Raw genomic sequence first — 143,347 nt, 5'->3', positions numbered from 1 at the left:
ACAAAATGTGGTTAAAAACAAGTGGGTTTTAGATTGAAGCAAAAGGCTAATGGAAGCATTGAAAAATTTAAAGCTAGACTTGTAGCTAAAGGGATTTAATCATAAGTTTGGAGTTGATTTCACTAATACATTCAAATCCAGTAGCAAAACCTTCAACCATCGAATGATTCTATCTATAGCAGTTCAAAAAGATTGGGACATTAAGCAACTTGATGTCTCAAATGCATTTCGCATGGTCATTTAAAAGAGGATATATATATATGGCTCAGCCACATGGATTTGTTGATTTGGAGAAACCTCATTATGTTTGCAAGTTGCAAAAATCAGATTGAAACAAGCACCACGTGCTTGGTATGAAGAATTGATCAAGGCATTGCTTTCTCTAGGTTTTATTCTATCCAAGGCTGATCCATCTCTTTTTATTAGAATAATGGATCATACAACTACTTATGTCCTTGTCTATGTTGATGATATATTAGTTACTGGTGATTCTAGAGGTTTCTATACTTCACTTATTCAACAGTTGAGTGCTCCTTTTGCAATAAAAGATCTTGGCTCTGTTCATTTTTTTTTCTAGGCATGGAAGTTAAAAGAAATAATCAAGGATTATTTCTATCATAGACAAGTATACTTATGATTTGCTTGACAAATCAAAGATGTTGGATGCTAAACCATGTTCAACTCCTTGCTCTACATCACTCAAACTTGATCCTCACAGTGGTGAAACTCTAACTGATCCCCAGGAATATCGATCAGTGGTTGGTGCTCTTCAAGACTTAACCTAGTCCGGACCGGACATTTCCTTTTTCAATCAATCGGCTTAAACAATTTATACATGCTCCTACTTCACTTCATATGAATGTTGTCAAAAGAGTTCTCGGATACTTAAAAGGTACACTTACCAAAGGAATTCTTTTTACTAAAGGAATATTTGATATTACCGCTTATTCCGATGTCGATTGGGGAGGTCGTCCCTTCGGATAGAAGATCAACTATAGGATTCTGCATATATTATGGCAACAATCTTATTTCTTGGTGTGCTAAGAAACAAACCATCATTGCAAGGTCCAATCTGAGAATCGAGTATAGAAGTCTTGCTTACACGACATCCCGAACTTTCCGGCTTTGTATTCTTCTTAAAGACTTGCAGATTCCAATGAAGACTCCACCTCTTCTATGGTGTGATAACATCGAGTGCCATCTCTCTTTCTAATAATCCTATTTTTCATGCTCGAACAAAACATCCGGAAGTGGATTATCATTACGTTCGCGGAACTAGTTACTAGTAAGATACTTTCGAATTCGGTATGTATGCATTCTTCGATCAAATAGCCGATGTGAGAAAATTTTCATTTTTTCTCGATCGAGGGAAGCGCTTCGAGTGAAGCGACCAGCGCTCATGCCTCCGATGTTTTAAGCGACCAGCCAAAGAAGCGCGACCTTCGCTTCCCCTTCAGTAGAGGCGCCCGCCTTCGAGCTTTTTCTCCATGGGCCCATTCAAGAATAACATTGAAATTTGGTTTTTTGGTATAAAAACAAAATCAGTCTTTTGGAAAACCTAACTTTTCCAAAACCAAGAAAGAGAGTGATTACAAGAGAACAATTCTTTGTGAGTTGAGTGTTCATTCTTTGTGAGTGAATTGAGAGAGACTTGTAATCAGTTACTCCGGACATCTAGTAAAGCTTGGAACTCGCAGTGTGGACGTAGGCAAATTGCCGAACCACGATATATCTCGTCTTGTGGTTTGTTCTTCTTTTACATTGATTGTTTTATTTCATATGCTTGTTATTTGATATTGAGAAGTGTTGGGATATTGCTTGGAGGGTGTTGAAGTCTTGTCTATTGAGAAAGATCAATCTTTGTGTAGGATTGATCCGTTTGGTGTGGTAACGTTGTTTCCGCAGATTAATTATTCACAACAATTGGTATCGAGGCGTAGGTATACGACCTAGGATTTTGAGTTTAGTACTAAAAATTTGTGTAGACAAGGTGTTCGATTAAATTCGAGGTGAAACCGTTTCTTTTGGGTTATTGTGTGTAACTTGAAAGATGGCTCCCAAGATGTCAAACACAAGGTTTGAAGTAGAGAAGTTTAATGGGAAGAATAACTTTGGGATTTGGCAAGTCCAAGTAAAGGACATCCTCATCCAACAAGGTTTGCACAAGGCTTTGAAGGGGATTAAATCTAAGGCGGAAAGTATGAGTAATGATGATTGGGAAGAGTTCGATCTTCAGGCTTGTTCATCAATCCGGTTATGTCTTGCTAATGAGGTCATGTATAGTGTGATGGGAGAAAATACCGCTGCCGGTATTTGGCTCAAACTAGAGTCTATGTATATGACCAAGAGCATGACGAACAAGATGTACCTTAAAAAGCGTCTTTATCGGTACATAATGGTCGATGGTTCAACGATGCAAGAGCACGTTAGTGAGTTCCGTCGACGTCTAGCGGATTATTTGAATGTTGGTATGAAGATGGATGATGAGGATCAAGCGGCATGTTTAATATTCTCCTTGCCAGAAAGCTATGAGCATCTAATGACTACATTCATGAACAGAGAAGTCGTCGATCTTGACGAAGTTCGAGTGCACTTCTTTCTTATAAGTTAATGAAGAAGACACGTGTAGAGAATAGCATTGATGCAAGTCGGGGCTAGTGGCAAGAGGAAATTCGATCGAACGGAATTATTCAAGTAATGATAATTCTAGGTCCAAGTCAAAGAAGCCTTTAAAACATGTACATTGCTACAATTGCAATGAAAAAGGACATTACGCAAGTAATTGTCCTCACCCGAAGAAAGAGAACAAGAGAGATGGTCAGAAGAAAGGTAAGGTAAAATTTGAGGCAAATTATGCTTCAGCTCGAAGAGGATGAGTTCGAGTCTTTGTGTGTCCACACAAGACTATATAACGGAGGTGGATTCTTGATTCCGGATGTTCCTATCATATGTGCCCCGAATAGAAAGTGGTTTACTTCTTATGAGAGCATTGATGGTGGTTCCGTTTTAATGGGTAATGGCGTTGCTTGTAAAGGCGGTAGGAATCGGAACTATACTGGGTCAAGATGTATGATGGTGTAGTGAGGACTCTAACCGATGTGAGACATGTTCCCCGAGCTAAAGAAAAGTCTTATTTCTCTTGGTACCTTGGATTCCAAAGGCCATAAGTTTTGTGGGCGAAGGTGGAGTCCTAAATATTGTTAATGGCTCTTTAGTTGTTATGAAGGGTCAAAAATATGGAACCTTGTATACTCACGATTGGTAGTACGGTGATAAGCGATGTAGCGTGGGTGCATGTAGTAATGATTCCGAGTGCACTAAGATGTGGCATACGCGTTTAGGGCATATGAAAGTGAAAAGCGGTTTTGTCCGAGTTGTCTGGCGAGGGTTCTTGAAGAACTTGAAGAAGCCAAGTATGGGGTTCCGTGAGCATTGCGTCTATGGGAAGCGATCTGAGAGTCAAGTTCAAGTCAAGCAAGCACACGACAGCGAGGCATCCTTGATTATGTGCATCTGAATGTTTGGGGACCCTCCGGTGGCTTCCAAGGAGGTAACCGCTATTATGTCTCATTCATTGATGATCATACTTCGTATGTGTGGGTGTATATGATGAAATCGAAAGATGAAGTGTTTAAGACATTTAAGAAGTGGAAGGCAAGGGTTGAGAATCGCACGGATAGGAAGGTAAAGACATTACTGGCCCGACAATGGTAATCTGAGTATACCTATGGACCTTTCCAAGAGTTCTCTTGCGCTACAGGAATTGCCGCATTAATCGGATATAAAAGCACGCCACGAGAATGGAATGGCAGAGAGGATGAATAGAACTTTGCTTGAAAGAGCAAGATGTTTATTGTCTAATGCCGGTCCCCAGGCAAAGAGTATTGGGCGGAATCACGGTGTCCATGGCGTGTTACCTGCATTAATAGGTCACCCGATTACCAGCTATAGATTGCGGGGACACCTTATGAGGTGTGGTCGTAACCCGGTGATTATAGTATTTTTGCGAAAGTGTTTGGATCGACTGACTTACTACCATGTGAGGGACAACAAGCTAGATCCTAGAGCTAAGAAGGCCATATTCTTTAGTTTAAAATGGGGTAAAGCGGATACTGATTGTGGTGTCTAGAAGACCACAAGTTCCCGGGTCGCCAGAGATGTTACCTTTGATGAGACTTAGGTGTTATCTTTGATGAAGTTCTGGGAAGTACCGGGCGTAATGGTGAGTCCATATGGGTTCGCCACCGAGCTTGAGTTGTTATGACGCGCCAGATGACCGGATCATGATGAGGTACCAAATCATGGAACCACAAAGCCGGGGAAGAAGAGCATGAGCATCCGCAACTTGTAGTGGCTGACCCTAGGCCACAGAGACAAGTTAAAGAAGTGCACAAGTATGGGCATGAGAAGCCGGTGAAACACTATGGTCAGGTGGATTTAGTGGCATATGCACTGAATATCGAAGATGATGAGCCAGATAGCTTCAAGGAAGCTGTTAGAGATGCTCATTACAGAGATTGGTTGGTAGCTATGCAAGCAGAGATGGAATCGCTTTGATAAAAAATCACACATGGGACCTAGTCTTATTGCCAAAGCGGCAAAAGGACTATCGGCAAACAAATGGGTGTTCGAAGAAAGAGGTCCTTCCCCGAGTCCGACAAAGATCGGGTACAAGGCAAAGAGTGGTAGCAAAGGGTTTTTCACGTAAGGAAGGCGCCGATTACAATGAGGTATTTTCCCGGTGGTCAAACATACGTCCATTCGGTGTGTTGTTGAGTTTAGTTGCTCACTTCAACTTGGAGTTAGAGCAACTTGATGTGAAAAACTTTCTTTGCATGGGGACTTGGAAGAAGAGATCTATATGAGACAACCTGAAGGGTTTGTCGTTCTTGAAAAGAAGATCATGTATGCAAATTGAATCGGTCACCTTTGTATGGGTTAAAGCAACGCCTGCAATGGTACAAGCGCTTTGACTTTGACACATTCATGATGCAACATGAGTACAACCGGGCAAGTAAGTATGATCGCCGCGTGTCTACTTTAGAAGGCTTCGTGGTAATGACTTCATCTATCTCCTGCTTTATGTGGATGACATGCTTATTGCTTCCAAAAGCATGGTGGAGATAGACAAGTTGAAATCTCAACTTAGCTCTGAGTTTGAGATGAAAGACTTAGGTGGAGCCAAGAAGATACTGGGCATGGAGATTGACAGAGATAGGAAGAAGCGACGGATAGTTGTATCTCAGAAGAAATACCTTCATAAAGTAATTTCATGTTTTGGTATGGAGAGTACAAAGTCGGTTTCTACACCTTTAGCTGGGCATTTTAGGCTTTCAGCTAAGTTCTCTCCTAGTTCGGTGGAGGAACAAAAGCATATGGCTAATGTTCCTTATGCAAGTGCCGTGGGTAGTTTGATGTATGCTATATGGTGCGCACCGCCCGGACATTTCCATGCGATTAGTGTTGTAAAAAGGTGTATATGGCAAAACCTAGGAAGCAAAGATTGGGAGGCAGTGAAATGGGTACTAAGGTACTTTGAAGCGGTACCTTGGATGTGGGATTAGCTTATGGTGGAGGCACTTGTTATGTCGGTGGGTTTGTGGATTCCGATTATGCGGTGATCTAGATAGACGACGATCGACACCGGTTATGTGTTTATGATGCATGGTGCACCGGTTAGTTGGAGGTCTATGCTACAAGCTTTCTGATTTGCTCTATCTACTACCGAGGTGAGTATATGGCAGTGGTAGAAGAGGCAAATAAAAAGAGGCACTATGGCTTCGAGGTCTTCTAGGTGATTTGGGTATCGAAAGCGTAATGTTCTTTGCGGTATTGTGATAGTCGAGTGTCTATTCATTTGGCGAAGAACCAAGTTCATCATGGTCGGACCAAGCATATTGATGTCCGTTATCACTTTATACGGGATGTCGTCGTTGAGGATGGTGATGTTGCACTTGAGAAAGTAGACACCCATGACAATCCTGGCCGATATCTTGTGAAAGTTGTCACCGGAGTTAAGTTCCAACATCGCTTTTTGGACTTGCTCCAAATCCTACATGTTTGAAAGAGCCCTGTGTGGGCATATAGCCGCCAGGGGGTTTATTTGCGCGAAGTCTCTTCCTTCTTTGGAGGTGTTCCTACCGGATGTGATCTTCTTTGGATGTGTTCGGCTTGGTTTTATGTGTTAAAACCTCACCGAGGTGGAGAATGTAGAGAAAATTTCTTTTTTTTCGATCGAGCCCCGCTTTCGAGTGAGTGAAGCGACCAGCGCCATGCCTCCAATGTTTTAAGCGACCAGCCAAAGAAAGCGACCGCTTCGCCACCCTTCAGTAGAAGTACCCGCCGTGCTTTTTCTCCGTGGGCTTCGCTACAGTAACCGCGAAATTTGGTTTTTTGGTATAAAAACAAAATCAGTCTTTTGGAAAACCTAACTTTTCCAAAACCAAGAAAGAGAGTGATTACAAGAGAACAATTCTTTGTGAGTTGAGTGTTTATTCTTTGTGAGTGAATTGAGAGAGACTTGTAATCGTTACTCGGACATCTAGTAAAGCTTGGAACTCGCGGTGTGGGCGTAAGCAAATTGCCGAACCACGATATATATCTCGCCTTGTGGTTTGTTCTTCTTTTACATTGATTGTTTTATTTCATATGCTTGTTATTTGATATTGAGAAGTGTTGGGATATTGCTTGGAGGGTGTTGAAGTCTTGTCTATTGAGAAAGATCAATCTTTGTGTAGGATTGATCCATTTGGTGTGGATAACGTTGTTTCCGCAGTTAATTATTCACAACATGATGTCTTCACAAAAGGGCTTGCTACTCATTGATTTCAGGAGTTCATATACAAGCTCAAAGTGAGAGATTCTCCCTTCAGCTTGAGGGAGGGTAATAGAGAAGATCACAATATGAAGATTCTAGAAGACTCCACATCAAAGATGATTAGTTAGAAGTTTGTTTGTTTGTTATTTTTCAGAATCGATTGTTCCACGTCAGCATTGTTAGTTATAACAAATTTCAATTTAGTATAAATACAAGTTGTAATCAGGAAACAAAGTTAAGTCATTGTAATATAATTTTTCATTCTTTTTCAATTGTTCTTCAGACAATTGGTGTTGCTAATGGATCGAGGAGTTGTGCATCTCACATGGCAACAATAACTAAAGACACTACCAGTAATTTTAGTATGCGTTTGTGAATTAATAAATATACTTGGGTACCCTCATCTCACCTTGCAAGCTAGTTTTCGGGGTGAATTCTACCCAGTGTTCATGATTTCGAACGGAATCTAAGAATTCCGCCCAAATGTTTTGATTTTTTAAAAAACAAAATGGTTTCTAAATATCAATGTAGGGTCGAAATAATTATATTTTGAAATCTTGTCGGAATATACTAGATTTCGCCCATAATTCCAATTTTTGGAAAAAATAATGAAATTTCGACAAATTTGAAATATTCAACTCTAGTTCTACCATTGTGTTTATTCAGAATGTAGTATATTTTTTTGGGTGAACCTACACCATCTTAATCGATATCCAACAAGTATTATTCACCTTGAGAAAAAAATATATTTCATGAGATTCATTTCTTAGAGTAGGTTTACTCACTATCGGTTGGTAGTGTTGTTGACTATTTAGCTAGTTTGGTCACGAACTCATGGGATCAAGTCGTGGTTTTGGGCTTCTTGGGTTGTGTTGTGGTTTTGGGCTTCCACTTTTAATGAGAAAAAAGAGAGTGAAAATTAAGTTTTTCTGGTCGAGCACTCAACTGTTGCAGCCGTTAGCTCAAAATGGCGATGTTAAGAAGGGTTTCTTCTTCTGCTACTCTCTCTCCTATCTTGCATTCTCTTTCCTTCTTTCGTTTCAAAACAACCATTTCTGCCGATAAAGGCCATCTTCATTTTGACTTATTAGACAAATTGGTTAGAGATCGTTGTAAATCTGGAACACTTGAGCTTGACGAGGCATTGGGTTTCTTTAATGAGTTGATTCGGTATCGACCCTTGCCTTCCATTCACCCTTTCAATCAACTGGTAGGAGCCCTTGTCAAGACCAAACACTTTTCTATTGTTTTATCCATGTACAATGCAATGGGTTCCGCTGGAGTCCAACCGAGTATTGTGACGCTTAACACTTTGATTAATTGCTACTCTTGTATTGGTCGGGTGGATTTTGGGTTTGCTGTGTTGGGGAATATTCTTAAACGAGGGTTTCAACCGAATGCTTTTACTTTGAATTCTCTTCTCAAGGGTTTGTTTCTAGAGGGCAAATCAGCACCAGCTTTGGAATTGTTTGACAAAATAGCCCGAGATGAAGTCACTTATGGGGTTGTCATCAATTGGTTCTGCAAATCATTAAATTCAGAAACTGCCCTTCAACTGATGAGCTCAATGGAAAAGGAAAAACTTAAGCCTCATGTCCACATATACAATATGATCATTGACTGTCTTTGCAAGCAATATCGGGTGAATGACGCCGTCAATCTCTTTAAGGATATGATTGCTCGAGGAGTTGTCCCAGATGCCATTACTTTCACCACTTTGATTCATGGACTATGCAGCATTCGTCAATTAGAAGGAGCCGTAAGTTTGTTTGAAGATATGTTGAAAAGAAGCATCTCACCAGATGTAGTAACATTCACCATTCTCGTTGATGCCCTTGGTAAAGAGGGTAGGACCAGTGAAGCACTTCAAGTGTTTGAACTGATGCTTCAAAGAGGTATAATGCCTAATGTCGTCACATATACATCTTTGATTTATGGCCTATGCATCTCCAGTAATTGGAACAAGGCAACTGAATTGTTGCATGATATGATCAGTCGAGGAGTCTGGCCAGATGTGACAACATACAGATTTTTGGTCGATCACGTATTGCAAAGAAGGGGAGCTTAGTGAAGCACATCACCTATTAGAGGAGATGATTCAAAGAAATGTGGGCCCTAACACTATCACATATCAACTCTTTGATGGATGGGTGTTGTTTGCGTGGTCGAATGGAAGAGGCTGGAAATGTTTTTGATTTAATGGTGGATGCTGGTCTGGAACCCGATATTGTTAGCTATAACACAATGATTAATGGTTATTGCAAGGCTAAGAGATTAGATGAGGCTATGCAACTTTATGAGAATTTGAAGTGCAAGTGTTTGAAACCTAATGTTGTTACATATAACACCCTTATTGGTGGGCTATGTAAGGTCGGGAGTTGTGGCCTTAAAGAAATTTTTTGAAGACATGCAAACTCATGGACAAAGTCCAGATATTCTCACATATGGTATTTTAATAGAAGGTTTGTGTGCTAACAGTGGTCTTTCTGAAGCTATGGAATTGATTCATTTGATGGAAAGAAATGGGTTAAGAGCTGATGTTGTGATTTATAGCAGTATTATTCACCACATGTGCAAAGAAGGAAAGTTGTTGGAAGCAAAGGAACTATTTTACAGCCTTTCTTCAAAAGAGGTGCAACCCAACACCATAACATATACGACATTGATCAATAGCTATTGTAAAGAGGGGATGTTATATGATGCTCAAAGTTTGTTTCTTGAGATGGAAAAGAAGGGTGTGGCTCCAAATGACCATACTTTCAATATCATGGTTCAAGGATTTCTCAAGGAAAAAGATACTCAAAAGGCACTCCAATTTCATAAAGCAATGCTTGACAGGGGTTTCTCAGTGAATGCTGAAACCACATCTATGATACTGGATGTGCTTTTGACAGATGATATGAATGATGAAGGTGGGGTTATTCTTCGTAAGTTCTTCTTGAGTGACAAATAAAGGCGTTAGTATGCATATTGATTGATGGCTCAGTCTCCAAGGACTTATTCTTAATAACATATCCTTGTGAAGATTCCAACCAATCCCACCAGGATGATGAAATCTGTAAGTTGCTATCTTCAATTCTTCATCAATTCTTTTGCTAATTTATGTGTCAACAGAAAGTGTATACTTCTCTCCTGTCTCCATCCTATATTGTGTTTACTTTTTCATTTAGATTGTATTTATTCCTTGGTGTACATGTAATACCGAGGCTATTCAACTTGGGTCTTTTCTGGGATTTCGCATAGGTATTAATGAAAGACTGTATTGATCTTGTTTCTGTTTATAGGATACTATTAGCTCGTATACTAAGCGAGTTATATGCTATACTAATATGTATATTATCACTGTTTCTTGAGATATCGTTTGAGTGCATAACGAGTCAACAAGTCAACATAATATCTATAGTAGTACAATTTATCACTTAGCTTGTCACGTGACATATTTGATGTTCTATTAGGAGTTATCGAGAATATGTTTTGTATTTGTTTCGAGATTGATTATTTAGAAAACTGTGATATACTTTTCTTTTGGATGATTTCTTATGGTTAAAAGGATGTTGTTTGAATTTTCTTTGTTTTTGCCTTTTTTGGAGTTATTTTGATGTTCCTTCATGTTATTCTCTTAAAGAATTTATTTATTCTGGTGTACATGCTGCAGCAATAAAACAAATGAGTTGATGTGAGTTGATATTTTATAGATAAGCATTGTTCCTTCGTGCCATTTGTTAGCTTCATTCTATCGTATTACTTCTTTTTCAACAGGTTCTTGCTGGTTTATAGAATTGTGATATTTCTCTTTCCGTTGCATTTCTCTTCTCACCGTTTTTAGGTGATGTAGAGCCGGTCCTCACTGTATTACAGTTTACCCTATTTCTGTGTTTCCCAACCTTAGTTATCATATCGTTGAGCAAAAGCGAGAGCGCAAACGCGCCTAACATGAGAAGCTCTGGAATCTAGAGCGCCTATAGAGTGTCTATGCGCCATATGTAAATGCATATGGGTTAAGGAGAAGGGAAAGAGAAGTGGTAGAGAGTTTTGGTGGAAGGAGGACACCTAGCTGTGAAAGGAGGAGAGGCAAAAATAGGTTTTTTGTTTTCATTTTTATTTTCAATTTTTTCAGATGGACAATTTGTTTGTTTTTGTTTTTTTTTTTTTTCACAGCCCAAGTTGTTTTTCACCTCCCTAGTCCCAAGAGGCCTCCTACCATCTGGTCAATTATATGTGGGCTATATGCACATTTGGCTTGACAATAACTTCAGCGCTCTGTGATGTGCAGGCCCACTGTATTTGTAGTCCCCCTTGAGTAAATACACAGCAGGAACATCTCGCATTTGTAGAAATGGATGAGAATGCATTAGAGTCAGTCACAAGGAATGTCAGATTCCTTTGTTCTACTAAGTGTGAAGTAGTATCTATGTAACAAATTAGAGCAGAGTGGGGCCCGCAGGGCCTCCATCTAAAGGCCAATAACCAGTTTTCTCCTCTTGTGACATGGCGAAATCAAGTGATTTTAAGATGTATGCTGCTTTCTCAAAATGGGAGATGACCCCTAAGGATGATGACCCCTAATTATCTCCTCTTTTCTTCAAAACCTAACTTCATCTTATCAAGTTGCTTTATATAGTCTGCTTTGGGGATGGTTATTGTGTTTAGGGTTCCCGATTTGATGTGTTTGGTTTCTGATTTTGTATTCAACCATTTGGTTTCCACAGATTTTATTACCATAGTTTCACGTTTGAAGTCCTACTTTGTTTTGGTTTCGTTAATTTTGTGATCAATAGTTCTTAGTTGGTTAATTTGCTTCATTAAATTTGTGTAGGTTTTGCGAGTTGGAGTGTATTTCCATTTTGTCAGTATTGCAGTGAAGAACTGTTTATACACCTTGGTTAGTGGTTTTTTTTCTAATTTGTTATATATCTTACAGCAGCGGAATTTATTGTTTTGTAGAATTATAATGTCCTATCCTCCTTAATGGTGATATATGTATTACTATATTGATGTTGTATCTTTTCATAATTTTGGTCTTAGTATATTAGACAATGTAAAAAGATCAATGTTAAAAAATCAAAATTGTCTGACAATGTCTGCAGTGCAGAACTCCAGCTTTCTTAGCCTGAGTACATGTGCTTGGCTTTTGTATGTCCCTTAATAGTTGCTGAAACATGAGTGACTGGTAGACAGTGGTGTCTTATATGACCGTTCTTAAACACTGAAATGCATAGATGTCATTGTTCACAGTACATTAGTTCAACATTTAATTAAATGCATCTATATATTAGATCCATTTCTTTCTTTCACTATATGTATGCATGAAAGCTTTGTGACTTTGTGAGATAAGTCACAACATGGACAGACTATACAAGAGAAATGGCCAATTACCTATCCTTCATATTCTTATCTTCTTGTGCTTATCATATGTCTTTGGTGCTTCTAGCTATAACAAGTTGGTGTTGGTTTGAGTTATGCACTGTTGAATCCCTAAATTGGTATGAAATAGCAGAATAATAAGGCTACATGTACAATTTTCTGTGATATGTTGAAACCAAAGTCTCTTAAAACACTTGGTCATCTTATATTTTCTAGACTGCTCGGCACCAACTTTCGGTCCTCGGCTTTGGTGTATCTCTTAATCACGTTTCACACGTTCATTGTAGTCCTGCTTCTAAAACTTTGTAACAGAATTGTGGTAACGTCTTAACTCAATTTCTCACATATTTTCATCAATCGGATATGATTCCTGCAGTCACATTGAACTTTTTTGGTCTTGGAGCTAGGTTATTTTGTATCTATTCTTTTGTACATCTTCATACTTCTTGTACTTCAACCAATGCCTTAAACGAAATATGATATGCTAATGGGTGTTTTTTTAATAATGCTTATCTTCACTTCTTCTAGGTCTTTCTTGAGTCTCTATCGGAAGGTGTTGCTACATCACATTTGGACCGACGAGACGAAGATTATAAAGAGGATAGGACAGGTGATTTCTTTGTTTACTTCATGATTAAAACACCCAATTCTAAAGCACAACTCAAACATTTCGACAAACCCCACAACCTAAACAAGGCACATTTCTAAGTTGACACGCCCCATAACCTGAAACATGACCAAGTGTGCTACATGAACAATTAAAACAAAAAATTCCAAAAATCCACCGACAAAAAACACCATAAACTAGAATTTCAAGTGACACCCACGTTATACATTGAAGCAATTCAGCCATATACAGCAACATTAATAAGAGAAAGATAGATTTATTACCATGATGAGAGTAAGTATAAAACAGCTCTCCAAATGTAGATATGATCACCTGCTTTAATCTGAGTCTTCTCAACTTTGTTAGAGAGAAGACCCATTGTTGTTCACTGCATTGAAAACAAACACAAGAACAAATACTATAGAGTAAACAACAAGTCAATGATTTGTAAGACAAAGTGGATTAAAGGAAATGATGATGACTTCATTACCGTTCAACAACTGATACCTGTTCGATGTTGAAATGTTTTCTGCTTACTACATTTGTTTTGCTTTTTTAGGCAAAGAGTATTTATCTGTGGGCCACATGCACAAACCTCTTTAGTCAAGGAACCTATATGTGATCTTAACCGTTCCTTGATTCGTGGATAAACAGATGTGTGATTAGATCTCCAAGTGAAAATGAAAAAGGTTTCGTATAGATGCCATGTGGGGTTCAATCATTTGGGAATGTGGATAGATTTTCTTGTTTTTTGTCCTTTTATTTTTGGTTATATTTCATTGCTATTTCATTATTTTGGTATGTAATTGGAGTATTATGGAGCCACATTTTTGTGTATCAATTGATTGTCAATAAAAATCATGGCATACAGCATACTAGAGAAGTTGCACTCGTCTATTTCGCACAATAATTACAAGCAGTCCAATAAGTTCTCTCTTTATGCCTAATCTATTCAGTTAAAATTGTGCCCAAGCACACAAAATTTGCACATCCTTGAGTGTCAAACAACTGCAACTGTTCACCCCGACCCTTACCACGAACACATATACTTTGTTTACAATCCAGTTTACCTTCTATGTGCTTCATAGGAATGGTTATATGAACTCCACCTTATAGATAGACTCCAAATGAACTCCACCACCAATAATGAACTTACAAGATGAACTGAGGACTGATTTTTGGTGACGAAGTCTTCCCATAATGGAGAGCCTCCTCAGAAAGTATCAGCTCAAGTAGATATATATATTTAACCTTGTCAAGAGTAGATAAATTTATATCGTTGTAAGCAACTTTTGATGAGGTTCCACACAAGAAGTTTCTTACCTAGTCTTAGGTTTATGAAACTAATATGCTGGATAGATTATCCTGCTTTTTTATCATGTAGGCCGCATATTTCTAATTATACCTTGTTTCCATGCCTTGATAAAGTTTTCTCCTTTTTTGCCCTTCTATTATTGGTAAAAATATTTAATCTGACTGGTTGTAATGCTATGATGATACTTATTGAGTTTAAATAGCTAATTGAGAGTAATATGTTGATGGATTCGTAGTTGGTCAACATGCACTCTTAATTTCCTTATATCATCAGAGTCGTATTTCTCTCTACTCCAGGTTTCACCTTCATATGAGTTTTTGAGACCTTGAAGTTGAGTGGACAGAAAAATCTGATGCTAGTTGAATTATTAAAAAAAGCTTGAATGATTCCATTAAAAAGATTATGTTAGTTATTATCCTAATGAGTCCCATTAGATTTTGAATTGCAGAGAGTAACCCTATACCTCTGCAATTCCGGGACAGCATTGTGGAACACCAGTAGCTGATTTTGGCTCAGCCACGATAGCCTTTGAGTATGCGTATTGTATATCGTTTTGCTCTTCAGTAGGATACACTATACAGAGACTGAATCTTGTCATTGTGCCCGACTTTAACAAGCTTCTCCCCGTGAATACTGCCCAAAAGTTACGTGAACAGGAATGAATATAATTTCTTTGTATCATTGTAGTTACATTTCTTTCTATTTCATTTGGGTTTCACTTTCACACAAACTATCTATCTTGTGAAGTTGAAAGCTTCTACTTTCTATTGCATTTTTTGCAAATGAAATCTCATATATGATCTTCTTTTAAAATTGGTATTAATGATTTTTTCCCCTGTAGCTTCAGGTGTCCAGGCTCGACCTGATACAATTGCTCCTTTGGCCGGTTTTGGTGCTCTTATGGAAAAGAAGATGGATCTCATTTATGCAATTATAGAGGAGCACGCTGGATTGATTGAGGCGATTAATGAAATTGTGGAGAAGAAGAAAGCCATGAAGAAGAAGAAAGCCATGGACGAGTCCCAAGCCATGGTTGAGTCTCGTTAATGCTTGTTTTTCATGGGCCGGGGTTGAACTCTTCAAGCATTCTGCAATGTTTTTTAATTGAATACTGGTGGATCTCTTGTGGAGGACCAACACTTGCAGTCTTACAGAGCACATCTTTCGCTGTAACCGAAATCACCAAATTTTTTGTTATTACCTGCAAGGTTTTCCTGGTTTCAATTTTTTTAGGACAGTGGTTTCTAGTTGTGCATACGGTTCATGTTTAACTGGCTTTCAGAACTTCAAATCCTCAACTCTCATGTCACAATTGAAAGTCATTATTGCACTGTATTTTCACCTGAACTTAGTTTTCTGAAAATTTGAGAAATCTTTCTAGTCCTTAGCAAGCTAGTACAAATTCAGATTTCAGATGAATGAAACTCAAATGATAGTGGTTTCGTAGTTGTTCAAAAAGTAGTGTGCAATGACAAGAAGAGCACAGAGGATGTCATACTAGAGGAAACTATACGCCAATTCTCTCAAAATATATGCCAACATATCTGATCGACATATTCAGTAGGTGAAGAGGGAAAATGAAAATTATTGTTGGAGTTTACCCGAAATTATCCTTGAACCACTAAAACTTTGAACTCGTACATTTTCATTTTACGACCAATTCTCTCAAAAAAATTGTCCTTGAACTCTAAAATCTCAGTATCACTTAACCCGAAATATCAAATGAATACACAGAATGTTGCAGGGCATTAATTATTATATAGAAAAGAAACAACCAATGCGGAGTGACCGACTTCGGAATTGAGCCCCTACATCCACAGTGAAAAGCGAGAGGTCAACTTTTTTGGTCTATCACCAACACAGTTAACTGAGCAGAATGAGACGGTGAGACGGTGAGATCTAATTTGTGCATAGTAAGTAGCAAGCAACTTGTTAGCATCATCTAATTTGTGCTCTACTCTTGTGGCAGTAGGCAACGAACAAAATGAATTAGGTCACACCCAAATTAAAAGTGAGCTACAAATCCTACAATGGGATACTAGGAAGCACGGATACCGACACGCGACATGGATAAGATACGACACGGATACGCGGACACGGCATTTTTAAAAAATATAGGACACGAATACGTCATGGACACGTTTGAATAATATATATATATATATACGCGGACACGACATTTTTCAAAAATATAGGACACGGATACGTCATGGACACGTTTGAATATATATATATATATATATATATATATATATATATATATATATATATATATATATATATTCGCCATCACGTGAAGTGTGAGGAGGGGCTGAAACCTAACTAAGTTGTCCTCTTTTCTCTCTCAAAAATTTCTTGTATGCGTGAGATTAGGGGTGCAAGTGGATATCCAAATATTCGAATTCGTATTCGAAAAATTGGATATTATCCGAAAATTTCGGATTCGGATTCGGATATTTTTTTATGTCCCAGATTGGTTTCGGATAATGGATTCGATATCGCCATATATTCAAGAGATCCGATAATATCCGATCCGATTTAAAAATTAATAGTTATTATATATAATTAATTTATTCATTTTTATTGTATAAAATATTATATAAAATCATAAACTAATAATATAAAACTATAATAACAAAATAATAATAATAAATGACAAATATATATATTTATACTAGTTTTTATAATGGTAAAATGAATTGTTTAAAGCAAATAAAATTTTAATTAATTTTAATTTTCGGATCGGATATTATCCGATATCCGTTTCGGATATCCGAAATCGGATTCGGATAATTTTTTTAATATCCGTCGGATTCGAATTCGGATTCGGATATCGGTATAAATTTTTGGATTCGGATTCGGATAGATTCGGATACAGGCATATCCGCATCCGAACCTATCCGTTTGCACCCCTACGTGAGATTACTATTCTGGCGTGTCCCCGGCATGTCCCTTGCGTGTCCCCGCGTGTCGGAAATTAAAAAAATATATATATAAAATCAGATACTCCAAATCGCGTATCGGGTCGGACACCGATACTTCACCCTTAGAGACGTGTCGGTGCTTCATAGATGGGATATATACATTTCCAGCGGAGTTTAAATTTTCCTGATCTATTAATTTGCAGCGGTCCTTCCAAAGATTCACCATAAATCAGAAAAAGGGAAATGTGTAATGGGTCATCCTATTAGAGCACTTTTTAGCTTTTACAGCACAGAGACTGCTACTGCAGATATATAGAGTAATACACAAACAAGGTCACATCAATCAAAATCCACAAACTCAGACAAAATCAATATTTTTCGGAACATCTAAGATAACCTCCCATCTCACTAAGTCGTGGACTTCTATAAGGTCGATATCAATACTGAAAATTTTAATCTTTTGATTCTTTTCTCATAAATTTCCTAACCGTTCACGTAGAAAATACAGGATCAGCTATGCTTCCAACTAGGGCAGGGAATCGGGTCGGATTTGACCCGAATCCGATCCGAATAGTTTGGGTTCGGGTCGATTTTTTTATCCGTTTACTTATTCAGGTCGGATTCGGGTTCGGGTCTGTCGGGTTCGGGTTCAGATATATTTTTTGGGCTTTTTTTGAATTTTTAGTGTTATCCAGTTGGGTTCGGGTTTGGGTTGGATTCAGATATTAAATTTCGGTTTTAATCGGGTTCGGATAGTATGAAACTATTCGATTGGGATTCGATTCGGATATAGCCATATCCGACCAACCCAACCCGCTTCCCGCTGCCGCTTCCAACTCTCGGATATACTCATACGTAAGGATTAATGATTCCACAATAAATTTTCAACTCTAATTCATCGGTACCTCATAAATGCCTTAAAAAAACTAAGGTATGGAAATAAACCGAATTTTCCAACTAAGATATGCTTTTCTCCCATTTGGAGATGAAATAACATCGACAACTCTTATTACTCACCCGGATCTCAGAAAAGCCGCCACAAAGATCTTGACAATTAATTCTCGGCAACATTTTTTTTGTTAAGTAATGAGCAAAAAACCAGTCAGTCCAGTGGTATCTATTTTCTTTCCAAGAGAGAAAGAGTGACCAAATCTCCTCGCCAGAGGTTTCCTACAAGGCTACCAACCAAGGGTCTATAACACTCTCTAGGAACCATGGATCCATACCGATACAGAGTCAAAACCCGATTCCTTGGATATGCTTTCTATAATATATATATGGATTCTAACCTTAAAACATGCTCGCAAAAACTTTGGACTTTTAGATGAAAAGTTCAAAAATGAACACTAATTTTTACATGGTTGGACATATCCAAATATTATAATTTTTTGTGAGAATAATCTTCATGGTGGGGAGATCATCTCTACAAAACCGGATCTTTAATTCATTTGTATGTCTAAAATGTGACTATAATAATGTGCGCATAAGAATGTTGCTCTATCCCTCCCTAATATATATACATGGAGCTTTGGGTTTAGCCTAAAAGTAGTCCTTAACCATTAATTCCATTCCAAACCTAAGGCCCCTAATGCTAAGCCTAGTTCAGTTGGTTGCACAAAAACCTTTCAACTTCATATAAGCAAATGCACAAAAAAAGTCCAACCCAGTTCGACCAAGATAATATTGATCTTTCACATATACAAAACACAAAACTTTTTGTCTCAGATCCCATCAAGAGGAACACGGAATACAATACACATCCGAAAGGATTTCGTGGGTGAGCCAAAATCAGCTACCGATGCTCCAAAATGTCGGGTCGTGAGTTGCAGAGGTATAGGCTTCCCTCCCGCAATTTTAACTCTAATAGGACTCATTAGGAAAATAGGCCCGACATAATCTTCTTAATGAAATCAAAAGCATCTAAGAAAAGGCCTTAACCTAAGAAAACTCAATGCTACATCCATAAACGACTCAATTAAAGACCTACTTGGGTTTCAAAGTTCACCTGGTTTAATAATAGGTGGGGTGGTGCAAACAATATAAAGGAACAATTAGATAGTGTGCTATGGTCTACTTAATGGTTTGATATATTCCCATTCTCTACTGTTAGCAGCGTATATCTGATCAACTTGAAAGACTAGAAAGAAATGTAAGTACAATTTCATAACAAATACCATTGCTTCCTGTTGTAGCTTTGTTGAAATTGGAATGCAGAGAAACTTAAAGTAGCTAGAAGGAATCTCTTATTTGATCAAAGTAAACTGGGGCTATTTATAGCCTTTACACAAACAGAAATGAAATAACTAACCACGTAATACAAGCCTCTAGATCCTCCTGAAGACTAGGACTTATCCTGAAGACTAGGACTTATCTACTGCCTGAAGACTAGGACTTATCTACATACTGAAAGACTAATTAAACAATTATATCTAACATTCCCTCCCTTAAGCTAATGCATCTGCACTTAGCTTACTTCAGTCACTCCAAGCATTCCACGAAGCTTCTCAAACTGCTCCAGCTTTATTGGTTTTGTCAGAATATCTGCAATTTGATCCTGAGATTTGCAGTAGCTCAGCTCAACGACTCCCTCGTTCACCAAATCTCTTAAGAAATGGAATTTTACATCAATATGCTTGCTTTTTCCCATGAAACACTGGATTCTTAGACAATCAGATAGTGGAGCTGTTATCACACATAATCATAGTGCTTGATTTCTCTTTAATTCCAAGCTTCTCCACCACCCTTCGAGCCAAACACACCGACATGCACACAATCCGCCGCTATATACTCGCTTCAGAAGTCGAGAGAGCAACCATCGGTTGTTTCTTTGAGCACCAAGAGCGCTCGGACCCAACATAAACACAAACCCGGATGTACTTCTCCGATCATCTAAGTCTCCAAAGATAATCATCGCCATGCGTAAATGCCACAAGTCTCAAGCTGCTTTCTCCTTTCTTATAAAAAATCCCAAGATCAGTTGTACCTTTTAAGTACCTCAAAATTCTTTTTGCCGCAAGCCAATGTGACATAGTGGGACTGGACATGAACCTGCTTATCAAACTAACACCATACATCAAGTCAGGTCTAGTTACAGTCAAATACATGAGGCTTCCAACCACCTGCTTGAAATTGCTTCTTTAAATGAAACTGGGTCATTCTCAGTCACCATCATTGCATTTAAGTTTTCATCTTCAAATAATCCCTCCCCTGTTTCATAATCCTCCATCCAACTTGGTGCTCTTCTTCCTCGTATACCCCTCCCTTCAGCTAATTCTTCATGTACATTAGAGTTTTGCTCATTTGGAGGTGACTCTGTCGGGCTGCTACTCAAACTGTTGGAACTGCTGCTCGAATTGTTTGAACATGTTCCACCATTTGCTTCTTCATTCTGGTCATCCTCTCCATCACTTCCATCTTCATCTTCCCATTCTAATATATCTTTTTATAAGAAAGCATTCTCAGTCCGTTGTTGTTTAAGTGCCCAAAACGACAATGCCACATATGAGCTTCTTTCTCCGATACAGCTTCAGCTTGTAAACACAGAGAATTTCTTGATGCCATAGAAGCTGACAGATAAAACATTCTATTTCTACTCATATCAGTTTGCATAATCAACCCCCTCCTAGGATGAAATACTTTACAGGTTCCATCCCGAATTAAAATGGCTAACCCCTTCTCTTGAAGTTGTCCTATGCTTAATAAATTGTTTTTAAGCTCAGGAATATAATAAACATCAGATATTACCTGGGTTATGCCATTCAATTGCACCCTTACACTTCCTTTTGCTACCACTGCCATTTTCGTGTCATTCCCAAGTTTCACTGTTCGACTGAAATCTTCTACCAAATCTGAGAACCATTCTTTGTTCCCGGTCATATGATTACTGCAGCCCGAGTCAAGGAACCATACTTCTTCTTTCTTTGTTTGATGAAGCTCTATATAGGACATCAACAAAAGCTCATCTTCTTCCTCCAGCTCAGCATAGTTTGCCTTTTTTTCCCAGTCGGGACACTCGTCTTGAAAGTGTCCCAACTTATGGCATTTGAAACACTCGATCATTGCTTTGTTTAGAGGTTGTCTCCCTCTACCTCTTCCACGTCCTCCTCTAAACACACCTCGACCCCTTCCTCTGCCAAACCTATCTTCCTGAGCTACTTTCAACACATGTTCCTCCTCTTGGTGTCCCCTCGCATTCTTTGTTCATGGACAAGCGGACTTCCATGCAATTCATCAATGCTCAAAGTACTTAGATCATTTGACTCCTATATGAACAAACAACATAATTGAACTTGGCGGTCAATGATCTAAGTACCTTTACTAACCACCGTTCTGCTCCATTTTCTCATCATTTGCCTTCATCTTGTTCACCACGGTTAAAGTTCGGTCCCAAGAAGTCGTCTACCTTTTCTCCTTCTTTTTCATGGCAAGCAACTCAAACTCCCTTCTCAAAGCTTGAAGTTTGCGCTCTTTCACCTTCGTGGACCCTTGATACTTCGTTTCATTGAGTACCAAATTGCCTTTGACGTCCCCTTGTCAAGAATTGTTTCCGGGATTTCTCTACCAATCGCACGGAACAAGTAGTTCTTGGCCTTCGGATCCTTGAGCCGGGCCTCCTCCACGATCTTTCTCTGGCTTCACTTGTCGGTGATGTCCCAATTGCCGGTGCGGAGATCCCTACTTCCACTAAACTCCACATCTCCTTGCTCCTCGAAAGTTCTCCATCGTCATTGACCACCAATCATAATGGCCATCGAAGCACGGAATGGGACGGTTTCAGAAACTTCTCTGTGGTTGATATTTTTGATCTCTCTGTGACACTTCTCACATACACACGCTCACACTCTGTTTCGCTCACACTTCTCACAATCACTGCACACTTTCAACTCAAAAATTTTCTACGGTAGCTCGATACCAATTGTTGAAATTGGAATGCAGAGAAACTTAAAGTAGCTAGAAGGAATCTCTTATTTGATCAAAGTAAACTGGGGCTATTTATAGCCTTTACACAAACAGAAATGAAATAACTAACCACGTAATACAAGCCTCTAGATCCTCCTGAAGACTAGGACTTATCCTGAAGACTAGGACTTATCTACTGCCTGAAGACTAGGACTTATCTACATACTGAAAGACTAATTAAACAATTATATCTAACAAGCTTTAGCTTCAGAATCGTCCTCTAGCCTCTTTCCATCATAATTTTCCAATAGTTGATTAGCTACAAAACCATATAAATATTAATTATTAGGGTATGTTTGTGAAAAGTGGCAAATTATTTTGTAGCCAGCTAGTGTAACTAACCATCATTTGATTACACATTGCAAGGCTGTGTAACATATTATCCACCATAGAGGGCAAACACCTTTTTCTTTTTATTGGTAAGCCCTGCTTTTTAAATGAGATCAAGAACTCTTTTGATCTTTGTGGGGGTTCGAGCCCTAGACCTCTCGGTATCATCATCCCAAAGTTTTTTACCGACTTTGCTAGTCGGCCAACACTTTTTCTCGTCCACTAAACTTCAACGCCTCGAGAACTTAGGAGTTTACCTCGGCTTTCATTTTTTTTATGAAGATAAAAGGTCATGCAGATCTTCATAAGGCAAAAGGCAACTCCTTAGGCAATTCAACAATCTTTTTTCAACCTCTTCTAATTGCTTCACCGTGGAGGGTTTTGTGGGTTTATTTATTTCCTTTTGGCCCCCACTTCTATTTGCACCCGTGAGCGGGAATCGGTCGGGTTAGATCTTAACCGACCCAAATAGCCGTTCGGGTTGATTTTTATAGCCCTTTTTTTATTCGAGTCGGGTTCGGATACAACTTCTCTAGGAGTACTGCTACACTGACACAGAAAATTGACACATTTATCCGACGCGGTGATGTAGCAAATGATACATGTCTTGTATCATCGTGCTATACGTCATGTATCATTGTGTAAGAGGGTGATACATATCATATATCATCCGCCACGTCACTGTGTCAGACGAATGTGTCAATTTTCTATGTCAGTGTAGAATTATTGACTTCTCTAGTATGTTGTATGCCATGATTTTTACTGACAATCAATTAATATACAAAAATGTGACTCCATTTGGACGAGAGTCCAATACTCATCCAATTACATACCAAAATAAAGAAATAGCAATGAAATATAACCAAAAATAAAAGGACAAAAAACAAGAAAATCTATCCACATTCCCAAATGATTGAACCCCACATGGCATCTATACGAAACCTTTTTCATTTTCACTTGGAAATCTAATCACACATCTGTTTATCCACGAATCAAGGAACGGTTAAGATCACATATATGTTCCTTGACTAAAGAGGTTTGTGCATGTGGCCCACAGAAAAATACTCTTTGCCTAAAAAAGCAAAACAAATGTACTAAGCAAAAAACATTTCAACATCGAACAGGTATCAGTTGTTGAACGGTAATGAAGTCATCATCATTTCCTTTAATCTACTTTGTCTTACAAATCATTGACTTGTTGTTTACTCTATAGTATTTGTTCTTGTGTTTGTTTTCAATGCAGTGAACAACAATGGGTCTTCTCTCTAACAAAGTTGAGAAGACTCAGATTAAAGCAGGTGATCGTATCTACACTTGGAAAGCTGTTTATACTTACTCTCATCATGGTAATAAATCTATCTTTCTCTTATTAATGTTGCTGTATATGGCTGAATTGCTTCAATGTATAATGTGGGTGTCACTTGAAATTCTAGTTTATGGTGTTTTTTGTCGGTGGATTTTTGGAATTTTTTGTTTTCATTGTTCATGTAGCACACTTGGTCATGTTTCAGGTTATGGGACGTGTCAACTTAGAAATGTGCCTTGTTTAGGTTGTGGTTTGTCGAAATGTTTGAGTTGTGCTTTAGAATTGGGTGTTTTAATCATGAAGTAAACAAAGAAATCACCTTTGTCCTATCCTCTTTATAATCTTCGTCTCGTCGGTCCAAATGTGATGTAGCAACACCTTCCGATAGAGACTCAAGAAAGACCTAGAAGAAGTGAGGATAAGCCTTATTAAAAAAAACACCCATTAAGCATATCATATTTCGTTTAAGGCATTGGTTGAAGTACAAGAAGTATGAAGATGTACAAAAGAATAGATACAAAATAACCTAGCTCCAAGACCAAAAAAGTTCAATGTGACTGCAGGAATCATATCCGATTGATGAAAATATGTGAGAAATTGAGTTAAGACCTTACCACAATTCCGTTACAAAGTTTTAGAAGCAGGACTACAATGAACATGTGAAACGTGATTAAGGGACACACCAAAGCCTAGGACCGAAAGTTGGTGTCAAGCAGTCTAGAAAATATAAGATGACCAAGTGTTTTAAGAGACTTTGGTTTCAACATATCACAGAAAATTGTACATGTAGCCTTATTATTCTGCTATTTCATACCAATTTAGGGATTCAACAGTGCATAACTCAAACCAACACCAACTTGTTATAGCTAGAAGCACCAGCACATATGATAGGCACAAGAAGATAAGAATATGAAGGATAGGTAATTGGCCATTTCTCTTGTATAGTATGTCCATGTTGTGACTTATCTCACAAAGTCACAAAGCTTTCATGCATACATATAGTGAAAGAAAGAAATGGATGAATAAATAGATGCATTTATTAAATGTTGCACTAATGTACTGTGAACAATGACATCTATGCATTTCAGTGTTTAAGAACGGTCATATAAGGCAGCACTGTCCACCAGTCACTCATGTTTCAGCAACTATTAAAACTATTAAGGGACATAAAAAAGCCAAGCACATGTACTCAGGCTAAGAAAGCTGGAGTTCTGCACTGCAGACATTGTCAGACAATTTTGATTTTTGAACATTGATCTTTTTACACTGTCTAATATACTAAGATCAAAATTATGAAAGATCAATATAGTAATACATATATCACCATTAAGGAGGATAGGACATTATAATTCTACAAAACAATAAATTCCGCTGCTGTAAGATATAAAACAAATTAGAAAAAAACCACTTATCAAGGTGTATAAACAGTTCTTCACTGCAATACTGACAAAATGGAAATACACTCCAACTCGCAAAACCTACACAAATTTAATGAAGCAAATTAACCAACTAAGAACTATTGATCACAAAATTAACGAAACCAAAACAAAAGTAGGACTTCAAACGTGAAACTATGGTAAGAAAATCTGTGGAAACCAAATGGTTGAATACAAAATCAGAAACCAAACGCATCAAATCGGGAACCCTAAACACAATAACCATCCCCAAAGCAGACTATATAAAGCAACTTGATAAGATGAAGTTAGGTTTTGAAGAAAAGAGGAGATCCTTAAGGGTCATCTCCTATTTTGAGAAAGCAGCATACATCTTAAAATCACTTGATTTCGCCATGTCACAAGAGGAGAAAACTGGTTATTGGCCTTTAGATGGAGGCCCTGTGGGCCCCACTCTGCTCTAATTTGTTACATAGATACTACTTCACACTTAGCAGAACAAAGGAATCTGACATTCCCTGTGACTGACTCTAATGCATTCTCATCCATTTCTACAAATGCAAGATGTTCCTGCTGTGTATTTACTCAAGGAGGACTACAAATACAGTGGGTCTGCACATCACAGAGCGCTGAAGTTATTGTCAAGCCAAATGTGCATATAGCCCACATATAATTGACCAGACGGTAGGAGGCCTCTTGGGACTAGAGAGGTGAAAAACAACTTGGGCTGTGAAAAAAAAAAAAAAAAACAAACAAACAAAAAACCTATTTTTGCCTCTCCTCCTTTCACAGCTAGGTGTCCTCCTTCCACCAAAATTCCCTGCATGTTGAGGTCTCTTTCTGGTGACCCTAGATAGATGTGCTCCAAATAAATCAGCAGTTCTCTCTTCAGCAAATAAGATTGATTCTCTTAGATGCGAATCTGGTCCTTCTAAAAGCCATTCAGAACAGTTTTTTTTCTCAGACATGATATCGCCTTTTCTCAATGAGCACAGGTGATATAGATTGATACTAAGCTTGTAACAAGAGTATATTTACAACTGATTACTATTTAATCTGAATACCCAGGTTCCACTTCATAAATCATGTGTGTCGCTCGGTGAGAAAATCAACAATGATCCATGCAAAATTTGCATGTACGATATGGACTATGGAGTAAGGCAAACACTTTGGTTTCTCAGTAATTGTCTCAACTTTAGAACAGATTAAGATAAAAATTAATTTCTAAGTACTTTTTTTCACTTTTTATCACGGAAAATATATGCTTTTCCTAAAGAATTTGGGGAGCGGGGAATCAAAATAAAGGTATAGTGATTTCCAAAAGCAAGGAGTAAAGATTTATGGAGCTTTTGCGACACGGTTTATGTAACCAAAAAAAGGCAAAATGAAATTAAAGGCTAATTTAGTAATTTTAGGCTAGTACTTTAGGGTGGATAGGTAAAAAGACTTGGAAGCATAGTACAAAATATCGTAATATATCGTGATAAATATCGAGATTTCAGCATATAAAAGATATATAAATATTGCGATAAGTTTAGAGATATAAACGGTAAATATCGGTAATATTTTGAATTCGACGATATTTATGATATTTTATGATGTATTGTGATATTTGGAGATATTCGGCGATATTTTGTTTAGATAACAATTTTATTTAATATTTACTATTATATTTCAAATAAATATAAATTATATATCGTGATATATTAAGAAATATCCACAATATCCACGATATTTTAGATATATCTACAATATTTTAATATTTATCAAACAATATAAAATATCCTCAAAAGAGAGGGATATATCCACGATATATATCAAGAAATTGAGTATCGATAAACACCCATATCCTGATATTTTATACTATGTTTGGAAGTATACTCACTAATCGAATTGAGTAGAGGAATGGTTCTTCTATCATCACCACCCTCCTATTTATTACAATTGGCTCCATGATCTCTATTAAAATTGAACCACCTCTTTCTTCAATAATTTTAGAAGAGTCTTCCTCATTAAAAAACTAAATTTTATGTATATGAATTGTATCTTCACCATTTTTAGAAAATTGTTTCTCTTTTCTTTTCTTGGCAAGAAAAAAAAAACTCTCTTTAGTTCTTTTAACAATTTGATGCGTAGCACGAGACACATGCTTGTACTAATAATAATAATACAATAATATTTTCCAGGCAACAGACTTGGTGTGCACACATCTGGATTTGGGGCAAAAAAAATGGTACAATGGTAACCCGTACCCGTACCCGTACCCAATCGGATTCAATTCTCGAGTGTTTTTCGCTGTGGATGTATGTATAGGATTTTGTCCTACGGGCTCAAGTCTGGAGTCGGTCGCTCCACATTGGTGGTTTCTTTTCTTTTTGGAGGTAAAAATCCTTTCTTCTAAGGAAAAACTTTTGCTTTGGTGGACTGATCGATTCAAGTAAATCCATGGCTTTCCATCACGTTTTACCTCTAGATTTATGGAAACCTGTTGACAAATCTCTACACTATATGATAGCCGGTAATTCTGAAGTAAAGGCAAATTTAAATCTCCTTATTTACTTAATTTAGAAATACCTCCCTAGCTAAATTTAGAATAAGTTCTACTTTTATTAATATAATTTGAATAAGGTCTTTTTGTTTATTAATAATTTAGAAACACCTCTCTAATGTCCCTTAAATTAAATAATTACCCCATTTTCCACATTGAAATTAAAACAAACCCTATTTTATTATTGATAATTTAAAAGAACCTTCCTAATCTCACTCAAATAACATAATTATCTCCCATTTTGTTTCAAATAAATAAATAAATGAGTCTCTCATATATAACTAGCCATTAAGCCCGACCTATGGTCGGGCCTGCTACCTTGATAGATGAATATATGGTTGACTAAATTTTCTAAATATGTATGCACTTTATGAAAGTCATTAAGAAGTTTTAGTTCAAAACGTTAAGTTGTGATGGAAGAGTTTTGCCTAGGTCCTGCACTTCCCAAATGCATCTCTCATCCCATGTAGATCTGGACTCGTTACAAGAAAAAAAATCTCCGACAACAAACAAATCTGTAACAAACGTCAAACAATTTATGCAACTTCTTTGGGTTGGAGAAATACCTGCTGATCCTAGGCAAAGGGAGTGGTCTTTGTTCTCAAAGTTCAATCGTGACTATTGGCTTGCTCTTGATAGGAAACAATCTTTATTTCCACTTCCTCTTAACAACAAGAAAATACGGATTTGACTTGACCATTCGGTGGGTTGGTGTGGCTTACGAGTCCATTAGGAAATCAAGACCCGAGGAGGTATCTAAGGTTATGAAATATGATGTTTCTATGAGACTGCTTTTTCAGTTGGCGCACTCTTTATTGAGCCTTATAAATGTATTTGCTAGTATTTCTTTATTTAAAGGACTCTTGGCAGACTTCTTGAATGCTGCAACAGCAACCACTAATGTTGACGAACGCAATAACGAGTTCATTCGTACTTTTACTGGCTGGGCAAGGTATTTGGAAAGAACTGACAAGGCAAGAGCAGTCATGAACATCTCTAATATTGTAACTTTGCTTATGTAAAACTCATCATGGCGAAAACTAAACCAAACAAAAACGCGTTTCATCGAAAGCCCCAAATACAAAAATTTGCTAGAACATGTTGTAACAAACCAAAGATATACCTCCGGGAATAAACAAAAACTATTTTTGCTAAAAATTCAAACAAACAAACCCCATATTGTCAAAACCAAAACCCCATATCACATTACTTGCAATCATAGTACAAAATATCAGGATATGAGTATTTATCGATATTCAATTTCTAGATATGTATCGTGGATATATCCCCTTCTTTGGAGATATTTGACATTGTTTCACATACAAATATCGTGGATATATCCAAAATATCGATAAATATCGTAGATATTGTGGATATTTTTTGATATATCATGATACATTATTTATATTTATTTGAAATATAATGGTAAATATTAAATAAAATTGTTATATATACAAAATATCGCCAAATATCTCCAAATATCTCTAAATATCTCTAAATATCACAAATATTACAAATATTATCGAAATATCACTGATATTTGCAATCGTATATATCTCTAAACATATCATGATATTTATATATCTTTTTTCTCGAAATATGGATAGATATCCCCAAATATCGCGATATTTTGTACTATGCTTGCAATTACACGGAGCAATTTTGCAAAAAACATACAATTACAAAAAACTTCATAAATAAAAAAAAATTGGGAGAGTTTGGTGTTAAGAATCTTTGGTCTTTGTTAAGTTGAAAGGACCTAGATTCTTGGATCGACAAATACGGTTGAAAGATCTCTCATGACTTGTGGAAAAATTACCAAGTGAAAAAAATACTTTTTTTTTGTGCACCAATTCAAACATCAAACGGATCCAAATCTCCATAAAAAAAAATACTTTATTTTTTTGTGTACCAAACATCAAACCTGACTTTTAATCTTACCACATCGAGCTAACTAAACCTAATCTATTGGGAAAAAAAATCATTCAAAAACTTACGATAACGGGGGCAATTTCTGTTTCAACGAGAGATTTGCATTTGTTGTTTCGGATGTGGATGTGGCGTGGCACTCCCAATGTCGTACGACAATGGGAGTGTCACATTTATTTATTTATTTATTTATTTATTTATTTTTTTTGACTTTTTCAACTTGAGTCTAGGAGTGGTGGGGTTTTTTTTGGGCAACTCTAGCTATTTTTTTAGACAAAACAAAGTTTTAATAATTAAAAAAACCTAACTTGGGACCCACTTTTAACAAAAAAAAAATTAAATAAAAATGGGTCCCACTATTACTAGATTTAGAGTTGGTCATTGTTTGGGTGCCTCAAATTTAGCTTGAAACATGACCCACTTGATGCCTTTACCACCTAGAGATGCTCTAAGAGCATCTTTAATGGTGAGACCTCTTGAATACCAAATACCAAATTTTTGAAAATTTGCTAAAACCCATCTTTAATGGTGAGACCTCTTGAATACTGAACCAAAAATATATCAAACCAAACACCAAATCAGCTCTAATTTGGTATTTGCTTTAGTGTTGTATCAAATTTTGTGCGACTTTTCCAACACCGCGTGGGCTTTGACTGGATTATGGGCTTCTATGGCGCGGTTTTCAGAATGCCGTGCAGGCTTAAAGTTCAGGCCCATGCGGTTTTCGTAAAACCGTGTGGATTCTGATTGAAAAAATGGGAAGATTATAAGGAGATAGCACGTGGTACTCCACGTGGGTTTCGGCTTGTGCTTTGGGTTTGTTGGGTGCGGTGTTTCGAAAGCAGGGTCGACTTTGACTACTTTCTATATTTGTTTTGCTTTTTTAAGCAAAGAGTATTTATCTGTGGGCCACATGCACAAACCTGAACATATATGTAGGGCAGGGATCGGGTCGGATATGGTTATATCCGAATCCGAATAGTTTCACAATATCCGAATTTAAACTCGATTAAATCCGAAATTTAATATCTAAACCCGATATGAACCCGACCGACCCGATCGGATAACACTAAAAAAAAAAAAAACCCAAAAATTATATCCGAACAAAAACCACCATACCCAAATTCGACCCGAATACATAAATAGATATGAAAATCAACCCGAACCCGATGTATTCGATAATTGGGTCAGATCGGATTGGGTCTACCCGACCCGATTCCCTGTCCTACATACATGTGATCTTAACGGTTCCTTGGTTCGTGGATAAACTGACGTGTGATTAGATCTCCAAGTGAAAATTATTAAGGTTTCGTATAGATGGCATGTGGGGTTCAATCATTTGGGAATGTAGATAGATTTTCTTGTTTTTTTTCCTTTTATTTTTGGTTATATTTCATTATTTTGGTATGTAATTGGATGAGTATTGGACTCTCGTCCAAATGGAGCCACATTTTTGTGTGTATCAATTGATTGTCAATAAAAATCATGGCATAATCATGGCATACAGCACACTAGAGAAGTTCCACTCGTCTATTCCACACAATAATTACAAGCAGTCCAATAAGTTCTCTTTATGCCTAATCTATTCAGTTAAAATTGGGTAAAAAGGCAATTTTCACTCTCTAACTTGTCAAGTTTTACTACTTACCCCTGAACTTCACTTTAGGCAATTTTAACCCTAGACTTGTAAAACATATCCAGCTCCATTTTTCCAATTCATTTCCGGCACCCGAAAAGTGGCGTGGAATTATATTTTTCGACGTGGCAAAATTAGAATTTGACACATGCAAAAAATTAGAAATTCCATCGCCACTCCACGCCACTCTTCAGGTGCCGGAAATGTACCAGAAATATGAATTAGGGGGGTAAGTGGTAAAACTTGACAAGTTCGAGAGTGAAATATGCCAATTTGCCTTAAAATTGTGCCCAAGCACACAAAATTTCCTAAAGTGTATACTTATGAATCAATGTATTGGCCCGCACAACCTTGAGTGTCAAACAACTGCAACTGTTCACCCCGACCCTTACCACGAACACACATACTTTGTTAACTAGATTGGCCGACGTTGCTCAATTTAAAGAGCACCCAGCTAGATTGTTGTTGTTACTCCTTATTAGTTATTGCCGCTCTAACAAAGTTCACAGCCAGGTTCTCCACTGCCACCTTACTGACATCACTGCGGACACCTATATCAGCAACATACCTGCTCAGAAAGTACGTCCCAGCTGTTAAGGTAGCTAACCCAACTCGTTGTTGCCTTGACATATTCAGAGGAGAGGAAAGAAGTGCTGTGAATGTGGCACTAATAAGCGAACAAGCTTGACCAGTCATACCCATACGTGACTTGTCAAGAACTAGAAAACTTGTCTTCCAATAAAGTGCAAAGTCCTCGTTGTTATTTGGGAAAATGTCGAAGTTCCCAAATCCATTCTGAAGCAGGTACAATGCCCTGTGAATTACTGGTTCTGGGGGGTCTGATGTTGCTGTAGTGCACGTTCCTCCTCGGACTTTGGCAATGAAAACAGACAGGGTGACGCCATATTCAAAGCAGTACAAGGATCCATTTCCAAGGAAGCAGTTCAAGCAAGAGAGGACTACACCACTGTTTTCTTGCCTGAAACCACAATTAGGGAAAGTTGGATAAGTAGATGGAAGCTTTGAACATGTATGGCAGGAGCCACAGGAGGTTTCCATGCTTGAACTGCCATCTAGTTGGGGTGTAAAGTGAACCACTTTGCCTTCACCAATATAAATACCTGAAAATGCATGGTTATGTATGGAGAAGCATTCACATAGAAACCATGATATGCAGAATAGGAAGCACAAAGCATTAATTTGTCTTACAACATTAACTATGTCAACCAAGTCTGTGCGGAGTCTCTTTTCCTTAACAGCTGGAAATAATTTAGAAAGAGACACTAACCATGGTTAAGTGTTCTGTATGTATTATAGCCTTAAAGACATTGATAGTAAGTTCTACCATTGCCGCTAGCAAAACTAGTCCTGAATTCAGTGCTGGAGAAGTTATCATCCCATCCTTTCACCATCTATCAGAAGATTAGGGAATATACAGTGGCTGAGAGCAACCGAAGATTCCCACTTCATCAACAACCAAAAACTTACCAATGACAATTTTTTTCACTTCACTATTAGCTTTTATACTGTTATGTGTACATAAACACTGGATCATGGGTCTATATTGGTGTTGACTGTTGAGTATTTGAGTCAGTAGATTTGAGTTTACATAAAGCTTATGTTGAATTGGTCTCTAGTAAGTTCCTACTATTTAGGCATCATGTTGCAAGTCATTAGGATAGTGCAGTAAGGGGAATGGGCCGGTGGATATGGTTCCATCTATTTGAACTTGTAACCTCTCTCTGTATAATGAGACTATCAAAGAGACAAAGAATGAAGTAGGCTGAATACTATTTTGAGTTATCTAGCTTGGAGGCACTGGTTCCCTCGATAAATCCCAAATTCAATCTACAATCCTCCAGATTGTATCATATCCATTAAACCTTTCTCATCGATCTCCTCATCAATAAATCAATTTGCACAGTATCCTTGTAAAGCAAATCATGATCAAAGCACCATTACTTGAAAACTAGTGTATCCTAAACTAGAATTTGAAGAGAAACTGAGCATTAACGTGAGAAAGAAAGTAGAAGTAGGGCTGTTCGTTACCATGGTAGGAGTAAGTGTAGAAGGCTCTCCAAGTATAAATATGATCACCTGGTTTGATTTGAGTCTTCTCAACTCTGTTAGAGAAAAGACCCATGGTTCAGCTGTTGCTGCGTAGAAAGATAGAAACAAAGATTATATATTAAGCAATAATCAACAACACACACAGAGAGAGATGATATATCCATTGCTAAACTAATTAATACCTGCTGATGGTCATATGTATGATTGCAAACTTTTATTAGGTTTTGTTTCGTAAAGAGTTCTCTTACTACTACACCTTCTAAACAAGAATCCTATCGCCAACCAGTAACTGGAGCCATTTTTTTTTTTGGTTCTAAGTTGGTAGTGACCAGTGAACTGGTCTTAGGAACTTCTCACTAGCTACGGAGAAAGTTTTGCTTTCTTGTTACAGTGTGTTGACTTGGAGGCCGAATTCAACAAAAATCTTAAATAGTACCAGGCCGGAAGTTTTGCTAAATTTGCTTTGATCTTACCATCTAAGATCTGAATCACAGAGAACCACTAGAAACGTGATCCTGGCTTGGCATTTTCTTGCAGAGAAAGATACATAATAAGTTTTCGTTAGCATCGGAATTTGCTGGTACGTATTTAGATCAAACAAATTTTATTCAAAGAAAACAGCAGTTGCACTGCTGGTCTGCTAAACTTTTATTGTGTTCAAATGAAATACATAATTACAGGCGGCTATCCACAAGATGGCCTCGAGAAGGCATTTTTTGCTCTTGTTTTGTTTTTACAAAGAGGAGATGACAATAAATGCTTACAATAAATAACTAGGAAATTCAACATAACCAGAAAAAGAATACAACAAACTACCTTAACAGTAAGACCTCAACTAGTGTTCTGAAAAAATGTTCCAATCGTAGACTTTGACACTAAACTCCGAAGATTTCTCAAGCAAGTGCCTCAGTTCTCTAGCAAAATCAGCATTTTTGGCAAGTAATAAAGCAAATCCCCCACCACCAGCACCCACAAGCTTGTAACCAGAACAGAAGGGGTCGGCTAACTCAAATAGCCTATCTACAAATTCATTGCTACAATATGGGTCAAGTTCTTGATGCAACCTCCAAGCCTCTAGCATTATCTCCCCCAGCTCATCTACATCCCCATTCATCAAAGCTTCCCTGCCTATCTTTGCAAGTTCAGCAAGACGCTTTATGCTAGAAATAAGCAGGTTATCATGTTGAAGATATCGAAGTACCACCTTTTGCAACACTCGATTTGCTAGGCGGACCTGCACATAATGCCAAGATAGTATAAGACAAAAAAATGGCAGATGTCCAGGAAAGAGAAATTTTAGATAGTGAAGAATCAGCAGCTAACAAAACAGACCACATATCTAGACCAAAAAAGAAAAGGGCTGACCTGGCCTGTAAAAACCACCAGCAGTCGTTGCTCTAACTCCAACATTAACTGAGGGGAAGCCATTAGGGGAATAACTTGAAGCCGCAATGGCACTGCAGGGAAACTTGCAGAGAACTTGATACCAGGATACAAACCTCCAATTTGATCCTGCCAACCTCCTCCAGTGCCCATGATTTGCTCCAAGACCAAAACAAGTCTAGCTACATTTTCATTACTATCATCTTCTTCCATTATCTGAAGAAGTCCTTTTACAACCGCCGCTGCTAAAATACTGGAAGTCCCCAAACCACTGCCACGGGGAACATTGGCCCATGTCGTAATTTTTAAGCCTGTTGATAAAAGAAAAGAGCCCTGGATAATACCGGACACTAGAAGTGCAGATTTAACAAGTCGGAAAGGATCATTATGATCAAATGGTGCAGCAATTGATGAAGGATCTTCAATGTAAAGTTGTTTATCAGTGTCATCACAGATAAACACTCCAGCAGTTGCTGTAGTCTCGACTATGGTGCCAACAGGACGAGAACCTTTCAAACATATTCCCATGTTCAGAACACAGCCAGAACGTTCCAAACTCCAAGGAGGAGTATCACTCCAACCACCAAATTTGAAATATTCAACTCTAGTTCTACCGTTGTGTTTATTCAGAATGTAGTATATTTTCTTGGGTGAACCTACACCATCTTAATCGATATCCAACAAGTATTATTCACCTTGAGAAAAAAAAAATTTGATGAGATTCATTTCTTAGAGTAAGTTTACTCACTATCGGTTGGTAGTGTTGTTGACTATTTAGCTAGTTTGGTCACGAACTCATGGGATCAAGTCGTGGTTGTATTTTGTTGTGGTTTTGGGCTTCTTGGGTTGTGTTGGGGTTTTGGGCTTCCACTTTTAATGAGAAGAAAAAGAGAGTGAAAATTAAGTTCCCAAACCATTTTTTCTCGTCGACCACTCAACTGTTGCAGCCGTTAGTTCAAAATGGCGATGTTAAGAAGGGTTTCTTCTTCTGCTACTCTCTCTCCTATCTTGCATTCTCTTTCCTTCTTTCGTTTCAAAACTTCTACTACTACGTATTACCCACGTCAATCATCAACCACTTCTGCCGATAAAGACCACCTTCATTTTGATTTATTAGTAAATTTAGTAAGAAAAAGGTGTAAATCTGGAACACTTGAGCTTGACGAGGCATTGGGTTTCTTTAATGAGTTGATTCGGTATCGACCATTGCCTTCCATTCACCCTTTCAATCAACTGCTAGGAGCCCTTGTCAAGACCCAACACTTTTCTATTGTTTTATCCATGTACAATGCAATGGGTTCCGCTGGAGTCCAACCGAGTATTGTGACGCTTAACACCTTGATCAATTGCTATTCTTGTATGGGTCGGGTGGATTTTGGGTTTTCTGTGTTGGGGAATATTCTTAAACGTGGGTTTCAACCGAGTGCTATTACTTTCAGTTCTCTTCTCAAGGGGATGTTTTTGGATGGAAAACCGACACCTGCTTTGGAATTGTTCAACAAAATGGTGGCAAATCGATACCCTTGCAATGAAATCACTTATGGGGTTGTCATCAATTGGTTCTGCAAATCATTAAATTCAGATACTGCCCTTCAACTGATGAGCTCAATGGAAAAGGAAAAACTTAAGGCTCATGTCTACATATACAATATGATCATTGACTGTCTTTGCAAGCAATATCGGGTGAATGACGCCGTCAATCTCTTTCAGGATATGATTGCTCGAGGAGTTGTCCCAAATGCCATTACTTTCAACCCTTTGATTCATGGACTATGCAGCATTCATCAATTAGAAGGAGCCGTAAGTTTGTTTGAAGATATGTTGAAAAGAAGCATCGCACCAGATGTAGTAACATTCACCATTCTCGTTGATGCCCTTGGTAAAGAGGGTAGGACTAGTGAAGCACTTCAAGTGTTTGAACTGATGTTTCAAAGAGGTATAATGCCTAATGTCATCACATATACATCTTTGATTTATGGCCTATGCATCTCCAGTAATTTGAACAAGGCAACTGAATTGTTGCATGATATGATCAGTCGAGGAGTCTGGCCAGATGTGACAACATACAATATTTTGGTCGATACGTATTGCAAAGAAGGGAAGCTTAGTGAGGCACATCACCTATTAGAGGAGATGATTCAAAGAAATGTGGCGCCTAACACTATCACATACAACTCTTTGATGGATGGGTGTTGTTTGCAGGGTCGAATGGAAGAGGCTGGAAATGTTTTTGATTTAATGGTGGATGCTGGTCTGGAACCCGATATTGTTAGCTATAACACAATGATTAATGGTTATTGCAAGGCTAAGAGATTAGATGAGGCTATGCAACTTTATGAGAATTTGAAGTGCAAGTGTTTGAAACCTAATGTTGTTACATATAACACCCTTATTGGTGGGCTATGTAAGGTCGGGAGAGTTGTGGACGCAAAGAAATTTTTTGAAGACATGCAAACTCATGGACAAAGTCCAGATATTCTCACATATGGTATTTTTAATAGAAGTTTTGTGTGCTAACAGTGGTCTTTCTCGAAGCTATGGAATTGATTCATTTGATGGAAAGAAATGGGTTAAGAGCTGATGTTGTGATTTATAGCAGTATTATTCACCACATGTGCAAAGAAGGAAAGTTGTTGGAAGCAAAGGAACTATTTTACAGCCTTTCTTCAAAAGAGGTGCAACCCGACACCATAACATATACGACATTGATCAATAGCTATTGTAAACAGGGGATGTTATATGATGCTCAAAGTTTGTTTCTTGAGATGGAAAAGAAGGGTGTGGCTCCAAATGACCATACTTTCAACATCATGGTTCAAGGATTTCTCAAGGAAAAAGATACTCAAAAGGCACTCCAATTTCATAAAGCAATGCTTGACAGGGGTTTCTCAGTGAATGCTGAAACCACATCTATGATACTGCATGTGCTTGTGACAGATGATATGAATGATGAAGGTGGGGTTATTCTTCGTAAGTTCTTGTTGAGTGACAAATAAAGGCGTTAGTATGCATGTTGATTGATGGCTCAGTCTCCAAGGACTTATTCTTAATAACATATCCTTGTGAAGATTCCAACCAATCCCACCAGGATGATGAAATCTGTAAGTTGCTATCTTCATCAATTCTTTTGCTAATTTATGTGTCAACAGAAAGTGTATACTTCTCTCCTGTCTCCATCCTATATTGTGTTTACTTTTTCATTTAGATTGTATTTATTCCTTGGTGTACATGTAATACCGAGGCTATTCAACTTGGGTCTTTTCTGGGATTCCGCATAGGTATTAATGAAAGAATGTATAGATCTTGTTTCTGTTTATAGGATACTATTAGCTCGTATACTAAGCGAGTTCTATGCTATACTAATATGTATATTATCACTGTTTCTTGAGATATCGTTTGAGTGCATAACAAGTCAACAAGTCAACATAATATCTATAGTAGTACAATTGATCACTTAGCTTGTCACGTGACGTGTTTGATGTTCTATTAGGAGTTATCGAGAATATGTTTTGTATCTGTTTCGAGATTGATTATTTAGAAAACTGTGATATACTTTTCTTTTGGATGATTTCTTATGGTTAAAAGGATGTTGTTTGAATTTTCTTTGTTTTTGCCTTTTTTGGAGTTATTTTGATGTCCCTTCATGTTATTCTCTTAAAGAATTTATTTATTCTGGTGTACATGCTGCAATAAAATAAAACAAATGACTTGGATGAGTTGATATTTTATAGATAAGCATTGTTCCTTCGTGCCATTTGTTAGCTTCATTCTATCGTATTACTTCTTTTTCAAGAGGTTCTTGCTGGCTTATAGAATTGTGATATTTCTCTTTCCGTTGCATTTCTCTTCTCACCGTTTTTAGGCGATGTAGAGCCGGTCCTCACTGTATTACTGTTTACCCTATTTCTGTGTTTCCCAACCTTAGTTATCATATCGTTGAGCAAAAGCGAGAGCGCAAACGCGCCTAACATGAGAAGCTCTGGAATCTAGAGCGCCTATAGAGTGTCTATGCTCCATATGTAAATGCATATGGGTTAAGGAGAAGGGAAAGAGAAGTGGTACTTACATGTTCAATTCTTACTGATCTCTCACTAAACTCTCCTCCATCCTCTATTTTTCTGTTGACAATTTTTTGATTCCCCCTTCACACGTCATGCAGAACCGATATTAGGATATCTTGTATGAACACAGGATTGAGTAACTATAGCTTGTGCGGTAATGAATATTTTTCAGTAGGTAATGCATATTGTTTGCAATAATGTTACAGGAGCCCGTCTACTTTCCAACAAGTTTAAGTGGATTTTGCTAATCTTAGAGGAGATGACGACCCTGATCAGGAGGAATAACTAATTAACTATGGTTCTGAATTTGGTTTTGCGTATCTATTTCGTACAGTATCTTGAGCTTTTAGTTTATCGTTATGCACTTATGCGTGCTCTTTGTGCATTCGCTGTATCATATTTAGGGTTAGTCAAGGATGACCTCTAGGGCGCTATTGCTAGTATGGAAAACAAAACCCCAATAAAACAAACTTCATCTTGTTGCCGTTCGATATTGTTTTGCCGAATTGCAACTGGGAGGGAGTCCCTCTATGAAGCTTATTTATAAAATTTAGTTTGCTATAAGGTCTTTGTATCCTATAGCCGTGTAGGCACATGGTGGCCTGAATTGCAGAATTTGTGGTTGTGATATGACCTTTGATTTTAGGCAACTACGCTTCCATACATCTTCTTGTAATGATAGTAGACAATTTTGATAACCTTTATTATTGCATGGACCTTTTCTTATTGAGTCTATCAATATGGAAGATGATGTTGCATGATGAGTATACATTACAGTATTTGAGTACACCCATATTCCTTCGACGTTACAATTACACATTCAGATTGTTGTGAAATTTTACTTTTGTTTGAATTATTCTTTTTGTTTATATCTGCCACAAATAGTAGCATTGAAACTTAGATATTCTGCCTCTGTGTTTGAATTATTCTTTTTGTTTATTGTACTAGGGTATTTATGGGTGGGGTTGTTGGAAAATTAGCTTCTTGCTAATGATTTAAGTGTTAATGTAATCTGTTTAGTTGGAATATTTAGCGGTATTATCCTTAACATAAGCACAACAAAAATGGAGAAGAACAACACTCTTTTCCGATTTCGACTACCATATTAAGATTTATACATCTAGGACAGACCATTGATGAAGAACCCTAAGACTGATTAATATTGATCTAAATCTCAACTCGAGGCCTTATTCGTATTTTAGGTATTCTTCATCAAGATCGACACTCTTTTCCAATTTTGACCACCCTATTAAGATTGGCAAGACCATATATGAAGAACCCTGAGAATCTGAGACTGTTTAATATTGTTCTAAATCTCAACTCAAGCTTGGGACTTAGATCTTAACCTAGTTTACCTTATACACCTTGTGGTTATCGTTGTTAATTAGTTAGTTGGTTGATGGAATGTCGTTGTTTAAGTTTGTTTTATAATTGTTTATATATAGTTTCTAAATTATCTTGTCTGTCATATCCCCTTTTGTGCAGCTCTCCCAGTCTATGCGCAGCTGTGTTACTTGGTTGTTTGTGTGAGACAGTTAAAGAATGATCTGAAACAAAGAACGATGGAATTTTCTGAGACTATAGGTTTTGCAGAAATGGTATATCAAGGGTCGTGTTTATCACCGATTGTCTTTCTTTCTGTGAGAAACGACACCGGTTAGTTAATGACCTGGCTTCAAATTTGTCACTGTACTGTAGAAAGTACACCACCCGTCTTGATACAGAAATATCTTCGACAGTGAAAATGTTACTTTCGAGCTTGAGCTGAAGGAATTGGTTGAAGAGGATTGTCGGAGAATGGCCTCTCAACATATTCCTTTTGCTGGCTGGCAGTGAACATAGGGGCCTAGTTGCCCTTCATTACAAACGGAGCAACCTTGACTTCATTATCTGTAACTTCAGCTCCCAGGTTGTTGTAATGGTCACAGGTTGCACTGAGTTTGTTCTTAACAAGTTCTCTGAAGAATTCTATACTGCATTTCATTTCTTTTTGGTATCCAACAATATTTTGTAGTATTCAGCAATGAACATTAGTGATCTCATTGTGCTCAGTTAACTGTGTTGGTGATAGACCAAAAAAGTTGACCTCTCGCTTTTCACTGTGGATGTACGGGCTCAATTCCGAAGTCCGTCACTCCGCATTGGCGGTTTCTTTTCTATATAAAATGAAAATGTACGAGTTCAAAGTTTTAGTGGTTCAAGGATAATTTCGGGTAAACTCCAATAATTTTTGCATGCTCACCTGTAAATGCAGATTAAGAGCACAGAAGCTTCTCCATCGGGCATTCGGATTAAGTGATAAAGCAAATATTTGATATTTCGACCAAATTACCATTTCATTTTCCCTCTTGATCTACTGAATATGTCGATCGGATATGTTGGCAAATATTTTGAGAGAATTGGCGTATAGTTTCCTCAAGTATGACATCCTCTGTACTCTTCTTTTCATTGCACCCTACTTTTTGAACAACTACGAAAACACTATCATTTGAGTTTCATTCATCTGAAATCTGAATTTATACTAGCTTGCTAAGGACTAGAAAGATTTTTCAAATTTTCAGAAAACTAAGTTAAGGTGAAAATACAGTGCAATAATGACTTTCAATTGTGACATGAGAGTTGAGGATTTGAAGTTCTGAAAGCCAGTTAAACATGAACTGTATGCACAGCTAGAAACCACTGTCCTAAAAAATTGAAACCAAGAAAACCTTGCAGGTATAACAAAATTTTTGGTGATTTAGGTTACAGCAAAATATGTGCTCTGTAAGACTGCAAGTGTTGGTCCCCCACAAGAGATCCACCAGTATTCAATTAAAAAACATTGCAGAATGCTTGAAGAGTTCAACCCCGGCCCATGAAAAACAAGCATTAACGAGACTCAACCATGGCTTGGGACTAGTCCATGGCTTTCTTCTTCTCCACAATTTCATTACTCACCTCAATCAATCCAGCGTGCTCCTCTATAATTGCATAAATGAGATCTATCTTCTTTTCCATAAGAGCACCAAAACCGGCCAAAGGAGCAATTGTATCAGGTCGAGCCTGGACACCTGAAGCTACAGGGGAGAAAAATCATTAATACCAATTTTAAAAGAAGATCATATATGAGATTTCATTTGCAAAAAATGCAATAGAAAGTAGAAGCTTTCAACTTCACAAGATAGATAGTTTGTGTGAAAGTGAAACCCAAATGCAATAGAAAGAAATGTAACTACAATGATACAAAGAAATTATATTCATTCCTGTTCACGTAACTTTTGGGCAGTATTCACGGGGAGAAGCTTGTTAAAGTCAGGCACAATGACAAGATTCAGTCTCTGTATAGTGTATCCCCTTGAAGAGCAAAACGATATACAACACGATACTCAAAGGCTATTGTGGCTGAGCCAAAATCAGCTACTGGTGTTCCACAATGCTGTCCCGGAATTGCAGAGGTATAGGCTTACTCTCTGCAATTCAAAATCTAATGGGACTCATTAGGATAATAACTAACACAATCTTTTTAATGGAATTATTCAAGCTTTTTTTTAATAATTCAACTAGCATCAGCTTTTTCTGTCCACTCAACTTCAAGGTCTCAAGAACTTATATGAAGGTGAAACCTGGAGTAGAGAGAAATACGACTCCGATGATATAAGGAAATTAAGAGTGCATGTTGACCAATTACGAATCCATCAACATATTACTCTCAATTAGCTATTTAAACTCAATAAGTATCATCATTGCATTAAAACCAGTGGCAAAAAAGGAGAAAACTTTATCAAGGCATGGAAACAAGGTATAATTAGAAATATGCGGCCTACATGATAAAAAAGCAGGAAAATCTATTCAACATATTAGTTTCATAAACCTAAGACTAGGCAAGAAACTTCTCGTGTGGAACCTCATCAAAAGTTGCTTACAACGATATAAATTTATCTACTCTTGACAAGGTTAAATATATATATCTACTTGAGCTGATACTTTCTGAGGAGGTTCTCCATTATGGGAAGACTTCGTCACCAAAAATCAGTCCTCAGTTCATCTTGTAAGTTCATTTTTGGTGGTGGAGTTCATTTGGAGTCTTCCCATAATGATGATAGGTGGTCATAGGGGCTCTTTGCTACAAAGGAAACCCCAAGTAAATGGGCAGCTGATAATTCATAATAGTCAAACTGAAGGTCTGAGTGCCAAACCAAACAGATACTCGTGAGACGGTGAGATCTAATTTGTGCATAGTAAGTAGCAAGCAACTTGTTAGCATCATCTAATTTGTGCTCTACTCTTGTGGCAGTAGGCAACGAACAAAATGAATTAGGTCACACCCAAATTAAAAGTGAGCTACAAATCCTACAATGGGATACTAGGAAGCACGGATACCGACACGCGACATGGATACGATACGACACGGATACGCGGACACGGCATTTTTAAAAAATATAGGACACGAATACGTCATGGACACGTTTGAATAATATATATATATCGACTGTTTTAGCACAATTTTATTTTCGAGCTTAATAGATCGAACTTCAGATGTTCCCCAACATGACACGTTAAATAGTAGTAAAACCACTAACATGACACGTTTACATGTGTTGTTTTCAGTTTATCTATGTATCTTGTCCTTAAAGTGTGTTGCATTTGAATTGAATACTATCATGTGAAGCATAAAATGTGTGTTGCATTTGAATTGAATACTATCATGTAAATTAAGCAAAAAATGTGTGTTGCATTTGATGTTCATCCGGATGTTGCTCGAGTCATTATTGTAGTAATGGATCAACGATCTAGCTAGTGTAATTCACGCACCTCATCTTTGGTAGCGTATAATCGTGTAGCTGACCATAGCTCCCCACAAATTTGCCTGCTGCACTATGAAGCACGCAATTACATTCTTAGGACCTGCAATAACATGAATTTAGTAATTATTATTAGAAAATTATATACAAGAAGAGATGAAAATAAATCGAGGAACGAACCTGTTAAAGGAGACGAAGAGAGAGAGTGAGGGTTTTCAATTATTTTCCTATTTCAAGTTTGTTGGTGGATGCGAGATGGATGGAGAAGCTGCCAGATTCGTTGTTTGATTTTGTGTTGGAGGTGTTGAATTTGGAGGGGTTGGTTTAAATCTGGAGCAAATTGGGGAGAGAGAAGGAGAGAGAAAACCCTTCGTAAGATTATCGATTTTGATACTGAGCTGTTTTGATTTTCAGAACTCTAAAAAATATCCAAAGGCGAGAATAGACTATATCGAAAACAGATCGGTGGATCGATCGATCGTGTGTCTAGAATGTGGCTACAATGGATCTATCCTATATCTATATATATATATATATATATATATATATATATATATATATATATATACCGTCACAGAAGTGTGAGGAGGGGCTGAAACCTAACTAAGTTGTCCTCTTTTCTCTCTCAAAAATTTCTTGTATGCGTGAGATTAGGGGTGCAAGTGGATATCCAAATATTCGAATTCGTATTCGAAAAATTGGATATTATCCGAAAATTTCGGATTCGGATTCGGATATTTTTTTTATGTCCGAACTGGTTTCGGATACGGATTCGGATACTGCCATATCCGCATCCGATAATATCCGATCCGATTTAAAAAATTAATAGTTATTATATATAATTAATTTATTCATTTTTTATTGTATAAAATATTATATAAAATCATAAACTAATAATATAAAACTATAATAACAAAATAATAATAATAAATGACAAATATATATATTTATACTAGTTTTTATAATGGTAAAATGAATTATTTAAAGCAAATAAAATTTTAATTAATTTTAATTTTCGGATCGGATATTATCCGATATCCGTTTCGGATATCCGAAATCGGATTCGGATAAATTTTTTAATATCCGTCGGATTCGAATTCGGATTCGGATATCGGTATAAATTTTCGGATTCGGATTCGGATACAGACATATCCGCATCCGAACCTATCCGTTTGCACCCCTACGTGAGATTACTATTCTGGCGTGTCCCCGGCATGTCCCTTGCGTGTCCCCGCGTGTCGGAAATTTTAAAAAAAAATTATAAAATCAGATACTCCAAATCGCGTATCGCGTCGGACACCGATACTTCACCCTTAGAGACGTGTCGGTGCTTCATAGATGGGATATATACATTTCCAGCGGAGTTAAAAAATTAATAGTTATTATATATAATTAATTTATTCATTTTTTATTGTATAAAATATTATATAAAATCATAAACTAATAATATAAAACTATAATAACAAAATAATAATAATAAATGACAAATATATATATATTTATACTAGTTTTTATAATGGTAAAATGAATTATTTAAAGCAAATAAAATTTTAATTAATTTTAATTTTCGGATCGGATATTATCCGATATCCGTTTCGGATATCCGAAATCGGATTCGGATAAATTTTTTAATATCCGTCGGATTCGAATTCGGATTCGGATTCGGATACAGCCATACAGGCATATCCGCATCCAAACCTATCCGTTTGCACCCCTACGTGAGATTACTATTCTGGCGTGTCCCCGGCATGTCCCTTGCGTGTCCCCGCGTGTCGGAAATTTTAAAAAAAAAAATTATAAAATCAGATACTCCAAATCGCGTATCGGACGCGTGTCCGTGTCGGACACCGATACTTCACCCTTAGAGACGTGTCGGTGCTTCATAGATGGGATATATACATTTCCAGCGGAGTTTAAATTTTCCTGATCTATTAATTTGCAGCGGTCCTTCCAAAGATTCACCATAAATCAGAAAAAGGGAAATGTGTAATGGGTCATCCTATTAGAGCACTTTTTAGCTTTTTACAAAGACGACTGCTACTGCAGATATATAGAGTAATACACAAACAAGGTCACATCAATCAAAATCCACAAACTCGGACAAAATCAATATTTTTCGGAACATCTAAGATAACCTCCCATCTCACTAAGTCGTGGACTTCTATAAGGTCGATATCAATACTGAAAATTTTAATCTTTTGATTCTTTTCTCATAAATTTCCGTAACCGTTCATGTAGAAAATACAGGATCAGCTATGCTTCCAACTAGGGCAGGGAATCGGGTCGGGTTTGACCCGAATCCGATCCGACCCGAATCCGAATAGTTTGGGTTCGGGTCGATTTTTTTATCCGTTTACTTATTCAGGTCGGATTCGGGTTCGGGTCTGTCGGATTCAGGTTCGGATATATTTTTTGGGCTTTTTTTGAATTTTTAGTGTTATCCAGTTGGGTTCGGTTCGGGTTTGGGTCGGATTCAGATATTAAATTTCGGTTTTAATCGGGTTCGGATAGTATGAAACTATTCGGATTGGGATATAGCCATATCCGACCCGAACCCAACCTGTTCCCTGCCCTGCTTCCAACTCTCAGATATACTCATACAGAAGGATTAATGATTCCACAATAAATTTTCAACTCTAATTCATCGGTACCTCATAAATGCCTTAAAAAAAACTAAGGTGGCGTGAAATAAACTGAATTTTCCAACGAAGATATGCTTTTCTCCCATTTGGAGATGAAATAACGTCGACAACTCTTATTACTCAGCCAGATCTCAGAAAGCCGCTCACAGCATCTTGACAATTAATTCTCTGGCAACATTTTTTTGTTAAGTAATGAGCAAAACCAGTCAGGTCCAGGGTATCTATTCTCTTTCCAAGAGAGAAAGAGCTGACCAAATCTCCTCGCGTAGGTTTCCTACAAGGCTACCAACCAAGGGTCTATAACACTCTCTAGGAACCATGGATCCATACTGATACAGAGTCAAAACCTGATTCCTTGGATATGCTTTCTATAATATATATATGGATTCTAACCTTAAAACATGCTCGCAAAAACTTTGGACTTTTAGATGAAAAGTTCAAAAATGAACACTAATTTTTACATGGTTAGACATATCCAAATATTATAATTTTTTGTGAGAATGATCTTCATGGTGGGGAGATCATCTCTACAAAAAACCAGACCTTAATTCATTTGTATGTGAAAATGTGACTATAATAATGCATAAGAATGTTGCTCTATCCCTCCCTAATATATATACATGGAGCTTTGGGTTTAGCCTAAAAGTAGTCCTTAACCATTAATTCCATTCCAAACCTAAGGCCCCTAATGCTAAGCCTAGTTCAGTTGCACAAAAACCTTTCAACTTCATATAAGCAAATGCACCAAAAAAAGTCCAACCCAGTTCGACCAAGATAATATTGATCTTTCACATATACAAAACACAAAACTTTTTTGTCTCAGATCCCTCTTCAAGAGGAACACGGAATACAATACACATCTTGAAAAGGATTTAGGTGGCTGAGCCAAAATCAGCTACCGATGCTCCAAAATGTTGGGCCCCGAGAGTTGCGAGAGGTATAGGCTTCCCCTCTGCAATTCTAATTCTAATAGGACTCATTAGGAAAATAGGCTGACATAATCTTCTTAATGAAATCAAAAGCATCTAAGAAAAGGCCTTAACCTAAGAAAACTCAATGCTACATCCATAAGCGACTCAATTAAAGACCTACTTGGGTTTCAAAGTTCACTGGTTTAATAATAGGTGGGGTGGTGCAAACAATATAAAGGAACAATTAGATAGTGTGCTATGGTCTACTTAATGGTTTGATATATTCCCATTCTCTACTGTTGTTAGCAGCAGATATCTGATCAACTTGAAAGACTAGAAAGAAATGTAAGTACAATTTCATAACAAATACCATTGCTTCTGTTGTAGCTTTAGCTTGAATCGATCCTCTAGCCTCTTTCCATCATAATTTTCCAATAGTTGATTAGCTACAAAACCATATAAATATTAATTATTAGGGTATGTTTGTGAAAAGTGGCAAATTATTTTGTAGCCAGCTAGTGTAACTAACCATCATTTGATTACACATTGCAAGGCTGTGTAACATATTATCCACTATGGAGGGCAAACACCTTTTTTTATTATTGGTAAGCCTGTTTTAAATGAGATCAGTAACTCTTTGATGCTGGCGGGGTTCGAGCCCTAGACCTCTGGTATCATCACCCAAAGGTTTTACCGACTTTGTTAGTCGGCCAACACTTTTTCTGTCCACTAAACTTCAACATCTCGAGAACTTAGGAGTTTACCTCTGGCTTTCATTTTTTTTTATGAAGATAAAAGGTCATGCAGATCTTCATAAGGGCAGTGCAACTCCTTAGGCAATTCAACAATCTTTTTTTCAACCTCTTCTAATTGCTTCACCGTGGAGGGTTTTGTGGGTTTATTTATTTCCTTTTGGCCCCCCCACTTCTATTTGCACCCAGGAGCGGGGAATCGGGTCGGGTTGGATCTTAACCCGACCCAAATAGCCGTTCGGGTTGATTTTTATAGCCCTTTTTTTATTCGAGTCGAGTTCGGATACAACTTCTCTAGGAGTACTGCTACACTGACACAGAAAATTGACACATTTATCCGACACGGTGATGTAGCAGATGATACATGTCTTGTATCATCGTGCTATACGTCATGTATCATCGTGATGCATGTCATGTATCATTGTGTAAGAGGGTGATACATATCATATATCATCCGCCACGCCAGCGTGGTCGCATTTAATGTGTCAATTTTCTATGTCAGTGTAGAATTATTGACTTCTCTAGTATGTTGTATGCCATGATTTTTACTGACAATCAATTAATATACAAAAATGTGACTCCATTTGGACGAGAGTCCAATACTCATCCAATTACATACCAAAATAATGAAATAGCAATGAAATATAACCAAAAATAAAAGGACAAAAAACAAGAAAATCTATCCACATTCCCAAATGATTGAACCCCACATGGCATCTATACGAAACCTTTTTCATTTTCACTTGGAGATCTAATCACACATCTGTTTATCCACGAATCAAGGAACGGTTAAGATCACATATATGTTCCTTGACTAAAGAGGTTTGTGCATGTGGCCCACAGAAAAATACTCTTTGCCTAAAAAAGAAAAACAAATGTACTAAGCAGAAAACATTTCAACATCGAACAGGTATCAGTTGTTGAACGGTAATGAAGTCATCATCATTTCCTTTAATCCACTTTGTCTTACAAATCATTGACTTGTTGTTTACTCTATAGTATTTGTTCTTGTGTTTGTTTTCAATGCAGTGAACAACAATGGGTCTTCTCTCTAACAAAGTTGAGAAGACTCAGATTAAAGCAGGTGATCATATCTACACTTGGAAAGTTGTTTATACTTACTCTCATCATGGTAATAAATCTATCTTTCTCTTATTAATGTTGTTGTATATGGCTGAATTGCTTCAATGTATAATGTGGGTGTCACTTGAAATTCTAGTTTATGGTGTTTTTTGTCGGTGGATTTTTGGAATTTTTTGTTTTCATTGTTCATGTAGCACACTTGGTCATGTTTCAGGTTATGGGACGTGTCAACTTAGAAATGTGCCTTGTTTAGGTTGTGGTTTGTCGAAATGTTTGAGTTGTGCTTTAGAATTGGGTGTTTTAATCATGAAGTAAACAAAGAAATCACCTTTGTCCTATCCTCTTTATAATCTTCGTCTCGTCGGTCCAAATGTGATGTAGCAACACCTTCCGATAGAGACTCAAGAAAGACCTAGAAAAAGTGAAGATAAGCCTTATTAAAAAAAACACCCATTAAGCATATCATATTTCGTTTAAGGCATTGGTTGAAGTACAAGAAGTATGAAGATGTACAAAAGAATAGATACAAAATAACCTAGCTCCAAGACCAAAAAAGTTCAATGTGACTGCAGGAATCATATCCGATTGATGAAAATATGTGAGAAATTGAGTTAAGACCTTACCACAATTCCGTTACAAAGTTTTAGAAGCAGGACTACAATGAACATGTGAAACGTGATTAAGGGACACACCAAAGCCTAGGACCGAAAGTTGGTGTCAAGCAGTCTAGAAAATATAAGATGACCAAGTGTTTTAAGAGACTTTGGTTTCAACATATCACAGAAAATTGTACATGTAGCCTTATTATTCTGCTATTTCATACCAATTTAGGGATTCAACATTGCATAACTCAAACCAACACCAACTTGTTATAGCTAGAAGCACCAGCACATATGATAGGCACAAGAAGATAAGAATATGAAGGATAGGTAATTGGCCATTTCTCTTGTATAGTCTGTCCATGTTGTGACTTATCTCACAAAGTCACAAAGCTTTCATGCATACATATAGTGAAAGAAAGAAATGGATGAATAAATAGATGCATTTATTAAATGTTGCACTAATGTACTGTGAACAATGACATCTATGCATTTCAGTGTTTAAGAACGGTCATATAAGGCAGCACTGTCCACCAGTCACTCATGTTTCAGCAACTATTAAAACTATTAAGGGACATAAAAAAGCCAAGCACATGTACTCAGGCTAAGAAAGCTGGAGTTCTGCACTGCAGACATTGTCGACAATTTTGATTTTTGAACATTGATCTTTTTACACTGTCTAATATACTAAGATCAAAATTATGAAAGATCAATATAGTAATACATATATCACCATTAAGGAGGATAGGACATTATAATTCTACAAAACAATAAATTCGCTGCTGTAAGATATAAAACAAATTAAAAAACCACTTATCAAGGTGTATAAACAGTTCTTCACTGCAATACTGACAAAATGGAAATACACTCCAACTCGAAAAACCTACACAAATTTAATGAAGCAAATTAACCAACTAAGAACTATTGATCACAAAATTAACGAAACCAAAACAAAAGTAGGACTTCAAACGTGAAACTATGGTAAGAAAATCTGTGGAAACCAAATGGTTGAATACAAAATCAGAAACCAAACGCATCAAATCGGGAACCCTAAACACAATAACCATCCCCAAAGCAGACTATATAAAGCAACTTGATAAGATGAAGTTAGGTTTTGAAGAAAAGAGGAGATCCTTAAGGGTCATCTCCCATTTTGAGAAAGCAGCATACATCTTAAAATCACTTGATTTCGCCATGTCACAAGAGGAGAAAACTGGTTATTGGCCTTTAGATGGAGGCCCTGCGGGCCCCACTCTGCTCTAATTTGTTACATAGATACTACTTCACACTTAGCAGAACAAAGGAATCTGACATTCCCTGTGACTGACTCTAATGCATTCTCATCCATTTCCACAAATGCAAGATGTTCCTGCTGTGTATTTACTCAAGGAGGACTACAAATACAGTGGGTCTGCACATCACAGAGCGCTGAAGTTATTGTCAAGCCAAATGTGCATATAGCCCACATATAATTGACCAGACGGTAGGAGGCCTCTTGGGACTAGAGAGGTGAAAAACAACTTGGGCTGAAAAAAAAAAAAAAAAAAAAAAAAAAACAAAAACCTATTTTTGTCCATCTGAAAAAATTAAAATTAAAAATAAAACAAAAACCTATTTTTGCCTCCTCCTTTCACAGCTAGGTGTCCTCCTTCCACCAAAATTCCCTGCATGTTGAGGTCTCTTTCTGGTGACCCTAGATAGATGTGCTCCAAATAAATCAGCAGTTCTCTCTTCAGCAAATAAGATTGATTCTCTTAGATGCGAATCTGGTCCTTCTAAAAGCCACTCAGAACAGTTTTTTTTCTCAGACATGATATCGCCTTTTCTCAATGAGCACAGGTGATATAGATTGATACTAAGCTTGTAACAAGAGTATATTTACAACTGATTACTATTTAATCTGAATACCCAGGTTCCACTTCATAAATCATGTGTGTCGCTCGGTGAGAAAATCAACAATGATCCATGCAAAATTTGCATGTACGATATGGACTATGGAGTAAGGCAAACACTTTGGTTTCTCAGTAATTGTCTCAACTTTAGAACAGATTAAGATAAAAATTAATTTCTAAGTACTTTTTTCACTTTTTATCACGGAAAATATATGCTTTTCCTAAAGAATTTGGGGAGCGGGGAATCAAAATAAAGGTATAGTGATTTCCAAAAGCAAGGAGTAAAGATTTATGGAGCTTTTGCGACACGGTTTATGTAACCAAAAAAAGGCAAAATGAAATTAAAGGCTAATTTAGTAATTTTAGGCTAGTACTTTAGGGTGGATAGGTAAAAAGACTTGGAAGCATAGTACAAAATATCGTAATATATCGTGATAAATATCGAGATTTCAGCATATAAAAGATATATAAATATTGCGATAAGTTTAGAGATATAAACGGTAAATATCGGTAATATTTTGAATTCGACGATATTTATGATATTTTATGATGTATTGTGATATTTGAAGATATTCGGCGATATTTTGTTTAGATAACAATTTTATTTAATATTTACCATTATATTTCAAATAAATATAAATTATATATCGTGATATATTAAGAAATATCCACAATATCCACGATATTTTAGATATTTTAGATATATCTACGATATTTACGTATCAAACAATATAAAATATCCTCAAAGAGAGGGATATATCCACGATATATATCAAGAAATTGAGTATCGATAAACACCCATATCCTGATATTTTATACTATGTTTGGAAGTATACTCACTAATCGAATTGAGTAGAGGAATGGTTCTTCTATCATCACCACCCTCCTATTTATTACAATTGGCTCCATGATCTCTATTAAAATTGAACCACCTCTTTCTTCAATAATTTTAGAAGAGTCTTCCTCATTAAAAAACTAAATTTTATGTATATGAATTGTATCTTCACCATTTTTAGAAAATTGTTTCTCTTTTCTTTTCTTGGCAAGAAAAAAAAAGTCTCTCTTTAGTTCTTTTAACAATTTGATGCGTAGCACGAGACACATGCTTGTACTAATAATAATAATACAATAATATTTTCCAGGCAACAGACTTGGTGTGCACACATCTGGATTTGGGGCAAAAAAAATGGTACAATGGTAACCCGCACTGCACTGCATCCAATCGGATTCAATTCTCGAGTGTTTTTCGCTGTGGATGTATGTATAGGATTTTGTCCTACGGGCTCAAGTCTGGAGTCGGTCGCTCCACATTGGTGGTTTCTTTTCTTTTTGGAGGTAAAAATCCTTTCTTCTAAGGAAAAACTTTTGCTTTGGTGGACTGATCGATTCAAGTAAATCCATGGCTTTCCATCACGTTTTACCTCTAGATTTATGGAAACCTGTTGACAAATCTCTACACTATATGATAGCCGGGTAATTCGGAAGCCTCCTCAACTCTCGAGTAGGCAAATTTAAATCTCCTTATTTACTTAATTTAGAAATACCTCCCTAGCTAAATTTAGAATAAGTTCTACTTTTATTAATATAATTTGAATAAGGTCTTTTTGTTTATTAATAATTTAGAAACACCTCTCTAATGTCCCTTAAATTAAATAATTACCCCATTTTCCACATTGAAATTAAAACAAACCCTATTTTATTATTGATAATTTAAAAGAAAATCTCACTCAAATAACATAATTATCTCCCATTTTGTTTCAAATAAATAAATAAAACATATATAACTAGCCATTAAGCCCTATGGGGGCCTCGCTACCTTTGATGATAGATGAATATATGGTTGACTAAACTAAATATGTATGCACTTTATGAAAGTCATTAAGAAGTTTTAGTTCAAAACGTTAAGTTGTGATGGAAGAGTTTTGCCTAACTTCCCAAATGCATCTCTCATCCCATGTAGGGTTACAAGAAAAAAATCTCCGACAACAAACAAATCTGGCGCCAAACAATTTATGCAACTTCTTTGGGTTGGAGAAATACCTGCTGATCCTAGGCAAAGGGAGTGGTCTTTGTTCTCAAAGTTCAATCGTGACTATTGGCTTGCTCTTGATAGGAAACAATCTTTATTTCCACTTCCTCTTAACAACAAGAAAATACGGATTTGACTTGACCATTCGGTGGGTTGGTGTGGCTTACGAGTCCATTAGGAAATCAAGACCCGAGGAGGTATCTAAGGTTATGAAATATGATGTTTCTATGAGACTGCTTTTTCAGTTGGCGCACTCTTTATTGAGCCTTATAAATGTATTTGCTAGTATTTCTTTATTTAAAGGACTCTTGGCAGACTTCTTGAATGCTGCAACAGCAACCACTAATGTTGACGAACGCAATAACGAGTTCATTCGTACTTTTACTGGCTGGGCAAGGTATTTGGAAAGAACTGACAAGGCAAGAGCAGTCATGAACATCTCTAATATTGTAACTTTGCTTATGTAAAACTCATCATGGCGAAAACTAAACCAAACAAAAACGCGTTTCATCGAAAGCCCCAAATACAAAAATTTGCTAGAACATGTTGTAACAAACCAAAGATATACCTCAGAATAAACAAAAACTATTTTGCGAAAATTCAAACAAACAAACCCCATATTGTCAAAACCAAAACCCCATATCACATTACTTGCAATCATAGTACAAAATATCAGGATATGAGTATTTATCGATATTCAATTTCTAGATATGTATCGTGGATATATCCCCTTCTTTGGGGATATTTGACATTGTTTCACATACAAATATCGTGGATATATCCAAAATATCGATAAATATCGTAGATATTGTGGATATTTTTTGATATATCATGATACATTATTTATATTTATTTGAAATATAATGGTAAATATTAAATAAAATTGTTATATATACAAAATATCGCCAAATATCTCCAAATATCTCAAAATATCTCTAAATATCACAAATATTACAAATATTATCGAAATATCACTGATATTTGCAATCGTATATATCTCTAAACATATCATGATATTTATATATCTTTTTCTGAAATATGGATAGATATCCCCAAATATCGCGATATATCGCGATATTTTGTACTATGCTTGCAATTACACGGAGCAATTTTGCAAAAAACATACAATTACAAAGAACTTCATAAATAAAAAAAAAATTGGGAGAGTTTGGTGTTAAGAATCTTTGGTCTTTGTTAAGTTGAAAGGACCTAGATTCCTGGATCGACAAATACGGTTGAAAGATCTCTCATGACTCGTGGAAAAATTACCAAGTGAAAAAAATACTTTTTTTTTGTGCACCAATTCAAACATCAAACGGATCCAAATCTCCATAAAAAAAAATACTTTATTTTTTTGTGTACCAAACATCAAACCTGACTTTTAATCTTACCACATCGAGCTAACTAAACCTAATCTATTGGGAAAAAAAATCATTCAAAAATTTACGATAACGGGGGCAATTTCTGTTTCAACGAGAGATTTGCATTTGTTGTTTCGGATGTGGATGTGGCGTGGCACTCCCAATGTCGTACGACAATGGGAGTGTCACATTTATTTATTTTTTTTTTTTTTTTTTGACTTTTTCAACTTGAGTCTAGGAGTGGTGGGGTTTTTTTTGGGCAACTCTAGCTATTTTTTTAGACAAAACAAAGTTTTAATAATTAAAAAAACCTAACTTGGGACCCACTTTTAACAAAAAAAAATTTTTAAATAAAAATGGGTCCCACTATTACTAGATTTAGAGTTGGTCATTGTTTGGGTGCCTCAAATTTAGCTTGAAACATGACCCACTTGATGCCTTTACCACCTAGAGATGCTCTAAGAGCATCTTTAATGGTGAGACCTCTTGAATACCAAATACCAAATTTTTGAAAATTTGCTAAAACCCATCTTTAATGGTGAGACCTATGGTGAGACCTCTTGAATACTGAACCAAAAATATATCAAACCAAACACCAAATCAGCTCTAATTTGGTATTTGCTTTAGTGTTGTATCAAATTTTGTGCGACTTTTCCAACACCGCGTGGGCTTTGACTGGATTATGGGCTTCTATGGCGCGGTTTTCAGAATGCCGTGCAGGCTTAAAGTTCAGGCCCATGCGGTTTTCGTAAAACCGTGTGGATTCTGATTGAAAAAATGGGAAGATTATAAGGAGATAGCACGTGGTACTCCACGTGGGTTTCGGCTTGTGCTTTGGGTTTGTTGGGTGCGGTGTTTCGAAAGCAGGGTCGACTTTGACTACTTTCTATATTTGTTTTGCTTTTTTAAGCAAAGAGTATTTATCTGTGGGCCACATGCACAAACCTGAACATATATGTAGGGCAGGGATCGGGTCGGATATGGTTATATCCGAATCCGAATAGTTTCACAATATCCGAATTTAAACTCGATTAAATCCGAAATTTAATATCTAAACCCGATATGAACCCGACCGACCCGATCGGATAACACTAAAAAAAAAAAAAAAAAAAAAAAATAAATATATATATATATATATATCCGAACCAGAACCACCATACCCAAATTCGACCCGAATACATAAATAGATATGAAAATCAACCCGAACCCGATGTATTCGATAATTGGGTCAGATCGGATTGGGGTCTACCCGACCGATTCCCTCGTCCTCCTACATACATGTGATCTTAACGGTTCCTTGGTTCGTGGATAAACTGACGTGTGATTAGATCTCCAAGTGAAAATTATTAAGGTTTCGTATAGATGGCATGTGGGGTTCAATCATTTGGGAATGTAGATAGATTTTCTTGTTTTTTTTCCTTTTATTTTTGGTTATATTTCATTATTTTGGTATGTAATTGGATGAGTATTGGACTCTCGTCCAAATGGAGCCACATTTTTGTGTGTATCAATTGATTGTCAATAAAAATCATGGCATAATCATGGCATACACACACTAGAGAAGTTGCACTCGTCTATTCCACACAATAATTACAAGCAGTCCAATAAGTTCTCTTTATGCCTAATCTATTCAGTTAAAATTGGGCAAAAAGGCAATTTTCACTCTCGAACTTGTCAAGTTTTACTACTTACCCCTGAACTTCACTTTAGGCAATTTTAACCCTAGACTTGTAAAACGTATCCAGCTCCATTTTTCCAATTCATTTCCGGCACCCGAAAAGTGACATGGAATTATATTTTCTGACGTGGCAAAATTAGAATTTGACACATGGCAAAATTAGAAATTCCACGTCACTCCACGTCACTCTTCAGGTGCCGGAAATGTACCAGAAATATGAATTATGGGGTAAGTGGTAAAACTTGACAAGTTCGAGAGTGAAATATGCCAATTTGCCTTAAAATTGTGCCCAAGCACACAAAATTTCCTAAAGTGTATACTTATGAATCAATGTATTGGCCCGCACATCCTTGAGTGTCAAACAACTGCAACTGTTCACCCCGACCCTTACCACGAACACACATACTTTGTTAACTAGATTGGCCGACGTTGCTCAATTTAAAGAGCACCCAGCTAGATTGTTGTTGTTACTCCTTATTAGTTATTGCCGCTCTAACAAAGTTCACAGCCAGGTTCTCCACTGCCACCTTACTGACATCACTGCGGACACCTATATCAGCAACATACCTGCTCAGAAAGCACGCCCCAGCTGTTAAGGTAGCTAACCCAACTCGTTGTTGCCTTGACATATTCAGAGGAGAGGAAAGAAGTGCTGTGAATGTGGCACTAATAAGCGAACAAGCTTGACCAGTCATACCCATACGTGACTTGTCAAGAACTAGAAAACTTGTCTTCCAATAAAGTGCAAAGTCCTCGTTGTTATTTGGGAAAATGTCGAAGTTCCCAAATCCATTCTGAAGCAGGTACAATGCCCTGTGAATTACTGGTTCTGGGGGGTCTGATGTTGCTGTAGTGCACGTTCCTCCTCGGACTTTGGCAATGAAAACAGACAGGGTGACGCCATATTCAAAGCAGTACAAGGATCCATTTCCAAGGAAGCAGTTCAAGCAAGAGAGGACTACACCACTGTTTTCTTGCCTGAAACCACAATTAGGCAAAGTTGGATAAGTAGATGGAAGCTTTGAACATGTATGACAGGAGCCACAGGAGGTTTCCATGCTTGAACTGCCATCTAGTTGGGGTGTAAAGTGAACCGCTTTGCCTTCACCAATATAAATACCTGAAAATGCATGGTTATGTATGGAGAAGCATTCACATAGAAACCATGATATGCAGAATAGGAAGCACAAAGCATTAATTTGTCTTACAACATTAACTATGTCAACCAAGTCTGTGCAGAGTCTCTTTTCCTTAACAGCTGGAAATAATTTAGAAAGAGACACTAACCATGGTTAAGTGTTCTGTATGTATTATAGCCTTAAAGACATTGATAGTAAGTTCTACCATTGCCTCTAGCAAAACTAGTCCCGAATTCAGTGCTGGAGAAGTTATCATCCCATCCTTTCACCATCTATCAGAAGATTAGGGAATATACAGTGGCTGAGAGCAACCGAAGATTCCCACTTCATCAACAACCAAAAACTTACCAATGACAATTTTCGACTTCACTATTAGCTTTTATACTGTTATGTGTACATAAACACTGGATCATGGGTCTATATTGGTGTTGACTGTTGAGTACTTGAGTCAGTAGATTTGAGTTTACATAAAGCTTATGTTGAATTGGTCTCTAGTAAGTTCCTACTATTTAGGCATCATGTTGCAAGTCATTAGGATAGTGCAGTAAGGGGAATGGGCCGGTGGATATGGTTCCAGCTATTTGAACTTGTAACCTCTCTCTGTATAATGAGACTATCAAAGAGACAAAGAATGAAGTAGGCTGAATACTATTTTGAGTTATCTAGCTTGGAGGCACTGGTTTCCTCGATAAATCCCAAATTCAATCTACAATCCTCCAGATTGTATCATATCCATTAAACCTTTCTCATCGATCTCCTCATCAATAAATCAATTTGCACAGTATCCTTGTAAAGCAAATCATGATCAAAGCACCATTACTTGAAAACTAGTGTATCCTAAACTAGAATTTGAAGAGAAACTGAGCATTAACGTGAGAAAGAAAGTAGAAGTAGGGCTGTTCGTTACCATGGTAGGAGTAAGTGTAGAAGGCTCTCCAAGTATAAATATGATCACCTGGTTTGATTTGAGTCTTCTCAACTCTGTTAGAGAAAAGACCCATGGTTCAGCTGTTGCTGCGTAGAAAGATAGAAACAAAGATTATATATTAAGCAATAATCAACAACACAAAGAGAGAGAGATGACATATCCATTGCTAAACTAATTAATACCTACTGATGGTCATATGTATGATTGCAAACTTTTATTAGGTTTTGTTTCGTAAAGAGTTCTCTTACTACTACAACTTCTAAACAAGAATCCTATCGCCAACCAGTAACTGGAGCCTTTTTTTTTTTTGGTTCTAAGTTGGTAGTGACCAGTGAACTGGTCTTAGGAACTTCTCACTAGCTACGGAGAAAGTTTTGCTTTCTTGTTACAGTGTGTTGACTTGGAGGCCGAATTCAACAAAAATCTTAAATAGTACCAGGCCGGAAGTTTTGCTAAGATCTTATCAACTTTACCTTATAACAAATTCGACTTTACAAACCACCAGCAGTCGCTGCTCTAACTCCAACATTAACTGAGGGGAAGCCATTAGGGGAATAACTTGAAGCCGCAATGGCACTCCAGGGAAACTTGCAGAGAACTTGATACCAGGATACAAACCTCCAATTTGATCCTGCCAACCTCCTCCAGTGCCCATGATTTGCTCCAAGACCAAAACAAGTCTAGCTACATTTTCATTACTATCATCTTCTTCCATTATCTGAAGAAGTCCTTTTACAACTGCCGCTGCTAAAATACTGGAAGTCCCCAAACCACTGCCACGGGGAACATTGGCCCATGTCGTAATTTTTAAGCCTGTTGATAAAAGAAAAGAGCCCTGGATAATACCGGACACTAGGAGTGCAGATTTGACAAGTCATTATCGGTTGGTAGTGTTGTTGACTATTTAGCTAGTTTGGTCACGAACTCATGGGATCAAGTCGTGGTTTTGGGCTTCTTGGGTTGTGTTGGGGTTTTGGGCTTCCATTTTTAATGAGAAGAAAAAGAGAGTGAAAATTAAGTTCCCAAAGACCCAAACCATTTTTTCTCGTCGACCACTCAACTGTTGCAGCCGTTAGCTCAAAATGGCGATGTTAAGAAGAGTTTCTTCTTCTGCTACTCTCTCTCCTATCTTGCATTCTCTTTCCTTCTTTCGTTTCAAAACTTCTACTACTACGTATTACCCACGTCAATCATCAACCACTTCTGCCGATAAAGACCACCTTCATTTTGATTTATTAGTAAATTTAGTAAGAGAAAAGTGTAAATCTGGAACACTTGAGCTTGATGAGGCATTGGGTTTCTTTAATGAGTTGATTCGGTATCGACCATTGCCTTCCATTCACCCTTTCAATCAACTGCTAGGAGCCCTTGTCAAGACCAAACACTTTTCTATTGTTTTATCCATGTACAATGCAATGGCTTCCACTGGAGTCCAACCGAGTATTGTGACGCTTAACACCTTGATCAATTGCTATTCTTGTATGGGTCGGGTGGATTTTGGGTTTTCTGTGTTGGGGAATATTCTTAAACGTGGGTTTCAACCGAGTGCTATTACTTTTAACCCTCTACTTAAGTGGATGTTTTTGGATGGAAAACCGACACCTGCTTTGGAATTGTTTGACAAAATAGCCCGTGATGAAGTCACTTATGGGGTTGTCATCAATTGGTTTTGCAAATCATTAAATTCAGAAACTGCCCTTCAACTGATGAGCTCAATGGAAAAGGAAAAACTTAAGCCTGATGTCCACATATACAGTATGATCATTGACTGTCTTTGCAAGCAATATCAGGTGAATGACGCCGTCAATCTCTTTCAGGATATGATTGCTCGAGGAGTTGTCCCAAATGCCATTACTTTCACCTCTTTGATTCATGGACTATGCAGCATTCGTCAATTAGAAGGAGTTGTAAGTTTGTTTGAAGATATGTTGAAAAGAAGCATCTCACCAGATGTAGTAACATTCACCATTCTCGTTGATGCCCTTGGTAAAGAGGGTAGGACTTGTGAAGCACTTCAAGTGTTTGAACTGATGCTTCAAAGAGGTATAATGCCTAATGTCGTCACATATACATCTTTGATTTATGGCCTATGCATCTCCAGTAATTTGAACAAGGCAACTGAATTGTTGCATGATATGATCAGTCGAGGAGTCTGGCCAGATGTGACAACATACAGTATTTTGGTCGATACGTATTGCAAAGAAGGGAAGCTTAGTGAGGCACATCACCTATTAGAGGAGATGATTCAAAGAAATGTGGTGCCTAACACTATCACATACAACTCTTTGATGGATGGGTTGTTGTTTGCGTGGTCGAATGGAAGAGGCTGGAAATGTTTTTGATTTAATGGTGGATGCTGGTCTGGAACCCGATATTGTTAGCTATAACACAATGATTAATGGTTATTGCAAGGCTAAGAGATTAGATGAGGCTATGCAACTTTATGAGAATTTGAAGTGCAAGTGTTTGAAACCTAATGTTGTTACATATAACACCCTTATTGGTGGGCTATGTAAGGCAGGGGGAGAGTTGTGGGACTTAAAGAAATTTTTTGAAGACATGCAAACTCATGGACAAAGTCCAGATATTCTCACATATGGTATTTTAATAGAAGGTTTGTGTGCTAACAAAGTGGTCTTTTCGAAGCTATGGAATTGATTCATTTGATGGAAAGAAATGGGTTAAGAGCTGATGTTGTGATTTATAGCAGTATTATTCACCACATGTGCAAAGAAGGAAAGTTGTTGGAAGCAAAGGAACTATTTTACAGCCTTTCTTCAAAAGAGGTGCAACCCGACACCATAACATATACGACATTGATCAATAGCTATTGTAAACAGGGGATGTTATATGATGCTCAAAGTTTGTTTCTTGAGATGGAAAAGAAGGGTGTGGCTCCAAATGACCATACTTTCAACATCATGGTTCAAGGATTTCTCAAGGAAAAAGATACTCAAAAGGCACTCCAATTTCATAAAGCAATGCTTGACAGGGGTTTCTCAGTGAATGCTGAAACCACATCTATGATACTGCATGTGCTTGTGACAGATGATATGAATGATGAAGGTGGGGTTATTCTTCGTAAGTTCTTGTTGAGTGACAAATAAAGGCGTTAGTATGCATGTTGATTGATGGCTCAGTCTCCAAGGACTTATTCTTAATAACATATCCTTGTGAAGATTCCAACCAATCCCACCACCAGGATGATGAAATCTGTAAGTTGCTATCTTCATCAATTCTTTTGCTAATTTATGTGTCAACAGAAAGTGTATACTTCTCTCCTGTCTCCATCCTATATTGTGTTTACTTTTTCATTTAGATTGTATTTATTCCTTGGTGTACATGTAATACCGAGGCTATTCAACTTGGGTCTTTTCTGGGATTCCGTGATAGGTATTAATGAAAGAATGTATAGATCTTGTTTCTGTTTTTATAGGATACTATTAGCTCGTATACTAAGCGAGTTCTATGCTATACTAATATGTATATTATCACTGTTTCTTGAGATATCGTTTGAGTGCATAACAAGTCAACAAGTCAACATAATATCTATAGTAGTACAATTGATCACTTAGCTTGTCACGTGACGTGTTTGATGTTCTATTAGGAGTTATCGAGAATATGTTTTGTATCTGTTTCGAGATTGATTATTTAGAAAACTGTGATATACTTTTCTTTTGGATGATTTCTTATGGTTAAAAGGATGTTGTTTGAATTTTCTTTGTTTTTGCCTTTTTTGGAGTTATTTTGATGTCCCTTCATGTTATTCTCTTAAAGAATTTATTTATTCTGGTGTACATGCTGCAGCAATAAAACAAATGACTTGGATGAGTTGATGTGAGTTGATATTTTATAGATAAGCATTGTTCCTTCGTGCCATTTGTTAGCTTCATTCTATCGTATTACTTCTTTTTCAACAGGTTCTTGCTGGCTTATAGAATTGTGATATTTCTCTTTCCGTTGCATTTCTCTTCTCACCGTTTTTAGGCGATGTAGAGCCGGTCCTCACTGTATTACTGTTTACCCTATTTCTGTGTTTCCCAACCTTAGTTATCATATTGTTGAGCAAAAGCGAGAGCACAAACGCGCCTAACATGAGAAGCTCTGGAATCTAGAGCGCCTATAGAGTGTCTATGCGCCATATGTAAATGCATATGGGTTAAGGAGAAGGGAAAGAGAAGTGGTAGAGAATTTTGGTGGAAGGAGGACACCTAACTGTGAAAGGAGGAGAGGCAAAACTAGGTTTTTTGTTTTTATTTTTATTTTCAATTTTTTCAGATGGGAAATTTGTTTGTTTGTTTTTTTTTTCCACAGCCCAAGTTGTTTTTCACCTCCCTAGTCCCAAGAGGCCTCCTACCGTCTGGTCAATTATATGTGGGTTATATGCACATTTGGCTTGACAATAACTTCAGCGCTCTGTGATGTGCAGGCCCACTGTATTTGTAGTCCCCCTTGAGTAAATACACAATAGGAACATCTTGCATTTGTAGAAATGGATGAGAATGCATTAGAGTCAGTCACAGGGAATGTCAGATTCCTTTGTTCTGCTAAGTGTGAAGTAGTATCTATGTAACAAATTAGAGCATACAAGAAATTATTGAGAGAGAAAAGAGGACAGCTTAGTTAGGGTTCAGCCCCTCCTCACATACTCAAGGACGGTGAAATATATATATATATATATATATATATATATATATATATATATATATATATATATATATATATATATATATATATATATATATATATTATTCAAACATGTCCATGACGTATCCGTGTCCTATATTTTTGAAAAATGCCGGTCCGGCGATCCGATTGTCGCGGTCATATCCATGTCGTGCGGTCGGTATCCGTGCTTCCTAGTATCCCATTGTAGGATTTGTAGCTCACTTTTAATTTGGGTGTGACCTAATTCATTTTGTTCGTTGCCTACTGCCACAAGAGTAGAGCACAAATTAGATGATGCTAACAAGTTGCTTGCTACTAACTATGCACAAATTAGATCTCACCGTCTCACGAGTATCTGTTTGGTCTGGCACTCAGACCTTCAGTTTGACTATTATGAATTATCAGCTACCCATTTACTTGGGGTTTCCTTTGTAGCAAAGAGCCCCTATGACCACCTATCATCATTGGCGGTTGAACGTAGCGCTCAAGCATCATAACTTTGCCTGCAAGATTTTCTCTTATTTTTTTACAATCCAGTTTACCTTCTATGTGCTTCATAGGAATGGTTATATGAACTCCACCTTATAGATAGACTCCAAATGAACTCCACCACCAAAAATGAACTTACAAGATGAACTGAGGACTGATTTTTGGTGACGAAGTCTTCCCATAATGGAGAACCTCCTCAGAAACTATCAGCTCAAGTAGATATATATATTTAACCTTGTCAAGAGTAGATAAATTTATATCGTTGTAAGCAACTTTTGATGAGGTTCCACACAAGAAGTTTCTTGCCTAGTCTTAGGTTTATGAAACTAATATGTTGAATAGATTTTCCTGCTTTTTTATCATGTAGGCCCCGCATATTTCTAATTATACCTTGTTTCCATGCCTTGATAAAGTTTTCTCCTTTTTTGCCCTTCTATTATTGGTAAAAATATTTAATCTGACTGGTTGTAATGCTATGATGATACTTATTGAGTTTAAATAGCTAATTGCGAGTAATATGTTGATGGATTCGTAGTTGGTCAACATGCACTCTTAATTTCCTTATATCATCGGAGTCGTATTTCTCTCTACTCCAGGTTTCACCTTCATATAAGTTTTTGAGACCTTGAAGTTGAGTGGACAGAAAAATCTGATGCTAGTTGAATTATTAAAAAAAGCTTGAATGATTCCATTAAAAAGATTATGTTAGTTATTATCCTAATGAGTCCCATTAGATTTTGAATTGCAGAGAGTAAGCCTATACCTCTGCAATTCCGGGACAGCATTGTGGAACACCAGTAGCTGATTTTGGCTCAGCCACGATAGCCTTTGAGTATATCGTGATTGTATATCGTTTTGCTCTTCAGTAGGATACACTATACAGAGACTGAATCTTGTCATTGTGCCTGACTTTAACAAGCTTCTCCCCGTGAATACTGCCCAAAAGTTACGTGAACAGGAATGAATATAATTTCTTTGTATCATTGTAGTTACATTTCTTTCTATTTCATTTGGGTTTCACTTTCACACAAACTATCTATCTTGTGAAGTTGAAAGCTTCTACTTTCTATTGCATTTTTTGCAAATGAAATCTCATATATGATCTTCTTTTAAAATTGGTATTAATGATTTTTTTCCCCTGTAGCTTCAGGTGTCCAGGCTCGACCTGATACAATTGCTCCTTTGGCCGGTCGTGGTTTTGGTGCTCTTATGGAAAAGAAGATAGATCTCATTTATGCAGTTGTAGAGGAGCACGCTGGATTGATTGAGGCGATTAATGAAATTGTGGAGAAGAAGAAAGCCATGGTTGAGTCTCGTTAATGCTTGTTTTTCATGGGCCGGGGTTGAACTCTCCAAGCATTCTGCAATGTTTTTTAATTGAATACTGGTGGATCTCTTGTGGAGGACCAACACTTGCGGTCTTACAGAGTACATCGTTTGCTGTAAACCTAAATCACCAAAAATTTTGTTATACCTGCAAGGTTTTCCTGGTTCAGTTTTTTAGGACAGTGGTTTCTAGTTGTGCATACGGTTCATGTTTAACTGGCTTTCAGAACTTCAAATCCTCAACTCTCATGTCACAATTGAAAGTCATTATTGCACTGTATTTTCACCTGAACTTAGTTTTCTGAAAATTTGAGAAATCTTTTTAGTCCTTAGCAAGCTAGTATAAATTCAGATTTCAGATGAATGAAACTCAAATGATAGTGGTTTCGTAGTTGTTCAAAAAGTAGTGTGCAATGACAAGAAGAGCACAGAGGATGTCATAAGGAAACTATAAGCCAATTCTCTCAAAATATATGCCAACATATCTGATCGACATATTCAGTAGGTTAAGAGGGAAAATGAAAATTATTGTTGGAGTTTACCCGAAATTATCCTTGAACCACTATAGAACTACATATAAACAATTATAAAACAAACTTAAACAACGACATTCCATCAACCAACTAACTAATTAACAACGATAACCACAAGGTGTATAAGGTAAACTAGGTTAAGATCTAAGTCCCAAGCTTGAGTTGAGACTTAGAACAATATTAAGCAGTCTCAGACTCTCAGGGTTCTTCATATATGGTCTTGCCAATCTTAATATGGTGGTCAAAATTGGAAAAGAGTGTTGTTCTTCTCCATTCTTGTTGTGCTTATGTTAAGGATAATACCGCTAAATATTCCAACTAATTAAACAGATTACATTAACACTTAAATCATTAGCAAGAAGCTAATTTTCCTAAAACCCAACCCGTAAATACACGCTAGTACAATAAACAAAGAGAATATGGGTGTACTCAAATACAGTAATGTATACTCATCATGCAACATCATCTTCCATATTGATAGACTCAATAAGAAAAGGTCCATGCAATAATAAAGGTTATCAAAATTGTCTACTATCATTACAAGAAGATGTATGGAAGCGTAGTTGCCTAAAATCAAAGGTCATATCACAACCACAAATTCTGCAATTCAGTCCACCATGTGCCTACACGGCTATAGGATACAAAGACCTTATAGCAAACTAAATTTTATAAATAAGCTTCATAGAGGGACTCCCTCCCAGTTGCAATTCGGCAAAACAATATCGAACGGCAACAAGATGAAGTTTGTTTTATTGGGGTTTTGACTTCCATACTAGCAATAGGGCACTAGAGGTCATCCCTGACTAACCCAATGCACAAAGAGCACGCATTGGCTGGTGTTGAATTTAAAGAGCACCCAGCTAGATTGTTGTTGTTACTCCTTATTAGCTATTGCCGATCTAACAAAGTTCACAGCCAGGTCCTCCACTGCCACCTTACTGACATCACTGCAGACACCTATATCAGCAACATACCTGCTCAGAAAGTACGTCCCAGCTGTTAAGGTAGCTAACCCAACACGTTGTTGCCTAGACATATTCAGAGGAGAGGAAAGAAGTGCTGTGAATGTGGCACTAATAAGAGAACAAGCTTGACCAGTCATACCCATACGTGACTTGTCAAGAACTAGAAAACTTGTCTTGCAATAAAGTGCAAAGTCCTCGCTGTTATTTGGGAAAATGTCGAAGTTCCCAAATCCATTCTGAAGCAGATACAATGCCCTGTGAATTACTGGTTCTGGGGGGTCTGATGTTGCTGTAGTGCACATTCCTCCTCGGACTTTGGCAATGAAAACAGACGGGGTGACGCCATATTCAAAGCAGTACAAGGATCCATTTCCAAGGAAGCAGTTCAAGCAAGAGAGGACTACACCACTGTTTTCTTGCCTGAAACCACAATTAGGGAAAGTTGGATAAGTAGATGGAAGCTTTGAACATGTATGACAGGAGGTTTCCATGCTTGAACTGCCATCTAGTTGGGGTGTAAAATGAACCACTTTGCCTTCACCAATATAAATACCTGAAAATGCATGGTTATGTATGGAGAAGCATTCACATAGAAACCATGATATGCAGAATAGGAAGCACAAAGCATTAATTTGTCTTACAACATTAACTATGTCAACCAAATCTGTGCGGAGTCTCTTTTCCTTAAGAGCTGGAAATAATTTAGAAAGCGACACTAACCATGGTTAAGTGTTCTGTATGTATTATAGCCTTAAAGACATTGATAGTAAGTTCTACCATTGCCTCTAGCAAAACTAGTTCTGAATTCAGTGCTGGAGAAGTTATCACCCCATCCTTTCACCATCTATCAGAAGATTAGGGAATATACAGTGGCTGAGAGCAACCGAAGATTCCCACTTCATCAACAACCAAAAACTTACCAATGACAATTTTCGACTTCACTATTCCTAGTTTGACTTCCAGCTTTTATACTGTTATGTGTACATAAACACTGGATCATGGGTCTATATTGGTGTTGACTGTTGAGTACTTGAGTCCTCTACCAATCCATCTGCTTTTTCAGGACACTCATTTCCAGAAGACCAGATTCCTTCAGACGCGTTTACAGAATGGGGGGAAGACTATCAAGATATAGAGGTTGGAAATGATATGGGTTTTCAGCATGAGGAGAGGCCAGAGGAAGTGTCTATTGGAAATGTGCCTGGGGATCTTGCTCAAGGCAGTTTGGAAGGAGATGGGTATGTATCAGAGGAGAGCATCTCGAAGGCGTTGCTTCCACAACCAAAGCCTATAGCAGTTGATGACTCCTTAGTGATGCACAAGAGATCTTTTAAAATTAAGCAACAGTATAAAGGGGAATGTTCAAGGAAGCCAAATGGAAATAAAGGGTGCGGTATTGGTGGTGGATATAGTAGTGGTAGTGTTGAGTCTAGAAACAGTGGGGGTCTGTTCTCTCCTCCGGGGTTCGCGGCAGCTATCCCACAACAGCCGCCTCGTCAACCATGATACAAGCCTGGAATTGCCGAGGAATAGGTTCCTCCACGGCAATTCAAAATCTAAAGGACTTAATAGGGAAGTTCGATCCTGATATTATATGTCTGTCTGAAACTAAGGTTGGAATAGATAGGATGAAAGGTATCAGTAGAATGGTCAAGTATAGGAGTTGTTTTTGTGTTCCATCCAGCACAGTTGGCCGGAGTGGGGGGTTAGCAGTTCTTTGGAAAGAAGGGGTGGACCTGGAAATCTTGGGAGCTACTAGGAATCAAGTGACAGGTAAACTAAATAATTATTTTTGCACTGAAACCTGGTTTTTCTCCTTTGTGTATGGTGAACCTGTTGCTTGCAATAGACATCGGGTCTGGGCTGAGCTCAGGGATGTGGCTACCCTGATCCCAGGACCTTGGTGTCTGTTTGGGGATTTCAATGCCATTACCTCGCTTAATGAAAAAAATAGGGGGTAGAAGTATGTTTGATAACAGTATGGTTAAGTTTAATGGGTTGATAAATGACCTTGGGTTGATTGACCTAGGTTTTAAAGGTCCTATGTATACTTGGAGTAATAACAGAGCCCCCAACAGTCATATCCTAGAGAGACTTGATAGAGCTCTGGCTACTGATGCCTGGGTGGTCCTCTTTCCTAACATGCATGTGTATAATGTTGTTAATGCTAGTTCTGATCATCTTTCTATTATGATAAATCTCAAAGATAAGGAGGAAAATAGAACCACGCATGAAAAACTCTTTCGGTTTTACAATATGTGGTTCTCTTATAATGCATGCATGCCTGTTATAGAAACTGCTTGGAACTCTATTTTTCATGATTTGCCTGACCTTAATGTGATACTAAAACACAATATGACTCAACAACATCTTACTATATGGAATAAGAAGGTCTTTGGCAACATTTTTACAAATCTGAAAAAAGTTAACAAGGAGAATTTGGAAGTCGCCCCCGACTAAACCTTTCTCCCTAGCCAACTATGAGAGAGCAAAAGGACTAAAATCTGAGTTACTTGAATGGTTGGTTAAGAAGGAAAGTTTCTGGAAACAGAAATCCACTATTCACTGGTTGAAGGATGGGGGAAAAAACACTAGGTTTTTCCATCTCTCCACCATTTTTAGAAGGAGAAAAAACAACATTGAGAGGCTGCAGAGGGTGGGAGGGGATGGAGTAAGGGAAGAGCTGAATTGGGAGATAACATCAACTCCTATTTCCAAGCTCTCTTCACGTTTGATCAACCCCATCAAAATGACAGCATTCTCAATCTGTTCACTCCTTGTATCACGGATAAGGAAAATGAGATGCTTACTGCCATCCCATCTTCTGAGGATATTTGGAGAGTTGTTAATAAGATGGGAAGCTTTGAAGGCTCCCGGCACGATGGGTTCCAATGATGTTTCTATCAAAACACTTGGGAGATTGGGGAGCGAAGATTGTTGCTTTTGTGAAGGATTTTTTCCATAAGGGGAGTCGAACCCTAATTTTAATGAAACCTATATTGCTCTCATTCCTAAGACAAATAACTGGAGATCGGGCACAATTTAGGCCTATTAGTCTCGCAATTTTGTTATAAAGTCATCTATAAAATCCTTGCCAATAGGCTCAAGCAAAGATCTGAATAAAATCATATATCTCCCCTTCCAGAGGGCTTTCATCAAAGGTAGAAACATAGGAGATAACTGGGTTAGCTTTGTGAGCTCTTTCATAACATGAAAAACATGAAAGATAAGAACCATGGCTGGGTAGCTTTGAAGATGGACATGGCAAAAGCCTATGATAGAGTTGAGTGGTCCCTGGTGGACAACATCTTTGATAGACTGGGTTTTAGCCAGAAGTGGAGGAATCTGATTAAGCAGTGTATATCCACTGTTTCCTTTCAAGTGCTTCTTAATGGGAGTCCTCTAAATAAGATAATCCCTGGAAGAGGCCTCAGACAGGGTGATCCCCTATCACCATATCTCTTTATCATCATGTCTGAGGCCCTTTCTAGGATGATTGCCAAAGCTGAGGCTGAGGAGAAAGTCCATGGGATTAAGATCCGGAGGGCTTCTCCTCCCATCTCCCATCTTCGTATCAGATGCGATGACCGATCCCGTTTCACCGGAGGAAATCTTGAGGATGGGGGTCATCTTAAAGATATCCTCCAAGACTATTGTCCGCTTCCGGGTCACCGATAAATTTTGATAAATCTAGCATGTTTTTCAGCAGAAACATCAAGTTTCGAAATAAAATAAAGCTAAAGAAGTTTTGGAAAATGAGGCTTTTTTATCCAAAAGACAAATACTTGGGAATACCTATCATGCTATCCAAAAAAAAGGCTGAGGATTTTGACTTTTTAGTTGATAAGATCCATAAGAAAATAAAAGGTTGGAAGGCTAAAGTCCTTTCACAGGCTGAAAGGGCTACCCTGATCCAATCTGTGGTACAAGCTACTCCTCTCTATGCTATGTCTACCTATATGCTCCCCATGTCTACTTGCAACAAAATAGACAAAGCATGCAGAGATTTTTTTTGGCATGGTGTTGAAAATTCTAACAGTGTCCATACCATTGGGTGGGACAAGTTATGTAAAACTAAACCTGAATGAGGGTTGGGGTTTAGAAAGATGAGGGATATAAATGTAGCAATGCTAGCCAAGCTCCCTTGGAAAGCTGCTACAGATACTGAATCTGTTTGGACAAAAACTCTGGCTAGTATATATAGTAAAAACTGGATAGGGGATGTCTGGAAACCTCCTGGGCATGCCTCTTACTTTTGGAAAGGTATTCATAACACTTTCAATCTCCTAAGTGGAGGGATAGTCTGGGGCATCCACAGTGGTAACTCCACCTCTGTTTTAGATGACCCTTGGGTGATCTGCAATGGAAAACCTCAGACTCGGCTGAGAGAGTTAGGGGTGGAGGATCCCAGACTTGAAGGCCTTCATATGGCTGACCTTTTTCTGGAGGATAGAACTGGATGGGATGAGGCCAAGCTACAAGGCTTATTTCATCCTTTCCTTGTGGCAAGAATCAAAGATATTATAATCAGACCTCTGGGTCTTGGCAAGGATAGTCTGATCTGGAGTGGAGAGAAGTCTGGGAGATTGACTGTGAAATCTGTCCACAAGTACCTAGCCAAAGATAGTGGTGAAGGACAGAGTTCTAGTTTCAATACTAAAATAGTAAAGCTTCTTTGGAAAGCCAAAATACCAGCCAACATTCAAATGTTCATATGGAAAGCCTATATGAATGCCTTACCTATGGGAGATAGGTTGGCTTCTAAGATGGAGGGGGATTTTTCTTGTCCCTTGTGTAACACCAGTTTGGAAACAGAAAACCATCCGTTTTTTGAATGTGATTGGACCAGAAATTTGTGGTTCACTTCAAGCTTGGGGCTAAGAATGGAGATTCAGGGTAGGAACAACACTAAGGATTGGATCTCCAAATTCATAAGTTGGAGCAATAATAAGAGCCAACATATAGCTCAGGCAGGAGTCCAGGCTTGTTACCTCCTATACGACATCTGGAAAACTAGGAATGAAGCCAAGTTTGAACAGAGGCTCCCTAATAGGGAAAGAATTCTCAGAAGGAGTGAGATGGAGGCCTGCAACTGCTACAAGGGTTTTGCCACTACCAAAATGCAGAATGAGAACTCTATCCCCTCTGAAAATTACTTTAATCAAAACAATGTTGAGTTAGATTCTTTGTTCCCTGTTATTCCAAATGAGTGTATTAATATTAGATATGATGCTGCCTTTCAAGTTATGTCAGGGGAAGCAGCTGCTGGTACTATATATAGCCTGGGACTCAGAAGGCAAAGTAGTAGGGGCAGGTACTAGAAGGTTCCAAGCTAAGTATGCAGAGGAAGCAGAGATGGTGGCTGCTGAGGTGGCACTAGGACTTGCGATGCTTCATAGGTGGACTGCTGTGTACATAGAAGGGGACTGCTTAGAGGTCACTAAGGCTCTTAATGGTCAGACATGTTATTGGAAGTCGGAGAGCTTGCGAGATTATGTAGTAATGTTAAGCTCTAATTTTGCTTTCTATAAGTTTAAGTGGATCAATAGGAGATCTAATGGAGAGGCACATTTGCTTGCACAATGGGCTTTCCATAAGCAGCAAATGGACCAGCTTCCTCTTTGTATCCTGCAAGACAAGTTAATCCCTGTTCTGGTTTGATAGTATTAGTAATATATATGGTATTATCAAAAAAAAAAGAGTCAGTAGATTTGAGTTTACATAAAGCTTATGTTGAATTGGTCTCTAGTAAGTTCCTACTATTTAGGCATCATGTTGCAAGTCATTAGGATAGTGCAAGTGGGGGAATGGGGCGGTGGATATGGTTCCAGCCTACTTGAACTTGTAACCTCTCTCAGATAATGAGACACTATCAAAGAGACAAAGAATGAAGTAGTGAATACTATTTTTAGTTATCTAGCTTGGAGGCACTAGTTCCGGCCGATAAATCCCAAATTTCAATACACATCAATAAATCAATTTGCACAGTCTTCCTTGTAAAGCAAATCATGATCAAAGCACCTTGAAAGTAGAAGTAGGGCTGTTCGTTACCATGGTGGGAGTAAGTGTAGAAGGCTCTCCAAGTATAAATATGATAACTTTGGTTTGATTTGAGTCTTCTCAACTCTTAGAGAAAAGACCCATTGTTCATTTTGTCTTTGCGTAGAAAGATAGAAACAAAGATTATATATTAAGCAATAATCAACAACACAGAGAGAGAGAGATGATATATCCATTGCTAAACTAATTAATACCTGTTTGGGTGAGAACTCACACAAACACACTAATGATCTTGTTGGAGAGGTTGATAGAGAGTGAAAGAGACTGTACCACCAATGGCTGCCTACGTATCCAAATTGTTCTCTGGAATCAAGTCTCAAAAATGCACGTAGTTCTTTGTTTGAAATGATTGTTGGGTATTTATAGGAATCTCATTGCTAAAAATACCCCCTTTCTTATTTGTGAGATATTTCCCTCTTTGTATAAAATCTTTCCAAAAGCTTCATATGGACAAAATCCCTTGACATATCTCCAGACCTGCTATATATAACTTGGGTGTCATATTAGTGGGCAGTGTCATTGCTCCAATAGAGGGCATGCCCGAATGCCACATTAGTAGACAAGCGGGACTGCCACAGTAGCGGGTAAGCAAGCCCGTCTCATTAGTGGGCGGCTCTTATAGTGGTACCCCCATGATGGTGGATTAGAGTAGGGGTACAAGTATGCGATGGTACATACACGCCCCCTCTTTGCCGGATGGAATTTGTTCCTTGCGGCGAAGAATAGACATCATATTACTATAAAAGAATGAAACAGTGTGATCACAATTTCTGCGATGCCATGCGAATAACTTAGTTAAGGTACTTAACTTAGAATGCTTTGAATTAAGTGTCGATGCGTGCACAACCTCTTTTATAATGAAGAACACCTAGGTGATAATGTAAAATTTGGGAAACAGAAATTTCATTTTGTTGATAGACACGATAAACCGGTTTGCATTTATATAGTCATTCCCGCTTGATTGCTATGTGATTTGTGATGAGTGGGGTAAGGTATTGTAAATGCTAACCCCACGATTTTCTGGTGCGTGGGTCAAGATATTGCATATGCAAGTCCCGTGACTTCTTGATGCGTGGAGTAAGGTGTTGCAGACGCAAACTCCACGACTTTGTGATGCGTGGAGTAAGGTTTTGCAAACGCAAACTCCACGACTTTTGATCGTGGAGTAAGGTTTTGCAAACGCCAACTCCACGACTTTTGATGCGTGGAGTAAGGTTTTGCAAAGCGCCAACTCCCGCGACTTTTGATGCGTGGAGTAAGGTTTTGCAAGCGCGAAACTCCCGACTTTTGATCGCGTGGAGTAAGGTTTTGCACAGCGCAAATTCCCGCGACTTTTGATGCGTGGAGTAAGGTTTTGCAAAGCGCCAAACTCCACGACTTTTGATCGTGGTGGAGTAAGGTTTTGCAAACGCCAAACTCCACGACTTTTGATGCGTGGAGTAAGGTTTTGCAAACGCAAACTCCACGACTTTTTGATGCGTGGAGTAAGGTTTTGCAAACGCAAACTCCACGACTTTGAATTTGTGTAGGTTAAATACCAACCTCACCTAAACTAAGGTGGTGGTGACTGAACTAGAGTGCTTTCTTTGTACATTGCTTTTGAGGAATTTATATACATTATGCGTGTCTTGCTAAATGGAAGTCAAATATGGAAGAATGAAATTTTATTGATGATTTCGAAATTTGAAACAACATAGCTAGTCTGTCTCATGGACAAACACTAAGGAGCTGTCACTCAAGCTACCAATTTGTACTAATGGGAAACCAATTTAACGATAAAAGCGCTAAGATGGGGCATTCCATGGTTCGGGGAGAGGGTTCGAAATTGTCTTGAAGGAAATATCGCCCTTAGAGGCAAGACGCGGTCAATGATAAAGAGGTCCTTCCGGTTTTCGCCTAGCTTCCTACCTCGATGATCTTTGATTGTCTACACAAGACCAGTCGCTGGATGAAAAACTTTCAAAGCGAAGCTTCTTGTCATATTTCTTCTTCATTGCGGCTTGGTAATGGAGGAGACGAGCAATACTTTCCTCGCGCACTTCATCTAGATTGGCCTTTGAATGAGCTACTAATTCGTCATTATGGCCATCATTTAAGGCAGCGGTGCGGGTCGTCCCAGCAAAAATTTCCGTGGGTAATACCGCTTACGCTCCATCGCCCGGGTTAAATGGTGACATTCTGTCGGCGCTTTGGAGTTGTTCTATCGCCCATAGAGCGGTTTGGTAACTCCCTTGTCCACTTGCCTTGCTTTGTTCGAAGTCGGCGTTTGAGGATTGCTAAGATGGATTTATTTGTCGCCGGCTGCCCATTTGCTTGGTGGTGATAGGGTCTTGAAAAATTGTCTTTGAATATGGAGACTAGCACAAAGCACGTGTATTTCTTCTGCATCAAATTGCTTTCCATTGTCTGATATTAACTCAGCGGGGATACCAAATCGGCAAATTATATCCTTCCATAGGAACCGTTTGACGTCCGAAGCTTGTATGTGCACCAAAGGTTGTACTTCTGCCCACTTGGTAAAGTAATCTGTAGCTATGAGGAGAAAGCGAACATTCCCTGGAGCTCTAGGTAGGGGCCCAATGATGTCTAAACCCCATTTTGCAAATGGCCATGGTGAGAAAATCGGGTGTAGCTCAGTGGCTGGAAGAGTACCCAAATGATAGTGTTTCGACAAGGAATACATGTCGGGAAATGTTTTTCGCATCCAATTGCATATGAGGCCACCAATATCCTTGCGTCATTGCCTTATGAGCCAAACCGACCACCGAATGATTTCCGCATATCCCTGCATGGATTTCTTGTAGCACGGCTGTTCCTTCCTGTGTTGTGAGACACCTCAGCATAGGAGACAATGAATTACCTTTCCTGTACAATTGCAGAGTTCCTGTGGATGAAGATACGAGTATAAACTTCCATGAGTCTCTTTTGACGTTATCTGCGATCTTGGGTTCTGAAGGGACTATGCCATTGCGTAGAAATGCAATGATCGGTGTGCGCCAATCGTCGATGTCTGCCATGACATTTGGGTAAGTGAAGTTGTTGGGCTCTTCTGCAATTTCGTTGTCACCTTGATCGTTACTTTCAGGTATAGGGCTGGAGTCTGCATCATTTTCTTGAAGAGTCTTGTTTCTATCTTTCTGGGAAACGTCTTCACTGGGCTTGTCTTGTAGGGGAATATCATACTTCCTTTTCCTCGTATTGACAACATTAATGTCCGATGGTAGATGTTCCCTATCCATATAGAAAAAGCAACATGCGTTGATGTAGATGTCTGCGAGTTGTTCTAAGGACAAGTCAATGCTCGGGTCTTGCTAGAAATCAACGTTAACTTGTCTTGGTCCATCAATGTCTACTGCTGCGGATAGATATGCTAAGGCGTCTGCATGTCGAACATCATTCCTAGGCCTTTGTATAATCTGGATGGTTTCAAACTGGTGAGCAAGTCTGTGAATTAAGTCTAGGTATGCTGCCATTTTATCGTCTCGAGCTTCAAACGAGCTGGAGAATTGCCCTGCCACCAACCGTGAGTCAGTGAAAATTTGTAATTTTCGAACTCCTAAGTCCAAAGTTGTGCGCATTGCGTACATGACAGCTTCATATTCTGCTACATTATTGGAGGCCTTAAACCCAAAACGAACTGAGCGCTCCATGGTTGATTTATCTGGCTTGATAAAAACACATCCTAATCCAGAGCCGGATTTGTTGTGTGAGCCATCTGTGTAAACAATCCATAAATCGGATGAAGGGTCCGTATGCTTTGGCAGGGCTTCCTCGCCCCTAACTATAGCCGTTTCGCTATAGATACTGCTGTCTTGGTTGACTTCGGGGACAAAATCGTCGATAGGGAAATCTGCCATTAGGGATGCAAGTGCATGACTCTTTTCTGAAACGCGAGGTTCAAAATGGATGCTATAAGCACTTAAGTAGATGTCCCATTCCGCGAGTCTACTTGATTCCTGGGCACTTCGGAAAACTTTGCGTAGAGGATATTCCGTGTATACTTTGATTAGTCTTCCTTGGAAATATGGCTTGAGGCATCTGGTAGCATGAACCAAAGCTAGAGCAATTTTTTCAATTCTCGAATATCTGCTTTCCGCCCCCGTTAGTGTTTTACTAATGAAGAAGATTGGACGACCGTCTTCTCCATCGATGAACAGGACTGCACTTACTGCAGTATCTGTAGCGACCAAGTAAGCTCCAACAGGTTGCCCTGTAGCTGGGCTGGCCAATATTGGTGGTGCGACAAGGTAGTTCTTAATTGATTGAAAGGCATTTTCACAATCATCATTCCACTTTGCTGAGTCTTTTAACGTCTGAAAGAAAGGATGACACCGGTCCGAGTATTTAGAGATGAAACGATTTAGTGCTGCTAAAGCATACGCGGAGTCATTGAATCTCCTTTTTGTTTTTGGAGAGGGCATGGATTGAATGGATCGGATCTGTTGCGGGTTAGCCGATGCCTCAACGAGTCATCAAATACCCCTAGAAATTTTCGATATCGGTCCAAAGCACATTTCAAAGGATTTAGCCGCATGTTGAATTAAATTCGATCTGTCAAAATCTGATTGTAAGTCGAGATGTGATGCATAATCGTGCTTGGATTTTACAACCATGTCATCAATGTAAGCCTCCATTGTCTTGCCCAACATACATATCTCGAATATGGTGTTGATCATCCTCTGGTACGTAGCGCCTGCGTTTTTTAAACCAAAAGGCATAACTTGGTAACAAAAAATCCCTTGGTCAGTGATCGATGAATGCAGTTACTTCTTGGTCTTTAACGGCTAAGCGGGATCGGTGGTATCGAATCGCATCCATAAATGATAAGCGTGGGTAGCGGGCGTGGCATCTACCAATTCCGATATTCGTGGAAGAGGGTAGGGATGAATCGGGCAAGCTTTGTTAAGGTTCGTGAAATCAATGCACACTCTCATTTTACCATCTTTCTTGGGCACTGCAACCACGTTAGACAACCACCGCGGATATGAAACTGGTCGTATGAACTGAGTTGAGAGTAACCGATCAATTTCCTCTCTGACTTTGAGTTTTCTATCTGGGGCCATGCGCCTAGGCTTCTGCCGAACTAGCTTGATGGTAGGATCCATGTCAAGTGTGTGGCATGCAACTTCTGGGCTGATCCCTGGCATCTGCTCGACTGACCAAGCAAAGATCTTTTTGTTTTTTCTGAGGAGTGCTACCATTTCTTTTTGTTCATTTTCCGTCAGTTCTGCCGAAATGAAAGTTGTTTGTCCGCCTAAATTCCCAATTTGAACTTCTAAGAGGCGGTCGATAGTCGGCGGTCCTTCATTTTGTGAACTAGCAGTATAAATACTGTGTGTCGTTGACTCTGATTTAGAACCTGCCTGCGAATTTCTGAGAATTTTATTTTCCCGCATATCCGACTGACGATATTCATCCAAGACTTTTTCGTGGACGGATTTGTGGGAAGCCATCCGGTCACGCGCAAGACCTTACAAATTTTGTTGAGAGATGGGAATTTTCTCGCTGGTGAAAGGTAGAGACTCACTAGCGCCCATCTTTGTGGAGCCGATCTCTTCCTAGGATTGCATTATGCGGGGACTTGCAATTCATCGGGGAATTCAATGTCAATAGACTTGTCCATGGCGTGGTGGTAGAGAGACTCTTCTTTGGAGTTGTTCGCGGTTCCATCAAACCCAATGATTGGAGTACTTTCGTAGTAATTAAATTTTTCCGACGGTACGCATGTTATTGTAGCAACCTGCAAAATGGCGCCGACAGAGCTTCCGGTATCTATCATAATGCTTTGAACTTCGCCATAATCCAACGAAATTTGAGATGGCGACAACATCATAATGAGGATGATGGGCCAATTAGATCTCTATCACTAAAACATAGGGAACCAAGCTCGTGGTTTTCGAGCGAATTCCTTCAACAAAATCAATGTTATTGGCGTGATAAAATTCCGTGAAGAAACCAAACTTTGCTCGTTGTTCACACTTTTGCCTTGTTAAGTGAAACATCATTGATTTTGGCATGACCGGCTAGTATGACATTGTGGCTAGTCATTGCTACATTTTGCTTCACCGTTTTTGAAAGCACAAACTTCGTCTAATTGTCCCCTTGTCGACTAGCCCTCGTATTTTTCCCTTGAGGGATCTGCACTCTCCTGTTTCATGGCCGAAATCATTGTGGAAGTGACACCAAAGATTTTTGTCACGTGTAGACTTAGTGTTTTCAGGCAAGGGTAGTGGTGGAAAAAGTAAGTTGCGTCCCTTGATCTTTTCATATATCACATTGTACTTGGCATTTAATGGAGTGAGCTTCATTTCCTCACGAACTGTGTTAACCTTGTTGTATTCTGACTTCTGTTGTGGTCCTTCCGATATGTTTTGCTTCTGTTTGCCTTTACCTTCGTTTGAGTCTTTACTCCGGAAGTCTTTGTCTCTTGAGGCTTTTGATCTAACATCTTCCTCCACGTTAATGAACTGCTGTGTTCGTGCAAACAAATTGGATTTTGATTGTGGGGGGTCCCGTACAAGGGAGTTGTAAATTCCGTTTTTATCGAAATGGACTCCTTCCTTGAATGCATGAATGATCATTACGTCAGGGACATCGGTGACCTCTGCTTGCACTTGGCGGAAACGAATTACGAACTTTGCCAATGCTTCATCCTTTTGCTGCTTGGTGTTAAGCAAGATGTTGACATCCTTAGGGCGTGTCCAATTATGCTTAAACCGATGCGGAACTAGTTTGCTAATTCCTAAAATGGCGATAGATTGGTGGCAAGCTGGAAAGCCAACGTAGAGCTTCTCCTTTTAACGTAGACGGAAAAAGTTTCCGCCGCGATGGGGGGTCATCTTTCGCCATAGAATTACCACTGCTTTTAAACCATAACATGATCGTTTGGGTCTCCTCCCGCTTCGTTGAATGTAGGAAGGTGCAGTTGTTTGAATCCTTTCGATGCTCTGCATTTTGTATTTTAGAGAAAATCTCCGGCGACATCTTCATTTCTTGCAAAGGTCTTTCCATCGTGCTTGGTGACACCCACATTAGTCATTATTTTCTTGATGATGTCTTTGATTTGTTGTCTCGTGAATGGTGCACCTGTGGCTTATAGATTTACGACTTGAGGAGTAACTTCACTCACGTTGCATCTCACGGTGTTGTCGGTTGTTGCTTGCTTCTATATTTGGTGGTTCCTTGGGCTGCGAGACCTGTGCCGATAAAGCGGGCTAGGCTGTGCGGGCGGGGACCCATTTCTTTGGTGTGGCCATATGCGGGCTGACCGTCGTTAACTTTAATCGTATCGGTTTTGCTGCATTCAAGCCATGTCTAAGGTCATGTTGCAATTCGTCTCGAGGTCGATCTTGGCGCCCGGCATTTTGTCTTATGGTGGATGTTGTCCACCTTTCGATACGTTATGATCAACATTCAATGATCTTGTCATGTTATGACCACTTATCGCCCTAGTGTTGTTGGTATTTCGAGATCCGGATCGTCTTCTTGAATGGGATGAATGTCCGCTTGACCTTGGGTGGCGATGCTTTCGGGGACGGTTTCAATGGGCCGGGATGTACCGTAATTAAATTGTAGTCGGTTGGATACACTCCGATTTTCACCGGATCTGGGGAGCTCTTGCCGGTGTGGAAGATGCAGCATCGGCGTCATCCCTTTGTACTTGCTTCCCTTTGTCCAGTTGCTTCTGCAAGTAGTTGCTATGCTCCTTCTCTCTTCTGAACCTCTGACGCAGTACTTCTAATGGCATGTCTTCATCTCCTATCTCCATGTTATCCGGATCTACTTCGTTTGCATTTGTAACGTCTAGATCTTGAAGGTGAGCTACTGGAGCCTGAGATGTCGGACGTCTAGATCTGGGTTGTCGTGGCACTTGGAGTTGAAAAGGCTGATCTTGCAGATCTGTTGCAGCCGGTTGTTCTATCACCTCCTGATTGATTAGTATTTCCGGATTTTCGTCTTGTTGTTGTTGTTGTGTTCTTGCATTCTTGTTAGCTTTGAGACCTTGTAGTTTTGCCATTAATGGTGCTTGGAAGAAGGAGCGTGGAAGAGGGCCCGTCAATAAGGACCCGGACGGCGCCAACTATGTTTGGGGTGAGAACTCACACAAACACACTAATGATCTTGTTGGAGAGGTTGATAGAGAGTGAAAGAAATTTGTACCACCAATGGTCACGCCCTCGTATCCAAATTGTTCTCCGGAATCAAGTCTCAAAAATGCGTAGTTCTTTGTTTGAAATGATTGTTGGGTATTTATAGGAATCTCATTGCTAAAAATACCCTTTCTTTATTGGACGAGATATTTCCCTCTTTGTATAAAATCTTTCCAAAAGCTTCATATGGACAAAATCCTTGACATATCTCGGACACTGCTATATATAACTTGGGTGTCATATTAGTGGGGCAGTGTCATTGCTCCAATAGAGGGCATGCCCGAATGCCACATTAGTAGACAAGCGGGACTGCCACAGTAGCGGGTAAGCAAGCCCGTCTCATTAGTGGGCGGCTCTTATAGTGGTACCCCATGATGGTCGTTCGTAGGGGTACAAGTACAGTGGTACATACAATACCTACTGATGGTCATATGTATGATTGCAAACTTTTATTAGGTTTTGTTTCGTAAAGAGTTCTCTTACTACTACACCTTCTAAACAAGAATCCTATCGCCAACCAGTAAATGGAGGCTTTTTTTTTTTTTGTTGGTTCTAAGTTGGTAGTGACCAGTGAACTGGTCTTAGGAACTTCTCACTAGCTACGGAGAAAGTTTTGCTTTCTTGTTACAGTGTGTTGACTTGGAGGCCGAATTCAACAAAAATCTTAAATAGTACCAGGCCGGAAGTTTTGCTAAGATCTTATCAACTTTACCTTATAACAAATTCGACTTTACCTCCGCATGGGATAGATACTTTGGCAGTTACTTTAGAATCACAGAGATCCACTAGAAACGTGATCGTGGCTTGGCATTTTCTTGTAGAGAAAGATACATAATAAGTTTTCGTTAGCATCATACAAGAAATTTGCTGGTACGTATTTAGATCAAACAAATTTTATTCAAAGAAAACAGCAGTTGCACTGCTAGTCTGCTAAACTTTTATTGTGTTCAAATGAAATACATAATTACAGGCGGCTATCCACGAGATGGACTCGAGAAGGCATTTTTTGCTCTTGTTTTGTTTTTACAAAGACGAGATGCCAATAAATGCTTACAATAAATAACTAGGAAATTCAACATAACCAGAAAAAGAATACAACAAACTACCTTAACAGTAAGACCTCAACTAGTGTTCTGAAAAAATGTTCCAATTATAGACTTCCACACTAAACTCTGAAGATTTCTCAAGCAACTGCCTCAGTTCTCTAGCAAAATCAGCATTTTTGGCAAGTAATAAAGCAAATCCCCCACCACCAGCACCCACAAGCTTGTAACCAGAACAGAAGGGGTCGGCTAACTCAAATAGCCTATCTACAAATTCATTGCTACAATATGGATCAAGTTCTTGATGCAACCTCCAAGCCTCTAGCATTATCTCCCCCAGTTCATCTACATCCCCATTCATCAAAGCTTCCCTGCCTATCTTTACAAGTTCAGCAAGACGCTTTATGCTAGAGATAAGCAGGTTATCATGTTGAAGATATCGAAGTACCACCTTTTGCAACACTCGATTTGCTAGGCGGACCTGCACATAATGCCAAGATAGTATAAGACAAAAAAAATAGCAGTTGTCCAGGAAAGAGAAATTTTAGATAGTGAAGAATCAGCAGCTAACAAAACAGACCAACATATCTAGACCAAAAATGAGAAGGGCTGACCTGGCCAGTAAAAACCACCCAGTCGCTGCTCTAACTCCAACATTAACTGAGGGGAAGCCATTAGGGGAATAACTTGAAGCCGCAATGGCACTCCAGGGAAACTTGCAGAGAACTTGTTACCAGGATACAAACCTCCAATTTGATCCTGCCAACCGCAATGGCCCATGTCGTAATTTTTAAGCTTGTTGATAAAAGAAAAGAGCCCTGGATAATACCGGACACTAGAAGTGCAGATTTAACAAATCGGAAAGGATCATTATGATCAAATGGTGCAGCAATTGATGAAGGATCTTCAATGTAAAGTTGTTTATCAGTGTCATCACAGATAAACACTCCAGCAGTTGCTGTAGTCTCGACTATGGTGCCAACAGGATAAACACTCACTATCGGTTGGTAGTGTTGTTGACTATTTAGCTAGTTTGGTCACGAACTCATGGGATCAAGTCGTGGTTTTGGGCTTCTTGGGTTGTGTTGGGGTTTTGGGCTTCCACTTTTAATGAGAAGAAAAAGAGAGTGAAAATTAAGTTCCCAAACCATTTTTTCTGGTCGACCACTCAACTGTTGCAGCCGTTAGCTCAAAATGGCGATGTTAAGAAGGGTTTCTTCTTCTGCTACTCTCTCTCCTATCTTGCATTCTCTTTCTTTCTTTCGTTTCAAAACTACTACTACTACGTATTACCCACGTCAATCATCAACCACTTCTGCCGATAAAGACCACCTTCATTTTGATTTATTAGTAAATTTAGTAAGAAAAAGGTGTAAATCTGGAACACTTGAGCTTGACGAGGCATTGGGTTTGTTTAATGAGTTGATTCGGTATCGACCCTTGCCTTCCATTCACTCTTTTACTCAATTGCTAGGAGCCCTTGTCAAGACCAAACACTATTCTACTGTTTTGTCCATGTACAATGCAATGGCTTCTGCTGGAGTCCAACCTGACATTGTGACGCTTACCACATTGATCAATTGCTACTCTTGTATGGGTCGGGTGGATTTTGGCTTTGCTGTGTTTGGGAATATTCTTAAACGTGGGTTTCAGCCGAATGCTTTTACTTTTAACGCTCTACTTAAGGGGATGTTTTTGGATGGAAAACCGACACCTGCTTTGGAATTGTTCAACAAAATGGTGGCAAATCGATACCCATGCGATGAAATCACTTATGGGGTTGTCATCAATTGGTTTTGCAAGTCACTAAATTCTGATACTGCCCTTCAATTGATGAGCTCAATGGAAAAGGAAAAACTTAAGCGTCATGTCTACATATACAATATGATCATTGACTGTCTTTGCAAGCAATATCGGGTGAATGACGCCATCAATCTCTTTAAGGATATGATTGCTCGAGGAGTTGTCCCAGATGCCATTACTTTCACCACTTTGATTCATGGACTATGCAGCATTCGTCAATTAAAAGGAGCCGTAAGTTTGTTTGAAGATATGTTGAAAAGAAGCATCTCACCAGATGTAGTAACATTCACCATTCTCGTTGATGCCCTTGGTAAAGAGGGTAGGACCAGTGAAGCACTTCAAGTGTTTGAATTGATGCTTCAAAGAGGTATAATCCCTGATGTCGTCACATATACATCTTTGATTCATGTCCTATGCATCTCCAGTAATTGGAACAAGGCAACTGAATTGTTTCATGATATGATCAGTCGAGGAGTCTGGCCAAATGTGACAACATACAATATTTTGGTTGATACGTATTGCAAAGAAGGGGAGCTTAGTGAGGCACATCACCTATTAGAGGAGATGATTCAAAGAAATGTGGTGCCTGACTCTATCACATACAACTCTTTGATGGATGGGTGTTGTTTGCAGGGTCGAATGGATGAGGCTGGAAATGTTTTTGATTTAATGGTGGATGCTGGTCTGGAACCCACTATTGTTAGCTATAACACAATGATTAATGGTTATTGCAAGGCTAAGAGATTAGATGAGGCTATGCAACTTTATGAGAATTTGAAGTGCAAGTGTTTGAAACCTAATGTTGTTACATATAACACCCTTATTGGTGGGCTATGTAAGGTCGGGAGAGTTGTGGACGCAAAGAATTTTTTTGAAGACATGCAAACTCATGGACAAAGTCCAAATATTATCACATATGGTATTTTAATAGAAGGTTTGTGTGCTAACAGTGGTCTTTCTGAAGCTATGGAATTGATTCATTTGATGGAAAGAAATGGGTTAAGAGCTGATGTTGTGATTTATAGCAGTATTATTCACCACATGTGCAAAGAAGGAAAGTTGTTGGAAGCAAAGGAACTATTTTACAGCCTTTCTTCAAAAGAGGTGCAACCCAACACCATAACATATACGACATTGATCAATAGCTATTGTAAAGAGGGGATGGTATATGATGCTCAAAGTTTGTTTCTTGAGATGGAAAAGAAGGGTGTGGCTCCAGATGACCATACTTTCAATATCATGGTTCAAGGATTTCTCAAGGAAAAAGATACTCAAAAGGCACTCCAATTTCATAAAGCAATGCTTGACAGGGGTTTCTCAGTGAATGCTGAAACGACATCTATGATACTGCATGTGCTTGTGACAGATGATATGAATGATGAAGGTGGGGTTATTCTTCGTAAGTTCTTGTTGAGTGACAAATAAAGGCGTTAGTATGCATGTTGATTGATGACTCAGTCTCCAAAGACTTATTCTTAATAACATATCCTTGTGAAGATTCCAACCAATCCCACCAGGATGATGAAATCTGTAAGTTGCTATTTTCAATTCTTCATCAATTCTTTTGCTAATTTATGTGTCAACAGAAAGTGTATACTTCTCTCCTGTCTCCATCCTATATTGTGTTTACTTTTTCATTTAGATTGTATTTATTCCTTGGTGTACATGTAATGCGAGGCTATTCAACTTGGGTCTTTTCTGGGATTCTGCACAGGTATTAATGAAAGCATGTATAGATCTTGTTTTTGTTTATAGGATACTATTAGCTCGTATACTAACCGAGTTCTATGCTATACTAATATGTATATTATCACTTTTTCTTGAGATATCGTTTGAGTGCATAACAAGTCAACATAATATCTATAGTACAATTTATCACTTAGCTTGTCATGTGACATGTTTGATGTTCTATTAGGAGTTATCGAGAATATGTTTTGTATCTGTTTCGAGATTGATTATTTAGAAAACTGTGATATACTTTTCTTTTGGATGATTTCTTATGGTTAAAAGGATGTTGTTTGAATTTTCTTTGTTTTTGCCTTTTTTGGAGTTATTTTGATGTCCCTTCATGTTATTCTCTTAAAGAATTTATTTATTCTGGTGTACATGCTGCAACAATAAAACAAATGACTTGGATGAGTTGATGTGAGTTGATATTTTATAGATAAGCATTGTTCCTTCGTGCCATTTGTTAGCTTCATTCTATTGTATTACTTCTTATTCAACAGGTTCTTGATGGCTTATAGAATTGTGATATTTCTCTTTCCGTTGCATTTCTCTTCTCACCGTTTTTAGGCGATGTAGAGCCGGTCCTCACTGTATTACAGTTTACCCTATTTCTGTGTTTCCCAACCTTAGTTATCATATCGTTGAGCAAAAGCGAGAGCGCAAACGCGCCTAACATGAGAAGCTCTAGAATCTAGAGCGCCTATAGAGTGTCTATGCACCATATGTAAATGCATATGGGTTAAGGAAAAAGGAAAGAGAAGTGGTAGAGAATTTTGGTGGAAGGAGGACACCTAGCTGTGAAAGGAGGAGTGGCAAAAATAGGTTTTTTGTTTTTATTTTTATTTTCAATTTTTTCAGATGGACAATTTGTTTGTTTGTTTGTTTTTTTTTTCACAGCCCAAGTTGTTTTTCACCTCCCTAGTCCCAAGAGGCCTCCTACCATCTGGTCAATTATATGTGGGCTATATGCACATTTGGCTTGACAATAACTTCAGCGCTCTGTGATGTGCAGGCCCACTGTATTTGTAGTCCCCCTTGAGTAAATACACAGCAAGAACATCTAAAGGCCAATAACCAGTTTTCTCCTTTGTAGAAATGGATGAGAATGCATTAGAGTCGGTCTTCAGGGAATCATCAAATTCCTTTGTTGTGTTTAGGTTTCCGATTTGATGCGTTTGGTGATTTTGTAGTATCTAATTTGTTTTATATCTTACAGTTCAGTTGGAATTTATTGTTTTGTAGAATTATAATGTCCTATCCTCCTTAATGGTGATATATGGTGATATTATTACTATATTGATGTTGTATCCTTTCATAATTTTGATCTTAGTATATTAGACAATGTAAAAAGATCAATGTTAAAAAATCAAAATTGTCTGACAATGTCTGCAGTGCAGAACTCCAGCTTTCTTAGCCTGAGTACATGTGCTTGGCTTTTGTATGTCCCTTAATAGTTGCTGAAACATGAGTGACTGGTGGACAGTGCTGTCTTATATGACCGTTCTTAAACACTGAAATGCATAGATGTCATTGTTCACAGTACATTAGTACAACATTTAATTAAATGCATCTATATATTCATCCATTTCTTTCTTTCACTATATGTATGCATGAAAGCTTTGTGACTTTGTGAGATAAGTCACAACATGGACAGACTATACAAGAGAAATGGCCAATTACCTATCCTTCATATTCTTATCTTCTTGTGCCTATCATATGTGCTGGTGCTTCTAGCTATAACAAGTTGGTGTTGGTTTGAGTTATGCACTGTTAAATCCCTAAATTGGTATGAAATAGCAGAATAATAAGGCTACATGTACAATTTTTTGTGATATGTTGAAACCAAAGTCTCTTAAAACACTTGGTCATCTTATATTTTCTAGACTGCTCGGCACCAACTTTCGGTCCTAGGCTTTGGTCTGTCTCTTAATCACGTTTCACATGTTCATTGTAGTCTTGCTTCGAAAACTTTGTAACGGAATTGTGGTAAGGTCTTAACTCAATTTCTCACATATTTTCATCAATCGGATATGATTCCTGCAGTTACATTGAACTTTTTTGGTCTTGGAGCTAGGTTATTTTGTATCTATTCTTTTGTACATCTTCATACTTCTTGTACTTCAACCAATGCCTTAAACGAAATATGATATGCTTAATGGGTGTTTTTTTAATAAGGCTTATCTTCACTTCTTCTAGGTCTTTCTTGAGTCTCTATCGGAAGGTGTTGCTACATCACATTTGGACCGACGAGACGAAGATTATAAAGAGGATAGGACAAAGGTGATTTCTTTGTTTACTTCATGATTAAAACACCCAATTCTAAAGCACAACTCAAACATTTCGACAAACACCACAACCTAAACAAGGCACATTTCTAAGTTGACACGTCCCATAACCTGAAACATGACCAAGTGTGCTACATGAACAATGAAAACAAAAAATTCCAAAAATCCACCGACAAAAAACACCATAAACTAGAATTTCAAGTGACACCCACATTATACATTGAAGCAATTCAGCCATATACAGGAACATTAATAAGAGAAAGATAGATTTATTACCATGATGAGAGTAAGTATAAACAACTTTCCAAGTGTAGATATGATCACCTGCTTTAATCTAAGTCTTCTCAACTTTGTTAGAGAGAAGACCCATTGTTGTTCACTGCATTGAAAACAAACACAAGAACAAATACTATAGAGTAAACAACAAGTCAATGATTTGTAAGACAAAGTAGATTAAAGGAAATGATGATGACTTCATTACCGTTCAACAACCGATACATTCGATGTTGAAATGTTTTCTGCTTACTACATTTGTTTTGCTTTTTTAGGCAAAGAGTATTTTTCTGTGGGCCACATGCACAAACCTCTTTAGTCAAGGAACATATATGTGATCTTAACTGTTCCTTGATTCGTGGATAAACATATGTGTGATTAGATCTCCAAGTGAAAATGAAAAAGGTTTCGTATAGATGCCATGTGGGGTTCAATCATTTGGAAATGTGGATAGATTTTCTTGTTTTTTGTCCTTTTATTTTTGGTTATATTTCATTGCTATTTCATTATTTTGGTATGTAATTGGAGTATTGGACTCTCGTCCAAATGGAGCCACATTTTTGTATATTAATTGATTGTCAGTAAAAATCATGGCATACAACATACTAGAGAAGTCAATAATTCTACACTGACATAGAAAATTAACACATTCGTCTGACACAGTGACGTGGCGGATGATATATGATATGTGTCACCCTCTTACACAATGATACATGACATGCATCACGATGATACATGACATATAGCACGATGATACAAGACATGTATCATCTGCTACATCACCGTGTTGGATAAATATGTCAATTTTCTGTGTCAGTGTAGCAATACTCTTAGAGAAGTTGTATCCGAACCCGACTCGAATAAAAAAATGGCTATAAAAATCAACCCGAACGGCTATTTGGGTCGGGTTAAGATCCAACCCGATCCGATTCCCCGCTCCTGGGTGCAAATAGAAGTGGGGGGCCGAAAGGAAATAAATAAACCCACAAAACCCTCCACGGTGAAACAAAAGTGTTTACGATGAAGCAATTAGAAGAGGTTGAAAAAAAGATTGTTGAATTGCCTAAGGAGTTGCACTGCTCTTATGAAGATCTGCATGACCTTTTATCTTCATAAAAAAAAATGAAAGTCAGAGGTAAACTTTTAAGTTCTCGAGACGTTGAAGTTTAGTGGACAGAAAAAGTGTTTGTCGACTAGCAAAGTCGGTAAAACCTTTGGGTGATGATACGAGAGGTCTAGGGCTCGAACCCCGCCAGCATCAAAGAGTTATTGATCTCATTTAAAACAGGCTTACCAATAAAAAAAAAAAGTGTTTGTCCTCCATGGTGGATAATATCTTACACAGCCTTGCAGCGTGTAATCAAATGATGGTTAGTTACACTAGTTGGCTACAAAATAATTTGCCACTTTTCACAAACATACCCTAATAATTAATATTTATATGGTTTTGTAGCTAATCAACTATTGGAAAATTATGATGGAAAGAGGCTAGAGGACGATTCTGAAGCTAAAGCTACAACAGGAAGCAATGGTATTTGTTATGAAATTGTACTTACATTTCTTTCTAGTCTTTCAAGTTGATCAGATATACGTTGCTAACAGTAGAGAATGGGAATATATCAAACCATTAAGTAGACCATAGCACACTATCTAATTGTTCCTTTATACTGTTTGCACCACCCCACCTATTATTAAACCAGGTGAACTTTGAAACCCAAGTAGGTCTTTAATTGAGTCGTTTATGGATGTAGCATTGGGTTTTCTTAGGTTAAGGCCTTTTCTTAGATGCTTTTGATTTCATTAAGAAGATTATGTCAGGCCTATTTTCCTAATGAGTCCTATTAGAATTAGAATTGCAGAGGGGAAGCCTATACCTCTGCAACTCTGGGCCAGCAGTTTTGGAGCATCAGTAGCTGATTTTGGCTCAGCCACAAAATCCTTTCAGTATGTGTATTGTATTCCGTGTTCCTCTTCAAGTGGGATCTGAGACAAAAAGTTTTGTGTTTTGTATATGTGAAAGATCAATATTATCTTGGTCGAACTGGGTTGGACTTTTTTTGGTGCATTTGTTTAAATGAAGTTGAAAGGTTTTTGTGCAACTGAACTAGGCTTAGCATTAGGGGCCTTAGGTTTGGAATGGAATTAATGGTTAAGGACTACTTTTAGGCTAAACCCAAAGCTCCATGTATATATATTAGGGAGGGATAGAGCCACATTCTTATGCGCACATTATAGCCACATTTTCGACATACAAATGAATTAAGGTCTGGTTTTTTGTGGAGATGATCTCCCCACCATGAAGATCATTCTCACAAAAAATTATAATATTTGGATATGTCTAACCATGTAAAAATTAGTGTTCATTTTTGAACTTTTCATCTAAAAGTCCAAAGTTTTTGCGAGCATGTTTTAAGGTTAGAATCCATATATATATTATAGAAAGCATATCCAAGGAATCAGGTTTTGACTCTGTATCAGTATGGATCCATGGTTCCTAGAGAGTGTTATAGACCCTTGGTTGGTAGCCTTGTAGGAAACCCCACGGCGAGGAGATTTGGTCAGCTCTTTCTCTCTTGGAAAGAGAATAGATACCCTGGACCTGACTGGTTTTTGCTCATTACTTAACAAGTTAACAAAAAAAAGTTGCCAGAGAATTAATTGTCAAGATGCTGTGAGCGGCTTTCTGAGATCTGGCTGAGTAATAAGAGTTGTCGACGTTATTTCATCTCCAAATGGGAGAAAAGCATATCTTCGTTGGAAAATTCAGTTTATTTCACGCCACCTTAGTTTTTTTTAAGGCATTTATGAGGTATCGATGAATTAGAGTTGAAAATTCATTATGGAATCATTAATCCTTCTGTATGAGTATATCTGAGAGTTGGAAGCATAGCTGATCCTGTATTCTCTACATGAACAGTTACGGAAATTTATGAGAAAAGAATCAAAAGATTAAAATTTTCAGTATTGAGATCGACCTTATAGAAGTCCACGACTTAGTGAGATGGGAGGTTATCTTAGATGTTCCGAAAAATATTGATTTTGTCCGAGTTTGTGGATTTTGATTGATGTGACCTTGTTTGTGTATTACTCTATATAACTATATATCTGCAGTAGCAGTCTCTGTGCTGTAAAAGCTAAAAAGTGCTCTAACAGGATGACCCATTACAGATTTCCCTTTTTCTGATTTATGGTGAATCTTTGGAAGGACCGCTGCAAATTAATAGATCAGGAAAATTTAAACTCCGCTGGAAATGTATATATCCCATCTATGAAGCACCGACACGTCCCTAAGGGTGAAGTATCGGTATCCGACACGGACACGCCCCAACACACGCGTCCGATACGCGATTTGGAGTATCCGATTTTATAATTTTTTTTTTAATTTCCGACACGCGGGGACATGCCAGAATAGTAATCTCACGCATACAAGAAATTTTTGAGAGAGAAAAGAGGACAGCTTAGTTAGGTTTCAGCCCCTCCTCACACTTCTGTGACGGTGAAATATATATATATATATATATATATATATTATATCCATATATATATATATATTTTTAAAAATATATATATATATATATTATTCAAACATGTCCATGACGTATCCGTGTCCTATATTTTTGAAAAATGCCGTGTCCGCATATCCGTGTCGTGTCGTATCCATGTCGCGTGTCGGTATCCGTGCTTCCTAGTATCCCATTGTAGGATTTGTAGCTCACTTTTAATTTGGGTGTGACCTAATTCATTTTGTTTGTTGCCTACTGCCACAAGAGTAGAGCACAAATTAGATGATGCTAACAAGTTGCTTGCTACTAACTATGCACAAATTAGATCTCACCTATCTCACGAGTATCTGTTTGGTCCGCACTTTGGACTATTATGAATTATAGACCTTGGGGTTTCCTTTGACAAATTATGAATTCATCATTGGCGGTTGAACCCATTTCATAACTTTGGGATTTTTCTTATTTTTTACAATCCAGTTTAAGAGCTTCATAGGAATGGTTATATGAACTATCATATAGGGAAGACTCCAAATGAACTCCACCACCAAAATGAACTTACAAGATGAACTGAGGACTGATTTTTGGTGTGAAGTCTTCCCATAATGGAGAACCTCCTCGAGAAACTATCAGCTCAAGTAGATATATATATTTAACCTTGTCAAGAGTAGATAAATTTATATCGTTGTAAGCAACTTTTGATGAGGTTCCACACAAGAAGTTTCTTGCCTAGTCTTAGGTTTATGAAACTAATATGTTGAATAGATTTTCCTGCTTTTTTATCATGTAGGCCGCATATTTCTAATTATACCTTGTTTCCATGCCTTGATAAAGTTTTCTCCTATTTTGCCCTTCTATTATTGGTAAAAATATTTAATCTGACTGGTTGTAATGCTATGATGATACTTATTGATTTTAAATAGCTAATTGAGAGTAATATGTTGATCGATTCGTAGTTGGTCAACATGCACTCTTAATTTCCTTATATCATCGGAGTCGTATTTCTCTCTACTCCAGGTTTCACCTTCATATAAGTTCTTGAGACCTTGAAGTTGAGTGGACAGAAAAAGCTGATGCTAGTTGAATTATTAAAAAAAGCTTGAATGATTCCATTAAAAAGATTATGTTAGTTATTATTCTAATGAGTCCCATTAGATTTTGAATTGCAGAGAGTAAGCCTATACCTCTGCAATTCGGAACAGCATTGTGGAACACCAGTAGCTGATTTTGGCTCAGCCACAATAGCCTTTGAGTATCTTGGATTTTATATCGTTTTGCTCTTCAGTAGGATACACTATACAGAGACTGAATCTTGTCATTGTGCCCGACTTTAACAAGCTTCTCCCCGTGAATACTGCCCAAAAGTTACGTGAACAGGAATGAATATAATTTCTTTGTATCATTGTAGTTACATTTCTTTCTATTTCATATTTTCATTTGGGTTTCACTTTCACACAAACTATCTATCTTGTGAAGTTGAAAGCTTCTACTTTCTATTGCATTTTTTGCAAATGAAATCTCATATATGATCTTCTTTTAAAATTGGTATTAATGATTTTTTCCCCTGTAGCTTCAGGTGTCCAGGCTCGACCTGATACAATTGCTCCTTTGGCCGGTCGTGGTTTTGGTGCTCTTATGGAAAAGAAGATAGATCTCATTGATGCAATTATAGAGGAGCACGCTGAATTGTTTGAGGCGATTAATGAAATTGTGGAGAAGAAGAAAGCCATGAAGAAGAAGGAAGCCATGGACGAGTCCCAAGCCATGGTTGAGTCTCGTTAATGCTTGTTTTTCATGGGCCGGGGTTGAACTCTTCAAGCATTCTGCAATGTTTTTTAATTGAATACTGGTGGATCTCTTGTGGAGGACCAACACTTGCAGTCTTACAGAGCACATCTTTCGCTGTAACCGAAATCACCAAATTTTTTGTTATACCTGCAAGGTTTTCCTGGTTTCAATTTTTTTAGGACAGTGGTTTCTAGTTGTGCATACGGTTCATGTTTAACTGGCTTTCAGAACTTCAAATCCTCAACTCTCATGTCACAATTGAAAGTCATTATTGCACTGTATTTTCACCTGAACTTAGTTTTCTGAAAATTTGAGAAATCTTTTAGTCCTTAGCAAGCTAGTATAAATTCAGATTTCAGATGAATGAAACTCAAATGAAGTGGTTTCGTAGTTGTTTCAAAAATGCAATGACAAGAAGAGCACAGAGGATGTCATAAGGAAACTATACGCCAATTCTCTCAAAATATATGCCAACATATCTGATCGACATATTCAGTAGGTTAAGAGGGAAAATGAAAATTATTGTTGGAGTTTACCCGAAATTATCCTTGAACCACTATAGAACTATATATAAACAATTATAAAACAAACTTAAACAACGACATTCCATCAACCAACTAACTAATTAACAACGATAACCACAAGGTGTATAAGGTAAACTCAAAGATCTAAGTCCCAAGCTTGAGTTGAGACTTAGAACAATATTAAGCAGTCTCAGACTCTCAGTGTTCTTCATATGTGGTCTTGCCAATCTTAATATGGTGGTCAAAATTGGAAAAGAGTGTTGATCTTGATCAAGAATGTTGCGAAGGGCGAGTTGAGATTTAGATCAGTATTAATCAGTCTCAGGGTTTTTCATCAATGGTCTGTCCTAGATGTATATATATCTTAATATGGTAGTCGAAATCGGAAAAGAGTGTTGTTCTTCTCCATTCTTGTTGTGCTTATGTTAAGGATAATACCGCTAAATATTCCAACTAAACAGATTACATTAACACTTAAATCATTAGCAAGAAGCTAATTTTCCTAAAACCCAACCCGTAAATACACTCTAGTACAATAAACAAAGAGAATATGGGTGTACTCAAATACAGTAATGTATACTCATCATGCAACATCATCTTCCATATTGATAGACTCAATAAGAAAAGGTCCATGCAATAATAAAGGTTATCAAAATTGTCTACTATCATTACAAGAAGATGTATGGAAGCCTAGTTGCCTAAAATCAAAGGTCATATCACAACCACAAATTCTGCAATTCAGGCCACCATGTGCCTACACGGCTATAGGATACAATAGCAAACTAAATTTTATAAATAAGCTTCATGAGGGACTCCTCCCAGTTGCAATTCGGCAAAACAATATCGAACGGCAACAAGATGAAGTTTGTTTTATTGGGGTTTTGACTTCCATACTAGCAATAGGGCACTAGAGGTCATCCCTGACTAACCCAATGCACAAAGAGCACGCATTGGCTGGTGTTCAATTTAAAGAGCACCCAGCTAATTGTTGTTGTTTCCTTATTAGCTATTGCCGATCTAACAAAGTTCACAGCCAGGTTCTCCACTGCCACCTTACTGACATCACTGCGGACACCTATATCAGCAACATACCTGCTCAGAAAGTACGTCCCAGCTGTTAAGGTAGCTAACCCAACACGTTGTTGCCTTGACATATTCAGAGGAGAGGAAAGAAGTGCTGTGAATGTGGCACTAATAAGCGAACAAGCTTGACCAGTCATACCCATTGACTTGTCAAGAACTAGAAAACTTGTCTTGCAATAAAGTGCAAAGTCCTCAGTTGTTATTTGGGAAAATGACCAGTTCCCAAATCCATTCTGGAAGCAGATACAATGCCCTGTGAATTACTGGTTCTGGGGGTCTGATGTTGCTGTAGTGCACGTTCCTCCTCGGACTTTGGCAATGAAAAAAACAGATCGGGTTCGCCATATTCAAAGCAGTACAAGGATCCGTTTCCAAGGAAGCAGTTCAAGCAAGAGAGGACTACACCACTGTTTTCTTGCCTGAAACCACAATTAGGGAAAGTTGGATAAGTAGATGGAAACTTTGAACATGTATGACAGGAGCCACAGGAGGTTTCCATGCTTGAACTGCCATCTAGTTGGGGTGTAAAATGAACCACTTTGCCTTCACCAATATAAATACCTGAAAATGCATGGTTATGTATGGAGAAGCATTCACATAGAAACCATGATATGCAGAACTTAACAAAGCATTAATTTGTCTTACAACATTAACTATGTCAACCAAGTCTGTGCGGAGTCTCTTTTCCTTAACAGCTGGAAATAATTTAGAAAGAGACACTAACCATGGTTAAGTGTTCTGTATGTATTATAGCCTTAAAGACATTCATAGTAAGTTCTACCATTGCCTCTAGAAAAACTAGTCCTGAATTCAGTGCTGGAGAAGTTATCACCCCATCCTTTCACCATCTATCAGAAGATTAGGGAATATACAGTGGCTGAGAGCAACCGAAGATTCCCACTTCATCAACAACCAAAAACTTACCAATGACAATTTTCGACTTCACTATTCCTAGTTTGACTTCCAGCTTTTATACTGTTATGTGTACATAAACACTGAATCATGGGTCTATATTGGTGTTGACTGTTGAGTACTTGAGTCAGTAGATTTGAGTTTACATAAAGCTTATGTTGAATTGGTCTCTAGTAAGTTCCTACTATTTAGGCATCATGTTGCAAGTCATTAGGATAGTATGGTTCCAGCTATTTGAACTTGTAACCTCTCTCTGTATAATGAGACACGAATGAAGTAGGATGAATACTATTTTGAGTTATCTAGCTTGGAGGCACTGGTTCCCTCGATAAATCCCAAATTCAATCTACAATCCTCAAGATTGTATCATATCCATTAAGCCTTTCTCATCGATCTCCTCAACAATAAATCAATTTGCACAGTATCCTTGTAAAGCAAATCATGATCAAAGCACCATTACTTGAAAACTAGTGTATCCTAAACTAGAATTTGAAGAGAAACTGAGCATTAACGTGAGAAAGAAAGTAGAAGTAGGGCTGTTCGTTACCATGGTGGGAGTAAGTGTAGAAGGCTCTCCAAGTATAAATATGATCACCTGGTTTGATTTGAGTCTTCTCAACTCTGTTAGAGAAAAGACCCATTGTTCAGCTGTTGCTGCGTAGAAAGATAGAAACAAAGATTATATATTAAGCAACAATCAACAACACAGAGAGAGAGATGACATATCCATTGCTAAACTAATTAATACCTACTGATGGTCATATGTATGATTGCAAACTTTTATTAGGTTTTGTTTCGTAAAGAGTTCTCTTACTACTACACCTTCTAAACAAGAATCCTATCGCCAACCAGTAACTGGAGCCATTTTTTTTTTTTTGGTTCTAAGTTGGTAGTGACCAGTGAACTGGTCTTAGGAACTTCTCACTAGCTACGGAGAAAGTTTTGCTTTCTTGTTACAGTGTGTTGACTTGGAGGCCGAATTCAACAAAAATCTTAAATAGTACCAGGCCGGAAGTTTTGCTAAATTTGCTTTTATCTTACTATCTAAAATCTTATCAACTTTACCTTATAACAAATTCGACTTTACCTCGCATAGGATAGATACTTTGGCAGTTACCTCCGCACAGGATAGATACTTTGGCATTTTCTTGCAGAGAAAGATACATAATAAGGAATTTGCTGGTAAGTATTTAGATCAAACAAATTTTATTCAAAGAAAACAGCAGTTGCACTACTGGTCTGCTAAACTTTTATTGTGTTCAAATGAAATACATAATTACAGGCTATCCACGAGATGGCCTCGAGAAGGCATTTTTTGCTCTTGTTTTGTTTTTACAAAGATGAGATGACAATAAATGCTTATAATAAATAACTAGGAAATTCAACATAACCAGAAAAAGAATACAACAAACTACCTTAACAGTAAGACCTCAACTAGTGTTCTGAAAAAATGTTCCAATTGTAGACTTTGACACTAAACTCCGAAGATTTCTCAAGCAAGTGCCTCAGTTCTCTAGCAAAATCAGCATTTTTGGCAAGTAATAAAGCAAATCCCCCACCACCAGCACCCACAAGCTTGTAACCAGAACAGAAGGGGTGGGCTAACTCAAATAGCCTATCTACAAATTCATTGCTACAATATGGGTCAAGTTCTTGATGCAACCTCCAAGCCTCTAGCATTATCTCCCCCAGCTCATCTACATCCCCATTCATCAAAGCTTCCCTGCCTATCTTTGCAAGTTCAGCAAGACGCTTTATGCTAGAGATAAGCAGGTTATCATGTTGAAGATATCGAAGTACCACCTTTTGCAACACTCGATTTGCAAGGCGGACCTACACATAATGCCAAGATAGTATAAGACAAAAAAATGGCAGATGTCCAGGAGAGAGAAATTTTAGATAGTGAAGAATCAGCAGCTAACAAAACAGACCACATATCTAGACCAAAAAAGAAAAGGGCTGACCTGGCCTGTAAAAACCACCAGCAGTCGTTGCTCTAACTCCAACATTAACTGAGGGGAAGCCATTAGGGGAATAACTTGAAGCCGCAATGGCACTCCAGGGAAACTTGCAGAAAACTTGATACCAGGATACAAACCTCCAATTTGATCCTGCCAACCTCCTCCAGTGCCCATGATTTGCTCCAAGACCAAAACAAGTCTAGCTACATTTTCATTACTATCATCTTCTTCCATTATCTGAAGAAGTCCTTTTACAACCGCCGCTGCTAAAATACTGGAAGTCCCCAAACCACTGCCACGGGGAACATTGGCCCATGTCGTAATTTTTAAGCCTGTTGATAAAAGAAAAGAGCCCTGGATAATACCGGACACTAGGAGTGCAGATTTGACAAGTCGGAAAGGATCATTATGATCAAATGGTGCAGCAATTGATGAAGGATCTTCAATGTAAAGTTGTTTATCAGTGTCATCACAGATAAACACTCCAGCAGTTGCTGTAGTCTCGACTATGGTGCCAACAGGACGAGAACCTTTCAAACATATTCCCATGTTCAGAACACAGCCAGAACGTTCCAAACTCCAAGGAGGAGTATCACTCCAACCACCAACGAAATCCACACGAACTGCTAACTCTACTTTTGCTCTTCTTGGACGGTAAGGAAGGTCAAGCAGTTCGTCAAGCCCATTTTCCTGATACTTTAATGGTGATGCACTGCTGACAGACTCTGACAGATGATCTGAGGGCAAAAAAGAAGTCGTTGAACCACAGTGAAGCTATGTTGGATGAAAAATATGTTCCAGCGATCAAATAAAATATTCTCATAATGAACTGTGTACAATTCAATTATTTCTTTGGGCATTTGAGTTCGATCTTAACTTTGGCCATGTAGGTAGTCGGGTTTATAAGGGCGTCATTGTCCTCTATCATATAGGCAGTCAAAATAATAAAATATAAAACCAATACCTCCTAGCCCATATTTTACTGCAGAAGCAGTTTCATCAGCAATTGCGGTCCAAACCTTCTCCTCCAAAGCACACGCCTTCATTTCCTCTCCGCATGCCCGAAGAAGATCAACTTGTACCTGGTATGCCCTGCTCTGAGGAAGTATTCTCGAGTTCTGATCCCCCAGGTTAGGACAGAAGGATAAAAGGTCTTTACAGATTTCTACTCCTGATACTTCCCTTTGTAATATTTCTTCACACAGTTGAGACAAGTTGCGACCTAGTAAACCATAATAAATGCAAGCCTTTGCAATTCCAGCAGCAAGATCAGCCTGATGATTACTAGATCCCAGGCAAAGTCGTGGAAAATCTACTGATTTGTGTAGCTCTTCCAAACTTATTCTTTCTGAACTTCTCCATTGCATTAGGGTAGAGTTGTTATTGTGGCTGCTCAGGCCCATCAGCCACAATGCCAAACTAAGCATATCAAAATAGGGCAAAATGGGAAATATTTTTGCATTCCACAAACATTTCTCATTGGTATCTGATAAGCTCCACAAGTCATTTTCTTGAATGCCTAAATCACGCATGACCTTTTTCCATGGTTGCCCACAAAAGGTTCCATCACTTGAATATGAAATTTTGGGATTATCATGGAGGCCACAATAAATGATAACTCTTTCTTCACGTCCTACTAACGGAACTTCCCAAAGGCAATGACGGTCGGGCAAAAGAAAACGAAAATCCCCTTTTTTCCATCACCGTCACTTGGAATATTAACACCAACAACAACAGCTTGGGAACCTAACTGTACTCCACCTAAAAGTGATGAATCATAAACCATGGTATCCTCTCCAATCGAGACTCCAGGTGCAATTTGGCTTGAAAGAATAATGGAAGATGACGCAATGTCAGATACAGTCGTTGCAGGAATAGAACACAAGTGCCTCCTACCTACAAGAGCCGAATTTGATCCAGCCATGTGATCCAAAATTTCACTGGAGGTCCCGAAATGTAAAAAAGACAAGTTGTCTGCAATTAAACAAAGAAAACCTAGAGTGAGCTCTTAAAAAGCAATTTGGAAATGCTCATAACCTCATATACAATTTTTTAGAGTGACAGGCAATTTACTTGGTCCAAAGGTAAAAGTGATCTGCAATTCAATGTAGTTTATCTATTTGACAAAACTAATTCTCTCTGATGGCACAAACCAGTTATGACATACAGGCACAATAGCTGAACATCATATGGTTTCCCAATCCATTGATTAGCTCTTTCCCAAAGGGGCGAAGCTTCAACCATTCATGTCTTGCAGGTACCCAAGCCGCTACCAAATCCTCATATAGACTAATCTGCACAAGGTTTGAAAGATTTATAAAACTATTAAAAAAGTTTTTCCACATTAGAATTTGATCACAGAAACGCATTCCTAATCCAGAAGTGTATTATGGACAAATCCCAGAGGCTTGCTCCTATGCAAGGGTAGTCAAGTCTAGTTGCACTAATAAGTCACATATAGGGGTGTTGCCATATATACAGACAGTCAGTCCTATATTCTGGTCTGTGTTACTTATGATGAAACGACTGGTAGATGCAAAAGGAGTTTGAAAGAATAAAGGACAAAAAAAGTAGCTTGCCTCTTCTTTGTGCTCTATAAGCTCTGAAATCATTGTTTCACTTGAATTTGCAAGAATAAGAAGGTCAACCCATGCTTTACCCTTAACAGCAATAATCCCTGTATCCAACAATGTTCTACCATCATGTAAAATTGCCTGCTTATCAAGAAGTTCCTTGACACTTGGTTTCTGCAAAAGATTCTGGACCAAACTAAGTGAATAAGTTTTATCCACAGTCCCAGTGTTGGATGCAACAATAACTCCATGGTTAGAGGCAACATCAAGAGTGATAGGGACAGTAATAATGCAGGATGAATCCTCTGGCAGAACCATAGTAGAGGCATCAAAACAAGGAAGTACATCTCCAGTCATAATGAATACCCCACCTACAAAAAAACATTGCTGCACATTCACTTTTACAACAACAACAAGCAGTACCATCGCTTGAAAAACTATTCTTTTCAAAGGTAACATATCCTAGATATTCTTAGTGCATGCCTCCCAAGAAAAAGGGGTGTGAAAAAACCCCCTTGTCACTTCCTTGGCAACGCACTAAGGAAGCTATACAGCCCGGAATTCCAAGGTGACTTATCCTAGACATTCATATCAGTCCCTTCTTCATGTTTAGATGATATTGCAATCATCCAAAAAAAATAAAAACAATATAGAATTGTTGTCCACTATTTTAAGCCACATATGCAGTAAAATCACATATCTCCAAAGTCCAAATCTTTGAAATTAGCACCTTGGATATGGTAGAACTTTCTTATGCAACACTGCTTGAACTAATATATAAATCATGAAACAAATAAATTGCCAAGACCTTAAACGTAGCCCACGGTACATTTTCCCCATAAGTGATAAGTCGAATACAAAATGCAAGAGGATGTGACAAAATTGACAAAACATGATAGAATGTTCTAGTATATTAGTAAGAGTATTTGAATAGTAACCTTTGTCCTTAAAGGCTTGTCTTGCACAAGAGGATATTGCAAGTATATGGTCAAAAAGCAGTGGAACTGGCCCATCAGGGTCATCTGCTGCTAAATATGGCAATGGCAGAAAAACTTTCCCCATTGGGTTTGCCCATGGAACCCTTTTAGAATCACCTCCAGCATGAAGCAATAGTATGTGCTTATTGGTCAAAAAGGTAATCACATTATTTGAAGTAGTAGACTGAGAACTGCTATTCCTGTAGTTTTCTACCTGTAATTTATACATACCCAATCAGAACTGGAGACAATAGAGTTCACCAGCAAGAACAAAGAAGACATTTTTATACCTGCTGGTTTTGGAAAAAACGTGAGAGGGCTAAAAGGGCATTAAGAGTAGCAGCCCCAGAGCCAATGCGAGCACCATGAGGATCAGGAACAGCAAGAGTGATGGTCGAAGTTGCAATACGACCCATACGCTTAGCACGATTTAATTGCCATTCGTATAATTGAGCTTGTTCTGGACTTGCAGCTGTTAATATAATTGCATCCCATGTTGGCACTCTATTTGGGTCACGTACTGATAATCTTAAATGGTACCATGATTTACGTAGTGTTTTTGATACGTCTATTTTTTCTCCTTTTCTTGACATCTCCCCTCTGTTTTTTTCTCACTCTCTGTCTGTGTGGGTGTGTAGAAGATAGAGTCCCATGGTGGGTCCAGTGGGTGACTTTAACACCAATGGATGGGATTAGCTCTCAGATAATTCTACATGAAATATTTAGGAAAGCATAGTATATGCCAACTTCCAACCAATAACATTTGAGTGTTAAACTTATAAATAGTGGGGGTGGTAAGTCATTTGTTATCAACCAATTGATTTGATTTTGAAATAAATGCCGGTTTGGTTTAGGTTTTTGTGTTATTATGTTATTTGAGGCTTAGGAATAGGTGGAATCGGAAAATGCACTGAATGACTTCATATGGGAGAACTAAGAAAAGAGAGATTTATCAGTAACTGAGGAGAATATGTGAGTTTTATGTCGAGAATAGTCCAAACTTTACATATATAAGAGCCATGTAGTTAAAGGAGTATATTGGAACAAGTTTCATCTCACTTTTAATAAGATTATACAAAACATTCTTCTGTTCTGTTTAATTTGTGTTCTAGATCTAAATAAAACTTATATTCTACGATTTCCAAAATAATATAATTAACTTTACAAGTTGTTTGATGCACATGCTCTAGTCATGCTATAGTCATAAGCTCCATCAAGTTGTCTGATGGTTCGAGTTTAACAATGCAAATTTTCTAGGGCATAGTCATACCATCAAGTTGTGTATGATGGTTCGAGTTTAACAATGCAAATTGTGGGCATTTCCGATGGGAGGTGTAAAATTACACCTCCACATCGGCGGTGCCATTAGGATTTTACACCTTTTAATTGTATACTATTATAGAGTCCATAAATATCCATTCTCTATACTCCCCAATGGAGAAGTGTAAAAAAAATAGATTTTAAATTCGGAAGTGACGTCTCTCTTTAATTTAAATTGGGACGTCACTTTCGAGTTAAAAAATTACTTTAGAATTAGAAAGGGCGTTACTCCAAGTGACGTCCGAAAATTATTTCACTCAGACGTCAGTTCGAGTGTTGCCCGGGCTTTTTATTAACTAATAGCGAGAGGGGGAATTCCCCACCCTCTCTATTAGCTAATACACTATTATCTACAGTATAACACCCCCATTAGAGAGTTTTTTTATATTTGGGGTGTAAAATTTCCACTTTATACTGTTTACACCTCCCATTGGAAATGCCCTAATAGTTCCAAGTTTAAGTTTTAATATGATGGTTGATTAGCAGAAAAAAATAACTGTCAGCTTAACAAAAACATTACTGGTCAGGCCCGAAAAACATAGCCCTGGTGAAACCCGTGAAGGGTGTTTCGAAAACAACATACAAAAATTGACTGATAAAAATGGGTGTTTGTGAAAACAACATACAAAAATTGACTGATAAAAAATACTAATCTATCGATAGACACTTTTGTTATTTATTTCTAATCAAAATATCACTTTTTCTCTTCCTGAAAAATAAGTTATGAGTGAGCGGATAGCCAGTAAATGAGAGAAGTTAAGAAAAAAAGGAAGCATAAGATTTATGATCTCATTGTCATTGCTTATCATTCTTATGTTCATACATCTATTTATATGGAAAACTGTAACTAACTCTGTTAGATATGTTTACAGTTGTCACGTCGGAGTTTGCTATGACAGAAGCTGATCTGGAGTGCTGAGTTGAATGCTGAATCATCATAGCTGAGTATAATACACCCCCTCAAGCATGTTGGATGCAATCCAGAAAAAGCTTGCATAGCTGAATCATCATAAGAAACTTGCATTGCAGACAACATCTCACAACCTGTTTCATTTTGGTGGAAATCATGCATTACTAAGCATTTGTAAAATAATCCATAAACCACCACATCCACAGAAATCATATCAACAGTTCTCCATTCCCTGGACCAGAATAACTATACAGAAGAAAAGCATCTGCCCTCCCTTTAGATATTCCCTCCTATATGGTCCCAAACTACCCATGCCAACTTATTTACCTCCGCTGTTACTTGTTCTGACCAGCTTTCGTGACAGCCTTCAATCACCATACAACCAAAGAAATTTCATTTACACATCAGTGCTAACCCCCAAAATTTGATGGTATGTCCTCACTGTTGTATACAGGATGTCAGTCACTGCAGTCACACGACATGGCAGCTGCTTGAGTCATTCCTTCACTACGATAGATGTGAGTAATCAATGTAGTTGATCCGCTACTCCAACTGGAACAGTTATGGGAGACTGATGGTAATTTGTAAACATTGGAACACCACCCTCAGCCCCCATGCTCAACTGATTCTTCGGACTGATCCCACTTGTCGTTGTTTGTTGTAGAAGCTGAACTAAGGAAAGAAATATTTCCATTCTTGTAATAGTCCTGTTTGTCTGTATCATGCATTATCCATTATGTTACTCCTTTAATTCATTCTTGTAATAAAACAATTGATGAAATGGTTACACTAAGTACGTCCTTTTTTAAAATGGATTAGTACCTCCACGATGAAGCGTGCCCATATCTTATCTTCTCGCACTTCCATTACTCCTTTTAAGATAGTCAAACCGAATCCTCGTATTGTGTCTGCTATCTCAAGAAAGTATCCGCGCTCTTCGCAAAGCATCTGTTACAGGAAGTATTTTAAGGGGTTCGACGCGCATTAGTCAAAGACCTCCTTAAAGAAACGAAGTCACGCTGTTATTGTCAGGAATATAAGGAAAACTGATATACCTCTACAAGCATCTGGCCAGGAGGATTCATATCCTCCACTATAATTGGGCAGACCATAGTTTGACCCCCAACTTCAAATGCCCAGGTAGCACCACCTCCGCTTGAGTTGTCTTTTAGAATCACACCATTCTCATTGCCAATAATCTGACAAAGATGTAATACAAATTCTAAATACTACTGATTCAGTGCAGTCAGTCATAAGATACATGATAAACAGGTTACCTTTGGCTCATCAACTAGTTTTATTATGTCAGCATGTTTTGTAACGCTTTGCAAAAAGAGCATGTGTTTGATGGTACGGTCCAACAGAGCATCGATACTGCACTGTTTATTAAAACATTCTGCAAAATTAGTATTGCAGAACACAATGTAAGAAAAAAAAATCTTTAAGGCTATAAGTACCTTCGCACTACTGGGCACAATCTCCCGCAGCTCTTTGACCCTATCTTGGATCTGCTGACGGTCTTTAGGCCTTGGACGGGTACTTTCTCGAGGCTGACCTTTTCTCCTGGCGACTTTCGGTTTTTCTTCAGACCTTTTAGTATGTGTTGATGCGGCACTCTCATTAGTGATGCTATAACTGTCATCGATCCATGAACCTACGTGGGCTTTCAGCTCATTATCTTTCTGATTATTTTTCATACTACTCTTATCTACTCTATATTTTGGCAACGAGCTGTCCTTACTTTTGCTTCCACCCGAACAAGAATAACTTTCCAGATGAACTTGATCATTGTGCAGTGGTACTTTTCCTGCCACATTTGCCGTTGCTGTCATTGTTGCTTTTGTCAAAGTAGACAGTCGATCCTGCAAACTGGGTCCAGAATCAGAGGTGTTACAAGTCACACCATCCAACAGTTGTTCGAGTCTGGGATCAACCAAAAATCCTTTTTGTGGACCTGCTGTGGAGCCGACATCCAAGTCTGAGATGCAATCGGAAGCTCCAGTGCTTAAGCTTGAGTGACTACCACTAACTACCAGAAATGTATAATCGTCCCAACACTCCAGCCTCTGGCCCTGCTCAAAGTCCAATCCCAAAGTGTCAAAAAGATCACTATCAGCAGGTAGTTGCATTGTTTCTTTATCATCACTAACGTCTCTTCTGAAAGGATCAATGGTCTGCATAGTATTCACATTATCAAATGAGTTACTTTTTAAAGTTTCAACTCCAATGAAACCAGATGAAGAGGCAGATCCATGTGCTTGTGATACATTGTCGTCTAGATGTGCAGTCACACCAATATTGGCCTGATCAACTGATTGAGCTATCCACTGTGACAGATTATTTTCAGAGTTTGGACTAGGCGCAAGTGTATTACTGGCTGGTCTAGCCTGTGAAGTGAACATTTGGAAGGCAGTGAATCCCTTAGGAAGTTGACACTCAGTTGCATGTAGTAATGTAGTGGCAACTTGGTCGTCTACCATTTTACCCAAACGGTATCCAACAGGTTGTGATTGTGGTGTGTTATCTACAAGATTAGGTAGTCCCTTTATGTCGTACGAAGAACTTGAGTTTGTGTTGCCTTGAAAATTCTGAACTTTGTTTACACAAGATAGCGCAGTGTGAGAATTAGCAGGAAAAGAATTTGAAAACTCCTCCATTCGAATTCCTGACAGCATTTGTTGCTCAAGCATTGCCCAACTAGACTCTTCAGTGCTCCATGTCAGATTTCTGGTATCAGTGCTGCTAGTAAACTGTGATGAAACCTGTGGAGACTGCATGTTCGGCGTTGGTGATGTAAATTCAGCTGTCGTACTGGGTGTTTGGAACTGGTTTTGGAGGTGAACAGAGCTACTCATCAAAGGAATCACAGTGCTATTTTGTAAATCCAAATAGAGAGGTGGAGTTTGAGGAATAAACATTGGAGACTGTAAACTTCCCACCTCTATGCCACTGCCATCTTTCAAGATATTGCTAATATCATAATTAGCACAGGTGCTTGGACCATATACTTCATGATTCAAAGGCATTGATGCATGTCTTGACAGTTGACCCTCGGCACTTATCAGTTGCTGAAACATATATCTAATATGATTCACAAAGTCCAAACTTTCTCGAATCTGCAACAGCATGCTGTCCATATTAAGATCTAACACTCTAACAGTGCTATACCGAAAAGCTTAAAAAATAAACTTAAAAATCGATAGTTTTAATCTTTTTTTATAATTTGAAATGCCTAGATGAAAGGGTCGCACTAAAACTAAAATAACTGATGAAATCATCCAAGAAGAAAACCTCACGAAAGAACTCTTATTTGGCAAAAATGTATCAGTTGAGAAAACATATAAGTTTGTATAGTGCGATGACCTGGCTAATGAAATCATTACCAATATCAACAGTTCTTTTACAAAATCCAAACAGTTTTTTCGGTATAAGAGAATGTTCGAATATCTTTGTAACTAATATGGCTCACGCGATTAACTGTTGATTGAGCATTCTTAGTAGTAGCCTATAGGACTATATCCTTATAATAACGCCTTGATAAGGGTAAAGTGTAACTGATTATAGAATTGTTAATACTAACCTTTTCAGTGGATCCAAACTGCATTATTCCATGGGGTGCCAGAGTAATAAGTGCAATTGTCTGACAATTGTAGCCAAAATTCTGTTAGAATGTCTTCATACAATACAACTACAAGAACCAGAAGATCTACTAACATGAAGTTGCAATGTAGAACACTTTAAATAGTAAGCAAACACTGACTATGCAAGCATTCACCTTTATTCCAGATGAGAACTGTCGATTGAACTCAGAGATGTCCTGTGACAAGAAGACAGAACAATGAATTAAGTAAGAAATAATGAATCAATCTGTGACAAATATTTTCAGACTCCTTCACGTTATTAAAGGAATAAATTACGGCAGAGTGTGGAATAATGTATGGAGAGATTGACCTCTATTTTCTTTCAAGACGAAAAATTCTCTTATTCAAACATCTAGTAATACCTGGAAGACATTTTGATTGGTCACAGACCCCATTGGACCCCACTCATGACAAAAGGTATCAGAGAACAACCATTGGTGCTTTCCAGTACAAGCGGCTTCTCCAACGATCCTAGGGATGCATGGGGTTGAGAAAAGAAGTCAACTAAAAATGTTGTTGTAAGTGTCTATCTCACATACTATATCTAAAGGAAGGATAAGTAGAAAATGTGGTTTTAGTTAACTGAAATAATTTCAACATATGATTCTACTAAAGGAAAAGGCTGGAGTATTAGCAAAGAGCCTAAACAAGCACAAAAATGATATCAAGCATACCCTTCTCCCAGCACTCGGACCTGTTGAAGCATATTATTGATATCCATCCCAAACGTCTCCCCAAAGTATGCATCATCTATTGTCAGTAACCTGGTATGTACAGAATCACCAAAATAAGTAAACCAATGCTCCAAAAAAGCAGAAACCTGGCAACATATATCAAGACATTGTATAATACACGACGCAAACTATCAGTATTCCAACAACAACAAAAATTAATGCACCTGATTCTACACATTTAAAGATTTGATCGTAGAAATCAAACCAAAATAAAACGGGCAAATATACCTTACTCCTAATCCTAGTACAGTTTCTATCCAGTAACAAGAGGAGAGTTGGTTGCTAAAAATATGGAACTGGTTTTCCTTATAATATGTAGCTTACACCAAAGTCACAATCTCCATCTCTTAACTCAAGCATATGTGAACTGCTATTCAGAAAGATATTAACAATTTGTAAATTTCAAGTTTCATTTCCTTAAACTGCAATTTACATGTCCAATTTCATTAATGCACCAATCTGGTGTCACGTATAAACTCCAAGAGAATGCAAACTAATATTCAAGCAATCTCACAATTTAATAAATAACGCCAATTGATACTGAAAATAAAATAATGGGAAAAAAATAGTAAGCCTAATAGCCTTCTTTTATTCCTAACAAATCAATAATCAAGTAATAACCAAAACTCATAGCTAATCACCACACACAAAACAAAAGAATATAATGATCCTACAGCCAAAAAACAATAATGCCTAAAAATAAAACTAAAAAGGCACATTAAATACTAGGAAAAAGCCAAAAACAGAGAAATCCAACAAACATTTATATATATAGATCAAATGAGAATAAAAACAAACAACAATGTAGCCCATCCAAACAAACATTACATGGAATTTTGTCTGTCGACACTCCAAAAGATTCCATAACTCCATCCATTATTGCAACACAAATTCTTTAAAACATCACCAATCCTCGTACTCATTCTGTCCATATATACAAATCTATCAAACCCGCCAACTTTCACAAACACTCCGAATCATGTGAAACTTTCACTCACAAAAGTTTGTTTTCACAGGGGGGCAAGGGGGTGATCTAAAACATAGAGAAGTATCAAGAATGAATCATGGGCTCATGGCTAATAAGCTTAAAAGTTAAAGAAATGCTGGTTTCTATAACAACTTATCCACCAACGAAAAAAGCGGGTTTTCAAAGCTTGGAAATAAGAGGTAGAGATTCAAGAAAACTAAAAAACCAGATGGAAGAAGAGTTGTGTATGATGAAGTGAGAAATAAGTTAGTTTTGTCAGCTTTGGAAAAAAAAAAAAGTGATTATTTATCTAATGAAAACGACTTAAAAGTTTCTGTTTCTTCTTCTTTGTTTTGGACAGTGAGATAAAAACTTAAAAGTAGTTTTGGACAGTGAAGAGTTTGTGAAGTGAGAAAAAGCAAAAGCAGTTTTGCTACAAAAAGAATAAACCGTTGTACTGTTGTTTATAAGAGAATGAAAAAAAGATTCGACTAGTTATAACGGTTGCGGTTAAGTGAGAACAAAAAAAAAATCTTCACCTATATTTATTACAAAATATATCCTTGGGCTTGCAATATATTTTTCATTTTTACCCTTTTCAATTTTAATTTAATTTTATTGTATTTATTTTCCGCGAATATTTGTAATTATTGGTGGAAATTTTAAGAGATTGTGGAGCTAGATTTGAAAAGCTTAATTAGGATTATATTTGTATTGTAAGGTGATCTTGCATTGGTAAAGATTATGTCAATATTGCTAATTATGTTTCATTTTGTACAAGATTTGAGATTTTGAATTTTTGATGAATTTGATGTAGTTTATATAATGCATCCTGACTTTGGATGAGTGTATGCACTAACCATCTCCTTTTCAAGCATTGGTAAATTGAATATTTTAATTTTTTTTAAATCAATTATCGAAATGAATTCAATATTTTATCTGACTGAATGGAACATTTCTCAAACTATTGTGACTGTGTTAACTGGAATACTGGATGTTTGTTCACAATTCAATTACACCTTATAGCACGGTCTATTTAATGGGACAAAACTTTGAGTAGACAGAGGGTGCCTCAGATTGCCATAGAAAAAGACTACCCTTGTGAAATAGACACTTCAAAATTGTATCCCACTTCCAAAAACTGTGTCCAACTTCCAAGTTGCAAAGCTGCACATTTTGTAGGGTTATCCACTCTAGAGCCTAGGGAGCAGCATTATTCACCATGATGAATGGAAGAGATGTTCTGCATACACCCATAATAAGACATCTGGCAAAATAAAAATGGGACCTTATAAATTAGGAGCAATCTGCTAATAAGCTTGAGAATCTTGACTTAATAACGCAACTTAACAACTCCAAATCCTGTCTTTACTGTTTACTCTATGCCTCTTTATCCTTATTTGGATCTTCTTATTTGTCATTCTCAACTCACAATAATACCTTTTGTGCGTTTCCCCACCATTGGCTGAGTCTTGTAAATGACACAAGGGACCACTTGTTTATTTTGCCAAGTTGCACTTTAACCAATGTGTTTTTCACTTTGTTTTGCAATAACAAGGTGATGGATAGAGCTTTAGATGCCTTACTAACGCATCACAGATTCATAGTCATCATAATAATTTGATGCATCAGATCCTCTCATTTTCAGTTAATAAAACTAATGATAATGTCTACATTTTTACAACGCATTCTTTTTTTCACTCCATCATGACTGTGACGAGAGTCAACGGCATCCAAGAAATTAAAACTTTTTTTTTTTCCTTCTAGAGTTTGCTTATTAATCTATTTATTCTCTTAAGCAAAATGAAAATGAAATAGCAATATCGTGTTCAGAGTCTTTTTCTTTTTTGTACCTTAAAGATGGAAGTGCATGATGTTTCTTGACAGACATGGCAGGGGGGTTTTCTTTTTACAGAACAGGAGACATGCATTTGCTCAAGAAAATAAAACAAGCCGGCTTAGAACACGGGGTGGTTAAAAAAGAAGGAAAAATAACAAGGAAGATTATTTCGTATAACAATGAATCATTTCAGGGAGTAAGTTTTTGTAATAGAAGATTAAAAAGCATATGTGATTATATGAATATCACTTCATTCTTCATTATGCAATGACTTGTGATGAAGGGAATTTCAGGGCTATTTTGTCCATAGGAAATGTTTAGTAGCAAAGGTCAATATTCCATAGACAATAGGATATCACTGTCACTGAATTTCATCCATCCGTCCACCAAACTCCAGTTTATAATTGGGTTTTGATCACAAGAGACGAAGTAGTCACTGTACATAGGACTATGGGTTTTGCAAATGCTTCGAATAGACAAGTAGGCAACTGACTCTCTAAAATCTCTAATTGATCACTAAAAAATTTCAAGTAATTGGGTGATACATTGGGGCTCCATGAAAGAGACCCACTTCAAAATAATGGTCCTAATTCCTAAATCCTAATGGGCTACTGGGTCCAAAGATGTCAACTCAATGTGGTTTTATAAGGAAACCGTCATAACTTTGGCGCGCAAAAAAAAATCTAATTTCCCCTCCAAAATCCCCTATTTCTCTCACAAAATCCTAGTTTTTCTTGATCTCTCCTCATTTTAATGGCAGACTAAAGTACTAAAGGGTTTCTTAGTTTTACTCCATTTTAGAATAAGAGTTTTTGTGCAATCATAGATATGGGATGTTCGACAGAGAGTAGTGGATTTGAGCAAAGACGGGGACTCTATATAGTCATGTTGAAGACTTTCTACAGTGAAGTAATCGTCGTGACCTGGTGGTAATGGTTTTGACGGCGGTATAGTGATTGCAGTCTAGTTCAATTGTGGAACTGGGGTGTATCTAGTTAAGAGTTAGGAAAGTCTCTCGAGTCCGATTGTCCTAGCTAGGATGTTGTTGTTGGTATACGGGTTTTCCAAATTCATATTGGTTAAGGTTTTGGTTTCCTATTCTAAATAGGATTCCAATTTGATACCCACGACCTCTATAAATACGAGACCGGTTTATGGGATTTGTGATGCTCAAGTTTGTGAGAGAGAATTTGTGAATTCTTCGGGATTCGTTTGTAAGTGATTGTATTCTATTTGTTTATCTCTTGATTAGTAAAGTTCTCCTCTTTTGTTTGGTGGATTAGGCTAACGCCAAACCACGTAAATCTCGTCTCCACTTCTATTGGTTATTCGCTTTGCATTGGTAAGTATTTTAATTGATTTGTTTTTTATCGATTTCTATCACTACATTCAATCTTCTTTGTCCAATTGTCACGTTTTCGCATTCATTTACGTAACAAATTGGTATCAGAGCAAAGGTTTTACCTAGGGCCTCTTTTGTTGGTTTATTGATTGTTTTGTAGTGTATGAAAGTTTGAGAAAGTATGGCGACGGATCCTCCATCGGGTACTACTTCTACGATGTCTAAGGGAAATCACCTCCTACGACTTTGAATATTAACAATGCAAGAATTGATGTGGAAATATTCGATGGATCTAACAATTTTAGTATGTGGCGTTGTGAAGTTATAGATGCACTATGCCAACAAGACTTGGATGATGTGTTAGACGAAAAACCATCGGATCTATAGGAGATTGTTTAGGCTAAGAAAAATAGGTGAGCTTGTGGTATCATAAGATCGTGTTTGGCTAGGGATGTGAAGTACCTTGTTCTCAATGAGACTTCGGCCAAGGAAATCTGGAGAATCCTTGAAGAGAAATACTTAGATAAGACAATAGAAGGTTGTGTCTTTATGAAATCAAAGTTGTATGATATGAGAAAGAAAGAAGGTGTTTCATTGTCCCAGCATATAAACGAGTTTAACAAGTTACTTACCGACTTGTTGAACATTGAAAAAGAAACGAAGGATGAAGACAAAGCTTTCCATTTGTTGAGATCTCTTCCCAAGGAGGAGTATGGGCATATAAAAACCACCATTATGTTCAGGAAGAAAGCTTTGAACTATTCTGAGGTGCAGTTTAAAGTCTACGTTGACAAGTTGGGATATGATGAATAACAATGAAAATGAGTCAAGAGAGTTGACGAGCACTACTTTTGTGGGAAGAGGGAGGTCTAATAACCACCCAAACTTTGGTGGTGGAAGAAATAAATCTCGTTCCAAGTCGAGGGGGCGAAATCTAGCCCGTGATGAGTGTGCTTTTTGTCATGAGGTTGGACATTGGAAGAAGGATTGCAAGAAGTTGAAACACAAGTAGAAAAATACTGAGCAGAAACAGTCCAATGTCAACATTGCTCAAGGAGGTAATGATTCTGATAGTTCAAATTTCTCTTTTCCTGTTACATCGATTATTTGTTTCATTGATTCCAGTCATTGGATTTTGGATACGGGTGCTACCTATCATGTTTGTCCCGTAAGGGAGTGGTTTACAAGTTTCAAGGAGCTTGAAAGTGACGTGTTGATGGGGAATGATCAACCCTGTCGCATTATGGGGATGGGTAATATTTGTCTCAAGATGTATGATGAAACGGTTAAGAAAATAAAAGATGTTTGATATGTTCCCGCTTTGAAGAAGAATCTTATCTATGTTGGTACTTTAGAAGCTAAGGGCTACAAGGTAGTCATTGACAGTGGTGTTCTAAAGATAGTTTTTGGAGCAATGGTTATTATGAAAGGTTTGGATTTTTCATTTACGTCGAATAACTTGTACTATTTGAAGGGTGGTACGGTTAGTGGAGAAGTAATGGCATTCGAGCATTCAGAGGCAGTTGCTAAGGAGGCCACCAGATTATGGCATATGCGTCTTACACATGCAGGTGAGAAGTCCATGCAAACATTAATTAAGCAAGGACTGTTGAAAGGTGTTAAGACCTGTAAGTTGGATTTTTGTGAGCATTGTATTCTGGGCAAGCGCACATTAAGGGTAAAGTTTTGGCAACCGCTATCCATCTGGCAGACGCGTGGAACCCTTGATTATGTTCATTCGGATGTTTGGGGTCCTTCCAGGAATGCATCTCTTGGAGAGAACAAACATTATTATGTAACCATTGTTAATGATTACTCTAGGCGTTTGTAGGTATATACCATGAGAAACAAGGACGAGATCCTAGATATCTTTGTGAAGTGGAAGAAGTTGACTGAAACTCAGACTGGCAGAAAGATCAAAAGACTCCGAACTGATAATGGTGGTGAATATACGAGTGATTCGTTCTTGCAAGTATGTCAAAATGAGGGAATAGAGAGGCACTTCACAGTGAAAGGTATGCCGCAACAGAATGAGATAGCTGAGTGCATGAACCGTACTCTAATGGAGAAAGTGCGGTGTATGTTGTCTAATGCTAAATTGGGCAAAGCGTTTTGGGCTGAGGTTGTGAGTTATGCATGCTACCTTGTTAACAGGTTGCCTTCGGCTGCAATTAGAGGTAAAACTCCTATGGAGGTTTGGTCTGGTAAACCTGCTCAGGATTATGATTCCCTTTGTGTGTTTGGGTGTCCTCCTGCTTACTTTCATGTCAAAGATGGTAAGTTGGATCCTAGAGCAAAGAAAGCTATCTTTGTGGGTCTGAAAAGTGGAGTTAAAGGTTATAAGCTATGGGATCCGAAAGATAAGAAATTTGTTTTAAGCAGAGATATGACATTTGATGAGGCTTCTATGTTGAAGTCTCATCGACTCTCGATGAGGGGAGAGTATGGCCAAAGAGGTATTGCGGCGGTGGAGATTGATCGTCTTCACCTAGTCGGATGGTTACGTATCTAGTAGATTGGCAACCATGGGTAGTCGGTCGATTGATGTTCATTGAAAGACACATAAATAGTGAATACATGTGATGGAACAAATGATGATGCAGAGAATATGACTCCATTAGAGGAGCAGATGAATGTTGGTCCTTTGGCTCCAGTTCATGAGCCTATTGCAACTGGTTAATCTAAGAGAAATGTTCCCCCATTGTATTGGCTAAACGACACGTTACTATGCACTTCTTTCCGTTATTGAAAGTCTTGATGAAGATGTTCATTTCTTATATTATGGAGCAATCCAGTGCCCCAAGTCAGAAAGGAGGAAGACAGCTATGGATGAGGAGATGCAATCTCTTCATAAGAATGATACCTGGGTGCTTGTAAAGTTACCTAAGGGTAAGAAGGTGATTGGTGGGAAATGGGTGTTTGCATTGAAAGGAGGATCTCTAAGTGATGAGTTACGTTACAAGACAAGATGGGTAGCTAAAGGCTACGCTCAGAGGGAGGGAATTGACTATAATGAGGTGTTTTCTCCAGTTGTGAAGCACTCCTCCATACGCATAATTTTTGCCTTGGTAGCTTAATATGATTTGGAGCTAGCCCAGCTCGATGTAAAAATTGCTTTTTTACATGGTGATTTAGAAGAGGAGATCTATATGACTCAGCCAAGTGGGTTTAAAGTTGCAAGAAAAGAGGATTTGGTGTGTAAACTGACACAATCGCTATATGGTTTGAAACAGTCTCCTAGGCAGTGGTACAAGCAGTTTGATTGGTTTATGCTAGGGCTCAAGTACACAAGAAGTCACTACGATCATTGTGTCTATTTTCACAAACTACATGATGGTTCTTTCATCTACTTGCTCTTGTATGTTGATGATATGCTTATAGCCTCAAGAAGCAAGACTGAGATTAATAAGCTTAAACAGCTTTTGTCCTCAGAATTTGAGATGAAGGACTTGGGTGAAGTTAAGAAGATTCTTGGCATAGGGATTTAGAGAGATAGAGCAAAAGGCGAGGTTTGTTTGTCTTAAAAGACATATTTGAAGAAAGTACTACATAAGTTTGGTATTGATGGGAACACTAAGTCTGTGAGTACACATTTTGCCCCTCATTTTAAATTTAGTGCTACTATGTCTCCGAGTTCCAATGAGGAGCGTGAGTACATGACTCATGTTCCATATGCAAGTGTTGTTGGTAGTTTGATGTATGCGATGGTGTCTACTAGGCCAGACATTTCACAAGCTGTTAGTATTGTTAGTAGATATATGCATAACCCTGGGAAGAAACACTAGCAAGCTGTGAAATGGATTCTACGGTACATTCTTGGTACTGTAGATGTTGGCTTGATGTTTTAGAGGGATACTAGTCAGCTTTGTGTGGGTTATGTGGACTCTGACTGTGTAGGAGATTTGGATAAGCGTCGGTCCACTATTGGGTATGCATTGACTTTAGCTGGTGCTCCGGTATGTTGGAAGTCTATTTTGCAATCTACAGTTGCATTGTCTACGCAGAGGCAGAATATATGGCGGTGACTAAGGCTATGAAAGAGGCTATTTGGTTATAGGGTTTGTTAGATGACTTGGGTATTGTGCAGAATCAGCTTGAGATTCACTGTGATAGCATGAGTGCTATATATTTGGCCAAGAACCAAGTTCATCATGCCAGTACGAAGCACATTGATGTGCGTTTTCACTTTGTTAGAGAAATTTTAGAGGAGGGCGATATCTTACTCACTCAGATAGACACCAAGGAGAACCCAACTAATATGTTAACCAAAGTGGCTTATGGAATCAAGTTTCAACATTGTTTGAATTTGATTAATATCCTTCATTTGAGATGATTTGGCTCTTAGGGGCATTGGTGAACTACGGTCGGCTTGATCCTTTAACAAGGGTACGTAGGCAGCCACTATGTGGTACATTCGCGTTTGGTCCTTCGGGACATTTGTTATTTGTTTGGTCCTTTGGACATTTGTGCATTGAAGATGGGATTTGCTATTCGGTTGATCGGCTCAGATTTGGATAAATCTTCACCGAGGTGGAGAATTGTTGGTATACGGGGTTTTCCAAATTCATATTGGAAAGAGGCACCGCCAGCACCATACCACATGGTTAAGGTTTTGGTTTCCTATTCTAAATAGGATTCCAATTTGATATTGACGACCTCTATAAATATGAGACCGGTTTGTGGGATTTGTGATGCTCAAGTTTGTGAGAGAGAGTTTGTGAATTCTTCGGGATTCGTTTGTGAGTGATTGTACTCTATTTGTTTATCTCTTGATTAGTAAAGTTCTCCTCTTTTACTTGGTGGATTAGTCTAATGCCAAATCACGTAAATCTCGTCTCCACTTCTATTGGTTATTCGCTTTGCATTGGTAAGTATTTTAATTAATTTGTTTTTTATCGATTTCTATCACTATATTCAATCTTTTTTGTCCGATTGTCACGCTTCCGCATTCATTTACATAACAATTGCACTATGAATTTTCAGTGAAATTTAGGAAGTCATGAAAATACCCAAGTTCATACAGAAATTAAGAATCGACAAAGGAAATGTTAAATGTTGCATGGATTTAACCAATGGATTTAATCAAAGAACTTCGGGAAGATGTATCTGTCTCATGTCTTCATTGTACTGGAAGAGTAAATGTATATGTGATTCCATCCCTACTTTATTCAGTAACTTGTCACAGAGGGAAGTTCAGGGCTATTTTGTGCCTAAGAAATGAAAGTGGCAAAAGTCAAACTTCCACAAAAAGTAAGACATACCTGTTAGTCTGTCACTGAATTTCTTCCGTCCATGTAAGAGTCTAAGACTGAGATTAAGATAGTTGATACTAGTGCTGGATGAGAGAACAAAACCTTCAACTTATCCCTGTAGCTAATTAGAGTTTGCAAGTCATGCATAAGTTGTGCAAAACGACCACAAGAGAAGCTGCAGTAATCTTAACATCAACTGTGTTATGTTTCGCTGATATCAGAAAACATAGGTTCTAAAAGGAAATTTTATATTTGTATCAACGTATCACTTCTAACTTGTTATTGCACAAGTAATATACATATTTTTCATGTAATGTATTATCACACAAAAGTTGACCTGGGTCATAAAAGTATGTTCAATGCATGGTTAAAATCCTAGATCAAAACTAGGGAACTCATTCTTGTCCACTTGTTCTTTTCCTTTGCTCTTAAGTTCCTTGCAGTTCTTTCTTTCAGGATCTTCAGGGCAAGAGTCCGATCCAACCAAACTTGGTAATGGTAAATCAACACCTCCATTATGGGGACCTGAAGCAGGAAGTGTGAGGGAGTAATATTCACATCTAATGAATATTAGACACGTGTCCAGCATATACAGAAATACCACACCGACCTCATGTCAACGTCCTCAAAGCTCGCTTCATAAGCAGCTCGCCTCATGTAGGTGGTCTACTTCAGCTCGCTCCAGGATAACGCAGGTCAAACAGACGATCTCACGCAGAACGCCTTGACTTATGACATCATCTCTTATCCATATGCAATCATTACCAAAATCTTATTTGTATTTCCCACCACCGGGAAATAGGGACTACCGCGCCAACCCCCAATCAGAACACGGCTTATACTAAAACCAATTCAACACTCATCCGCGATCTCCACCCTACATTTGTACAAAAGAATACACGCGGTCGGAAGGATCTCCTCTCTCAAAACTCTATAAATACCACCTACTGGAACTACGCCGGACGATTCTTCTCTCCCCAAAGAAGAGGAAAAAGCGAGAAGATATCGTGAGGCGCTCGCTCCCCGAGCTTAACTTCGGTCTCACCCAAAATCCAAACCCTTCCCGTTCTTCCTTGTTGTAATTAGGAGAAGATCAAAACACTCATTTACATTGGCGCCGTCTGTGGTTTCGATTACTTGAGAACCACCTTAAATCACCTCATCCATTACCAATTCTCAAGCCCACGAAGCATGGAAAGCCTCGAAGCTCAGGTCCAGAGTTTAGTCGGTCACCTAGGCACAATGAATGGGCACATTACCCTGCTCCAGCGGGAAAAGTCTCCAAATTAACAGTTTTTTGTTCTAATTTCTTTTGGATATTAGTTCGATCTAGTGCAGGTCAATCAAGCTCCAATGCACACCAGGGGCTAGCCACAACCATCTCCGGACTGGGGTTATTGTTGCCATCTCAATAGGCTCAAATCAGTTATTATGCTCTATGCATCTCTAGAATTATTACTGTTAGTTCGTACTAACTCTTTAGTGCTAGCTCGCATTTTTACAGGTCAATGAAGCTCCCAAACCGGGGCTAACTATAGTCACGCCAATTCAAGGCTAGCTATTGACGACGATCTCCAAAGCAGGATGCCCACGGACTCACTCGGGTAACAACACCCAGCTGAATATAACGCTCACTCGAGCTCAAACGCTACATAGCGTCACCATTTCTCTCCTGTTGACAAAACCCCAGAGGTCGTCTCCGCTCCTATTGTCAAGACCCCAGAGGTTGCCTCCGCTCCTGTTATCAAGACCCCAGCGGTCGCCCCAGCTTCTGTTGTCAAGACCCCAAAGGTCGCACCAACTCCTGTTGCCAAGATCTCCATTCCTCCGGTCGAGAAACAATCACCCGAGACCAGTTCCGCTGAAGTCGCTTCATCTTCTATAGTAGTTCAGCAGAACGCCCTCAGAGGCTACATACGCTCTCCTCGAGCAGAATGCTCTCAGGAGCTTACAGGCTCATAGCCTCTCCGAGTCTCGCTAGTTGAGGACCTATACTTCTAGGATCAACTCAACGAGAACGCCCTCAAGGCGAGCGGCTCCGAAAGCAAAGACTGGGGGGGGCTATATACGGCTCTCATGGCGAGAATGCTCTCGGAGCTTCTGTGCTCATAGCCTCTCCAAATCTCGCTAAGTTGAGGACCTATACTTCTAGGATCAACTCGAGAGCAGCACGCGGTGAAGCGATCGCCGAAGCTAAATAACCTCTCTGCGTGAGAACATTCTCGGGGAGCTTATTGGGCTCATAGCCTCTCCAAATCTCGCTAAGTTGAGGACCTATACTTCTAAGATCAGCTCAGTGAGAATGCTCTCCGTGAGCAATACGCTTTTATAAGCTAACACGCTCTCCGTGCACAACACACTCTAGCTCTTGCGCTTACAGGCTCCATAGCCTCTCCAATTCTCGCTAGTTGAGAACTTGCATCTCTAGCATCAACTCAGTGAGAACGTTCTCCGAGCAGAACGCTTCCATAAGCGCTACAAGGTCCCTTGACCTACGCTCAACTCAGTGCAGAATGCTCTCTACAAGCAAACCATTTATTCGAACTAAAAAACTCTCTTCTCCAGCACCATACGCTTTCTGTAGCTCCAAGGCTACTTAACTCTTGCACGCACTCTCAAAAGTTATGCTAAACACGTGCCAATCACGTGTCTGCTTCAATCCACCACCAGTTTGCTATATAATACGGAACGATCTCTCCAGCACGGTGAATATTTATGATCACATTTGTTCGCCTCCTCACATATGCTAAACACGTGGCACCATTCTTTCTCACCAGATCACTTCTCCGTATAAAGCGACTGGCGAGAAGGGTCATGTGAGGAGTAATATTCACATCTAATGAATATTAGACACGTGTCCAGCATATACAGAAATACCACACCGACCTCATGTCAACGTCCTCAAAGCTCGCTTCATAAGCAGCTCGCCTCATGTAGGTGGTCTACTTACCATTTCGCTGATAACGCTTAGTAGTCAAGTCAAACAGACGATCTCACGCAGAACGCCTTGACTTATGACATCATCTCTTATCCATATGCAATCATTACCAAAATCTTATTTGTATTTCCCACCACCGGGAAATAGGGACTACCGCGCCAACCCCCAATCAGAACACGGCTTATACTAAAACCAATTCAACACTCATCCGCGATCTCCACCCTACATTTGTACAAAAGAATACACGTGTCAGAAGGATCTCCTCTCTCAAAACTCTATAAATACCACCTACTGGAACTACGTCAGACCTGATTCTTCTCTCCCCAAAGAAGAGGAAAAACGAGAGAAGATACGTAGGCAGCTCGCTCCTGAGCGAACTCGGTCTCACCCAAAATCCAAACCCTTCCCGTTCTTCCTTGTTGTAATTAGGAGAAGATCAAAACACTCCTTTACAGGAAGCTTTTCAAAACATTCTGATTGTGAAATCTCAGTAACCACTTGGGCATTACTGCCTACGTTATAATTTTCTGGATTACCATCAGGGATGTGTATTACGCTTCTCCTCATTAAATTCGGCTTGAACGCATCTTGGCCAAGTAAATCCTGATTACCAAACTCACCTAAATCTGAATCTTGGGAAGAACCGACCTGCTGCACAATAGCCTCTTTTGCCGGGGGAATGCCCTCCATTGGCCTTTTAAGAGTGAATAAGATTTGGTGGGCTGCAAAAACAGGAACTTGCTATTACACCAATATCACACGCAAACTTATCTCGCTATATAATGCTTGAAAAATTGTGGAAGCAGACAAACCATCACGTATTAGATCTGTTCTAGTACCACTTTGGCTGAACTTGTCCTTATCTACATTAGAGCTTTTAGGATATAAACCCAAATCTTTACCTGAAGATGTATTATTTGGAGGTCCTGTGCGTCCATGACACATGCATTTAATGTCAAAAGTAAAACCAGTAAAAAAGGTAATCATAGCTTAAGAGTTGAGAGCAGCTGCAAGTGATAAAAGCACTGTGAGGCATTGGACAAACCATATGACTTGGTCTTGTTTCTTCTGTCACTAGAGTTCAACTTCATCCTATCAACAGTAGAGATGGTAGGACATGAAGCCAATGATGTGCCTAAAGAGTTGGCATTTTGGATGTCTCCTTCAATATCAAAACAAAGGAGTTATGAATTGCCAGCCAACAAAAGTAAAGTAAGGGGAATACAAATATCAATTCTATACTTCCAACATGCATAAAGTCATTTTGCATGCCTCAAGCAGAATTATAGACTAGCAAAAAAAAAAAAAAATTATTGGCAAGCCTGTTTTAAATGAGATCAGTAACTCTTTGATGCTGGCCGCAGACCTCTGGTATCATCACCCAAAGGTTTTACCGACTTTGTTAGTCAGCACCTGCAACTAGCTAGCTAGCAAATATTGTAAAACGTATGAGTCCAAAAGCTTGATATCACAAAGAAGTTGATACCTCCTTCCAAAAGTATTGCCTCTCCAATCTCGACCAGATGACCTGTTAGCTCAAGCTTACTCCCAGTTCTGACATCTTCTGAAAAACTCAGGTACTTACTGCTCAGAACAGTTCCATCTTCACTTAACAACGTGACCTGATAAAATAGGTGATCAGAAAGAAGGGGGAATGTAGCTGTAGGTACTTCATCTTAACAGTTCAACAAAAATTTGATCCAACACTCCACCAGACGTCAACAGAACCTCAAACAACAATTATCATGATCTCCGCCAGTACAATTTGGTAGTATAGCCTTAATTTGTTTTCTATAAGATTCTGGTGAATAAGTTATGGAAGACTAGAACTCGGTCCATATTGCGACTTTAAAACATGTCCCAAGAGTTAACTACTGAACTCTATAATGAAACTCAACTCTTGATTATAATTGATATCATTATTACAGAAAGTCCATCAACTATAATAGTGAGAGTTTCAGATAGCAAATCACTGCTGATGAAAAGAGGCACGGGAGGGGGTAGAATAGAAGAGAAAGTGAGTTATTATAACTTTTTCAATCTATTCTTGTGGTCTGCATATATTTGTACAAGTAGCAGAACACCTTGGCCTGAGCCGTCCATGTTTTCAATCAGGTTTCAATTTTTAAACTGAACAAAATCGAAAACTTTGAAGCTCAATACAAGATTAAAATCCTAGATCAAAACTAGGGAACGCATCCCTGTCCACTGGTTAGTGGGGCCTACCCAAGATACAGCCGACATGGCAGTATTACCTGAAACAATTCTGAATGCAGAATGATTGAACGGAATTGAAAGACAGCTATGATAGCTAGTGCTCCAGGAATTGTTTCATCACTTTATAAAGATCTTTGGTATCAATGCCCAACAGAAACAGCAGATATACACAGATGCAGTAAATGAGTAAGTAATCTGAACTAACCTGCTTCCTTTGGGAAACGCCAACTGAAAGTCGTAGGAAACCATCATGATACCTTTTCGTTTTTTGAGTTTTTTGTGTGGTGTATAAAGCATGCCACTCTGCATTCATTTGTGAGATATCGAAATAAAGACCAAGAAGGCAAGAACTATAACCATGCAGTAAACAAATGCATCAAAGTTGTGTTTCTACATTTCATTAGAAAAGCACAGAACAAAGCTGTTTGTTTTCAGTTAAATCTCAATATATAAGGTGATCTAAATTTAGAATTCTTACCAGGACGTCATGGCTACAGTATGCATAAAGATTAAAAGACAATCACTCGCCCACACTTAACTGACAAACTACGGAGTCATATTACCAAGAAGGTTTCATGGCGTGTCTAAGAATAAGACTAACCTGTTCTAACATTATTAGTCAGACTTGGACGATTTTCTGGTGCTGCATTGTTTCCCAGACCATTATGTTCGGTCTCTGGTGAATATATTAATCAGTGAACAACCCAAAGTAACAGAGAAATATAATAGCAAGTAAATAGAAAAATAGAATAATAAGAAAAATGATACAAATAACGAGAGAGAGAGAGAGTAACTAACCACTTTTAACATTGTGCGCCACACTTGGATGATTCCTTGGTGCTACATTGTGTGCCACACTTCCCTGGACAGACTGGGAGAATTTGGCACCTCAGCAACAAAATTTTGTATGGGAACTAAGCCAAGCTTTTGCAACTATTTCCATTGTTTCACCAGGAATATGGGTGTCATATTTTCTTTCTTTATAAGTTTCAACAGTTGTCAGCAATCTGTGTATATATATGAGTATCACATTCATAACTTGTAAATACACGCGCCTCAAAACTTATTGTCGTTGAGATGATACGCCAAAAATAAACTCAACGATTAGTTATACATCTCTTTCTCATATTCTTGTGAGACCACAAACGGTTGTTCATCAACTATGTTTCTCAAACTCTTCATTACACCTTGTTCTTTATGCTAATTGTTAAATCATTTTGTTGATGAAAGGATTAAGAACCACTGATATATACGTTACCTAAAAGTTTCAAAAAGTGGAGCATGTATGTTAATAACAGCAAATTATATACACAAAATTCAGTGCTCAATATAAGCCTAGGGATTTAGACGCTTTTGAAAGGTGCCTGTGCCCTTACAGAGAGCCTATTAGTAGAAGATTATCAATCCTATTAGGGATCTAGACGCTTTTGAAAGGTGCCTGCGCCCACCTTGAATCCTACCAGAACAACAGAAGCACAAAAAACTCGATTTTCTGGGCAAAGTTGTGAGGCAAAAGGAATCAAAGAGTGTATAAATTGGTTCTAGCTATCGCTATCCCACCTTGAATCCTACCCTCACTATTAATTGCACTCCCTTCCACAAGACTTGGCATCCCCTGGGAATAAATCGTTCAACATGATCAGAAGACAAAGTTCTCTTAACTATTTTAACTAACAAAATGCAAATAACAATCACAGCTAAGTCAAATATTTTGCACAATGGAAGAAACCGAAAAACTAATCAACCTTGGGGGTAGCTTATATTCTCCTGATAAAGAAGTAGCTGAAAGGGAAGTGTAATGAAATTTGCATTTTTTTATGTCGGCAAAAACAGAAAATCGGATGATGAAAAATTCAAATGAAGTTACGTAGGAAGCAAGTCAACAACAGTCCAGGTATATACATATTACTATCTTACCAGTCCCACCACCACGCGCAAAGGAACTCTCTTTATTGACTGTAGGAAGAAACAGTTGGTCTGCTTAGCTACTCAGCTTAAATCAATTATTATCTCTTACTATCTTACCAAAGTATCAAACATAGCATTCAATAATGGAAGACCCACCAGTCCCAGTCCCAGTCCCACCACCACGCGCAAAGGAAGACGACTTGAAAGAAAAGTAGAGACCTGATAATATATTTGTGGTTCACACATTCTCTCTTTATTGACTGTAGGAAGAAACAGAGTTGTTGGTTTTTTTCATTTCATCACAAACAGCAGAGAGAGTTTTCCATAACTTCTTTGTCGATCTTGGACTAGTACTCAGCTTAACATCACTCGATCAATTATATTATATATAAGGTCAGTTTATTACAAATTTTCTTCTTCCTTGTTAGTTGCTATTATACACTTGATTATTACTCTTGTTTTTTAATCGTTATTCATTGTTAAAGGTTAACAACATAACCATGTTCTGCAAACTTAAACTCTTGATCCATCACTTATTGGAAATCTGAGCTAACCAATTCTACTGATAAAGTCCAATGATGACTATCTCTTAAAACTGATTTGTATTTTTAGCTGCTAATTCTCCACCTTTACATGATTTTAAATGTGCAGATATCCAGTTCGTACTTGAACGTTTTCCTTTGGTTCTTGTTATTAGAGGTTCAGAGAACAACCAACTGCCCAAACAAACAAAGTGAGATTATACATATTGCACATGCACCAAACGGAGATTTAATTAACAACCAATGTTTTGTAATGACAGGTATGGAAGTTGTTGGAGCAGCAGTTGGAAGCGTACTGACATGTGCGCTTAATCAGTTGGGTGTCAAAAGTCTAAGTGAAGAAATTAAGACATTGAGAAACAAAAAAGGAGATCTGATTGCCAGAGTAAAGGAGGTGGAAGAAACATTGCGAATTGCAGAGGTAGAACAAGGAAAGAAGCGCACAAGTGAAGCACAAAATTGGTTGACTAATGCCAACAATGTTATAAATAAGGCGGATGATGTGGACAAGGAAGCCAACGTGGGAAGGAGATGCCTAAGTGGAGTTTTACCGAATTGTTGTTCGCCTAGTTGTTGTTCACGACTGAAATTGCTAAAACAAATTTTGGAGCTCACTGAAGAGATGGTTGGTCTATTAGATGAGGCTAGTCGATTCTCAGAAGAGTCTTTGACGTTTTTGGGAATGGAGATGCCGACTACAAGACTGATTGGTAGTACTGCTGATAAGAACTTCAAGATGGTTTGGGAATATATAGTAGGTGATGAGTTTGAGAAAATTGGTGTCTACGGCATGGGTGGCGTGGGAAAAACCACCATTATGAAGAAAATAAGTAACCAGCTCGTGCAAGAATGTAGACGTTTTGAAAATGTTTTGTGGGTTACTGTATCCAGAGATGTTGATGCTCAAAAACTTCAACAGCAGATTGCGAACGTAGTCGATTTGGATCTTTCTGCTAGACAAGATGAAGCTAGTAGATCGTCATCACTGTTGAGTGCATTGCAAAGAAAGGGAAAATTTGTACTTTTCTTGGACGACATATGGGAGGCATTTGATCTACATGAGCTAGGAGTTCCCGAACCTTCAAAAGACAATGGGTGCAAGATAGTATTAACTACTAGATCATTGGAAGTGTGCAGAGGGATGTTGTGCCAGAAAGATGTCAAAGTTGAACCGCTCTCTAAGGACGAAGCATGGGAACTGTTCTTGGTAAATGTCGGTAAGGAGCTTGTTCCCGACGTGAAAGAGATTGCAGAAGAAGTTGTTGTGGAGTGTTGTGGTTTGCCTCTTGCAATCATCACAATTGGGCGAGCTATGAGAAGCAAAGATGTTGGTGATGTTGATGAGTGGCGAGTTGCATTATCAGATCTGCGAGAATCTATAGGTTTGAACATGGCCATGGAGGAGAAAGTCATTCTGCGTCTGAAATTCAGTTACGATCAACTAAAGGAAAACCACCAGAAGTGTTTCTTATATTGTGCATTGTATCCTGAAGATGATGAAATCGACACTAGTAAGTTGATTGAGTATTGGGTTATGGAAGGGTTAGTCAAGGGATCCAGCAAAGAAGATGAAATGCGTCGTGGCAGTGTTATACTGAATAAACTAAAGGGTTGTTGCATGCTAGAAGAAGTTTTTAGAAGGTCCTCTTCATTTTGAAGTTGATAGGGACCGTATTAAAATGCATGATTTGATTAGGGATATGGCTCTTTACATCACGAAATCAAAACCTAAATTCATGGTCAGAACTGGGCTTTCATCAACAGAAATACAGCATAAAGATGATTGGTCGGAAGATCTTGAGAGGGTTTCGTTTATGGAAAGTGAAATAGAAAATATTCCAATTATTCCGAAATGCCCAAAACTCTTGACATTGATCTTTGCTCAGAAGTATTATCGTGGTCCACTGAAACACGTTGCAAGTGGATTCTTCGTGCACATGAAAAGTCTGACGGTTCTCGATTTATCTGGGACACATATTGAGTCGCTACCAGATTCACTTTCTGATTTGGTGAATCTTCGTGGGTTACTCTTAATTGATTGTAAAAATTTAGTTAGAGTGCCTTCTCTATCCAAGCTTCGGTCACTGAGAGTGTTGAAGCTCACATATTCGGCCATAGAAGAACTGCCTCATGGGATGGAAATGTTGGTCCACCTAAGATGCCTTGATCTCAGCCGCAATTCTAAATTGAAAGAAATGATCCCTTCAGGATTGATATCCAAGTTTTCCTTACTTGAAGAGTTACAATTGTATAGAATAGAACCGGAATATGTGTATGCGCGAGAAAGAGGGGGAGATTTCGTGCAGGAACTCTCAAGCTTGACACACTTGGAGAATCTTGAAATCGTATTTCACGAGCTGTCGGACTTTATTTCCTATGGTGAATTTACAAACTTTGAAAAGTTAAAAAAGTATTCTATTAACTTAAAAAAGAGTATTTTACATTTCCTAAGTATTTTACATTCCGGAAGTCAGCCCCAGGAGAGAAGTGTATGTTTGTCCAACTCAAAGGGTATTCCTTGCAATGCCCTCCGACTTCCGAAAAGCATTCAATCTCTTCTAGTTCAAGAATTCAATGAAATCTCAAGGTTATCAGAGTTGCCCTTCCTACAACGGGTCGAGAACATGGGTATCGCACACGGAGCTTTTCCTTGTTTGAAGAGGTTACAGATCTATTGGTGTGATAATATCAAAGTTTTATTCTCGTCTAGGTTGCTTCAACAGCTTCTTAACCTTGAAGAGATCATTGTGTGGAATTGCTCACAATTGGAGGAGCTAGTGGTAGCGGATGGAGATGAGAGTGGTGCCATTCCAGTACTCCCGAGGTTACATCATCTGAACTTATTTTTGTTACCAAAACTGAAGAGCACTTGGAGTCAGCTATTCATGTACAGCAACTCTTGGCAGGATGTTACAATTCACACTGTCAAACTGGACCGCCTGTTTATTTCAACTAGGTTATTACAACACTTTCAATACCTGGAAAAGGTCAAGGTGTGGCATTGTGCGGAATTGGAGGAACTAATTGTAGAAGAAAAAGAAGCATGTGAAACTGTCGCACTCCCAAGGTTGAATAGATTGGAATTCAGGAATATACCGAAACTGAAGAGCATTTGGAAGGGCGTGATGGTTTGTGACTCTCTTGAAAGAGTTGAAGTAAGCAATTGTCCTGAATTGAAAAGGCTCCCTCTGTTCAACCGAGAACATCAGTCAGCCCCACCTTCTCTCAAATCAATCCAAGGAAGCAGAGAGTGGTGGGATTCACTCCAGTGGGGAGATTATCCACGTCCTGAACATCTCTTTCGAAGGGGTTGAAATGATATTTTTCTCGAAAATCTTCGCTTTTTGGCTTCAATCGGTTTTCCTTTCTGCTTCAATCAAGGTATGTGTCACGTTCATCCGTAGTTTCAAGCTTTTCATCATAAACTTTATTTCTTTTTAGGATTTTCTTTGATTTGTTGCCATTTTTAAAGATTTTTAAATAATTTGTTGTTCAATTTATCCACAGATAAATTCGAATTTGTGTTGATTTTTCGTGGAGATTCAGAAATTCTAGTCTTGTTTTGGTTTCAATTGATTGGAATTTTTGAAGATTTTGACTTTCAATTGATTGGAATTTCTGTCTGTATGGTTGACTTGTCTTGGATTAAATTGTGTAGGATGATGATCTGGTGATTGTAAATATTTTGCGCATCGGTCGCTAGACCTTAATCCTGTCATTGTTTACAAAGATTAAGACCTCTCACTAAAAGCTCTGATAAAGTTCCAAAAATATAGCGTATATTTAAACATTTTAACCAATTGAAAATCCCCTAAAAACAAGTCAAACATTACTAACGACGAAGCCTTGTGTCCAATCGTACGGTTTATGGAAGCATAGAGTGGTGGGATTCACTCGAGTGGGATTACCCACGTCCTGAACATCTCTTTCGAAGGTGGGATTGAAATGATCTTTTTCTCGAAAATCTTCGTAAGTATTCATTTATGTTCTAGAACTGACTGAAATTTCCTTGTGTAATAACAGCTCCAAACTCCATAGTCTTACCCCAATTCTCTGAAGTCGGCGAATGATTTGTATCAATGTTTGATGTGTAATTTTATTTCCAATATCCCCTGATAACAATACTCCGCATATTTTCTATGAGCTTTAAGATTTAAAGTTAGCTTAGTTCATAAGTGCCGTGGCTTCTCTTGCATTAAGGTTATAATTATTCATGGATTTGAATGTATATGGAGGATTCCTGGTTTGTTCATATGTCAGGAATTTGGTGAGTTGGCAAACTAGTCAAATCAATCCTTGGAAGCAGAAAATGGTGGGATTCACTGGAGTGGGGAGATTATCCACGTCCTGAACATCTCTTTCAAGAGCTCGAAAGTGTTGACGATGATGATGATCGTGATGATGATGATGATGATGATGATCGTGAAGATGATAATGATCGTGATGATGACAAAGAATAAGTTGAAAAACAAGAAGAAGATGATCAGTAATCAAACGTGGGATTGAAATGATCTTTTTCTCGAAAATCTTCGTTTTTTGGCTTCAACCGGCTTCTACACTGAAAACCCTTTCGATCAAGGTATGTGTCATGTTCATCCGTAGTTTCAAGCTTTTCTTCAAATAATTTGTTGTTCAATTTATCCACAGATAAATTCGAATTTGTATTGATTTTTCGTGGAGATTCAGAAATTCTAGTCTTGTTTTGGTTTCAATTGATTGGAATTTTGAATTTGGTTGTTTTGTTTTTTCAGTTGAACTGATTTCTAGAGTTTTCGATTGCAGGAATCGTCACCGATAGTATTGGAACTTCTTTTGGTGATGGTCAAACTCAGAACGACTTCTATACTCTCAATTATTTGTTCCTGTCAATCAATGGTGTCTATGTGTGTGTCCGCAATGTGATTTGTTCAACAGTCAAACTGGACGCAGAGAACGCAACAACTTAATGTATGAACAAGAAGATGTGTTTGAGTGGTGGGATTCACTCGAGTGGGATTACCTGTATCCTTAACACGTCTTTCGAGAAAGGAATGATTGATTTCGTCTCGTTTTCTGATCGGATTGAAAAGAGCTCTTATTCGATTTCAAGTTACAAAGTGCTTGTGGAAAAGAAAGGTCTCCAAGTGCTACGAAGGAATCAAATGTTAGATATCGAAACCAGTTTTCCTTTCTGCTTAGATAATCGGGTTTTCGATCAAGGTATGTATCATATTCATCCGTAGTTTCAAGCTTTGGATCTGAAACTTTGTCTTTTTAACAAATTTGAAATAATTTGATAGATAATAGGCCATACTGATGCTGTTGTTCAAATTCGAATTTATATTGATTTTTAGTGGAGAATCAGAAATTCTAGTCTTGTTTTCGTTTCAGTTGGTCTTTATCCTTTTCATTTTTTTCCAATTTTGATATAACCATTGGAAATTCAAAGTTTCGTAAGTATTCATTTATGTTCTAGAACTGACTGAAATTTCCTTGTGTAATAACAACTCCATACTCCGCATATTTTCTATGAGATTTAAGAGTTAAAGTTAGCTTAGTTCGTAAGTGTCGTGGCTTCTCTTGCATTAAGGTTATAATTATTCATGGATTTGAATGTATATGGAGATTCCTGGTTTGTTCATATGTCAGGAATTTGGTGAGTTGGCATTATGATAACAAACTAGTCAAACTATTGGTTTGATATGCAATCATACGTTTGCACTTTTACGCTATACAATGATAATTCCTCGTATTACATGTGAACATAGTCCGAAAAATCTCATTGTAGTAGTTCCCTAAACCTGAATAGTATCCAGTGATTACATTACCATTGATTCACAAACAGGGCCAAGGTTGAAAGTTGGTGTTAGGCACCGATTGGTCCTACCAATATAGTCCCCTCCAGTTAATGGGATCTGTTGAAGCGTGTTTAATTTGATTTATTTCATTTTCCTGAAGAAAAAATTTCACATATACCATGATAGTTGTCCTTTACATACTTGGTATTGGAGTTCTTCTGAACTGTTATGTAACTTCTTCTCAAGCATAGGCTTAGGTTCTTTATTTATATTGGCATGATTGAATAGGTCACCGACATATTTTCCCCTCCAAACATTTCAAACTGAAGCCAAATTCAAGAAGCTTCAAGTATTGTTGCTCTTGACTCAAGCACTGATTCTACTTTAATGTGTTTGACAGGTACAAAATTTCAAAACTGCCAGTAGGATAGTAGCCGCCTGCTTGTCATACAGTTTGGTCTTTGACTTGTGCTTGTTTTATGGGCTGCTATTACTCAAAGAAAGTTAAATGATCGCCTGGTTACGAGGAGCCTACGGTTCTTGCCGAAACCCCTTGTGAGTATGTTTTAGTTATTTGTATGCATTATCTCATTTCAAAATTTCAATCATGAACTCTGTTGTCAAAGCGGCACCCTGATGGCTTAAGGAGGCAATTTTTAATGAAAATAGTTGGATTGACTTTAGCACATATTTTAGTAGACATGTTTCACTACAGCACGTAAATTGCGCAGGTTATACTATATTGAGCTATGAACTTGTGGGATTGACATGTAGAACCTGGGCCTTTATTTTTTATTTATTTATTTTATTTTCATTTTTTTGCTGTGGCAGTTACCATCAGTGAAGTAGAGGCTCTGCACTGTATGAACTTTTTAAGAAACTGAGCAGCTCAATAATCGATGATGGGCTTATTCGCAAGGTCCGTTCTTTTAGCTTTTTATGAGTTTTCCAAATTAGTCCAGGATTGATTGCTCATCACTTCACTTGTCCCATTCTCGTGATCATGAAGAATTTCAGCTGGCCTTATTCAGAAACAACAACAAGCAGAATCTCTTTGCAGATAGGGTCTGTTGCTAATTTCTCTAATCTTCTTGTTAACCGCAAAATATGATCTCTTGGAGCTATGCCTCAATTCATTTCTGTCTGATTGGTTAACTTGTCTTGGATTAAATTGTGTATGATGATCTGGTGATTGTAAATATTTTGCGCATTGGTCGCTAGACTTTAATCCTGGCATTGTTTACAATGATTAAGACCTCTCACTAAAAGCTCTGATAAAGTTCCAAAAATATAGCGTATATTTAAACATTTTAACCAATTTAAAATCCCCTAAAAACAAGTCAAACATTACTAATGGCAAAGCCTTGCGTCCAATCGTGCGGTTGTCCTTTTCTTAGTAAACTTAACGAGTATGAGACATAACTCCTTGAGCATATCTCTATTTTTATAAATGGTGAAAACCATACATGTCTAATTATTCTAATAGTGTTTCGGACGTTTGCTAAAACTGGAAAGAGTGGAATCTATGTTGTAAGGAATAAATTTCCTCAGCAGAAATAATGTTGTAAGGATTATGTTGAATGGGTAGTAGACGTATAAGAAACTGTGGATGTTCGAGAGAGAACATCCATAGGGTAAATAACTCCTTTCTCACATTTTGTAATTATGAAAATTTATTATACCCGAGCGGTTCAAAGAACAAGTGTTTGACCTATATTTTCCATGTACACCGTGAATCAGGTCTTTAACTTTCGATCCCCTTTTTGTATATCTGTCGTTGTTTTAAGTTTTAAATTACAGGTTTTGGATTTGTTTGATGTGAAGCGATCCGGGGAATTTATTAGGTCATTGGGCATCTTTCATCCCAACGCTCCACTGGAGGAGAAAGTTGCATGTAAGAATTGATTCTCATTACTTACACTTATATTCATGATCTCATATTAACGTACTAGATTCTACTTGTAATCAGTTACTCAAAAACCTACCCACCTTTCCACTGTATCCTTTAATTTGCTGATCACACTTTGGTAAATTCTTTGTGTAGTTGCATTTCGACTATATGATCTAACGCAGACTTAGTATATATATCATTCAGTATATATATCATTCAGGTTCTCTCCATTTATTCCGTATGTATGTGCTTGACTTATCAAGAAGCATCTTATAGTACACAAGACACATGCTATCATGCAGAATATTGAACTAGAGATGTGGATTTAGAGATGGGAATATGTGATCTTAAAATCTAGTAAATATCATATCATGTTATCGACTATGTTTAACACAGTTTTGATCCCACTGACTTTGGGGAGCCATACACAATAATTCGACTGATTGGTAAATAAACAATTGAAAATTTTAAGCATTTCCATTTTGGTGTTCAAGACCAAATTTATATGCTTACAAAAAGTCCGTGATTGAACAAATGTCTCAACTTATAATGAAATGATGAGAAGTCTTCGACCAATACTTTTCAATTTTGTATGTGCAACAAAGGGTCATTCATAATGAGTCCCAAAGGGGCCACCACATGACTGAATATAAGAAGACATCACACGTTCAGACCAAATTATACAAGGCATACAGCATTTCAATGCGTAAGAATCTGATTCTTAAACCAGTTTGTACGTAACTTTTGTTGCATGTTTCAGTTAAAGGAGATGGTGTTGGCTCTTTTGATCGAAGTCTGATCTCGACCCTCACCGAGGATGTTGTCGAAACAATCGTGGATAAGGTCATCTGCTCTCTCTGGAATTGTACACTTACCTTATATCTGTTTGTTATATATTCTCATTGCTGTCTTGCTACAGACATTTACTGACGCAGATTCAAAAGGCGATGGAAGGACAAATATGCATTAAATGGCTGCACGGTTATTATCATCTCAAACAATTAAAGATGGTGGTATATGGTAGGACAAAAAAACACCATTTCTGCATTGGTGCTGGGAATGCGCGCGGTTGTTGAAATGAAGAGCCTTGTCTCACAAAGACTCTGGAGGATTGGAGGACATCAAAGTTGATAGCGTCGGACTGCAACAGCTTGGATCCGTGGAACAAGAAGCAGAAAAGTGTAAGACTTGTTGGTAAACGAACCTGGTGTGGGGCATCAGGGCATGCAATCCATGAAAAGTTTAAGGTGCAAGTTTTGAGTAATGGAAAATCATTGGATAAGAGTATAAGACAGAGTTCCCAACTATGTATGGCGGAAGCAGATTCAGATCTCCTTGTCGAGGTTGAGGGTGTAGCTGGGGATTTCACTATTTCAGCAAGGATAAGGGTGTTTGCCCCCTAATGCTTGAACAAGGGCCAAGGTGGCAGTGTGCTCTTCGTTGCCTCATTGACAGTCAGTAAGTAGGATTTCTTAACCGGTAACCAATACCACACTTCAAAGATTTTCTGCACGTACGCCCTTCATTCCCTAGCCAGTTTCCTAAACCAATTAGGAATGTAACCAAACGAAAGCTATACAGAATTCCCTGGTTGTTTCTTTTTTGAATTCCAATTAGAATTAGCAATCCTCTTATATTTATTTATGTAAACGCTAAGGGCCTTACAATTAGCACCCTCTTTTTTCAGTGGTAGTTGAGTTTGATTGTTTTCTTTTGGAGATAATAGATTTTAGCTTTTGTAGAGATTAGATTGTAAATTTTGGAACTAGCTAGATTAATTGATGTTCTTCCATTCAAGTTTCATTCCACTTTCGCTTGTTGTATCAAATCCAAAACTACATGCCTCCCACAAACCTACAAAACTAAATAGAAGAGGAATTGATGATGGAAAATCAGAATAATCTTGAAGATTTGAACATCTTCAACGAGAAGAAAATTGCCAGATAAGTGGGAAGATTTACGAGACTTCATGGCGTGAACTTAAATCAGTTTGGGCCTTTGAGGTATGAATGCAAACTGTAGTACAACCGTACAAGTTAATTAGCAGCTCATTTTCACTGTTGTCAATCTAATCTTAGTTTGATCGCATTTCCGAAGAATCTATGATCCTAAGATTAAACAAATTAAGAATGAAGAGGTTACTGTGAAGGATTTATGTATTGATCATAACACCATAAAGTTTGTGATTAGTAGTTGTAAATTTGTAATGGTTTAGTACTACTAGACCCTCTGCCAAATGGAGGAAAATGTGCGTTTGTAATCCTGTCACTGGTCAGCTGCTCATTCACTAATTCTACTGGGGAATATAAATTGAGTTGAGCAGTGCCTATACCCAGGGTTCAATTTCCATTAACGGAGTGTTCCATTCTGTGTTTGCACGGGAGGAGTCATACATGGTTTCATTTGACACTGTTGAGGACAAGTTTTACAAATCAAAACTTCCAGTTTGTTTATGTAGAATGCAGAAAGTATTACATCAAATAGAAGGTTGTCTTGCCAGACGCATGGAATGATAGATCTCCTCAGTGGCATGATCGATTTTGAAAAATATCAACACGGGAGTATGGGAAAAGCGATGCAGTGCAAATCTATCACTTTCGGGTGATATATTTCCTCAATCACTATTGCAGTATTGCCTGCAGGTATTTTTCCACTAAGAAATTTATGTTCTAGCAACTCTGCAACTCTTGAAAATGGCAGAATCTTGATCTTAAAGGTTGGAAATGGGTACCATGTTTACGATGTCCAGCTGCAGCAACTAAGATCTTTGGAGATTAACCCGAAAAATTGGTACGTCATTCAACCCTTTGTAGAGAGCATTGTTCCGTGATGAAAGCAGTTCATATCATATCACCCCATTATCAAGTTCGATTTTGATGTATTCATAGACTCAAGTTGCAACTGCTCTAGTCTTTGCTGTTGAATGTTAATCCTGTGATTAAATTATTGAAATGCGATGAAAATTTTGTTCAAGAATATACAAAATCGACAAGTCAATTGTATACAGATCACCACAAGTCAATTGTAACTTCCTACAGAACATTTTTAACTGTAATAGCTCAGAGTGTGCATCAACTGCATGCAACGATGCAAGTGCGCCCGACATGCAGAGATCACCGAGCATGGAAGGCCAACTTTTATCGAACTTAATTCAGTGACAGAGAGTCGCCGCAGAACTTAATAAGAAACACAGTATAGATGCATAAATTCCCTAGTGTAAGTGGGCAATCTCAAATCCCACATATGATGATATGAGTGTACAAAATGAGTAAAAGAAAAAATGATGAGACCAATTATAGACTGATGGACAAATGACATTTAACAATGCAGACTAGATACAAAATTTTATAATAAACAAGAGAAATAAAAAGGGAAAGGGTAAAAAAAAAAGGTGGAGGGACATTGAGCACAGAAAAAAATCTAATTTCCCCTCCAAAATCCCCTATTTCTCTCACAAAATCATAGTTTTTCTTGATCTCTCCTCATTTTAATGGCAGACTAAAGTACTAAACAAAGGGTTTCTTAGTTTTACTCCATTTTAGAAAAAGAGTTTTTGTGCAATCATAGATATGGGATGTTCGACGGAGAGTAGTGGAACTGGGATGACGACTTAACATATATAGTCATGTTGAAGACTTTCTACAGTGAAGTAATCGCCAAGTAATCGCCGTGACCTGGTGGTAATGGTTTTGACGGCGGTATAGTGGTTGCAGTCCAATTCAACTGTGGAACTGGGGTGTATCTAGTTAAGAGTTAGGAAAGTCTCCCGAGTCCGATTGTCCCAGCTAGGATGTTGCACTAGGACTTTTCAGTGAAATTTAAGAAGTCATGAAAATACCCAAGTTCATACAGAAATCAAGAATCGACAAAGGAAATGTTAAATGTTGCATGGATCTAATCAAAGAAACCGGGAAGATGTCTCTGTCTCATGTCTACATTGTCTTGGAAGAGTAAATGTATATGTGATTCCATCCCTACTTTATTCAGTAACTTTGTGACAGAGGGAATTTCAGGGCCATTTTGTGCCTAAGAAATGAAAGTGGCAAAAGTCAAACTTCCACAAAAAGTAAGACATACCCGTTAGATGCGTCACTGAATTTCTTCCGCCCACCCCACTTCATGGAAGAGTCTAAGACTGAGATTAAGATAGTTGATACTAGTGCTGTCTTTGGATCAGAGAACAACACCTTCAACTTATCCCTGTAGCTAATTAGAGTTTGCAAGTCATGCATAAGTTGTGCAAAAACGACCACAAGAGAAGCTGCAGTAATCTTAACATCAACTGTGTTATGTTTTAGCTGATATCAGAAAACATAGATTCTAAAAGGAAATTTTATATTCAGATCAACGTATCACTTCTAACTTGTTATTGCACAAGTAATATACATATTTTTCATGTAATGTATTATCACACAAAAGTTGACTGGGTCATAAAAGTATGTTCAATGCATGGTTAAAATCCTAGATCAAAACTAGGGAACTCATCCTTGTCCACTTGTTCTTTTCCTTTGCTCTTAAGTTCCTTGCAGTTCTTTCTTTCAGGATCTTCAGGGCAAGAGTCTGATCCAACCAAACTTGGTAATGGTAAATCAATACCTCCATTATGGGGACCTGAAGCAGGAAGCTTTTCAAAACATTCTGATTGTGAAACCTCAGTAATCACTTGGGCATTACTGCCTACGTTATAATTTTCTGGATTACCATCAGGGATGTGTATTACGCTTCTCCTCATTAAATTCAGCTCGAACGCATCTTGGCCAAGTAAATCCTGATTACCAAACTCACCTAAATCTGAATCTTGGGAAGAACCGATCTGCTGCACAATAGCTTCTTTTGCCGGGGACATACCCTCCTTCATTGGCCTTTTAAGAGTGAATAAGATTTGGTGGGCTGCAAAAACAGGAACTTGCTATTACACCAATATCACACGCAAACTTATCTCGCTATATAATGCTTGAAATGTGGAAGCAGACAAACCATCACGTATTGGATCTGTTCTAGTACCACTTTGGCTGAACTTGTCCTTATCTACATTAAAGCTTTTAGGATATAAACCCAAATCTTTACCTGAAGATGTATTATTTGAGGTCCTGTCGGCCCATGACACATGCATTTAATGTCAAAAGTAAAACCAGTAAAAAGGTAATCATAGCTTAAGAGTTGAGAGCAGCTGCAAGTGATAAAAGCATTGTGAGGCATTGGACAAACCATATGACTTGGTCTTGTTTCTTCTGTCACTAGAGTTCAACTTCATCCTATGAACAGTAGAGATGGTAGGACATGAAGCCAATGATGTGCCTAAAGAGTTGGCATTTTGGATGTCTCCTTCAATATCAAAACAAAGGAGTTATGAATTGCCAGCCAACAAAAGTAAAGTAAGGGGAATACAAATATCAATTCTATACTTCCAACATGCATAAAGTCATTTTGCATGCCTCAAGCCGATTTATAGACTAGCAAATATATATTTTTTTTATTGGCAAGCCTGTTTTAAATGAGATTAGTAACTCTTTGATGCTGGCAGCAGACCTCTGGTATCATCATCACCCAAAGGTTTTACCGACTTTGCTAGTCAGCACCTGCAACTAGCTAGCTAGCAAATATTGTAAAACGTATGAGTTCAAAAGCTTGATATCACAAAGAAGTTGATACCTCCTTCCAAAAGTATTGCCTCTCCAATCTCGACCAGATGACCTGTTAGCTCAAGCTTAGTCCCAGTTCTGACATCTTCTGAAAAACTCAGGTACTTACTGCTCAGAACAGTTCCATCTTTACTTAACAAAGTGACCTGATAAAATAGGTGATCAGAAAGAAGGGGGAATGTAGCTGTAAGTACTTCATCTTAACCGTTCAACAAAAATTTGATCCAACACTCCACCAGATACGTCAACAGAACCTCAAACAACAATTATCATGATCTCCGCCAGTACAATCTGGTAGTATAGCCTTAATTTGTTTTCTATAAGATTCTGGTGAATAAGTTATGGAAGACTAGAACTCGGTCCATATTGCGACTTTAACACATGTCCCAAGAGTTAACTACTGAACTCTATAATGAAACTCAACTCTTGATTATAATCGATATCATTATTACAGAAAGTCCATCAACTATAATAGTGAGAGTTTCAGATAGCAAATCACTGCTGATGAAAAGAGGCACGGGAGGGGGTAGAATAGAAGAGAAAGTGAGTTATTATAACTTTTTCAATCTATTCTTGTGGTCTGCATATATTTGTACAAGTAGCAGAACACCTTGGCCTGAGCCGTCCATGTTTTCAATCAGGTTTCAATTTTTAAACTGAACAAAATCGAAAACTTTGAAGCTCAATCCTAGATCAAAACTAGGGAACGCATCCCTGTCCACTGGTTAGTGGGGCCTACCCAAGATACAGCCGATATGCAGTATTACCTGAAACAATTCTGAATACAGAATGATTGAACGGAATTGAAAGACAGCTATGATAGCTAGTGCTCCAGGAATTGTTTCATCACTTTATAAAGACCTTGGGTATCAATGCCCAACAGAAACAGCAAATATACACAGATGCAGTAAATGCGTAAGTAATCTGAACTAACCTGCTTCCTTTGGGAAATGCCAACTGAAAGTCGTAGGAAACCATCATGATACTTTTTCGTTTTTTGAGTTTTTTGTGTGGTGTATAAAGCATGCCACTCTGCATTCATTTGTGAGATATCGAAATAAAGACCAAGAAGGCAAGAACTATAACCATGCAGTAAACAAATGCATCAAAGTTGTGTTTCTACATTTCATTAGAAAAGCACAGAACAAAGCTGTTTGTTTTCAGTTAAATCCCAATATATAAGATGATCTGAATTTAGAATTCTTACCAGGACGTCATACCTACAGGATGCATAAAGATTTCTTGGCATGTCTAAGAATAAGACTAACCTGTTCTAACATTATTAGTCAGACTTGGACGATTTTCTGGTGCTGCATTGTTTCCCAGACCATTATGCTTCACTTATCTACTTAGTCGTAACTATGCAACTGTGGTCAGCAGAGCATGTCAACAGGCAGATCTCAAACAACTAACTTCATGGTCTCCCCCAGTACATCTGGTACTATGGACTGACATAGTTTTCAAAAATATGGTGCTTTGGTGTCAAAACATCCTAAAAGTTAGGAAAAAAGAAGAAGTTGCATAATACAATGTGGTATTTCAAATATATTGATGGTCAAAGGAAGAAAGGGGGAAAGAGAGAGGGAGAGGAGGGGCTCGTTAGGCTTTTCTCACTCGGTCTCATGATATGTGCATGTAGTATTCATGTAGCAGAATGCCTTGGCGTGAACCCCCAGCCCAAGTTCTCAACCAGGTTTCAGTACTGAGACAGAACAAAACAGAAACCTTTAAAAGTTGGCCCATGGCCAGCTGAAATGTCAAGATGAATAGGCTTGGTGCTCAGTGGGGCCTATGCAAGCCTCCAAGATACAACCCAGATACCAGCAATGACAAAAGTCAGAATAGAACACTAGTCATCTACTGGTTAACACTTAACTAATAAAATCCAAACTCTGTAAGGCACTTGGCATCATTGTCCAACTGAATCACTAGGAATCCTTAGGTATGTAATATGAGCTAACCTGCTTCCTCTGGCAAACACCAACTGAAAGTCGTAGGACCCCATCATGAAACTTTTTTCGCTTTCTGAGTTTTTGTGTGGTGTATAAAGCAACCCATTCTGCATTCATTCTTTAAGATATCAAATAATGACTAATACTATAAAACAGATAAATCTGCAGTGAAAAAAAAATAAGTCGTGTTTTTAAATATCATAAGGGAATAGAAAAAGCGGTTGGTTTTCTTTTCTTAATCCTAATGTTTCAGATGATAAAATTCACTTGTTCCTTACCCATCAGTGTGTGACTATATGTTTTACATAATGGATGGAGTACATATGACATGTATACCTAAACTAAAACAATCATTTGTCACACTTTAATAACCACCCAAGGCATTAAATGAATTTACTCTAATACCATAAAAACTGACAGAAAAACATATAAAGCACTGTTAATAACTCTACCAGAACATCAAGAAGGCCTTCGGTGAATCTACAAAAAGCTGACCTCTTTTGTTATTCGCATTTGGTTGCTTGTCAGGTTCTACGTTTTTTCCCAAGCCACTACTTTTGCTCGCTGAAATTGAAAACATAACGAGAAGTAAAAAATGCATTTAAGTGAACAACCCAAAACTACAGAGAATCAGAACTAGTAAACAACAAATCAACACACTGATAGTGAAATAGATGTCTCTTCATTACACATGATCTACATCCGGCCTTTTTACCATAACACCATGCAGACTTTAATACACTCATTTAAAAAATACTTGTTATACACAACTAAGATCATAAAATCATAAAGCTTAAAAGTAATCTGGAGATGAGAAAGAGTAACCTCCTTGAATATTATGTGTCACACTTGGACGATTTCCTGGAGCTAAATTGTTTCCTAAGCCACTTCCGTTCTCTAAAAAAAAAACGAATCAACTGAAGAACCGAGCAACACGATAAGGTGTGACAAAGTAATCCAAATGAAGAAAGTCCTTACCCACGGAGGATGAACTATTTCCAGCATTTTTACCATTGAGTCTACCAAAATTCTCTATAGATCGCTTAGCCCTTCCTTGAACATTCGAATCTGGTATAGGCTGACAGTTCTCTTCAAGATTCCCAATATCAACTAGATAACCTTCAAATGTTAATGTTTTCTCCAAGATCTTACTACTTCATCCTTCTTCAAGAACCTACTTTCTAAGAGTTTATCACTATCATCATAAAGGAAGACCTGCACACCGCCATACTAAGAATTAGTTTCAATATTCAGCTGAAGAAATCACTTCATTATTATGAGAGGCCTTGTTATCATTGTCGAACAGAAAAACTAGAGATCCTTTGGCAGAAAAATGCAAACATATGTGAACTAACCTGCTTAGTGTGGGAAAGACCAACTACAAGGCGCAGAATCCCATCATGGTACTTTTTAGCTTTTTGAGTTTTTTGCATGGTGTATAAAGCATGCCATTCTGCATCAGTTGTTAAAATGTTAAAACAATGACTAATAAATATAAATCAGCTGTAACAAATGCATCAAGTTTGTTTGTCTAATTAGCAAACACACATAACAAACCTGTTGTTTTTTCCTTTTCTTCTTCTTTTACTTTTTCTTCAAAGTGTTTCAAATGCGATGGTTTAAGTTCAGTCCCTATCACAGAGGCAATATACTAGAATTATTAAAAATGAATCATATCCAATGAAGGCGTAACAAACGAAAAACCAAACTAATTCCAGCCATTTTACCATGCAATGTGCCAAACTTTTGTCTAGGTTTTTTAACCATTTCTTGAACGTTTTTCAAATCCGATAACAAAGACTTAGACTTGTCTTCAATATCCAAAATATCAACAAGATAACCACTCAAATTCAATGTTTTACCACATTCAACTGCTTCACCCTTCTTCAAGAACCTACTATCTATCACCATCCCATTCTCATCATAAAGAAAAAACTGCAAAACACCAAATTTCAAAATTTTAGCCCAGTCCCAAATAAAAAATATCGAGAAACAAAACAATTAGACGTACCTTGTGAGTGCCGTTAGAACAGTGAAGTTGTAAAACACCGTCTTGATAAAGTTTCCTCTTTTGTTTTAAGTGTTTCGTGTATGTCACTGTCCATTTCTTCAATTCTTCCATCGTCGTCAGTTTAAGAAATTAGTAATTGAATTTTATCTGTAAAAATAATTCTATTTCTGGCGGGAAACATTTTCCCTCCCTCGTTTAGGACGATAGATTTAGGCCCAAACAAATAAAATAAATTGACCGCTAATTATAAATTGACCAATAATTACGGTTTTATGACAAAAACGGACTGATATCATCATTTATCATTAATAATTTCGCTATAAGAACATTTTCGTCAGCCAAGTTATTTTTTATTAATCTCTACTAGTAGCATATCCTATAATGATCGTGGCCTCTTAAATTAATCCGGGTATTTTTATTACGCATAATACCCCAAATGAATAATTAAATCAAACACTTAAATACTATTAAGAATGACTATTTGGTCTTTTTACACCCATATAAATTTTTAGTACCAATATTGTCCTTCGATTAAAGTGTTGTTTAACACTGTTTAATATGAGTAATTGGTCATTTCATGAGGTGGTTAATTCAAAAACCAAATCCACGCCCATTTTTAATTGTACGCCCACACAATAAGTACCCACTTAATATTAATTACGGGTCATTAATTACCATAAATACACAAAGCCCTTTCACTTTCCGTCTCTCTCAATATCCACTCTACTTTCTCCCACTTTCTTTTGCAAACAGTAAAAGATAACCAAATGAAAAAAATTCATATTTTCTTCTGCTCTTGAAGTTTAATTCATACTTCTCCTCTTTTTTGCTTTCTGATTTCTCTTTTTTTTCATTTGTTAGGTACAACTACAAAAGCTTAACTCTTACTTGAAACTGCTTCCAATGGAAATCTATGGCGTCTCAAGAGTAACAGCTTCACTCTTAACTTCTCTACATTTGTGTTTCTCGACTTATGGTATTATCTTATAACCGATTTTTTTTTTTTAGTAGATTTGGCTGCAGAACTTTGATAGGATTATATATTAAAAGCATTACTTTTGTATTAAGTATAATTATCTATTTTTGAACGAGAATCATATGGACAAATGATATGCATATTATATATATTATTAGTTATATGCATGTGTCTAATACTTTATATTGTAAATGATATGGTTTGAACACACATGATATCATATCATCAGTACCTTATAAAGTATAAGTAATCGTTCACAACCTAGATGGATTTGGACAAACCATTGGTACGGTTGTAGTATAATATGGTATTAGTCTATCTTGACTATAGGATTACACTAGTACACTTTGTGTGTATTGAACAGGACCAAGTGAGGTTGTTTCTCTTTATACTGACTATATAAGAGAA

The 143,347-nt window shown here is 38.0% G+C and overlaps 11 protein-coding genes, 1 long non-coding RNA gene and 5 pseudogenes across 30 annotated transcripts in view; 6 read left to right on the top strand and 11 right to left on the bottom strand.

Annotated features, from left to right (window-relative positions):
- The window catches only part of LOC147495804 (bifunctional fucokinase/GDP-fucose pyrophosphorylase-like), a 46,057-nt gene extending 10,683 nt beyond the window's left edge, over positions 1-35,374 (bottom strand). Inside the window, exons 1-4 of one of the 3 annotated variants that reach the window (XR_015197729.1) lie at positions 34,565-35,327; positions 34,016-34,433; positions 33,179-33,285; positions 31,969-32,108 (exon numbers count right to left, since the gene is read on the bottom strand). Coding sequence is in view for 1 of the 3 variants with exons in the window: in XM_086564522.1 (XP_086420648.1) it covers positions 34,035-34,433; positions 34,565-35,110 (945 nt within the window). In the remaining 2 variants the exon portion in view is untranslated. Of the gene's footprint in view, positions 1-31,968; positions 32,109-33,178; positions 33,286-33,801; positions 34,434-34,564 lie in introns of those variants that run through there. The other 2 variants (XR_015197728.1, XM_086564522.1) reach the window with 2 other exon arrangements.
- Positions 7,716-8,940, top strand: LOC147495807 (uncharacterized). The gene has a single exon (XM_086564521.1). The coding sequence runs from the start codon at positions 7,785-7,787 to the stop codon at positions 8,883-8,885; it is 1,101 nt and encodes a 366-aa protein (XP_086420647.1). The 5' UTR covers positions 7,716-7,784; the 3' UTR covers positions 8,886-8,940.
- LOC147495806 (uncharacterized) lies at positions 9,199-15,490 on the top strand. Of its 6 annotated transcripts, XR_015197732.1 has the most exons (5): positions 9,199-9,875; positions 11,634-11,699; positions 12,710-12,791; positions 13,348-13,477; positions 14,951-15,490. XR_015197732.1 is itself a non-coding variant. In XM_086564527.1 (4 exons), exons 1-4 carry the CDS (start codon positions 9,864-9,866, stop codon positions 15,148-15,150), a joined length of 360 nt encoding a protein of 119 aa, XP_086420653.1. In that variant the 5' UTR covers positions 9,199-9,863; the 3' UTR covers positions 15,151-15,490. The 6 variants fall into 6 exon arrangements, 4 of the variants coding, with proteins under 4 accessions (XP_086420653.1, XP_086420652.1, XP_086420655.1 ...); XR_015197731.1 differs by lacking the exon at positions 14,951-15,490 and having other exon boundaries at positions 13,348-13,663; XM_086564527.1 differs by lacking the exon at positions 13,348-13,477.
- LOC147495805 (protein LEAD-SENSITIVE 1 pseudogene) lies at positions 31,598-32,188 on the bottom strand (annotated as a pseudogene).
- A 91-nt stretch (positions 35,375-35,465) lies between the features above and the next one.
- Positions 35,466-40,829, top strand: LOC147495803 (uncharacterized). Its single transcript, XM_086564520.1, has 2 exons — positions 35,466-37,683; positions 40,129-40,829. Exon 1 carries the CDS (start codon positions 35,543-35,545, stop codon positions 37,097-37,099), a length of 1,557 nt encoding a protein of 518 aa, XP_086420646.1. The 5' UTR covers positions 35,466-35,542; the 3' UTR covers positions 37,100-37,683; positions 40,129-40,829.
- A 506-nt stretch (positions 40,830-41,335) lies between these two features.
- On the bottom strand, positions 41,336-43,926 carry LOC147495802 (uncharacterized). Its single transcript, XR_015197724.1, has 3 exons — positions 43,605-43,926; positions 43,435-43,527; positions 41,336-41,699 (listed from the first exon to the last, which is right to left on the bottom strand). It is a non-coding gene; the product is annotated as an uncharacterized LOC147495802 (long non-coding RNA).
- A 12,320-nt stretch (positions 43,927-56,246) lies between these two features.
- On the bottom strand, positions 56,247-82,641 carry LOC147495798 (protein LEAD-SENSITIVE 1-like). Of its 3 annotated transcripts, XM_086564523.1 has the most exons (4): positions 82,287-82,641; positions 81,342-82,153; positions 58,418-58,524; positions 56,247-57,491 (listed from the first exon to the last, which is right to left on the bottom strand). In XM_086564523.1, exons 3-4 carry the CDS (start codon positions 58,509-58,511, stop codon positions 56,839-56,841), a joined length of 747 nt encoding a protein of 248 aa, XP_086420649.1. In that variant the 5' UTR covers positions 58,512-58,524; positions 81,342-82,153; positions 82,287-82,641; the 3' UTR covers positions 56,247-56,838. The 3 variants fall into 3 exon arrangements, with proteins under 3 accessions (XP_086420649.1, XP_086420650.1, XP_086420651.1); XM_086564524.1 differs by lacking the exons at positions 81,342-82,153; positions 82,287-82,641 and adding an exon at positions 58,912-59,340; XM_086564525.1 differs by lacking the exons at positions 81,342-82,153; positions 82,287-82,641 and adding an exon at positions 58,621-58,905.
- Positions 59,442-65,201, top strand: LOC147495801 (uncharacterized). The gene is given in 4 exon segments (XM_086564519.1): positions 59,442-60,738; positions 60,740-61,075; positions 61,078-61,653; positions 64,740-65,201. Coding segments are annotated over 3 exon segments (2,022 nt in total). The 5' UTR covers positions 59,442-59,520; the 3' UTR covers positions 61,546-61,653; positions 64,740-65,201.
- Positions 66,329-66,910, bottom strand: LOC147495800 (protein LEAD-SENSITIVE 1 pseudogene; annotated as a pseudogene).
- LOC147495799 (bifunctional fucokinase/GDP-fucose pyrophosphorylase pseudogene) lies at positions 81,755-82,452 on the bottom strand (annotated as a pseudogene).
- Positions 82,642-82,725: 84 nt separating the features above from the next.
- Positions 82,726-93,338, top strand: LOC147495797 (uncharacterized). Of its 7 annotated transcripts, XM_086564515.1 has the most exons (5): positions 82,726-85,005; positions 87,400-87,483; positions 88,037-89,131; positions 89,215-89,292; positions 92,832-93,338. In XM_086564515.1, the coding sequence occupies exon 1, from the start codon at positions 82,867-82,869 to the stop codon at positions 84,898-84,900; it is 2,034 nt and encodes a 677-aa protein (XP_086420641.1). In that variant the 5' UTR covers positions 82,726-82,866; the 3' UTR covers positions 84,901-85,005; positions 87,400-87,483; positions 88,037-89,131; positions 89,215-89,292; positions 92,832-93,338. The 7 variants fall into 7 exon arrangements, 6 of the variants coding, with proteins under 6 accessions (XP_086420641.1, XP_086420640.1, XP_086420639.1 ...); XM_086564514.1 differs by lacking the exon at positions 88,037-89,131 and having other exon boundaries at positions 92,838-93,338; XM_086564513.1 differs by lacking the exon at positions 88,037-89,131.
- A 1,149-nt stretch (positions 93,339-94,487) lies between these two features.
- On the bottom strand, positions 94,488-97,109 carry LOC147495796 (protein LEAD-SENSITIVE 1 pseudogene; annotated as a pseudogene). Its single transcript, XR_015199575.1, has 3 exons — positions 96,984-97,109; positions 96,116-96,216; positions 94,488-95,217 (listed from the first exon to the last, which is right to left on the bottom strand). The product of XR_015199575.1 is annotated as a protein LEAD-SENSITIVE 1 pseudogene (transcript).
- Positions 96,758-101,708, bottom strand: LOC147495795 (bifunctional fucokinase/GDP-fucose pyrophosphorylase-like). Its single transcript, XM_086564512.1, is given in 8 exon segments — positions 96,758-97,401; positions 97,533-98,266; positions 98,494-99,219; positions 99,222-99,503; positions 99,697-99,823; positions 100,109-100,473; positions 101,041-101,293; positions 101,370-101,708. Coding segments are annotated over 8 exon segments (3,189 nt in total). The 5' UTR covers positions 101,673-101,708; the 3' UTR covers positions 96,758-97,002.
- Positions 101,709-103,155: 1,447 nt separating this feature from the next.
- Positions 103,156-108,882, bottom strand: LOC147495794 (transcription factor LHW-like). 2 transcript variants are annotated; one of them, XM_086564510.1, is made up of 10 exons: positions 108,513-108,882; positions 107,625-107,714; positions 107,313-107,421; positions 107,085-107,126; positions 106,890-106,949; positions 104,767-106,425; positions 104,587-104,688; positions 104,365-104,508; positions 104,132-104,257; positions 103,156-104,024 (listed from the first exon to the last, which is right to left on the bottom strand). In XM_086564510.1, exons 1-10 carry the CDS (start codon positions 108,614-108,616, stop codon positions 103,836-103,838), a joined length of 2,625 nt encoding a protein of 874 aa, XP_086420636.1. In that variant the 5' UTR covers positions 108,617-108,882; the 3' UTR covers positions 103,156-103,835. The 2 variants fall into 2 exon arrangements, with proteins under 2 accessions (XP_086420636.1, XP_086420637.1); XM_086564511.1 differs by lacking the exons at positions 107,313-107,421; positions 108,513-108,882 and having other exon boundaries at positions 107,625-107,711.
- Positions 108,883-117,159: 8,277 nt separating this feature from the next.
- LOC147495793 (uncharacterized) lies at positions 117,160-124,394 on the bottom strand. The gene is made up of 9 exons (XM_086568476.1): positions 124,266-124,394; positions 123,801-123,855; positions 122,842-122,916; positions 122,446-122,543; positions 121,510-121,645; positions 121,069-121,185; positions 120,836-120,949; positions 120,483-120,745; positions 117,160-117,623 (listed from the first exon to the last, which is right to left on the bottom strand). Exons 1-9 carry the CDS (start codon positions 124,392-124,394, stop codon positions 117,453-117,455), a joined length of 1,158 nt encoding a protein of 385 aa, XP_086424602.1. The 3' UTR covers positions 117,160-117,452.
- On the top strand, positions 124,276-134,161 carry LOC147495792 (disease resistance protein At4g27190-like; annotated as a pseudogene). Its single transcript, XR_015197721.1, has 9 exons — positions 124,276-124,541; positions 124,800-124,881; positions 124,951-128,071; positions 128,951-129,269; positions 129,473-129,889; positions 130,868-131,022; positions 131,299-132,361; positions 133,119-133,201; positions 133,278-134,161. The product of XR_015197721.1 is annotated as a disease resistance protein At4g27190-like (transcript).
- A 2,513-nt stretch (positions 134,162-136,674) lies between these two features.
- Positions 136,675-142,397, bottom strand: LOC147495791 (uncharacterized). The gene is made up of 13 exons (XM_086564509.1): positions 141,964-142,397; positions 141,680-141,887; positions 141,510-141,584; positions 141,308-141,405; positions 140,931-141,167; positions 140,778-140,849; positions 140,448-140,516; positions 139,962-140,059; positions 138,935-139,032; positions 138,011-138,146; positions 137,567-137,683; positions 137,336-137,448; positions 136,675-137,248 (listed from the first exon to the last, which is right to left on the bottom strand). The coding sequence occupies exons 1-5, from the start codon at positions 142,072-142,074 to the stop codon at positions 141,081-141,083; spliced, it is 579 nt and encodes a 192-aa protein (XP_086420635.1). The 5' UTR covers positions 142,075-142,397; the 3' UTR covers positions 136,675-137,248; positions 137,336-137,448; positions 137,567-137,683; positions 138,011-138,146; positions 138,935-139,032; positions 139,962-140,059; positions 140,448-140,516; positions 140,778-140,849; positions 140,931-141,080.
- Between the last annotated feature and the right edge of the window lie 950 nt (positions 142,398-143,347).

Source organism: Coptis chinensis, chromosome 6 (assembly GCF_015680905.1).
Source record: "Coptis chinensis isolate HL-2020 chromosome 6, ASM1568090v1, whole genome shotgun sequence".
Classification (NCBI taxonomy): domain Eukaryota; kingdom Viridiplantae; phylum Streptophyta; class Magnoliopsida; order Ranunculales; family Ranunculaceae; genus Coptis; species Coptis chinensis.
Note: the sequence above shows the minus strand (reverse complement) of the source record. Positions and strands in the feature narration are given on the sequence as shown.

Coding starts and splice junctions, on each gene's coding strand:
- LOC147495807 (XM_086564521.1), top strand. CDS start 7,785: ATGGCGATGTTAAGAAGGGTTTCTTCTTCTGCTACTCTCTCTCCTATC.
- LOC147495806 (XM_086564526.1), top strand. Junction 11,700..12,709: donor AGAACTGTTTATACACCTTG/GTTAGTGGTTTT, acceptor CACTTCTTCTAG/GTCTTTCTTGAGTCTCTATC. Junction 12,792..14,944: donor TTATAAAGAGGATAGGACAG/GTGATTTCTTTG, acceptor TTTCCCCTGTAG/CTTCAGGTGTCCAGGCTCGA.
- LOC147495803 (XM_086564520.1), top strand. CDS start 35,543: ATGGCGATGTTAAGAAGGGTTTCTTCTTCTGCTACTCTCTCTCCTATC.
- LOC147495798 (XM_086564523.1), bottom strand. CDS start 58,511: ATGGGTCTTTTCTCTAACAGAGTTGAGAAGACTCAAATCAAACCAGGT. Junction 57,492..58,417: donor CTACACTTACTCCTACCATG/GTAACGAACAGC, acceptor ATGCATTTTCAG/GTATTTATATTGGTGAAGGC.
- LOC147495797 (XM_086564518.1), top strand. CDS start 82,867: ATGGCGATGTTAAGAAGGGTTTCTTCTTCTGCTACTCTCTCTCCTATC.
- LOC147495794 (XM_086564510.1), bottom strand. CDS start 108,616: ATGGACAGAATGAGTACGAGGATTGGTGATGTTTTAAAGAATTTGTGT. Junction 107,422..107,624: donor GTCCGAGTGCTGGGAGAAGG/GTATGCTTGATA, acceptor ATGCATCCCTAG/GATCGTTGGAGAAGCCGCTT. Junction 106,950..107,084: donor AGTTCTCATCTGGAATAAAG/GTGAATGCTTGC, acceptor TACAATTGTCAG/ACAATTGCACTTATTACTCT.
- LOC147495793 (XM_086568476.1), bottom strand. CDS start 124,394: ATGTGTGAACCACAAATATATTATCAGGTCTCTACTTTTCTTTCAAGT. Junction 123,856..124,265: donor ATGCTATGTTTGATACTTTG/GTAAGATAGTAA, acceptor ATTTATTCCCAG/GGGATGCCAAGTCTTGTGGA. Junction 117,624..120,482: donor AATCAGAATGTTTTGAAAAG/CTTCCTGTAAAG, acceptor TACTCCCTCACA/CTTCCTGCTTCAGGTCCCCA.
- LOC147495791 (XM_086564509.1), bottom strand. CDS start 142,074: ATGGAAGAATTGAAGAAATGGACAGTGACATACACGAAACACTTAAAA. Junction 141,585..141,679: donor AAAGTTTGGCACATTGCATG/GTAAAATGGCTG, acceptor CCTCTGTGATAG/GGACTGAACTTAAACCATCG. Junction 141,168..141,307: donor GTCTTTCCCACACTAAGCAG/GTTAGTTCACAT, acceptor GGCGGTGTGCAG/GTCTTCCTTTATGATGATAG.